This window comes from Erythrolamprus reginae, chromosome 1 (genome assembly GCF_031021105.1).
Source record: "Erythrolamprus reginae isolate rEryReg1 chromosome 1, rEryReg1.hap1, whole genome shotgun sequence".
NCBI classification, from domain to species: Eukaryota; Metazoa; Chordata; class Lepidosauria; order Squamata; family Dipsadidae; genus Erythrolamprus; species Erythrolamprus reginae.
Window position 1 is genome coordinate 282914820 of NC_091950.1, and position 144179 is coordinate 283058998.

A 144179-nucleotide genomic window follows, 5' to 3' on the forward strand; every position below is an offset into this window, starting at 1 on the left:
AAAATGTTGTCACTTACTGTAAGTGTATTCCAGATCAGCCCATCATAAATCACGCAAGGAAGCAAGAGGAAAATTCTGTTTTATACATAAGGACAACTTAACTTAAATACCTGAGATCAACTTTAATTACTAAGATTTAGTACTAGATCTTTTTCATTGGAAAATTGGTATTTAACTTGGCTCTTGCCAACTGCAAATCAAACAGTCTACTGGGGAAAAAAGTATCAAATCATAAAATAAGAGAGGATGCCTTTTACTGTAATGAGACAGCAAATATGAAAAGGACATTAGATCGTGACACAAATTGAACTGAAGCCTGATGTCTTTACCATGGGATTAAGGCGAAAAAATAAGAAAAATACTGCCATTATGGATTTAAAAAAATAACATTTATAAGGGTAGTACCGTATAGGATTTTACTGAAGCTGTTTAAAACGTACAATTTTAACTAGCCAAAGTTAAGTTCAGAGGTGGAAAATATAATAGAAAGGGTGTCCTTAAAAGTGCGTAGATCAATATTTGCAGTCGTTTAAAATGTAATCAATAGGAAAGTTCAGTCACATTAGATAAGATATAAGTCCAGTGTTTTCTTTTTGCCAGAGCTAATCTGTTGATGAAGGACAATAAAGGTATTATAAGGGTTGACTTTTAGCTTCTGAAGGTTTCATTCTTTTGCTTAATGTTATAAATGATTGAATGTGTGTATGTGTGCATATGTATAAATACATACATACAGTGGTACCTCTACTTACAAACTTAATTTGTTCCGTGACCAGGTTCTTAAGTAGAAGAGTTTGTAAGAAGAAGCAATTTTTCCCATAGGAGTCAATGTAAAAGCAAATAATGTGTGCGATTGGGGAAACCACAGGGAGGGTGGAGGCCCTGTTTCCTCCCAGGAGATTCCTAGAGAGGCCCCACGGAGGCTTCTCCCTGCCTTTTCTGGTTACGGTTTCAGAGGCTTGGGTTTGTAAGTGGAAAATGGTTCTTAAGAAGAGGCAAAAAAATCTTGAACACCCGGTTCTTATTTAGAAAAGTTCATAAGTAGAGACATTCTTAGGTAGAGGTACCACTGTACATAGTCCTAATCAGTCCAAGGATGTTATTTTGAAGCACTTACCAACCTCAGTCCTATACGATTCTTAGGTCTGCTGAGAAAGCAGGTAATTGGGATGGAGGTGGGAGAATCATAACTAAATAATACCCAGTAGCAGTTTCAATAAACAGCAGCAGTCCAAAACTTCCATCCGTGAATTCCTTCCTGCTTCCATCATTGTCTCTGATCCCTTTATAACCATGACCTGAGCACTGGAAAGTTCAATGGGATCCATCTGCTTCAATTGGCTGCCTTGCTATGAGAAAAGGGTGAAGCCAAGCCAAAAGTAGCACAGATTCTTTGTTGCCTCAAAGCTTGAGGAGTGGAGTGGGCTGCTTCCTTTGGCAAAGGTATTGAGGTCAACTTTGTCTGTCAAAAGCTGAAGAGCATTGTTCATTTATTCGTATTTCTTTTGGGATGCCATTCTGATCTGTGTTAGATATTTTTATTTTCTTTCTTCTCTTGGAAAAGTCTTTCTATTTTCTTTAAATTTCTATTTTCTTTTTAATTTTTAAATTGCAGCCTTATGGATGAAACAGTTTCCAAGAGCTATAATATTATTATTATTATTATTATTATTATTATTATTATTATTATTATTATTATTATTATTATTATTATGGCAAAGTGGATAAAGAAAAGACCTGGTCATGGCTTACAAGTGGAACACTCAAAAAGGAGACAGAAGGACTAATACTGGTGGCACAAGAACAGGCCATTAGAACAAATGCTGTCAAAGCCAGAATTGAAAAATCAACAGATGATCCAAAGTGTAGACTCTGTAAAGAAACAGATGAAACAATCAATCACATACTCAGCTTCTGAAAAAAGATTGCACAGACTGACTACAAGCATAGACATGATGCTGTGGCACAGATGATCCACTGGAACTTGTGCTGGAACTATCATTTACCAGTGGCAAAGAACTGGTGAGATCATAAGCCTGAAAAAGTGGTCGAAAATGAGCAAGCAAAATTACTGTGGGACTTCTGACTTCAGACTGACCAAATTCTGAAGCATAACACACCAGACATTGTGATCGTGGGGAAAAAGAAAGTATGGATCATCGACATCGCAATCTCAGGAGACAGCAGAATTGAAGAGAAGCAGCTAGAGAAATTAGTGAAATACGAAGATCTAGAAATCGAGCTGCAATCACTCTGGCATAAGCCAGTGAAAGTGGTCCCAGTGATACTTGGCACACTGGGCGCAGTACCAAAGGATCTCAGCCGACATTTGAAAACCATCGGAATTGACAAACTCTCCACCTGTCAATTGCAAAAAGCTGCTTTACTAGGATCGGCAAACATAATTCGCCACTACATCCTGAAGTCTTAGGTGCTTGGGAAGCGCCCAACTGGTGATGAAATACGAAATCCAGCATAGTGATCTCATTTGCTGTGTTGTACTGACATAATAATAATAATAATAATAATAATAATAATAATAATAACAATAACAATAGTAATAATAGTAGTAGTAGTAGTAATAATAATAATAATAATAATAATAATAATAATAATTATTATTATTATTATTATTATTATTTGTTAGATTTGTATGCTGCCCCTCTCTGCAGACTCATCCCAAGGCAGGATGATCTGACCTCTCTTTTTTACCCAGATAAATGCATGAATGATTTCAAGGAACTATGTGCAAATCCATAGTACAGCCTAAACTACAGATCTACCATGAAGCTCCTGGCTGTTTCATAAACCAATTCCAGAAATTTGAGTCTGGATTAAAGTAGATTGGCAACACAACCAGGCTGCGTGTTCTGTCCAGGCTACATCCACTGCAAGACCTGAATAGTCATTCCCTTCTTCTTCCCCTCTCATTTTTTTGGGATTCTTCCCTCATCAAATCTGCTCTCTTGTCTTTTCTTGCCTCAGAGTTTGCACACATGTGGACCAGTAGTGGGTTCTAAAAACTGTTGCTACTGATTTACAGAACTCGGCTGAACCAGGAGCGACCCACTGCTGATGTTGACATCTGAAAACCATATCTTCCTCTTCCTCCTCCTCATCATCATCATCTCTTTCTCCTCCTCTTCCTCCTCCTCCCCCATAGTATCATAACCCAATCACTAAAGCAACAGGAAACAAGCTCCTTCATTCTTTTGTAAAGCCATAAAATCTTCATAGGGAAGAAGATTTGACCATTCAGCTTCTTGGCTGAATTAGCAATGAAGCAGTTATGGTTACTGCTACTAAACAGAATAATAAGGGAAAGGGAGGAGAGTTACATTTTGCAATACACTGGACAAGGGTTCATACCCAGCCTCATCAGAAACCAAAACTAGGAGATGTAAGGGTTGGATGAATGAAGCATGAGCTTAAAGAGGAGTTCACTGATTTAGGGACCCTCACTGGACCAATGGCAATATTGTCTTTTGTTTCTTTTAATTTTTTTAAGCAACTGCTAACCAGGGGAGAAGATAGCTATCTAGGGCAGCAGCCATTCACTGTAGAGGATGGGGAACCAATCCAACTGAACCTAGCATTAAAGTGCAATAAGCTAACATACAAGACATATAGAGTTTGGGTGTAGGTGTAGTTGTGTTCCTTCACTCAAATCTGTATGAATGGTATGTTTGCGTGTTGTTGAGTTGTTATACTGTGAGTTTTAATTAGGGCTTTAGTACTCAGATTGTTTTCTTTCTTGACTTCTTTTTATTGCTGTTGTAATTTTATATTGTTGTAAGCCGTCCTGAGTCCTTCGGGATTGGGATTAAATAAATAGGTGTAGTTGTGTTCCTTCACTCAAATCAAGTGTTGATCGATTGTTGTGGCTGGGATTAATTGAACAGCTAGTTCTCCAAACCTGATATTGTGGATTTACAAAGAGTGAATGGCTTTTATGCCTAAAGCAGGATTATAACTGGTTTCTAGCCTTAACCACTAGCCCAAACTATCTCTTGATTTTCTGTATTACCTGTATTAATTACAGCAGTGAATGCTCTCTTAGCTTTATCTATATATCAAAGAAGACTGTAATAATGTTCAAGATAATAATAATAATGTCCCATTAGAGCACACAGAGTTGGCCTCCTCCAGGTCCCATCAGCCAAGCAATGCACATTGGCGGGACCACGGGGGAGGGCCTTCTCTGTTGCCGCCCCAGCTCTATGGAATCAACCCCCCCCCTGGTGTCCATACTGCTCCCACCCTGCTGGCTTTTCGTAAGGCCACGAAGACCTGTCTATGCCAGCAGGTCTGAGGGCCCTAAAATCAACAACTAGCTTGACCACGTGCATGAATCTGTATGAATGGTATGTTTGCGTGTTGTTGAGTTGTTATACTGTGAGTTTTAATTAGGGCTTTAGTACTCAGATTGTTTTCTTTCTTGACTTCTTTTTATTGCTGTTGTAATTTTATATTGTTGTAAGCCGTCCTGAGTCCTTCGGGATTGGGATTAAATAAATAAATAAATAAATAAATAAATAAATAAATAAATAAATAAATAAATAAATAAATAAATAAATAAATAAATAAATAAATAAATAAATAAATAAATAAATAAATAAATAAATAAATAAAAATAGATAGATAAACAAACAAACAAACAAACAAACAAACAAACAAGGAATGGCAAAGCCACAAAGTTTATTAAATAATCACCATTGAATCTCTCCAGAACAATTTGAGACCACCTGATCCAGTCCAATAGTATGAAGTGATACGAGAAACAATTTGAAGATTCAGTTTAAAAGACTAATTTGATAGGACATCTAATGGAACCATCTCTTCAGATCTCTGCCAGCCCAGCTGTTGTTGGTTTTTTTCTAGATTGCTGGCGGGATTCCAGCCAAATTATATTTGACAGGGCCAAAATGGTCCAATTTATGCTTCCCTTTGCAGATCCCGCCTGCTATCTCAGCAATGCAAGAATGCCTGCAAAATCAACACCCTACCACGGAAAGAAATAGGATTTCCTTCCCCGAAGAACACAATTCATCCATTTGCAGTAAACACCACGCGGATACTTGTAATCAGAGCATCTAGGTAAATGGAAGGGATAAGGAAAGGTGTGGAACCTGGCTTCCATTCGGAAACAGTTGGAACCTGGCTTTCATTTTAAACAGTTCTTTAGAAAAAGGGAGGGGGGGGGTCACAGTAACATTAATGTAAAACTTTGTTACAAAATTATAGTGGCAGATTAATTCTGTAAATCAGCAGTGAAGCTAAGAATCTATACGTTGTGCAGAAAATTCAAGGAGGATCAGGGAAAGCATTGCTTCAGTGGACCTCCACTTAAATAAAAACAGCCTTCCAGGGAACATTTAAAGACATCATGGCAGAGGTGAATTCCTGCAGTTCCGACCAGTTCTGGAGAACTGGAAGAGGAAACTTCAGTAGTTTAACAGATGGATCATTTGAGATGCAGTCACTGGTGTATAGAGAGAAGTGGTAAGAGTGCACAGCCTTGGTGGGGCCCTGTGCTAATTTGTACATGTATCTGATGTGATTTTTCCTAGGTACCACTAGCTGATTTAGTTTGGTTAAGAGAATATCTGGTATGATGGTGTTGAATGCTGAACTGAAGTCTACAAAGAGGACCCTAGCGTAGGTCATTTGAGATTCAAGATATTGTAGGATGTAGTGTAGAGCCATATTAAGAGCATCATCTGTCAATCTATTTGCTCGGTATGCAAATTGCAGGGGGTCTAACAGTGGATCCATGATGGTTTTCAATCAGCCACTGAAGCCAGATAAATTATTAGCCAGGAATGATTAAAAATATATATTCAGCAGCATTTGAAAACTACATCAGTCCAATCCTGATACGGCAGAACCAGTTTCTTCCCATTAATGGTTTCAAACTTAAGAAAATCATGAATATCTCCGGGACCGCCTTCTGCCGCACAAATCCCAGCGACCGGTTAGGTCCCACAGAGTTGGCCTTCTCCGGGTCCCGTCGACTAAGCAATGTCGTTTGGCGGGACCCAGGAGAAGAGCCTTCTCTGTGGCGGCCCCGACCTTTTGGAACCAGCTCCCCCCAGATATAAGAGTTGCCCTCACCCTCCTTGCCTTTCACAAGCTCCTTAAAACCCACCTCTGTCATCAGGCATGGGGAAATTGAAATTTCTCTTCCCTCTAGGCTTATAGAATTTATACATGGCATGCTTGTATGTATGAGTGGTTTTTTAAATTGGGGTTTTTTAGATTGTTTTTAATATTAGATTTGTTTACATTGTCTTTTTATATTGTTGGTAGCCGCCCCGAGTCTTCGGAAAGGGGCGGCATACAAATCAAATCAAATCAAATCAAATCAATCAATCAATCAATCAATCAATAAACAAACAAACAAACAAACAAACAAACAAATGATAAAGTTAAACATTTCAAAATTTCTGACATTCTAGACATTAATCATAGAAATACGTATTTTGTGGTACATTAGTTATTAGACTCTGTGTCTATCTATATAAATGAGAGCTTTTAATAAAGCCCAGCAGAATCCTTACAATCTTCATTGATTCCCCTATTGTGTTTTAAACTCTGATTTTTAACTCATCCTTTTCTCTTTTGCTTCAGAAAAAGCCAAAACTTCAGTCGGTCTAAATCCACAAAAATATGATCTCTGAATAGAAGTCAGATTTCTAGATTTAGGGCATTGGATTAAGTCAGAAAGCATCAATCAAAGATTGGCCAGTATTTACCAAATTCATCAAACTTAAAGTGGACTAGAGGTATATATAATTATGTACAGTCCCCTTTTATCATCCCATTGGCTTTCTTTTCCTTTAACGTTGTGAAGAAAAGGATTAAAGAGCTGCAGCCCCCTCTTAAACAACATGATTTACAGTGGAGCAGGTTATTTTAACCTTCTGGGTTCAGAATAAATCCTTCCTACAGCATTGAAAGAGCCAGCAGCATTTTGCAAATCAGATGGGAGTACATCGATTCACTGAGGAAGTACATATTTTATAGCATTTGAACAAATTCCTCATACAAAAGATGATTTGAAGGAAACATTATTAACCGTTATGTTTGATTACCTGGAAAGAAAGGAGCCAGTGTTACGATGGTCGCTTTTGCCATTTTTTTGGATTTTGTCGCTCCACCTGGGTAAAATCATAGCAGATGGTTCCCAAGTGAATTTGGAGGGAAGTGTTTACTTTCTAATTTTCAGCCTGGGAAGGTTTCCGTATTCTTTTAAAGGTTCAATTCATCATTCCCTCTCTCGCTCCTGACAAATATGACTCTTTTCTGTCCTGCCCTTTTGGAGAATCATTTGTCGAAACTGCAATACCTCTCTTTCATGAAGTGAGGAAATAATTCAGGCTTGAATTGCAGTCAGAGAAAGAGAGGTTGCTTTCACCTCTCATTTTGAGTGCCAAATTAAGCCCCATTCATACTTATTATTTATTTATTGTTATGCGTATATGACGCCCAACTCCCGAATGACTCTGGGTGGCTTCCAACAAATAAAAACAATACAGTGGTACCTCGTGATACGAACCCCTCATGATACGAACTCCTCGTGATATGAACCCGGGGTTCGGAAATTTTTTGCCTCTTCTTACGAACATTTTTCGCCTTATGAACCCACCGCAGATCGCAAAATGGCACTCTGCTGGGCGTCGCTGCCCGGCTGTCATCTTTTAAAACAGCCGGGGGGCTTCTTGGCGTTCTCCCGAACGCCAAACCCGGAAGTTCGGGTTCGGGTTTTGGAGGCCGCTGAGAAGCGCCGCTGCCTGGCTGTCACCTTCTGAAACAGCTGGGGGGCTTCTCGGCATTCTCCCGAACACCAAACATGGAAGTTCGGATTTAGGTTCGTGTTCCAGAGGCCGCCGAGAAGTACCTGGCTGTTTCAGAAGGTTACAGCCAGGGGGCGCCGTTCGGCAGAGGGCCGTTTTTGCAATCGGCGGCGGCGTTTTCGGACGATCTGGAGGCTAGAAAGGAGGTGGGGAATCCCAACAGGGAATTCCATGGGCAGAGCTTTGACATCACGAAGACCAGTCGGACGTGACAAGGTGGGGAGGACACGAATTTCCAGAGGCAGTTGGTTCCATAGGGCTGGAGCCACCACAGAGAAGGCTGTTCCTAAGGGCTCACCAGCCAACATTGTTTAGCTGATGGGACACAGAGAAGGCTGACCCTGTGGGTTTTTGCTGGTCGCTAGGAGATATGTGGCAGAAGGTGGTCCCAAAGATAGTCTGGTCCTGAGCCATGAAGGGCTTTATAGGTGATAACCAACACCTTGGTTATACCAATCTCTTTGAATGAGGAGCATTTATCCATTTCAGGTAGAGTTTGTTATGTCAGAATTGCCAGGAAGGAACCCTTTTTCAGGTCATATGACTAACTCAGGGGTGGGTTCCACTTACCTTTGCTACTGGTTTGCATCACAATGTTTTGTGCGCATCCCCTCATGCAATTCCGCTTCTGCGTATGCTCAGTAGCTATAATCACCCCGAAATACAGTTGATGAGCTGGTCAGTTGTGCTTCGGGCAAAGGAATAAAGGTGAGTATAAACCTGGGGGTGGATGGGAGGGCTCTTTTTCAAGCAAAAGAACAGGAAAACACTCCAAAACAGTAAAAAAAAATGGGAGGGAACCAAAAAAAAGATGGCAGCACCCACAGAACGGCATCAACCGAACCAGATCCGTGACACCATTGTGACATCACCAGCGGGTCACTATTGGTTCAAGTGATCTGGTCTGAACTGGCAGGAACCCACCACCCCTGGACGAACTCCAGGTATAACATAGTTAAGGGTAAACCTAAACGGGTTCCCTCTCTGGATGAAGAACTTGTTCAGATTATTAGACTAAAATACCCCTCCTCTAAATAGCTGCAACTAGCACTCTTTAAACTTTCTCCAATTGGCTTCGATAATACTAGATTGAAGGCATCAGGATTGTCTGAAATCAACTATCAGGTGCTGGCTTTTACAAAGATAAGCTGGGGAGAAAAAGTGGTAGGTAAGCCATTTCCTGGGATCCTGTTGCTGTTCTGTTCGGGTCGTATGTGACCCGAAGCCAAGTTTGAGTCCCTGTAAAAAATTTTCCCTGCATATCTGAAACTTGAAATTTCATGACTTTTCATCATTTCAGGGGTTCTCTCTATGAGAATTTTTTTTGGGGGGTGGGGGGCTTAGTTTTTGCTGGGCAAAAAAAGTTACAAATCTTCTGTTCCCAGGTCACCCTGACCCGGACCGAAAACTCTTCATTTGCAGTGCTTATGTTTGGTATTTTTGAAAGCTTTTTTCACTTGGAAAGTAGTCTGAACATTTCTGCACACAATGGAATGAAAATTGAACTGAAAAAATTAATCCTTATTGGTTTATTTTGCACATAAATGTGCCCCCCCCCCAGTTTTTGTGAAATGTTTTTCAATTTATGGATAGTTTTGCTTGCAAAATGCATTCTATTTTACTGAAATTTGTGTGGGATTGGTAGCTTGAACATTTCTGAATATAAGAAAAATATGAAGGAACTGAAAAAAATGATTCTTACTGGTTTTTTAACATCAGAAATAAGCCCCCCCCCCCTCGGCTGCTTGCAACCATTTTCACTTTTTATTTTTTTATGCTCCAAATCCGAAATATTCTTTAAAATCTTAGGCATTCATTTACTCAATTTAACAATGCTGATCATCAAAAAAATATTTGTGGGGGTGGGGGTGGGATTTTTTTTCTGGGCAAAAAAAAAAATCACGTTTAGTCTGTTCGGGTCATATAGACCCGGACCAAAATGATTTTTTTTAGGTACTTGAATTTGGTCTTTTAGAAAACTTTTTCAACTGGAAAACTAGTTTGAACATTTATGAACATAATGATATGAAAATTGAACTGGAAAAATTGAGACTTATATTTCTATTTTGATCAAAAAGCCCCTCCCCCATCCTTTCTGAATTTCATGTCAATTTCTATTTTTTAAGGCTACAAATCCCTAAGGAATTTCCCCCCAAAAGGTTTGATATACTAAATTGAACAATCCTGAACATAAGAAAAATATAAATGAACTGAAAAAAATGGTTCTTATTGGTTTATTTTTGCCACAAAAGGGCCACCCCCCTCGGCCTTGCTGTGTGCCATTATTGTCACTTGTTATACATATTTGGCTAGAAATATTTGGAATACCCTTTTGAAAATCAACCACATTGTAGCCAGAGAACTAATTTTATGAAAGAAATCCATTTTACTAAAAAAAAGTATGTAAGTTTGAAATTAACAGCATATTTTTTATATAAATTGAAATAACTTTATGTGCAAAATAAACCAATATGCATCAATTTTTCCAGTTCAATTTTCATATCATTATGTTCAGAAATGTTCAAGCTACAAATCCCACACCAACTTTAGTAAAATAGAATGCATTTTGATAACAAAACTATCCATAAAGTGAAGACTATTTCACAGAAACGGGGGGCATGCATTATATCACCAAATAAACCAATAAGATTTACTTTTTTCATTTCAATTTTCATATCATTGTGTGCAGAAATGTTCAAGCTACCAATCCCACACCAACTTCAGTAAAATAGAATGCATTTTGCAAGCAAAACTATCCATAAATTGAAAAACATTTCATAAAAATGGGGGGGGAGGCACATTTATGTGCAAAATAAACCAATAAGGATTAATTTTTTTCAGTTCAATTTTCATTCCATTGTGTGCAGAAATGTTCAAACTTGTTTCCAGGTGAAAAAAGCTTTCAAAAAGACCAAATATAAGTACCTAAAATGATCAATTTGCAGTCCGGGTCAAATAGACCCGGGAACATAAGATTAGGGATTTTTTCTAAACAGAACAGCAGGGTTTTAATAGTCTCCAAGTCATTCCAAAAGAATCAGTAATGACCTTCTAGTTGTGGGTCTAAAATATCTGAAATACTTCCTTGCCCTTAGTGTTTAGCAAGGCTAAAGAGGAAGAGGAATCTGTTTCGATAGGAAATTAAGCAAATTTGGGCATGTACATATACATTGGGTATCTCTCTATATATGAAGCCCGTCACTAAAACTGTTGAATAAATCTTAAAGTATGCTTATTTTATTTCACGTGGCATTACCGTAATGATTTTGAATGGATTTTACTGCTCATTTTAGAGGGGCAAAGGTACTGTAGATTTCACTGAATAATTTCATGTACAGTTATATTTTCATTGTCCGGAAATCTATACACTGTTATAGTTGCCAATACGCCTTCAAGCAACGTTTTGACATTTGTATGGAAATGGAAGCAAAATGCAAAAGAAATATTCCATCACAAACATTTGTTTATATATCCAACAGACTCCACCAGTTACATTACTCTACTAATAATAAAAATAATTCCAGAAATACAAGTGGTTCTTTCCTGAATTTGCCAGCCTCCAAAAGACTTGCCAAATCTATAAACAAAGAAATATGTATATATTTCAATTTAATTAAAATCAAAGAATATTATGGAAGTTGGGGAACTGCCAATTAAGTGCCACTTCCTATTCAATATGGATAGATTTTTAAATGCAAATGCATTAAATCCTCACAGATGGTATAGGAGGGTTAGCAAGAATTTTTCCAGATTGGTCTAAAATTGCACAGCTGTGTTTGTAATCTCCATATGTAGCACGTATTATTACAACATATTTGATCATTCGTAACTATGTGCTTTCTTGCTTAGTGTATATTCCATGACCCAATACTTTACAATTATCTTAAGATTCTTTTGGATTTTTTCTTACTGCATTCCTTTTTATAAATACGACTACTTCATTCATCTCTTCTGGTTCTTTCTTAGTAGTTCCTCATGGCCTGGCTGTCTACCACCTAACTCTAGTATGAGAGATAAATAGGGCACTCACCCATTGTGTTACATTTCTGTTAATTAAAAAAAATGACAGCGCTAAAATTTAAATAATTTAGACAATGCCATATCCTGGCATTGAACCATGGAGAGGTAGTGATGAGAAGTCTCCGCATTTTCTTTCTCCCTTTGGGATGCTTTCAAAAGAGACATTATCCTAACTGAAATCAAATTTCACTATTTCAAAAAGACAATGTGTAAAACAAACAAACACAATTTATTTAAAAAATAAATAAAGTGCAGCCATTCAATGTGGAAGGAGATAATTATAGAACTGCTCAAATAACAGTAATATGATAACTTGCGAATAGGTTAATGAAGAAAATGCAGTGCTCTAAACTGACCACAAATAAGGAGCCCAGAGAACATTAAGGCTACAAAGATTAGATCTTCATGGACATAGGTTGAAACTTGAAATATGAATAAAAAGCTGAAAATAAACATCCAGCTCCTTACTTGTATGGAAGAGAAAGAAAATGAGACACAGAAAATAAAAATAAAAAAACCTCCAGTTGTTTCCAATGGGATACATACTAAAGAATACCAGAAAAAAGGCAGTGTATGTTTCACTATTTTAAAAAGGTATTTGATTGTGTTGATAACATGTGTTGATAAGCCCTTCATGGCACCGGAACAGATTATCTCTGGGACCGCCTTCTGCCGCACGAATCCCAGTGACCGGTTAGGTCCCACAGAGTGGGCCTTCTCCGGGTCCCGTCAACTAAACAATGTTATTTGGCGGGACCCAGGGGAAGTGCCTTCTCTGTGGCGGCCCCGGCCCTCTGGAACCAACTCCCCCCAGAGATTAGAATAGCCCCCACCCTTTTTGCCTTTTGTAAGCTCCTTATAAGCCCACCTCTGCCGTCAGGCATGGGGGAACTGAGATATTCTTTCCCCCTAGGCTTCTACAATTTATGTATGGTATGTTTGTATGTATGATTGGTTTTTAAAATAAGGGTTTTTAGCTGTTTTTAGTATTGGATTGTCGCATGTTGTTTTTACCACTGTTGTTAGCCGCCCCGAGTCTACGGAGAGGGGTGGCAAAAAAATCCAATAAATAAATGAATGAATGAATGAATGAATGAATGAATGAATGAATGAACGAACGAACGAACGAACGAACGAACGAATGAATGAATAAACATCACATTATAGAATACACTTATAAAAATGGGAATACAAGAAGTACTCATAATTCTCATGCAAACCTATATACAAGTCAAGGAGCTATAGTCCAGATGGAACATGAAACAAAAGAATTTAACTTTAGGTTGGCAAGTGAGGTAGACAAGGCTGTATACCGTTTCCTTATTTATTCATCTATATGTTGAATTATTGGTAGAAATTGGTTTAAAAACTGGAGAAAGAAATTTCACTAGTCTATGCTATGCTGTTCATACCAATAACTGTTGACCTGCTGCAAGACTCTAGTAATAAAAGTCAAGGAGCATAGTGAAATAAATAGGGACAAGAGATAAAGCAACCAGCCTTAGAACTGACAGTGAAAATTTTGAAGCAGTGAATGCCGTCTACCTTTTAGGAATGACAAGTAATATATAAAAAAACAAGTAACATAAAAAAAACAAACCCAGAAATCAAGAGATAACCCAAAGATTACACTTGGAATAGTAGCAAAACCTTATAACAGGTATACATACTCAGATGTTTCTATACCTTCAGAGATCAGCAATATACAGGTAATGCTTTTCCCTGCGATAATCTTTGAAAAGCAGAATATAAAGAGTATTTATATTTTTTTAATGTTGGAGAAAACTCCCGAGATTATCGCAAATAATCAAGAAAACAATGAAATAGATCATTGAATGACTCAATCCCAGAGTTCTCATATGAGGCACAAGTGATCAATCTCAAATGATCAAATATATTGAAGTTGGGCAGCATACAAATTAAATTAATTAATTAATTAATAAATTATGCCAAAAAAATTAGTTGTCTTGAACAATCTACATAGTATTTATGACCATAAACGGGACTAGAACTTTTGGCAATAACTGATATAACTATCAAGTGATCTATGCTTGATTTTATTACTTTTTTGCCATGGTCATGAAGTGAATCATATGGCCATTAACCAAATCCATCTTTTCATCCTTGACTTTACTTATTGGAAGCCCTCTGTCCCAAATGATGACCATGTGACCCAGGTGCACTGCAACCATTATAAATATAGGCTGGCTGTGCCTGAATTTTGATCATGTGACTGTAAGGATATTGTGATGGTCATAAGTGCGAGGACAGATCACAAATCACTTTGTTCAGTGCCATTGTAACTTTAAACACTTATTTAACAAACAGTTATAAATTGAAGGCTAATTTTAATGAATGAAGATGAATATATGTGTCCCAGCCAGGATAATGTTGCAGGGTCCAATCTGGGTTGGTCCCTGGGCTCAGAGATTTAGTTTTTCGAGCTTTTGTGCCCATTCTGGAGCCCATCCTCAGGGTCCTTCTCGGAGTCTGCTAGAAAGAAGTTCCTTGAGGATGGGCTGCACCATGAGTCGGAAAGCTCAAAAGACTAAATCACCTGTTCCTGTGACAGACCGAGATTGGGCTCTGCAATACTGGGAAAGGTAAAAGGAAAGTAAAAGAGAGAATGACCAGCAGTCAAATGAATGAGTTCGGTTGCAGTAACAATGAATGCATTATTGGAAAAGCTGAATGACCAGTTGGATTAGATTATCATGGAGAATAAAAAATGGTTGCTAAGAGATTACATTATTTTGAAGGCCTATGATGAATCAATCAAAAACTGTACTGTCCTCTGTATTGTCCACAAGTTACATTATTTGATCAACTTTAAAAGAGGTTTGTTTTTGGAGTGGGAATTGTGGAAGAATTCAATTTAGAATGTAAAGGAAGCTGAGTAAAGAGATTATTGGCTACTGCCTATGATACATCCATCACATCTGGAATGGATACTGAAATAGACTGTTGATTGCTCAGAGAAATACTTTTATAGCTTCAAGATATGTTTTTCTTGAACCCCGTGACCACTTTTGCAAGCAAATTAATTACTACTCTTTGCAAGTTCTTAAATTTCTCGTTTTACTGCACTTTTGGGGAGAGAGCGTAGATCCAGTTTCTATAAGTGCAAGACTCTGTGTCCTTAAGTGGTATCATTATTCTTCATAAAAGATTTTACCTTTTTTAAATGGAAGATTTCACACACAATACTGAGGCACAATGTTTTCCACAATCCATTAGCCCAAAGAGCAGAGAGAGACTGCATTTCCACAGTGTTGACTATGTTGTCTTTTGTGAATGTGAGCCACAGACAAATAATAAAGTAATGGAAATCTTAGACCAAATAATAATATCATAAAGAATTTTGTTTACGATGGAAACAGAAACCCACAAGAGCAATGCAAAACAGCTCTTGTGGGTACCCAAGTTTATAAAGTTTTTGAAGAGTTTTACATTATTCTGCTCAGTTACCAATAAGGGTATTATTAGAACCACCACTGAGCTTGATGCTTGCAGTGAGTAAGTTTGAACCATATTTTGTAATGTTTCCCTACAAAGAGCTTACCTTGTAGAAAAGCTCTGCAATTGAATCTATAGTAACAGAGATCAGACCAATGGTATCAATCTAGGTCTGAGCATAATAGTTTCCCATTCCCACTGTAATGCTGAGAAATAGAATTTCCATCATTGACTTCAGTTGTTTTGTTTTGGGTTTTTTTTTTACTTTGTTTAAGGTTAAACTAAAGAGCTACTTGTGGGTACAATGGTTTTCCATTTCTCATTACCATAACTAGTAATTTCTACAACTAGAGCAGACTCACAAATACAATCTCAACTTAGAAAAACAGATTACATTGTATGTAAGATATTTGAAGAAAATGGACCACATCTTCTTTAAATAAAAGATACCTTGAAATTAGTCTAAACTAAGTGTGTGAGTTATCATCCAACATCCTTATTTTTACATGGCTAATTTCCTTTTGAGAGGAAGGAATCTGCATCAGAATCAGACAAATTGTTATCCAACATCTTCTTTAAAACTTCCAGTGTTGGAGTCACAACATCAGGAAAAAAATCTCCTTAGTTCTAGGTTGCTTCTCCCTTTGATCAGTTTCCTTCCATTGCTTCCTGCTCTGCCTTCAGTTGCTTTGGAGAATAGCCTGATTCCCTCCTTGTATGGCAGCCCCTATTGGAACACTGGGGAATAACTCCTTGTCGATATTTGCTGCAGACAGTTTGCAAACAGTCTTTCATAGCAGGCAACAATATTGCAGCAAGAGAGGCAAATTAATTATTTTAACAATGCAGTTCAGTTTAAGCCAATTTGGAGGTTTTTTTTAAAAAAAAATGGATAGTAGCAGCAAGAGAGGCGAATTAATTATTTTAACAATGCAGTTCAATTTAAGCCAATTTGGAGTTTAAAAAAAATTGGGTAGTACTAAAATATTGCCACCTTAATTACATACATGTTGGATTTCAAACAATTATCAGAGAGGTATTTCACTAAATTAGGCCTGGTTTATGATTTGCAAACAGTTTGGTACCTCTTATTTATTTTATTTATTTATTAGTTGGACTTGTATGCCGCCCCTCTCCGAAGACTCCAAAACTTCTCAGGAATTCTCTATTTAAGCTTAAGTTACCGTACTTAAACTATGGGGGCGGGGAGCATCATCGGCTATGCTGTGAACTTTATAAAACCATTAAGGTCAGATATTAATTTTAATCATGAAGATTTCTGAGCTTTTTCCATTATTAGCACACTGTGAGCAGTATATCATCAGACATGGCCCCTGCTACTATAAGGGCTTCTGAAAATAATTTGACAATTGTCAGAAACGGGTTAGATTTTACTAGAAGAAAAAGACTGCACGTTTGGCAGTTTTACGATGTCATCAATGGATCCACCAGAAAGTTTTGGCACTCAGGAGAGGTACTTTGTGTACTGGAAAATCAATCTATAGTTTGCATAGGAGAATCGGGAGAGAACATTCCATTACTTGGGGTTTTGACATGGCTTCTCCTCAAACCTATAAAATCCTTGTATCACACAGGCTGCACGTCACTTCGCTGTTCTGGCTCAGCAAAGAGGCTCGAAAAAAGCTGCAGGGAAATCTTTAAGAAACCATCCCGGTGCAGGAAAGGGACTTATCAGGAGCTCTTCTGTCTCACAAGGATATGCATTATTTTATCTATCTATCTATCTATCTATCTATCTATCTATCTATCTATCTATCTATCTATCTATCATCTATCTATCTATCTATCTATCTATCTATCTATCTATTTATTTATCCAATACACAATGAGGGTTTTAGTGGGTATATATCTATATACACACATAGTAAAATACATGATGAAGGTTATAGAGGAGATACTCATAGTAAAATATATCTAAGAAATAATAGAAAAGAAGATATAGGAATAGAACATATCAATGAAAGAATAGAAGAAGAGATATAGGAATAGAAGAAAGGTATAGGAGATATAGGAGAGTAATAGGACAGGGGACGGAAGGCACTCTAGTGCACTTGTACTCGCCCCTTACTGACCTCTTAGGAATTTGGATAGGTCAACCGTAAATAATCTAAGGGTAAAGTGTTGGGGGTTTGGGGATGACACTATGGAGTCCGGTAATGAGTTCCATGCTTCGACAACTCGGTTACTGAAGTCATATTTTTTACAGTCAACTTTGGAGCGGTTAATATTAAGTTTAAATCTGTTCTGTGCTCTTGTGTTGTTGTGGTTGAAGCTGAAGTAGTCGCCGACAGGCAGGACGTTGCAGCATATGATCTTGTGGGCAATACTTAGATCTTGTTTAAGGCGTCTTAGTTCTAAACTTTCTAGGCCCAGTAAACATTTTCGCAGGGATAAGGGGCTCTGTGAAAACAAAACAACATGGCTTAGGACCAGATTACTTACGGGACCGTCTCCTGCCTCAGCATCCCAGCGGCCAGTCAGATCCCACAAGAGATGGCCTTCTCCAGGTCCTGTCAGCCAAGCAATGCCACCTGGCGGGGCCTAGGGGAAGGGCCTTCTCTGTGGCAGCTCCAGGCATTTGGAATCAACTTCCCCCAGAGATTCGTACACACACACACCCATCCTCCTGGCCTTTCGAAAGGTTTTTAAAAACACACGTTTGTTGAGAGCTGACATTCTGCTCTGGCTGATAGTATGATTGTATGGTTGTGATTGGATGAACTGGGTTGAATGGTTTAAATTGTTTGGGGGTTTAGATTTAGATTTTATTTTTGAGTTTCTTACATTTTGTGATTTTATTTTGTAAGCCACCCTGAGTCTGCTGGAGAAGGGCAGCCTAGAAATCCAAACAAACAAACAAATAAAATGGGGTGACCCACAGAGAGAAGCAACTTAATTCCCACTCAGCAGGAGATCCTGTGAATTCTGCATTCCACAGAGAAAAATGAGAATTGGAACTTTGCAACTGCTGTACTTGGTCACCTATGTCATTTTGCTTAGCCAGCCAGAATAATATGTTATGAGTGTTTGGAGAGCAATAGCCATAAGAGGTGAAAAATGGCCCACCACCCCAAATGGAAGTTCATTTCTAAATTCCAGTTACACCTGTTGGGTCCATTTTTTGCTATCCACAAGCTCCAGAGGCTTTCCTGAAGCCTGAGGAAGGCAAAAATGACTTTCCCCCCTCCCCACCCTCTGGAAGGTCAAAAATCAGCTGGGATCTGTTTTTTGCCATTCAAAGGCTCCAGACGCTTTAGTGAACCCTGCACACATGCAGAGGGGGCAGCACAGGGGGGGTTGTGTGCATGAATGGGGAGAAGGTTTGCATTATGAGTCCCTCAGAGAGAGACGGCATGCAAATGTAAATAATAATAATAATAATAATAATAATAATAATAATAATAATTCTTATTATTATTATCATTATCATTATCATTATCATTATCATTATCATTATCATTATCATTATCATTATCATTATCATTATCATTATTATTATTATAAAAAGAAAGTATGGATCATCGACATCGCAATCCCAGGGGACAGCAGAATTGACGAGAAGCAGCTAGAGAAATTAGTGAAATACGAAGATCTAAAAATTGAGCTGCAACGACTCTGGCATAAGCCCGTGAAAGTGGTACTGCGCCCAGCGTACTTGGCATGCTGGGCGCAGTACCAAAGGATCTCAGCAGACATTTGAAAACCATCGGAATTGACAAAATCTCCATCTGTCAATTGCAAAAGGCCACTTTACTGGGATCGGCAAACATAATTCGCCGCTACATCACGCAGTCTTAGGTGCTTGGGAAGTGCCCGACTGGTGATGAAATACGAAATCCAGCATAGTGATCTGATTTGCTGTGTTGTATTGACATAATAATAATAATAATAATAATAATAATAATAATAATAATAATAATAATTATTATTATTATTATTATTATTATTATTATTATTATTGGCACATGCATGCGTGTTATTTTGCATGTGCAGGCCCTTTTGGCACCCAAGCAAAAAGAGGTTCACTATCACTGTAGTAGGGGCTGTAATTCAATGGTTTGCCTGAAAAAATATATATATATATGTACAGTAGTGATCTGTATATGAAGTTTCTGTTTCTGTTTGCTGCAATACTATGCTAATCTCTATATAAAGTTTCTGTTTCCTTGCAATGATGGGAGGGGTTTAGTTAGCTGTGCTTTAAATAGCTGTTTTTGTGATCTCTTTTTATCACAAACCTTTCAATAAAAGATACTTTTGGAACAATTCAATTTCCAGTGTCCTGCTTTCTTGGGAAGATTGGAGAGACAAACCCTTACAGCAGTCATCGGAGAAGGGCAGCATATAAGTCCAATAAATAAATAAACAGTGGATGTTACCTATTGCTGTTTGTCATTCTCAAATATAAACTTCTTTTTTAAAAAAAAGTTTTGGGAAAAATTCCACAGAAAAAGTTATGCACTGGGTATCAAGATAAAGGATATGTTTTGGGAATGCCCGATAGTGCAGAATTTTTGGCAAAAAATGCAAGAGGATATTAATAGGATGTTAAATATACAATGGATAATTACTAAGAAAATGGCAGTATTAGTTAAAAGCAATGTGATGGGAGAGTTTAGAGAAATAAACAAGCAGTGATAGAAAGCGCTCAGGCGGTAATAGTCTTGGGTTGGAAGGATGTGACAAAATGGACAATGCAAAATTTGGAACCAGTACATGGTGGGCCATATTCAATTTGAGATTATGGATAAAAGGATGAATATGATAAATGAAACTGACTTGCGACAACTGATGGGATAAGGTAAGACGATATATGGCGAGTAGAATCCGAGACCAAGTTACAAGGAATAAATTGAAATCACTCTATAATATGTAAACAGATATTTTGCTCTTGAGTTAAAATGGTATGTACAAGAAACACCCCCGATTTGGTCATGGGGTGTGAATGCTTGTCTGGTGGTGGGCACTACTCACAGAGCACCTGTTTTATGTTGTGTGTGTGTTCATATTTTTAAAAAATCAATAAAAAAGAAAGAAAAAGTTATGCTTTTTATTATTATGCTTTTTATTATTATGTTATGCTTATTATTATTATTATTATTATTATTATTATTATTATTATGCACTGGAGAAAAGACATACATTTTGCTTACTAGTTTGTATCCCACCTTTATTATGTTTTACAAATAATAGGCAGCTAGCATATCCAACACTTTTTTCTTCTCTTATTTGCTCTAGAACTACACCTCTGTGGATTTAAAACAGTAAATAAATTGGATAGTAATTATGTACACATTACATAAAAATGCAACTAAAACTGTTTGAATGCTGTTTGTAAACTGAGAAAGTAGAGATAATTATTAGGAAGCTGTTTGGAATCTATCAAAGGTTTTCTTACTCAGAGCTTGTCATCCCAGTCTGATTCCCAATATACCCAAATATGTGGACTCATGCCAGCCAAGGTACAATTGATCCCTACATTATTTTCTTCCCCAAACCAATGCATTTTATCTAGGGACTAAAATTGTTCTGATATGATTTCTTGTTTGCTTGTTTTAATGTAGGCTGTGAGGGCAGGCAGCTCTCTGTCTGGTCATCCACTTCCCCCAATGCTTGAGTGGACTGGGACAGCACCATTCTCAGCTCTTGGCCCCTTCAAATATTCCAGAGCAGTGTTTCCCAACCTTGGCAACTTGAAGATATTTGGACTTCAAATGCTGGCTGGGGACTTCAAATGCTGGCTGGGGAATTCTGGGAGTTGAAGTCCAGATATCTTCAAGTTGCCAAGGTTGGAAAACACTGTTCTAGAGGAGACATGTTTTTCTTCTCTGTACGGAGAACTAGGCAGGCAGGAATTGAAGGTAGGCAGGTTGCGAGGAAACAATCTTTATTGCTAACAGTAACATTCAAGACAAGGCAATTCCTATGCAGCAACAACAACAATGTTTTGGCATCTGATAGCTATGTATATAAGAGTGGTAGACCAATAGCGGGGCTGCATTCTCCCACCAACTGGTTGCTCATGTCTCAACCAATCAGGAACACCCTGTGATCTTCAAGTCTTCAGGCAGCCTCATAGCCCCAGGGACTTAACAGCGCCTCCATCAGACAGTCCTGGTTCCAACTTTTCCTCCTCCTCCAAACCAGGTTCCATTGGGACCATGACACTAGCTGATTTGGCTAGTTGTTGTTTTGTATATCAGTATTTTGGTAATAAAGAGGAAGGAGAAGAGTATGCCTGTTACCTTAGGCCAGTGATGGCGAACCTTTTTTCGCTTGGGTGCCGAAATAGTGTGGGTGCGCGCTATTGTGCATGTATGAGTGCCCACACCCATAATTCAATGCCTAGGGGGGACAAAAACAGCTTCCCCACCCCCTGGAAGCCCTCTGGAATCAGAAATGGCCTGTTTCCCAACTTCTGGTGGGCTGAGTAGGCTCCCCAGGCTCCAAAGGCTTCCCCCATTCCCCGGAGGCCCTCTGGAAGCCAAAAATACCCTTCCAGAGTCTCTGTGCGAGCCAAAAATCAGTTGACTGGCACACACATGCATGTTGGAGCTGAGCTAGGGCAACGGCTCACGTGCCAGCAGATATGGCTCCGTGTGCCACCTGTGGCAGCTGTGCCATAGTTTTGCCATCACTGCCTTAGGCTGTGGAGGGAAGCCATCACAAAAGTATCATACATAACCATTTAAATGCACAATAATAAAAGGGAGGACTAATATTTATTACATTAATGTTTTTCACAGTGATAAAACCAGTTAGAAGCATAGCATGTTATAATTCACCATGGAGCAAATAAGAAATAAGCTTTAAAAATCCTGGGGGGAAAACTATATGCATTATCTGGAGTGGTTTTATGAAAGAAGTAGGATCATTACAGTGAAATTTCCTTCCCTTGTACCCATATTTCATGCTGTTCTTAATGGTGAACCAGAAAGTGAGGCCACGGATATAGATATTAAAGTTTGCCAGGTTCATATAAATAGAAATAGGCCTCCAAAAAACTCAGATATCCACAATGCGCATCTTTTAAAACAGCCTTGAAAATCAATAGGTAGCTGGTAGAGCAGAGGTCCCCAACCTTTTTTGCACCAGGGACCGGCTTTCAGCTAGACCAGTTTTCCATGGCCCGGTGGGGGGGGGGGGGAGCTAGCTGTCAGCGGCGCCGTAAAAGGGGCGATCAAGAGAGGAATGGGTGAATGAATGGACGGAGGGTGGGAAGGAAGGAAGGAAAGAGGGAAGGTACAGGAACAGAAGAAGGGTGCAAAGAAGCAAAGAAAGGTGTGAAAGGGGAGAGTAAGAGAGGAAGGAGTGAAAGAAGGGAATGAGGGAGGAAAGAAGGGAGGAAGGAAAAGGAAAGCAAGAAATGGAGGGAGAAAGGAAGGGAGGAAAGGAAGGAAGGAAGGAAGGAAGGAAGAAGGAAAGAGGGAAGGGACAGGAACAGAGGAAGGAAGCAAGGAAACTTATGAAAGGGGAGAGTAAGAGAGGAAGGACTGGAGGGAGGGAGGGAAGAAGGTAGGAAGGAGAAAGAAAAGAAATAGAGGAAGGAAAGGTAAAAGAGAGAAAGAAAAAGAGCAAGAAAGAAAGAAAGAGAAAGAAAGAAAGAAAGGCAACTTCAAAGAAAGGCTCACTGAGCATCTCTCACTCTCTCTTTCTATCCCTCTTTCTTTCTTTCTCTTCCTTTCTCTCTCTCCTCTTCCTTTATCTCCTCTTTCTCTCCCCCCTCTCTCCCCCTTTCCCTCTCTCTTTCTCTCTCCCTCTCTTGCTATCTCTCCCCCCTTTCCCTCTCTTTCTCCCTCTCTTTCTCTCTCTCCCCCCTCTCTCTTTCTCTCTCTCTCCCCCTCTTTCTCTCTCTTCTTCTCACTTTCTCTCTCTTGTTTTCTTTCTGTCTCTTTTGCTTTCTCTCTCTCTCACTCTTTCTCTCTTGTTTTGTTTCTCACGCTCTTTCTCTCTCTTGTTCTCTCTCTCTTGCTATCTCTTTCTCTCCCCCCCTTTCTCTCACTCTCTCTTTCTCACTTTCTCTCTATCTTGCTGTCTGTTGCTTTCACTCACTCTCGTTCTCTCTCCGTTCTTCTCAGCGGTGACGCGCGCACGCCCTGCCCGCCTCACATTTGCCGAGAGGACTTTCGCCCCGGGCTCTCAGCAAGGGGGTTTGCATGAGAGGCGGGGCCGGCGGAAGGTGATATTCAATGTCGGGGGCGCACGGGCGGTTTTGCGCGCGCTCCCTATCTCCCTGCTAGCCCACTCGGAATACGTATTCAAAATAAGAAAAGCCTTTGCCGGCGAAGGCTTTTCTTATTTTGAATACAGTATTCCGAGTGGGCTAGCAGGGAGATAGGGAGCGCGCGCAAAACCGCCCGTGCGCCCCCGACATTGAATATCACCTTCCGCCGGCCCCGCCTCTCATGCAGCCCCCTTGCTGAGAGCCCGGGGCGAAAGTCCTCTCGGCAAATGTGAGGCGGGCAGGGCGTGCGTTCCGGGTGCGGGAGGAGCTGCAGTGAAAGGCAGGAGGTGGCAGAGGAGCAGAGGGGGCAAATTGGGCGGGCGGTGGGCAGCGCGGAAAGGCCGAGGGGGCCCTGGCGCCGCGGACCGGCTGAAAACCCCCAACGGCCCGGTCCCGGTCCGCGGACCGGCGGTTGGAGACCCCTGTGGTAGAGCACACATAGAATAGATGCAACACAATCTGGATTCTTGGTTCCTGCAAGTTCTCTATCAGTTGTAGCTCACAGTCCATTGAATGGTCCAGTCTGGGACTATCAATATATGTTTCTCTGATTTCATCAACATATCACCAGAGGCGGGTTGCTAACGGTTCATCCCATTTCGGGTGAATTGGTAGCAGCAGCGACAGGAGGCTACGCTCACCCATCTAGACATCACAGAGCTTCTGCACGAACATCTCTGAACTGGTAGCAAAGGTAAGTGAAGCCATTAATGCAGATACAAAATTGTCTGCATGTTTTGGTGCAGATAGATAGATTCAGTCTACCAGGCCACATTATATACCATCCTCCTATAATGTTTACATGCAGAATCTCTAAGTATGCCCATGTTACTCCAACACTCCGCAGTCTGCATTAGTTGCTGATCAGTTTCCGGTCACAATTCAAAGTGTTGGTTATCACCTATAAAGCCCTTCATGGCACCAGACCAGGGTATCTACGAGACCGCCTTCTGCCGCATGAATCCCAGTGACCGCTTAGGTCCCACAGAGTGGGCCTTCTCCGGGTCCCGTCAACAAAACAATGTCGTTTGGCGGGGCCCAGGGGAACAGCCTTCTCTGTGGTGGCTCTGACCCTCTGAAACCAGCTCCCCCCAGAGATTAGGATTGCCTCCACTCTCCTTGCCTTTCGTAAACTCCTTAAAACCCACCTCTGTCGTCAAGCGTGGGGGAACTGAGACATCTCCCCCTGCCAATGTAGTCCTAGTACATGATATGACTGTATGTATGTTTTTTATATTGGGGTTCCTTGCTTTTACATTTTTAAATGTATAATTGTTATCTTAGATTTTAATTATTAGATTTGTCAGTATATATTGTTTTTGTCACTGTTGTGAGCCGCCCCGAGTCTGCGGAGAGGGGCGGCATACAAATCTAATAAATAATAGTAGTAGTAGTAGTAGTAGTAGTAATAATAATAATAATAATAATAATAATAATAATATATACCATCCTCCTATAATGTTTACATGCAGAATCTTCATGCATGTCTTCTGAATTCAAACTCATGTGAGGATGCAAACTCATCTCATCATGCAACATATCCACTGGGTACAGTGGAGCAGTGATTTTCAACCTTTTTTGAGCTGCGGCACATTTTTTACATTTACAAAACCATGGGGAACATTGAGTGTGGGGGGGTGGCTAAAAAAATATTGGACAAAAAAATTCTCTCTATTACTCCCTTTTGCTCTATTTCTCTCTCCCTCTTTCTCTCCCTTCCTCTTTTTTCTCTCTCTCCATCCCTCTTTCTTTCTCTCTTCCTTCTTTCCTCTTTTTTGCTCTTTCTCTCTACCTCCCTACCTCCCTCTATGTCTTTCTCTCTCCCACGTTCCCTCCCTCTCTCTCTTTTTCTTTCTTTCTCTCTCTTGCTTGCTTTCTCTCTTGTTTTCTTTCTCTCTTGCTTGCTTTCTCTTTCTCTCTCTTTCTTTCTTTCTCTCTTGTTTTCTTTCTCTGAGCTTCGCGGCACACCTGACCATGTCTCACGGCACACTAGTGTGCCACGGCACACTGGTTGAAAAACACTGCAGTGGAGAGTTAATGAATTTATTTCTTATTTCTTATTATCATTGTTGGGATGAGCTTCCAAAATCTCAGTCTAATGTAAAAGCAATATCAGTGTAGCACCTAGACTTATATACCGCTTCACAGTGCTTTTACAGCCCTCTCTAAGTGGTTTACAGAGTCAGCGTATTTCGCCTAACAATCTGAGTCCTCATTTTACTTACCTTGGAAAGATGGAAGGCTGAGTCAACCTTGGGCCAGTCAGGATATAAAAGTTTTCATCTGAGAGCTTTCTCTCCACTTCCTTTTAAATGTGAAAACAATCTTCGCATACGCACAAATATTTAAGAAAGATTTCTATATTGTGAACTGTTGCAGTTTTTTAATTTATTAATGGCATGTAGATATTATTTGAGAAAGGCCATCTTCCTTTATCCACAGGAGATGTAGTAGACATTGTGGCCACACTGCCAATTTTAGAGACTCATCTTTTCTGGTTTCTATCCAACCCTCTTATATATTTTTTTAAACAACTGAATTTAAAGTCTTCCTGATTTTATTAATACTCAAGGAATTCACTCCGCGAGTTTTTAAACCAAAAATGTCTTAGCATTAATAATTCATTTGCATTAAGCTTTGGAAGCTTTTCAGAGGACAAGTCATGCTCATCTAGCTAGCATTTGTATGTTAACAACTCAAAATAAAACTCCTCATTTTTTTAACAACGGTGGACAATGGTCAGTGTGGAATGTTTACATGAATCTGTTTCTCGTAAATCAATAAAGACTGATGTAGTTATTGGCTATTCCTAATGGCAGAAGCTATCCAAAATTTCAGAGTAAGGTTTTTCTCTGGAAAGAACCGGAGCGGCACAATGGTTAGAGTGCAGCCCTGCAGGTTATGTCAGCTAACTGCTAGCTGTAGTTCAGCAGTTCAAATCTCACCACCAGCTCAGGGTTGACTCAGGCTTCCATCCTTCCAAGGTGGGTAAAATGAGGAGCCAGATTGTTGGGAGCAATATGCTGATTCTATAACCCGCTTAGAGAGGGCTGTAAAAGCACTATGGGGTAGTATATAAGCCTAAATGCTATAGCTATTGCTATAAAGCTAGCAGAACACAGAACAAGGCCTCCCAGGTCCTGGATAAGCAGAATGAAATTGGCAAAGAGACCCATCTATCTCTAAACATGCCCTGATCCTTCACTTTGGCCTAATACCTTCAGTTTAACAATCCAGATCCTAGGAAGCAAAAGCAGGAGTCCTTCCGGGGGGGGGGGGGGGGTGTTACTTAAAAATTCTAGGTGATCCCCCCCTCTCCAATTTTTAAACTGTATTTCCATAAGCCCATAGAGCATCCATGGGAGTTATTCCAAAGCACATTCCTAAGGAAGATACTTAGCACTGCTTCTAATATGGAGAAATATAGTTTCCAAAGTCCTTTCTGAACAGAATGCTGGGTGTAGCTTGGGATGATGCTCTCAGCAGCCTGACTACAATTCCCAGGATTCTCTGGGCATTGGCGTGGCATAAATGTCAGGCAGGTTGCCAGGGAGGCTGAATGGATTTTCAGTGCATAAACAAACAACAATAATAATCTTTATTATGCTGGCTGTGTGAACATAACAAATGCTTTGTATGCTAGAAAATTGTGTTTCTGAAGTTTTAAGTATTTAACTGGGTGCTCCCAAATGCTAAGATTTTCCCCTTTCTTTCCCTGAAAACCTATTTCCCATTTCTACTTCATAAAGGAGGCATCAGGCTTCCATGGTTCTCATGGACCTGGATCAGCCACTTTTTAATTCTTTTTTTTTAACGATCTATTAATTTAGTAATACATTCAGTATTGCCATTATGCTTTCATCACATAGAGGCATCACAGCTGGAAGAATAATTAATGCTTTTATTTATGACAGAGGTTTTTTCGTACCTAATGCGCTAATAAAAATCGTACGTTTCTACAATTTTTATCTAATACAATTTACTTTTTTTTTAGTAAAAAATATTTTTTTCAAGTATGTTCTTGAAATTCAGACTTTTACGTGTTTTTATTTGCTTTGTTAGGAACTTAAAACATAGAGCGTTTAAAATCAGTGGAGCTGTCAGTACATGAATGTATTCCGTTTTGTGTAGTTTTGGGAAAAGAAAATTGTAGAGTTTATTTTTCTTTACAATGTTCTTTTTAAAATTGGAATCAACATTGAAGTGGCTATTTGCTATGCAACTTTCATGAAGAATATTGCATTCATTTCTCACTGGATTTTTTTTTCTTTTAAAATGTGCACCTCTGGTTTAGGTTTTTGTTTTATTTAGTGGAAGAGGTACAGTGGTACCTCTACTTAAGAACACCTCTACTTAAGAACTTTTCTACATAAGAATCGGGTATTCAAGATTTTTTTGCCTCTACTTAAGAACCATTTTCTACTTAAGAACCCAAGGCCGGAAAACTTTGCCAGGAAATTTGAGAGCAACATGAAGGCCCGGCCAGTTTCCTGCCATTCCCCCTTTAATCCCACCCATCTGGGCGGCCAGAGGAGCCTTTCGGTGGTGCTTAAGGAGGCTTTGGCAGTCCAGAGTGAATGAAGCATTTTCCTTTCTCTGGATGCTTGGACAGGGAATAAACCTCTGCCAGCGCCCAGAGAAAAGAAACACTCCCTTCGCTCTGGGTACCCGAGGAGTCACCACAGTGAAGGCGCCAGCTACAAAGTGAGCGAGCGAGAGGGGAGCCCTTCAGCATGGAAAGAGGCAGCAGGTAGCAGCAGCCAGTGTACGGGAGGCAGTGTATGGGAGGCAGCCTTGCGCCGGGTGCATTGGAGGCGCGTGCTCCTCCTCGCTGCCTTAGAGTCCCTTTTTTTTAAGCTTTAAAGATTTGGATTTTTTTTTGATTCCCCTTACTTCACCTTCTTCCTTGGGCAGTGACTCTCCTCCTCCTCTTCTTCCTCCTCCTCCTCCCACCCAAATTCCGAGCTTTTATTTCTTTCCTAAAGGGTTTGCATGCATTATTTGCTTTTACATTGATTCCTATGGGAAAAATTGCTTCTACTTAAGAATGTTTCTACTTAAGAACCTGGTCACGGAATGAATTAAGTTCTTAAGTAGGGGTACCACTGTATTTGGTTAAGCAGCATGCCTTGATTTTGATAATTCCTTTTACCCCAGTATCAACTAACAGGCAAATGGATTGATTTTGCTCTCATTATGATTCGAGATTGTAATTTGAATGAAAAGGCATGTTTTCATTACTACTCCAGTTCTTCACCTTGGTGCCTTCAGGATGGGATAATACCCCAGCACTAGTGGGGATATTTCGAGCCAAAAACATCTTGGAAGCACTGGATTGGAGAAGGTTGGCATATGCATTACCAAGACCATTTTCATAAAGAATTCAGTTCAAAGTCATGCTGGAAGAAAACCAATGCTTTTTCCCATGATGCAAAGCATCTTTAATGGCATTTTTCAGTAAGCCAAAGTAATCTCAAGGCCATTCAATAAAGGAAAAAAACCCTGCAATTTTTTGGACAATTCAACTGCAGACCTCAATGGACAATGGATTTTAGGATAGTTTTAGACACTGGAAAGATCAGACACAGATAAATAGAAAAAATAACATTTTTATTTACAAATATTCCAAATATTGGATGCTGTAAACAAAATTCACAATCTGTTTTCCTCTAGCCCAGAAGCAAATGCTTTTGTTACTTAAAAGGGCTCTGTTTTCCACCCTTTACTTGGTTCAACCTCCAACCGAACTCAAGAGTCAACAAATTCCCATAGCAGGAGCATCAACGGAACAGCTGGATGCAACAGGATGGTTTGCTGAAGACTATAAGTTCAGAATTCTGTAGAATTTGGGAGAATGACATTGACAATACTTCCCATAGACTTCAAGGGCTTGCAGTGCCATGCACAGCGCATTGTGGAATGTGTAGGCTTTCCAAAGTTTAAATAGTTGTAATCATAGCAAAAAGCAAAACGTATACATTGACTTTGGACTTTTGTCCATTGCAATGGAAACTGGAAAGACATCCGAAAACAAATTAAACAAAACAAAAATTTTAAAAAAGAGAAAAAAGTGCTGAATATGTCATTAGATATATTTCCTTCTCTGTCTCTTTTCCTTTACACAATTTTAAACTCCACAAACTATTTAAAGCTTTCTCTGAATGAATAAGAGCCTTCAATAATATAACTTGCATATAAAGCATTTTACAATAGGCATTTATAAGGTGTGCATGAAACTTTGTGCAATAGCTAGCAGCAAGTAAGTTTTAAAGCCTTTAAATAAAATGATTTATGAAAACAATAATCGTGACATTTTTTTTATTGTCTCTTAGTTTTTGCTCGTTTCCTTTCAAATTATTTTGTTTCATGTGTGCATATTTCAGATTATATACAGTACAATTTCACTGCACGATTTGGGACTTGAAAATAACACTTCCAAATATTTGAGATCCACACAACAGATATGGGCAAATAAGATTTTCAAAATATTCACTATTAAAATTATTCTTTTAAAATATAAAACCTTACGTTCATCTTTTCTCTTTCCAGCCACTGTCAAACTAGAACAAATTCAGATCTTGTATGATTCAGAGATAATTCACTGGAAGCCCAATCAATTTAGCTATAAATGAGATGCCTTATATTAAAAAGTTTTATATTAAAAACCTTTAAAATCTACTGAAGAAATAGTACAATACCCTCAACAGTATGAAGCATTTCGTCCTCAAACTATTGATCAAAATTGAAAAAAGGAAGGTGGATATTTCCAAACTCTAGAAAGAGCTAAGTATATGGTCCTACAAAATCTAAATTTTTGAAAATACAGGATTTTAGTTGTTTGTTCAGCAGTCGGTAGCATCGGACACTTTCGACTAAAAACTCCCCCACCAATTACATGTCCCCACCCCACCCCAAAGTATAAACGTATGGAGGTGTCTGTGAGCTAATTAAAACTACTGAGCCTTTGAAGTAGAGGAGGAAAAAATAATTGCCAGGATTTTACCACATCCATTTGCTGTAAAGAGCAACTAAACTATGGAATGTGGTACAGAGTGTGCGCTGGGGAGCTCTATAATGCCTGGACTAATAAGGATTTTTTCAAAAAAAAAATGGAAAAACTACTCCAAAGGAAAATATGCTATATAGTACTATCGGCGTTTTATAGCTGAGGTCCTTGCCAGTGATCCCCAACCCCTTGCTAGTGGATATGACTCATTTCTTTGCAGCAAAGTATCTGCAGTAAGGAAAAGATAAAACCACATTACCAGCTGATCCCATTTCCCCAGCCTTCCACTAGAAACAAACTTGTACAGGCTTGTTGCAGTAGGCTTCCCTGACCTGTCTGTCTCCTTTCCCACCCACCCCACTCCTACCCTGGGTTGGATTCATTCATTATTCTGTTCTGGATGGTCACAGGAATAAAGACAGACAATAAGTGAATGTCTGGGGTTTTCTTTACCAAATGCAAATTTATACCTCTCTAAATTTAACCACAGATGAGACTGGGTTAACATTGGTTTATAATTAAGCACTAATCGAAATGAGCAGAGTGTCCTTTCAAGACAGAACAAAGGCTGGTCTCCCCACTGACGAGACAAACTTTTGAGTACTGTAAACACATGGAGAATCCTATTCAACTAATACAAAATGATTGTAGATGTGGGGGGAAATCTTTCATAATTTAAAAGCTAGTAGAAGAAATGAGATTGTGGGTAGTTTTACGGGGCCAAGGACAGATTGCCTAATTAGCAATTTGCTAATCCTTACATTATAAATATTTCATCTTGTTTTATCATTGATATCTAAATAACATTTGATTCTACAGGTGTCGGTGGTCTTCCTCCATTAGTTCTAGAAATGTCAGAGCATTAAAAATGAGGGAAAGCAGACAAGCCAAGCTCCAACACAATTCATAAAACATCTGAGCCTTAATCCAAACATTAAGTTCCTTAATTAATTGACCTAAAGATATCTTAACTCTGTAGTTGAATGTTATAGTTAGATTTCATTTCCTTTTAAAAACCAGTGGCTGGAGGAAAAAGAAAAACAATCAGGACTCTTCTGTGTGATACATAGGGGACAGAGGAACATAGGGGACAGAGGAACATGCAGTAAGTTGATTCTTTGAGAAAGCAAAAATGGTTGCTTTTAAAACAAAATGCAATATTAAGCTGCAAAATAGAGTGTGGTAATCAAATCGAAGATGTACGCGTGTGGGGAAAGACACATACATGCCCATCAACGTGCAACACAAAGGGTTCGTTTCACATTTGCTAAGTTATAGTGGTTGTGGAATGCACCGTGCATTCTGCTTGCTTTTCAAAAGAAATATTAATCATAAGTATTTAAATGACCAAGTAAAACAGTATCTGGGGATTAGGGGAAGCCACCTGTTTGAGCCACATTCCAGCTGGTGTCTTACTTCACCACAGAAATATGTAGGAATTTCTAAGCTGAGCATTAAAACCACATTATATTAAGGTACAATAATTCAGAGTTAAGAGGTTTTGTCCAATTATGAAACTGCCTGGCTCACAAATAGGCCAATTAATTATTTTTATCATTGGATTCCTATATTAATAGGGCTAATTTGTGTACCTAGATTTTTTTCAGGTATGGGAATCTCTGCAAAGTGCCTCACAATGATTATATCCTGTTGCAGGATGGAACACGCACACTATAACTCATTTAAAACATTCCTTAACATTTGCAACATTTCCCTACCATGTTTAAAACATGTGAATATATACATATAACGTGTTACACATATGCACACGCATGAAACAATAAACATAAACATACATTGTGTACCAAAGATTGCAGAACACCAACAATATAACCTTTATATAAGTATTTGCAAGGAAAACAAATAGGAATATCCTCCACCATTTATTCACAAGCTTATTTTTTTTAAAAGTTTCTTGTGTCCCTGATTAAAAAACAAAACAAAATGCAAGATTAAACCACAAAACTATATTTTTTCCTCACTTCAAATTCTCTGAAGACATCAGGCACTTTTGTTTAAAATTTGTGTATACAAATATATATATTTATACTTCATAATCTACCATATCCCGTCTTTACTAGGAGAATTTATCTTTGGTCCTAAAGCATATGAAGCTTGCTGCAGCTGTTTATCTTGCTTTCCACATTTTTTAAAAAAATGTGAAGCATGCACACAGCTGGAAATAATGAAATTTGCCATAATCCTTCCCACCCACCCTTCCTCCATCTCTCTTTTTCTTTTTTTGAGCAAGCAACTTCTCTTAAAGCATTCTATTCAAGCAAGCTATACATTCTGTGGCAACCCTTGCTGGGCAGCATAATTGATGCATGCTCTAAAGAGCCAATTCCAAAATACACTTTATTCCAATGTATCTGCATATTTTTGCATCTAACTTTTAATTCCTGAAAGCATATTTAGCTTTTTAAAATTTTTTCTTCTTCTTTTTAGGTTCTTTTTTCATTTCAATGTTCAGACTCCATTAAAAACAATAATAATAATAATCATAGTCAAGGTGGGCTTCCCAACTTTTGCTCTGCCATAGCTATGGAAGCAAGCATTGCCAACCCATATTGTCATCATCAACCATTTCTTCTAGGTTTATTTCAAGGCGGTCTAGTTGCTTTTCAAGACAGGTTGCATACTTTGGGGTGGGATCCAATAGCTTCTGGTTCTTTTCTAATGTTGTGCTCAGTTAACGCAAGAGAGAAGAACCAGAAGAACTTTCCTCCAAGCAAAAAAAAAAAAAAAGGTAGAGCAAACCATGTTGCACTTCCCACTTTTAAAAGAGGGGAGCCACCCTCCCCTTTATTTGCTTCCCCCAAGTCTCTTAAAACCGGTTGGTTTCTCCCAAGTCTGATCAAAACCGGTTAGTTACAGGGCAACCAAGTAGAATAGGTGTGCTGCTGGCAGGGGAATATGGGCTGAACCTGAGCAATATAGTAATTGCTGAAGTTAGCATCAGCTACGTAAGGGGCTGGCTGGTAGTAGCAAGTGACATTGGCCACGTTGGGGATGATATTTTGCTCAGCCAGCACCCGGATGGCCAGCATGGTGATCAGATTTAACGTCTGTCGCCTCTCGTGTCCCATCAGGCACACTGTGCTCTCATTCACCACCCCATGAAGGGTCATGAGATAGTCATACTTGCGGTCCTCGAGTCCCACAAAGTGGTTCTGCAAGTAGGACTCCAGCTTGCGCTGCTGCTCTCCGATGTCTGAGAAATCAATAAAGAACCTTGAGCACATATATCTCTGGAGGGACTTAATCTCAGATTCGGAGGCAGCCCTGAAGCCTCTCACTAGGAGGTTGCAATATTTAAGGAGGCCACCTCCCCGGATCTCTTCCGGATTTCTAGTTGCGATCGTCTTGTTACAAAGGTGGTCAAAGGCTTCTTGGAAATCCCCATAGACGCTCTCCCCAATTATGGTTGGGTGGAAAGTTTCGGTCATTGGATTTTCAGAACATTCATAAAAAAGGAGGAGAGAGTCTAGCTTGATCTGAAAAGAATCTACGCTGAACTCAAACTGCCTCCTCAGAGAGTCCATAAATTTTAGCTCCACATTTTTGCCACTGTTGTTGGATAATGAGATGAGGCTCCATCGGTCTGAATCGTTGCAGACTTTCACCATTTTCTGTACGTAGGCTTCCTGCAATTTGAAACAAATAACCACCACCACCAAAAAAAAAAAAGGAGAAGAAAGGAAGAAAATGTCAAGAAACCAATAGCAGCACTTCCTCTTTTGAGCTTTTATTTGCATTTGATCCCAACTTTATCCTACCATCCCCAGAGCTGAGGCATAAGAGACAATGTGGCCAGACTCTGCAGACAGGCAGTGATTAAAGACCAATAAAAGGGGGGGGGGGGGCTCATGCCATGATAAATGCACAAAAGGGATGTTCCCTGTAAGGGTTGTATTTATTTTGTTGTTATTTTGTATGCATTTTATTACATCTTTTTATTACATATTTTGTATGCATTTTTATTACATCTTTGAAGGAAAAACTTCAAAGATGTAATAAAAATGCATACAAAATAACAACAGTAGAATTCACTTTAGAAAATTGCAATTTAATTATGGCGAAAATGAAGGGGATCACACACTAGTTTTAATTTTAAAATATTTTTTGAAGACATATTTTACCTTTTGGAGAACCTGGAAAATCCCTAAATAAAATCTAAGCTTATGCGCTGCCCTCCAAACCAAGATAATTCCTGCAGAGTAATGATTTAAAGGTTTTGGGTGATTCTCAACTTCTTTCAAAAGGCCAGAACTTCTTGAATGTTTCAAATAATAATAATAATAATAATTAAGCTTAATGCAGTGCCAGTAAGTGAGCACTTCCTCCAAGAGAAGAGAAGTGCTTTATTGGCCAAGTGTGATTGGACACACAAGGAATTGGCCTCCCGTGTATAAGCTCAACAATGTACATACAAGCAACAAGTGATAAATCATGATCATAAAGCAATCTAGCCTCTAAAATCCTTAACTAAATCCAAGCCTAGTGTTTTGGCAGCCCTGGGGCGGAATGGACTCAGTCTCTCTATTCCAGTGTTTCCCAACCTTGGCAACTTGAAGATATTTGGACTTCAACTCCCAGAATTCCTCAGCCAGCAAATGGCTGGGGAATTCTGGGAGTTGAAGTCCAAATATCTTCAAGTTGCCAAGGTTGGGAAACATTGGCATTCGCTGGCTGGGGAATTCTGGGAGTTGAAGTCCAAATATCTTCAAGTTGCCAAAGTTGGGAAACACTGGCATTCGCTGGCTGGGGAATTCTGGGAGTTGAAGTCCAAATATCTTCAAGTTGCCAAGGTTGGGAAACACTGGCATTCGCTGGCTGGGGAATTCTGGGAGTTGAAGTCCAAATATCTTCAAGTTGCCAAGGTTGGGAAAAACTGCTCTATTCCATCTCAAAGGGCAGGGAAACGTTTCCCTCTAGCGGGCTCATTCACAAGTCAAGGAAGCAAACAAGTAACTGTAATTAAAACCCTAAAACGATTTAGGGGGGGACCAGGAGACTCTAAATAAGCTCAAATAGATTGGTTTAAAATTCAGGTATAGACCAGTGCTATAATTAAAGCCTGGGGCTCTCCTTGCTCTTCCAAAGCAAAGGAGAATTAATAGTTTGAGAAAGCCAATTACAAAGATGGTTGGCGGCAATAAGCATAGAGGGAGAGACAGAGGGAATTGACGCGCCTAATCCTCACCGAGCTGTCATTCAATGTGGGTCTCTTTTTATTCTAGGCTCTGTCTAAAGCAGCCACCTGCTGGGGACTGAGAGAGCGCCTCCCATTGATTTTTTTTTTTTTTACCTTCAGGGTGAGCGGCGTGATCTTCTCCTTGTTCACCCCGTCGGGCAAGAAATCCAAGAGGCAATCCAGGACGACGTCTTTGACTCGCTGGAACTCGGCCTCGCCTTTCAAATCGGCGCAGAAGATGAGGTCCAAATCCTTGTAGCCCAGGCCGCTATCCTGGTGCAAGACGTGGCTGGCGGCCGAGCCGTTGAGCCGGACGTCCCGCACGCCGAGGCCTTGCTCTTCCAAGCGGCTCCTCACCACTTTGACGATCTGCCGCGGTTGCATTTCCAGAGTGGGGAAGTTGCCCCGGCCATGAATCGGGATGGTTTCGCTCAGGATACGATCCAAGCGCTGCACTTGCTCCCAAGTCAGCACGTTGCAGCGGCTGTTCTCGCAAGGGTCCCCGTCGCAGGGCTCCGGAGGGACTTCGGTCGAGCCGCCGCCGCTGCTGCCGCTGCTATCACCGCCGTTAAGCCCGTTTTCCTCGTCTGCCATGGTCCCAGCTTGATTTATATAGGATGGCGCGGAGACGGTGCGCGTGCGGAGGGGAGTTCAAACGGCGCAGGCAGAGCTAATGGAGCAAAAAAAAAAAAAAAGGCACTGTTTTCCTTTGCCAGGCGTCTGCTGCTGCTGCTTCCTTCGCTCCTAGCGGGTGGGGTGGGTTGGAGAGGAGGGAGGGTGAAAGAAATGCAAAAAGCGAAACGGGATTATAGCCGCGATCCTCAAGGCTCTGGAGGAGCGCGATCGCTTTTCTCCGCCCCCCTCCTATCTATTCATCGGAGCTCCCTCGAGTTTTGCGAGCGCACGGAGCGAAGCCCCCGCCGCCTCCGCCTTGGCTCCAAGGTTGGACTTTGATCAGGGGGGGGCAATATTTTCACCACCCACCCACCCATCCAAACTCATCCACTAGTATACACAGCCGGGCTTTCTGTCCACCACCTGCCTGCCTGTGTGTCTGTGTGTCTGTCTCTGTGTGTGTGTGTCTGTGCGTCTGTCTGTCTCTCTCTGTGTGTTTCTGTCTCTGTGTTTCTGTCTTTCTCTCTCTCTGTGTGTGTGTCTGTCTCTCTCTGTGTGTCTGTATGTCTGTCTCTCTCTCTGTCTCTGTGTGTGTGTGTGTGTGTATCTCTGTGTGTGTGTCTGTCTGTCTCTTTGTGCGTCTGTCTGTCTGTCTCTGTGTGTGTGTGTGTGTGTGTGTGTGTGTGTGTACGTGACCCAGCCGCCTCGCTAAGGAACGGCGTGGAAGCCCCGAAGGGCTGGCAAGAAAGGTTGACTCAGCCTTCCATCCTTTTCCAAGGTCGGTAAAACGAGGACCCAGATTGTTGCGGGGAGGGGGGGAAGCAATAAACCGACTCTCTGTAAAAGCGGTGTATAAGTCCAAATGCTAAGAAAGAAGGCGGGGGGAGAGGGAGAGAGGCACAGAGACGAATATCCACCTACGCGCAGTAGTGGAGGAGCAGCCCCGGGTTTGGAGTTATTTATGGAGTCATGTCCCGCTGGCCCGCGCGGTGTGAGTCCACCAGCCCGTCCCGATTCGCTCCTTCCTCCACGAGAGCCGCTCCCGATCGCCCTTCCGCCTCGAGGATATTTGCTAGTTCTGGTCGGAAAAAACGTTTCCAAGTACTTTTTTATACGGGCGCTTTTTTTTATCTCTCCCCCCCTCTCTCCTTCCCCCGGCTCTTCCGGGGCCCGAATCCAGTCTCCCACGCCCCTCTCATCTGCATACAGAGGCTTCTTCTTCCCTCGCTTTCCGACACGCCCCTTTCTCTGCTTTAAACAGCTGGTCTTCGCAGAGCTTTTCCTAAAACTTCCTTCCTGCGCCCCCCCCTTTTCTCCCCCCCCCCTCAATCTGTCCTCCCCTTGCAATCTGTCCCCAGTGCAAGGGAGAGGAAAGGTGAAAATCCGAATAAGGGGGGATTCTACTGGAACTTCCTGCAACCAGCTTGATCGGAAAGATCTGCCAGCGATAGGAGCCGGAGATGGGGGGGGGGGTTATTATTTTTAATTTATTTATCATTTGTACGTATAGGTCGTCCGACTCCTTTCGGACTCTGGGCGGCGTACAACGTAAAGGAATGCAAAATCAATATAAAACAGTCCGGGTTTGTTGTTTTTTTTAAAGGGGCCCCCGATCTTCCATTGTCAACCAGGGATCCTCGAATTTGGGGGTGGTCCTCAGACTGGCCAGCAAGCCAAAGCCGTGCGAACATTCTTGGGCTCTCTCTCTCTCTCTCTCGGAGGAAAGAAAGCGAAGCGTTGCAATAGCACCACAGCCAGTCTCGCGGGGGTGGAGGAATGAGAGGAAAAAGCCCTTCCGAATCCGAATTATGCAGTAATGGCTAAAGTTTAGCATCTGCGTCTGGGGGGCATCTGGCCGATCGGAGCAAGCGAGGGAACATCGGCTTAGCGGGGGCGGTTGTCTCTTCCCATTGCAAAACACCTCCGGTTTTATTTAATTATTTACTCGCCCAATGTATTCAGCCACCCACTCAGGGGCGGCTGACAAATAAATAATAGAGGGGGGGAATCAAGAGTTGGCGGGAGGGGGGGCTATACATCTCAATAATAAATAAGACACGCTGAGGCGGTTTTTTCCCCTCAGGTAGAAACAAAGTATAAAATTCTTAGGGAAGTTCATATAGGGAAAAAAAAGAAGAAGCTTGGAGGGGGGGGTGAAGGAAGGAGGAGAAAAATACCGAGCTCTCGGTCGTTGCGCACTTGGCTACTTTGCGCTGTGCTGTCGGATAAACCCAGAGCTATTACCGCCCCGAGTTTTCGGAGGGGCGGCATACCAATCGAATAAATTATTATTATTATTATTATTATTATTATTATTATTATCATTATCATCATCAGCTAAAGCAGTGTTTCCCAACCTTGGCAACTTGGAGATATTTGGACTTCAATTCCCAGAATGCCCCAGACAGCGAACGCTGGCTGGGGCATTCTGGGAGTTGAAGTCCAAATATCTTCAATTTGCCAAGGTTGGGAAACACTGAGGTAAATGAATAGATAACACAAGAATGGGGGAGGGGGGGGTTGATCGGCACCCCTCTGGGAACCCATCCCCCTCTCTCTTCACGACTGAAGGGACACTTTGGGCCAGAGCGCTGGAGGGAATGTACGAGGTCTCTAATTTGTGACGGCTGCGGAGGTTCGCGGTCCTCCAACTCCAAATCGTATTCCGGTTGGACTCCCCGATGGTTTTACTTGGCAAGAAAGGGACGGGGGTGGCGTGGTATGCAAAGGCGTCTTAGGACAGGCCTCTAGCGACGCAGGGAATAATTAGATCGTAATCCCGACGACAGAAATGTCTGGAATGGAGCTAAACATTAAAAAAACAGTTGGAGGGAAGTTGGCTGAAATGTTTCTAAATCACTTATTTCTTCTTCTTTTTAAAGAAAAGAGTTGCTGCAGGCAGTAGAAAGAAAACCGGAGAATATTTACTGGACCCACTTTTTCATTCGGCCGGTAAAGTCTGCTTATTTTTTATTTATTTTTATTTTATTTATTTGTTTGTTTTGTCCAATACACCATAATCATAGAGGATATATACGAGTAGAATGTATCAAAGAGAGTATAGAAGAGAAATAGAGGAGTAAAATATAACTAGAGAGAATAGCAGAAAATATAAGAGGTACAAGAAATAGAAGAGATATAATGGATAGAAGAGATAGAAGAGAAGATATAGGAGAGACTATAGGATAGGGGACGGTTATAAAATGAGAAGTCTGGTGCACTTATGTACGCTGGCGCATCTTCTCACGTGAGAAAGGATAACCCCAATTAAAAACAAGAAAGCCACAAAAAACCCAGTCGCTTCCGTCACTTTCTCGCCCTCCGCAATTTTCTTTCCTCCGAAAGGTAACATTTCTATCCAACCCGATTTCACAAGTTAGTAGCCAGGGCTGATCACCAAACAGCAAACGGGACCCTCACTGTATTCAAGTAGTTTTTTTAAAAAAGCGTTTGCACAATTGCAAATAAACGGCGCAGAATTTAGAACAGCAGGCAAAAGTTGTCTACTATTGAATAGCAACGATTACCTTTTAGGGTTTTTATTTTTACTAAAAGCCATCATTAATCTAAGCGGTTAAGCATTCATTTTATATTTAAAAATTTCCCAACTGGCTAATACAAACACGGGGGGGGGGGGCGCTGGGGGGGGTGTCCGGGGAGAGAATAATTACAGACCACTCACTTTTTTTTCCCCGCTTATGTCAAATCTTCAGTACGCAATCCTGGCCTGATTATTTAAAAAAATAAAAAAGAGTTAAAGCGCGGCGATCGAAGGATTCTACCTGCGCAAATCCAAATCCTCTTTCAACGTTGCTACGCAGGGCTTAAAAGGCATGGCACAGAGAACAAGGCGCCCGCGCACCAGATGCAAAGGTGTCCGTCACGCTTCCCTAAAGAAAAGATGAAGGAGATCGCGGCCGATAAAAAGAGTGGGGGAAGGTCAACCCGTCCCCCGTCCCCCCGCGCATTGGAAGAGCAGTAATAGGAGGGGGGCGCGACGTCACGGGTCCTGACGTTTCTGCAACAGCTGTAGGGCGATTCCAAAGCCCTGTGATGCGAGAAGAGCTCCGCCAATCAGCGCCGCCTTGGCCGCGAGCTTTTATTTCCCTGCCTTCAGGCTCCCCGAGCGTCGAGCCAATTGGAAAGCTTGCTCGGGCGAACGTTGAGCCTGCCAGATCTGTGTGAATGAGCTGCGCGCGCGGAGGGGGGGGGGAGGAGAGCGAGAGCCCGCCCACGCGCTCACAAACATCGCGCGCTGCTCTATCTTCGGCGGTTGGAGCCTTCTGAGGCGGCGGGTTGAAGGGACGATAGGAAGGCCTTTTTGGGGTGCTTCCTTTTCCCCGAGTCCCGAATTTTGGTCGCCAGGCAGACCGAAAGCAGTAGGTGTGACTTGTTTTTTCCCCGCCATATGCCGGGTTAGGAGACTCTGCTGAGGCGTCTAAGTTCAGGACTCGGCGATCTCGGCAGCTTATAAACGGCAGTGATTGTGCAATAAATAATACATGGGTTCAAACGGGGGTTCAAAACCTGCCTTGGCCCCCAGCGCAACCGTAAAAAGAGGACGCGGGGGCGTTGATGGTAGGATTGTTGCTCGCCGGACAAAGATTTGCAGGCTCCTAATCGCCTTTCACACATTCCTAAACTCCGCTTCGACACAGAAATAGCGTCGGTTTGGATCCGAGTCTCGTGTCTTGTGCCATACGCGGAAAAAAGGAAAAACGGTGGTTAAGCACAAGCTCCCGCGTCCTGTTCAGCCGCACTTAGGCGATAAGTAAATGGAATAAATGCTGTCTAAATTAAGAGTTTAGTTTTTAAAAATTACAAATAATGGCGTTTCAGTCATTTTTACTACTTGGGACCGAAGGCACGCAGGACCAGCCTGAACATCCTTCGGCCACACGGATTTTTTTTCTTTTTTGCAATTTTATGCTTCCGCATGCCTGCTGACACCAGTAGGCTTGCCAGCCCAGCCCAGAAGGGGAGTTTGCCCCCCTTCCTCCGTTACATAAAAGCGAAGGTTTATGCGCTCCACGTCCTCCCGTTGAGTTTTCACTAGCAATTTCGAAAAATAAAAAATTATACATTATCCAGAAATTACAGTACATTCACTTGGAATTGGGGGGGGGGGGGAATCGACGATGTCAAGCTGCGCGCGTTCAATTCCAAGGTACAAAAGTCCGTTTCTTCCTAAAATCACCGCCTTGAAAGCGGCGTAGAAAATGATAAAAGGCACTCGGGGATACTGGGCAACGGCAGCCACATTCTGGGCTCCCTCTCGCCCCAACGCGGATTAGGAACTCCAGTTTGCGAGGGGGGAGGGGAAAAAGAGCTAGCAGATCCCCCTTTCAGCCATTGGAAACGATTTACTTCTTGCAAGAGCCAGACTCGGGGTAGTGCCTTTAATTGTAGGAGAGGACAGCCTCAGGTAGGGCTTAGTGGTTTCTAATAGCGCCTTTCCAAGCTACGGGGATTTCTCCCAGAGAAGTCGAGCTAGCCTGCTGCAATACTATCAAGGATTTGCTAACCCCTCAAAGACGAGTTGAAATTGCCGGCTCTCCCGTCTCCCGATCCCATTGCCGAAAGAAAAATGGTTCGTGCGCCACTGTCGGCAATAACGCGAGCGCAGGAGTCGCGCCGGAAAGTGGCACGCGCGCTGCACTCGCGTTCCGCTCCATTGATTAGCTCCTGCCTATGTGCGCCGCAGGTTATGTGGCAACGCTGCCCCCTGCCGGCGAAGAGGCCAAACGCAATTTAGGGTCGGCCTTCGCCTGTCAGGTGGTGATGGAGAATTTCTCCCCTCAGCTGTTAGATAGGTGAGACTTTGCACTGACGGAACTTAGCAGAGGCTTGACTTTTTAAACAGGAAGCTTTTATTCTGGCTTTTCCAGCACCACTCCACCTCAGCTTAAATAGAACAGCGAACAGACTTCTGAAAGGTCCTTTTATACTGTGGCTGTCAGACAGCCAACCAATCACAGTGTTTTAACTTTCCGCTCACAAGAAAGGCCTCTTGTGTTTAGCCAATCAGGCTTCAGCATCAGCCTTCCTAGCCGATCATAAGTCAAGGACTTTGCATTTCTGGTGGGGTTGTACATCAAGGACTTAAAAGCCTCCTTAGGTTTCAAGGCTGATGTTTACCACTCAAAAAAGCACCTGAGGACATTGAATCTTTGACAAACAATTGAGCTCCTTGGCGATGCTATCTTTTATTTTTCAATTTATATAAAATAAAATAAAAATCGTATTCTATTTTAAATGAAGAAAAACTTATTCAGAAAAGACTACCTGTGGGGGAATCCAAAGGTGCTTTTTCAAGAGGCAACTGGACTAACTGGTTTTTCTTTGAAGATGTTTCCAATTGTTTTTGAAAAACCACCTTTGGGACAACCATCACCTGGATGACTGAAAATCTCCATAAACCTATGGGGTGGAAAACGTAGAGCACTCCGTCAAAATAATAATGAGAAAGGACATTTCATTACTGTGCTTTGAATTTTGTCACCGCAAGACCCATTTCATTAATAAAAAATGGAATTGTGGCCTAGAAATTAGAGTTTACCTGAGAATAATCAATCTTAAAGGTAAATGGGAGAAAACTATTAAAATCTATAAAAGGCCTGCAGATTTTTAAAAAAAGACCTTTCATGTTAAATAGGGTGAATTGAAAAGTCGGACAGAAGTAGCTTCAAAACAACAGCTCTTTATTTGGCAACTATACAACTCAAAAAATAAAGGGAAGTGCATCTTCATGCCTACCGTCCCTGTCCTTTCTATCTCTACTTTATCCTTTCTATCTCTACTTTATACTTATATTAAAACATACTACAATACTATACTTGTATGACAAAATAAATAAGCAAAATAAATAACACAATATAATTCCAAGTAAATCAAACTTCTGTGAAATCACACTGTCCACTTAGGAAGCAACACTGATTGACAATAAATTTCACATGTTGTCAGCACATTCAACTTTGTACAGAACAAAGTATTCAATGAGAATATTTCATTTATTCAGATCTAGGATGTGTTCTTTGAGTGTTCCCTTTATTTGTTTTGAGCAAGGTGTTTACAATCCTGCCAAAGGCTCTGTCTGACAGGCCTTTTATAGGGAGCTGCCAGACAGTCTAGCTAGCCCATTGATGGTGAACCTATGGCACGGGTGCCATAGGTGGCATGCAGAGCCATATCTGCTGACACATGAGCTGTTGCTCCAGCTCAGCTCCAATGTGCATGTGTGTGTCAGCCGGCTGATTTTTGGCTTGCACAAAGGCTCTGGAAGGGCGTTTTTGGATTCCGGGAGGATGGAGAAGGGCGTTTTGACCCTTCCCGGCTCCAGGGAAGCCTTTGGAGCCTGGGGAGAGTGAAACATGAACCTACTGGGCCCATCAGAAATTGGGAAACAGGCCGTTTCTGACCTCCAGATTGTGGGAGAAGCTGTTTTCACCCTCTGCAGGCATTGAATTAAGGATGGGGGCACTCATGCATGCGTGATAGTGCCTGCGCATGCTCTTTTGGCACCCGAGGGAAAAAAGCTTCACCATCACTAGTCTAGCCAATCAGCAGTCAGTATTTTCCCTCCAGAATGGCAAACCTGACTGAAACCTATGTGCTTTAGTCTGAGAATGTAACACTTCAAAACCACCATCAATCCATAGATCAGTCTGTTACCTACAGAACTGTGGCAAGGGTGGCACAGCAGGTAGAATGCTGTACTGCAGGCCACTGAAGCTGACTGTAGTAAGTCAGTGGTTCAAATCTTATCACCATCTCAAGGTTGACTCAGGCTTTCATCCTTCCGAGGTGGGTAAAATGAGGACCCGGATTGTGGGGCCAATATGCTGACTCTGTTAAAAAGTGCTATTGCTAACATGTTGTAAGCTGCCCTGAGTCTAAGGAGAAGGGCGGCATAAAAATCAAATAGGTAGGTAGGTAGGTAGGTAGGTAGGTAGATAGATAGATAGATAGATAGATAGATAGATAGATAGATAGATAGATAAAATATTAATTTCTTCATGTCACTGTGGTACAAAATCAGAGATGGGTTGCCACATTATTATCACACTGTGCTTCAAAGGAGGTGTATTCTCATGGAATACAGATGGAAGTTTCCCAAATCCATACTTACGTTGCCTCTCACATCTGTATTGTAAAGATAAGAAATGATCGTGTCACGTGTTTAAAGTATCACCACAGTCTATAAATAATACTGTAGTTTACATTGTCCTGGAGCTGTTTTGTTACCAAAACATTTATCCAAGAGTGTGGGGAAATTGTGGTCCTTAATTGCTGAACTACAGCTCCATGCAGTCACGCCATGGCCAATGCTAAAAGCTGTAATTCAGCAACATCTGCACAACCACAGGTTCCCCTTCCTTAGCAAAGGGACAGCTCCTTACTCATTCTTCTCGGATATATTTACATAGAAAAACTTTCAATTCCCCCATTGTCACAAATTACAATAATATTCATATATTCACAACTAAAATCATGAATCGCCATTGTTGTTGTCTAAAAGAATGGAACTGAGGCTCCTGTAAGTACTGTAAAGCTACTACTTAAATCCAAGGCTAAAGATTACATTAAAAATAAAAATTATAGCCTGTTGCACTGTTGTTCTGTAGAAACATGGATTCAGGCCACAGCTCTATAGTCATTTTTTAAGGTTGTGGTTAGCTGTAACTTAGCCTCCATGAATCCTAACACATTACGGCTTTAAGCACTCTTCCTCTGTAGCAAACAAAAGAAGGAAGTCTATCATATTAACTAAGAATGTATAAACTTTTGTAATACTTTGGTTCAGTTTGAAACAAAATTGATCATTTAGAAAGAAACATAGCAAGCTTGAATTCTGAAAGATTAGATAGTTTGCTTTTAATCAGATGTGCATGAGATTACATCGCATCTGGGCTGATATATTGTGGAACTTATTCTTTAATTCTTTCAGAATTAAAAGATTTAGACTTCATGCCTCCAGCAAAATATCCGCTGTGTAGCCTGACATATTTAAGTTAAATATGGGTTATGGAACTAAACCTAGCTCTTAGGTTTGTATGGCATACTAAAACATAAACTAATTAACAGGGAATGGGTTTTAGATAAAACACTAGATAAAAGTATCTTGTACAAATATAGATATTGTTAAAACATCTTTAGAGTTTACAGAGAACCTAGGCAAGAAATTGGCTGCCAAAAATAAGACATAGAATTTATGTTAAATTATGACCAAATATTGATGGAACTTTGTTCAGGGTTCCCCTAATCTCTTCAGGGTGATGCTTGGACTAAAAGACTAATGAAATCTAGTGTTAAATTAGGATACAGTAATAAAATATATGAGATTGCACAAGTTGCTTATTATTTACATAAAGTCTTTATTTTTTATGTTTTGCTGCATGACAAAAACTTCTAAGGTTCTTTATTTTCCCTCAGAGTCAAATGACAGGTGCCATTAAATAACTGGTTTAATATTTTGTGTGCACTATAAAACCTAATTATAGTTTCTTTTGTTCATGTCTTTATGTATTCTTAGTGTTCTTAACATAATTGCAATGACAAAAATATTTATACATTTTTCTATCAGATGTGAACAAAATCTACTCAGAAGTAATAATAATATTCACTCTGAATTTGATATCTTTCTATTCTATTGACAATCATATTGTTGTATATCAACTGTTCTGTTAATTCTGCATTCATTTAATTGTTCAATATTTGACATGTACAACTTCTGAATCATTTCAGTAGGTAAATATATATAAGCCAGTGCAGATGTTATGAATTTTGTGCTGTAAGCATTTCATATTTAGTCAAACACTTTAAGTATTCTACTTTGCTTTTTGTAACTCCACTATCATCTTTGAAGGTAATGAATGGTTTGTGATTATTTTAATGAGGTAGTCTCAAAAGATTACATATTTTTATTAAAGGTTAAATCTTGTAGTCTACATGAAGTAATATTTCTCCATTGATAAAATTTGTAACATATTTACCTTCATGGGAAAAAAGGTTCAGTACTGAAGAAAGGCCTTAAACCTACAGATGTTCCTTTATATTTATCTCATAAGTTTAATAGGCCATTTATAATTGCTGTCTTATGCACTGAACATTTCTATTTGTATCATGCCCAGGATAGTTATGCAGGCCTTCTGAGATTCTTATTTCTTTTTCAATTCGTTCAACATTTTTTCTTCGTTTTTTATTGTGAATCATTTGGAATGTCCTTGATGAATTCTTCATTTTTACTGCTGATTTTTCTTCTAGCCTAGATAGATTTAGGTTTCTGTATTTTAAAACATCATACATTATATTTTTTATCAGATATGTAATTGGTTATTATTGCTTTAAGTCTTTATTGTTTCTCCTTAGGCAAAGTCTGAAATCTTTTAACACAAATATTAAATCCTGTTATTTATCCCAGCTGCTGTTTTTCTCCCATTAATCTACCGTATGTCTTATTCTTGTCAAACCAATATCCTGATTGGTATTATTTTATATGTTATATCCTGATTGGTATTATTTTATATGTTTCATTGCCAGTTCTAAGGAATCCTTTGGGTGAATAACTTGAGTGAATGGTCATCAGCATATAATTTTAATGCATGTTTTTGATTTGATTGTTAGAATTCTGAAATTTTTACTCTTACATATCTTTTGCTCTGTTACCATTGCTTCCCTATCAGAAATTCTATTGCCAAAAAACATGTTGCCTTTGTCCCAAATGTTACAAGTCAGGCATATCTATTTAAAATCAGGTGACCTTAAAGCTTTTTCTTGTATTGGAACCTACCTAGAATAGGTGCAAAAGTTCATTGAGGTTTTAAAAGGCCAACCTATGCTTCAAGGCTTGATTGGACCTACAGATCACATGTTGAACAGACCTGCTTTAGTGGCAAGATGTAAAGCTTTCATTACAGTTGACCAATGTCCTTAACAGGAAAGCCAGTTTTTCAGAAGAGAAATCAAAGAAAAATGTGTTTGTTTGGACCAATGAGAGTAGAAACTTTGCCAAGCCTGACTCCAGTTTGAAAGTGAATGCTGAAATCATGTTTTCAGTTAACAATATAAGGAGGTTTGCCTCTGCAAGATGGTGGCAGCCAGACATTTTACCTATGTACATTATGGCTTGCATATTGGTGCTTCTGAGCTTAATTGTTTTGAGGCATATCTTTCATTTCTCAGCTATATAATCTCTTCCTCTTTTATTGGTTCAGGTCCTGCTCTCTACTATGCCTATGTTTCTTACCTAAGGAGAAATTTTAAAAAAAATATTGTTATTTTCGGACACTGTGGTACTTGATATGTGAATAGATACTAACAGCTATATAATATGGGGAAGAAAAAGAAACATTGGATCATTACTGGTTCACTGCATTAACTTAAAGACTCTAAAAAAATAAAAAAATTGATGGCTTACCACTAACAAAGGAACAAGTGAGTAACCTAATGACTTCAGTGATTCAAGTATTTGGAATTCTGTTAATAGATTCAGGATATTGCAGCAAGAACCTTTCTCTAAAATGTATGATGATTTGCATTTTTCCCCATTTTCTTTAAACCAGGAATATCTTGGGGATGATGATTCATGTTACAATCATGTAGGGATACTGAGTTCTCCAAGAAGCAAACAGAAGAACTAGATAAGATACTTCAGAAGAGACAAAGCAATTTACTTTACAAGAAATACAAAAAGAGTTTGAGGCTAAACAATGGTTTTTAACAATCAAGCTGTGACACCTATATTTGAGCAGATTGCTATAATCAATGCAAAGATTGAATAGGTAAGCAATGGCGAACCTATGGCAAGTGTGCCACAGGTGGCACGTGGAGCCATATCTGACAGCATGTGAGGTTGCCCTATGTCAGCTCCAGTGTGCATGCGCATGCTCGTCAGCTGATTTTGGCCTTTTTTGTCTGTTTTTGCTCTCCCCAGGTTTCAAAAAAGTCTTCAGGAACTTCTTTGGCTTTGGATAGTTGCAGGCAGGCCTTGAACACCGGGGATGGGTTCTAAAATTGTACTTCACTGCCGGTTCGCTTCCTCTCCTACTATATGGGCATACCGCATGAGCGTGCCGCTTTGCTCACACACGCATGCATAGTGCCAAAAAAATCTGACTTTTAAAAAAAAAGTCAAAAACAGGATGGCAACGGCATGCGCAGTGCCAGAAAATCTGAAAAAATAATACCCGCCCAAAATAAACCAAGATAGTAACTGCATGCACAGTGCCAGAAACATGGCTTCTGCACATGCTCAGAAGAAGAAAAAAGAATTAGGAAGAGATGGAATACTATGTAATATAGGACAACTTTTATCAATGAATAGAAAGGAAAAACAGTTAAAAAAAGTAGAAAATAAGAATTGAAAAGTGGGGAGAGAAGGTTTGGATATCGTGAGAAGGGATGCATATATAAGAACAAAAAAGCAGTATACATTGAACATTAATGTTATTTATTGTTATGTAAATATTATATAATGGAATGACATAACAGGATGGTCACAAAGTGGCCAATGTTTTTAATGTCTGTTTAATGTTTATGTAAATAGAGAAACTTTAAAAAATAAAAAAAATAAAAACATAAAAATATTTTTTTAGAAAAACAAATTCGGCTTCTCCATATGTTCAGAATAATTTTTTTAAAAAAAGATGGCAGCACCCACAGACTGACACTGACCAAACCAGTTCCATGATGTCATTATGATGTCACCAGTGGGTGGCTACCGGATTGGATGAACTGGTCTAAAGCAGGAGGAACCCATCTCTGTTGCATACTTCAGCCCATTTCTTCTGCAGTCAGCAAGGCTTCCCTGAAGGTCTCCACAGCCTATAACAGAGCTCCACATTGATCCAGAGCTTTGTTATTGGCTACAGAGGCCTGAACAGGCTTTGCCAACTGCAGAAGAAATGGGCTGAGGTGTGCGAGGCCTGGTTGCAACTATCTGAAGGTAAGTAGTAGGGCAGCTCCTTTTCCGTTTTGTTTCCAAACTTCCGGTTGGCCCATTGGACCATTTTTCACCATCCCCCAGGCTTCAGGCAGCTTTCCTGAACCCTAGGGAGAGCAAAAACCAGCCCAATGGACCTACTGGAAGTATGTGCATGCATGGAGAAAGGGCATTGCATTATTGGTGTGGGCACACACACATTATCGTGTATGCACATGCACCCTTTTGGTACCCTAGCCAAAAAAAAGTTCAACATCACTGCAATTTAAACCTTTTGGTAATCTACACAATGAAGATTTCAACTCAACCCTACGAATTTTACATTCTGACATCTGGAATTATTGCATTAACAAATTAGCAGTCAATGAGGAAAATTGAGTAAAATGAAGGTCATCTCAGAAGGTTGTAGGAAGAATTACATCTCCGAACCAAATTAATCATTTTAAACCTTGTTTGTAAGTCCTTGAGATGATTATCTCCTCTAAGCAATCTATATAGAGATAATCATATCAGGGATCCATTATATATTTTCTAAACCAACTTTTCTGTTACTGGAAATGTATTGAACTGATCATAGGAAGGGGGAGATGACTACCAAACTGAAAAGATAAGAAAATAGTTTTGCTAATATTCAAACATGACACAAACTCAGTTGCGTTGCAGAAGATCAACGGCTTCTTGGCAACATTTGATATCTTTCCCATTTGTGTATTCAGAAAGGGGGTAAAGGGTGCTTCCAGGCTGAAGAAAAACACCATCTCTATAATAATTTTAACTTCTTGAAATTGAAGGTTTGGGCATCCCCAGACACTTCAATGTAAAGAGGTTCACATATTGAAAACATTATTTGTCTTAGCCATGTTAAGTAACAGTCCATGGGAATAGGATCTTCTCAATGCAGCAACCAATTAAAGAAAATGACTATGCTTCAATTTGAGAAGTGGCAAACTGTCACTTATTAGGCCAAAATACTTGAGCTGCCACCCAGTATATTACTGTAGAGTACATAGTTTGTATCCCAGAGCCTTTTCAGTGAGATAATAAAGGTTTGTTACATTTTTTAGGTAGTGTTTGTTAATATATTCCAGTTGATGGATATATTTTAATTATTTTTAATTGTTATTACAAGTTATAACTGGCTCTGAATAATTCATGTGCAGCAAATGTTACATTTTATATTCTAATGCTTGTACTGTCCCTGTTAAATAAAACTTTAAAAAAAGTCAGTCCCTTGTATGGGATACATTATCTCACTTATTGCAGCATATGAATTTTCATGACATACTGTTTTCAGCAATTTGTCTCAAACGCTGTTTAAAAGGATAGCACTGTTGAAAGGATTGTTCTGCTAAAATCATTTGGGTTACAAATGTGTCCCAGATTTACTTTTAAGAGTGAGAAGAGTGGCACATAAATTTAATAAATGAAATAAAATAAAAATGCCCTCTGAAGTAGTAAAATTTTCTCAAGGCCCTGTATTTGGACTATTAATTAATACTGAAAGAAAAATAAAAACAGTTAAATAGGATGGAGGTTCTTCAAGTCTTAATATGAGCCAGCAATGTACAGCTGCTGACAAAAAAAGCCAACACAGTTCTAGGCTGCATTAACAGGGATAGAATCAAGATCACACAAAGTGTTAATACCACTTTATAAGGCCTTGGTAAGGCCACACTTGGAATACTGCATTCAGTTTTGATCAGCATGATGGAAACAGAATGTTGAGACTCTATAAAGAGTGAAGAGAAGAGCAACAAGGATGATTAGGTAACTGGAGGCTAAAACATATGAAGAACGGTTGCGGGAACTGGGCATGCCTAGTTTAGAAGGACTGGGGGAGACATGATATCAGTGTTCTAACATCTCAGAGGTTGCCACAAAGAAGAGGGAGTCAAACTAGTCTCCAAAGCATCTGAGAGTAGAACAAAAAGCAATGGGTGGAAACGAATCAAGGAGATAAGCAATTTAGAATTAAGGAGAAATTTCCTGACAGTTGGAACAATTAATCAGTGGAACAGCTTGCCTCCAGAAGTTGTGAATGCTTCAACACTGGAAGTTTTTAAGAAGTTGGATAACCATTTGTCTGATGCAGTGTAGGGTTTCCTGCCTAAGCAGGAGGTTGAACTAGAAGACCGCCCAGGTCCCTTCCAACTCTGTTATTCTATTCTATAATAAAATTATCAATGAAATAATTGGCTTTACAAGGCCCTGGATTTTTTCCTTGACTTCAGCATTAGATTAATTTTCCCCGCAAAACTTTTAACCCTATCGTCTCACTCGATCCACTAAGAAATTATGCATGATTGGTAAATAAAGAACAATTTAAAAAATATTTTAAACCAGAGGAATGTGAAAATCCAACAACTAATATCTTTATTGATATGCTAAATAGATGATCCTGGATGAAAAAAAAATACTAAAGAAAAACTCTTTCTACCTTGTAAGTAGGAAAATTCACCTATGTACCTAGTTGATTTACAAATAAATATAGTTACAATTAGAATGGACATTTCATGATACAAAGGAATTTTGTCTATGAAAGATTCAGATTTATTTATTTTATTTGTTTGTTTTGTCACATATGTATTGGTGGTATACAAAGATATAATATTTATATACATGATACTAGTAAAAGAGAAACATTAGGACAGGGGACAGAAGGCACTCTGATGCACTTATGCACGTCCTTTACTGACCTCTTAAGAATCGAGAGAGGTCAGATAGTATTCAGTTACTAGCATAATAAAAGACAACGACAGATCTAAAACAAATACAATTTGGAAAATACTTAGGATGCAAACAGGTGGCTATCTCATTGAAGTCATTTGGAAACTTATGGAATGTTTTAAATTACCACAAAACATATTTTTCAGGCTGTATATTTGGCTGATCTGAAGGAATGAAAGAACACTAAAAAGATGTTATTCAGATTAAAAAATAAACCATCAGTGACCTGCAAAAAATAAACAAATGACATTTCTATTGATGAAACAATAGCTTTATGTTAAAAGCAAGGTTTTGTAGTTATAATATATTATCAACTTTTATATGTCCACCAAAAAGATGAGGTTACAAAAACAAGAGAAGGATCTCTATGCAAGATCTTGGAGTGCCATTGCTAGTCAGCATATAAAAACAGCCTGGAATAAATATTTGAGCTGAATATACAGTGTTCCCTCAATTTTCACAGGTTCGAACTTCGCAAATAGCCTATACCACGTTTTTTTTAAAAAAATTAATTAAAAAATACTTCGCGGGTTTTTTCCTATACCACGGTTTTTCCCGCCTGATGACGTCATACATCATCACCAAACTAATAATTTTTGCAAATAAATAACAAAAAAAATAATTATTGTTAATAAATATTTATGCTTATAAATATAAGAATCACTAAGTGTCTTATTCAATGGTGAGTACCAGTAATAATGGTGAGTAAATGGTTGTTAAGGGGATGGGAAATGGTAATTTAGGGGTTTAAAGTGTTAAGGGATGGCTTGTGATACTGTTCATAGCCAAAAATGGTGTATTTACTTCCGCATCTCTACTTCGCGGAAATTCAACTTTCGTGGGCGGTCTCAGAACGCAGCCCCCGCGAAAATCGAGGGAATACTGTACCTCATCCTACTATATAATGTACTCACTTATTTGTTTATCTATAAAAATGAAAATATTTTGGCCAATTTGTCTGAAATATAGCTAGGTTGATGCTTGAAATATCTATATTTGATTATCCCTATGTCAATTCTGAAGGAACCTGGCTGAAGCCATTTTTTGTTACCTCATAGTTGCCACAAACTCTGAAAGGGGGAAGGGAGGAGAGAGAGATAGACTGGCTCACAATCAAAACAAAAGGTTTTCTGGTTGAAACCAAGGTCACCGCAACAGGTGGCAGCTGAAACTGGAGAGGACTGACTGAACAGCCTGCCAGCTCCTTACATTGGACAATGTGACCAGTGACCTCTAGGAAGGGGAAATTTTGCTAAAACCACAGGAACTTTTAGAGTTGGTTTTAACTAGTTGTGCCGATATGATAGACCCAATAAACATGTTCTTTGAGGAATCTTCTTCTGGCCTCAGAGTTCTGATGCTTTACTCAGAACACTGATACCCTAAACACAACTTGTTGGCCATTGTGGAATAAGAATGGGTTGACTATTTTACAATTAGAAACTAATAGAAAGTTTACAAAATGTAAATATGAAAGAAAGTAAAACTGACTAAAGTGTTTGTTTATTCCAGATAAGATATTCCTCCTTCCTTCCTTCCTTCCTTCCTTCCTTCCTTCCTTCCTTCCTTCCTTCCTTCCTTCCTTCCTTTTTCTTTCCTTCCTTCCTTCCAACCTACCTTCCTTCCTTCCTTTTTCCTTCCTTTCTTCCAACCTTCCTTCCTTCCTTTCTTCCTTCCTTCCTTCCTACTTTCCTACCTTCCCTTTTCCTTCCATCCATCCTTCCTTCCTTTTTCCTTCCATCCTTCCTTCCAACCTTCCTTCCTTCCTTCCAACCTTCCTTCCTTCCTTTCTTCCTACCTTCCTTCCTTTTTCCTTCCTTCCTTCCTTCCTTCCAACCTTCCTTCCTTTTTCCTTCCTTCCTTTTTCCTACCTCCCTTCCTTCCTTTTTCCTTCCTTCCTACCTTCCTTTTTCCTTCCTTCCTACTTTCCTACCTTCCCTTTTCCTTCCATCCTTCCTTCCTTTTTCCTTCCATCCTTCCTTCCTTTTTCCTTCCTTCCTTCCTTTCTCCTTCCTTCCTACCTACCTTCCTTTTTCCTTCCTTCCTTCCTACCTTCCTTCCTACCTTCCTTTTTCCTTCCTTCCTTCCTTCCTTCCTTCCTTCCAACCTTCCTTCCTTTTTCCTTCCTTCCTTCCAACCTTCCTTCCTTCCTTCCTTTCTTCCTACCTTCCTTTTTCCTTCCTTCCTTCCAACCTTCCTTCCTTCCTTTCTTCCTACCTTCCTTTTTCCTTCCTTCCTTCCTTTTTCCTTCCTTCCTACCTTCCTACCTTCCTTTTTCCTTCCTTCCTACCTACCTTCCTACCTTCCTTCCTACCTTCCTTCCTTCCTAACTTTCTTTTTCCTTCCTTCCTTCCTTCCTTCTTTCCTTCCTTCCTTCCTTCCTTCCGATAGTCTATTTTAAAGTATTGATGCTGCCACAAAAAGGCAGTAAGTTCTAACTTCAACCTATCATCTGTTCAAAGTATAGACCAAAACTGACAATTCTACTGAATCAAGTCCATTCTCCTTGATAGGAGATAATATAGACAGCATCTTATCCAGGGACGGATTGCCATTACTGCTGCTATCGGTGCGCATGCTACTTCGGTTCTCCTGCATGCATTCACACACTATGTGCATGCATCACAGCTTGTTTTCACTTCCGCACATGCACAGGAAGCAAAAATGCGCTGAAAATATGCAAGGGAATGCACGCATGGTTGAGATTGCAGCCATTTTTTTGCTTTCGCATATGCGCAGAAGCAAAAACTTGCTGAAATCTCAAACGTGCGCATGTCCCCTCACAGGATTTTGCTTCTGCGCATGTGCAATGAAGCAATAATGCAAAAAATTTGAAGAAAAAAGATGGTGGCGCCCATAGGACTAGCACCGTAGCACCTGCATACAAATTGAACAATCTGGCAGCTGCTACCAGTGCGCCATCCCCTACTACCCTCTACTGATCTTATCTACTTCTCTGACTTCGTGTTCATGTTCCTTATCTTACATTACTGTAATACTTCATACTGATACCATGTCATACATTTCTGGCCCAAAAGTGCTTTTTCAAAAGGTAACTGGATTTTCTTGTTTTTTCCCCCTTGAAAACATTTCACTTCTTATCAAGAAACTTCTTCAGTTCAAGAAAGTCCAGTCACCTTTTGAAAAGCATCATCTGGATGTCTGAGAATCTATAGAAATATACTGCTACATTTATAACTCTATTATAACAGATGTCCAAGTGCTGCCTCTATGTTTGTTGAGGCAGGCAAGATTCCCTTGAGTACCATTTGTTGGGGATCAGGGGAAAGGGAGGGTCTTGCCTTCTCTTTCTGCTCAAGATCCCCATGGACAATTGGTGGGCTACTGTGTGACACAGAATGCTGGACTGGATGGGCTTTGGCCTGATTCAGCATTGTTCTTCTTATGTTCTTATATATTTTCTGAAATGAGAATGCCCTGTGGGTTTAAAAATATGCTGCAGAGCTGCCTAATTAAAGTACAAACTGGGTCCTTGCTGGAATCTTTGAGGAACTCTGTTATAATCTCACATTCATTGTGTTTCCAAATATAGTTATGGAAGTGGTAGATCTTACCTATCAGTTTGAAATTGTTTCTTGTAGGCACCAACTAAAATGTGAATTTAATAAGAATAATGGAGATGAGTTGTAACTGTGATACTAATTATATGCTAATGATGGACAAGTTCAGGGATGGGTTGCTCCTGGTGCGGTAAGTGACTGCGCACCAGTAGCCAACACAAGATTGTGCAATTTGCATGTGACCGCTCCAGTGCCAGTCCACCGGGCGCTGGCATTTTTTTCTTTAATTTTTCATATTTTTTGCTTCCTGCGCATGCACAGAAGCAAAATCTCACAAGGGGATGCACGCATGATATTTAAGCGATTTTTTTTGCTTCTGCACATGCGCAGAAGCAAAAAAATTACCAAAATCTCATGCGCACATCTCACAAAATTTCAGCACAATTTTTTGCTTCCTGTGCTTGCATGGAAACAAAATCACACTGGGGACACATGCGCACATGCGAGACGACTCAAGCTGCACCCACAGCATACCAGTAATGGCAAGTAAGAGGAATCTGCCCCTGGGCAAGTTAATTAAGAAAAAATAGAGATGGGTCAAATGATGTTCAGATGACTCCTACCTAATTAGTGTTCTGTCCATTTAAAGGAGAGTAGAGAGTTATCCTTTGGTCTAATAAACTGAAACCAAGTCTCAATAAAACACTTCTATCATATAAAGATAAGCTAATAATTTTGTAAGCCACTCAAAGTCCAATTGGAGTTTGGCGGCATATAAATTAAACCATTCATTCATTCATTCAATTCTTTAGTTAAACAGGATTAATTTTCAGGAAGGTGATTATTTAGCTACTGACCTGTAAAAACAAGTTTCTTGGAAAATAAGAGACCTGTTTATCTTTCAGGTGAAATTCACGTAATAATGTTATAGAAAGATAACTGATATCATAATTTTAAAGGGTAAGAAGAAGGGTTTTTTTAATTGCACACAAAAGATTTCAGTACTTTTCCTAGAATTATTTGTGCACTCCAAAATAAAACAAATAGAGCATCTAAATGCTCAAATGTCAGTGGACACAGTGTTTTCCCATTCATTGCAGCCAAGTCATTTGATCCATTCTGCTAACTTTGTTATATAAATTCACCTGGTCTCACCTTGATTCTTGAGATGATACCAATAAGATTTTCATTTTCTTGTAAATAAGAGTGCCAGTCTAGTGTAGTGATTAAGACACCAAGCTAGAAGCCAGTGGACCTTTAACTCAAGTCTAACTAGCCACAAACCAACCAGCTGTTTATTTGCATTTTTCTTTTTGCTTATTCAAAATACATGGCTGTCCATCTGAAACACATGACTCTGGGTGACTGTCATCCCTATAGGGTACATCAGGCTTAGAAACCAATGCTATAGAAGTCTAATGTTTCTTTAATTGGAGCAGAATATTGCAATTTGAATGTGCTTTCCCCTCCTCATCTTTGTGTGAATTAGGGAGGGGTCTATCAAAAGCAGGGCTGTCAAACTCTCTGCCTACAGGTCTGATGCATCAAGCTAGCAAGCCACGGCCAGTTTAATGAAGGGGGGAAATCCCAATACATCACATGAAGCAGCCATGACGACATGAGTTTGTAACCCCTGATCTAAGGTGTATACCCAACTTGGAAAGGACTTAAGCTGCTCTTGTTTGATTATTACTTTGATAACAGATCTTCCTATTGTCCTTCAAGGACATTCTTTATACCCTTTACACTAATAACAATTTTAAAAACATAAGCTGTCCTTCTCCTAACAAACACAAAACAAATAGACAATCAGCAACCAAGATTGAGTGAATGAGAATTAATGTTTTTAAGCTTTTAGGATGTTTTTAAAAAGTCTTTTAACTGTTATTAATTGGATCAAATTGTTTTATTATGTATTCTATGTTTGTTGTGAGCCACCCCGAGTCCACGGAGAGGGGCGGCATACAAATCCAATCAATAAACAAATAAGCAAATAAGCAAATAAACAAATAAACAAATAAACAAAGATAAATCCACCGCCACCAGTGCAAATACAATGAAAACTTCTCCATCAAACTAATTCATAGGTTGTATTAGGCATTCCAATCCTAAATCACATTTTGGATTTTTCCAGTCCCCAGCCATATTTTCAGGATTTAGCAAATTATGCCTGGCAGTCTTCTTAGTACACAGAGGCAGCTTTGTCTAGTGGTTAAGGCACCAGGCTAGAAACCAGAAAACTCTGAGTTCTAGTCCTTCCTGAATTGACTAGAAAAGTGACTTTGGGCTAGTCACTCAGAGCCCAACCAATCTCATAGGGTTATTATGGTGAAAATAGGAAGAGGTATTAGTGTAAGGCCCAAAGCCCAGAAAGCTATCTTATAAAGTGATTCTTCCAAACTGAGTTTATTGTTTCACACTTACAGACAAATTCTTGTCAGACTGACCATTGTACTATCTCTGTTGCATCTACAATATACTCAGTGAACTGTTATGGAGGGGCTGACTTCACCCTCTTTCACACATGATATCTGACCTGAGTTGCCCCTTAGTCCTATGGATTGTACTCCCTCCCTCCTAGGAATCCACTTCCTTACTACATTCCACCCTATTTATTTATTTATTTATTTATTTATTTATTTATTTATTTATTCATTCATTCATTCATTCATTCATTCATTCATTCATTCATTCATTCATTTACTTACTTACTTACTTATTTCATTTTTTATTTTTTTATTTATCGATTGATTGATTGATTGATTGATTGATTTGTATGCCGCCCCTCTCCGCAGACTCGGGGCGGCTAACAGCAGTAAAAAAGACAAATATAACAAATCTAATATAAAAAGTAATTTTAAAAACCCCAATTTAAGAGACCAATCATACAAACAGACATACTATGCATAAATTTTATAAGCCTAGGGGGAAGGGAATATCTCAATTCCCCCATGCCTGATGACAGAGGTGGGTTTTAAGGAGCTTACAAAAGGCAAGGAGGTTGGGGGCAACCCTGATATCCGGGGGGAGTTGGTTCCAGAGGGTCGGGACCACCACAGAGAAGGCTCTTCCCCATGGTCCCGCCAAACGACATTGTTTAGTCGACGGGACCCGGAGAAGGCCAACTCTGTGGGACCTAACCGATCGCTGGGATTCGTGCGGCAGAAGACGGTCCCGGAGATATTCTGGTCCAATGCCATGAAGGGCTTTAGGTATGTTTACTAAGACTAGATAAAAAACAACAAACAAACAAATAAATGTATCAGTTTTGACTGCAAATGAGAATTATTTCTTGCAAGCAGCTTTGGATCTCTTGGTTTGAACATAATATGAAATTTGCATAAACCTTGATTCAAATTGGGGAAGACAATTTAGAGGAAGAACAAATCACAAAACATATTGTTGCAGATCAAGTATAGATTTCTCCTTTCAGATTTCTTTAATAATTCTTTTAGCCAACTTCTGTCACATGTTAACTATTTTTATGCCTTTGTAAATAACAAATATTAAAGTTTCAGAAGAGCATGTGGATCTTAACACAGAGCCTGTAACTAGCTTGCTATTGACTCTGGATTGTGTCTGAGTCAGATTTCAGTAATAAAAGGTTCCAGTCCTAATTCCAGTATCATTTCTCCAGATGTCTGAGATTATTGTTTGAATCTATGAGATTTCAGTTACAGTTTGTGACAATGTTCCAGCTTATCTCCCATGTTTAAAACCTTTAGATTTCACCACTGGAATTCATTATCTGAGATTTTGGAGTAATGGAATTTGAATGTTAACGGTATGATGATCACATTCAGTTGTACTTCTCTGTTTTCAACAAGTCTTTATAAGGTTAGGAAGGAGCCTGGAACTGATATTGAATTGGGTCAGAGCCAATTAAAATATTGCATATTTCAATGTATTCAGAAGTGCTTAACCTGGATGGTGAGGAGTTTGATCTAAGTTCCATAAGGACCACTTTAAAGAACAGGGAACGTTTTTTGCAGAATAGAAGATTATGGGGGAAATGGTAGCTGTTTTCCAATGTCTAAGGCTGTGTAATGGAGAAGTTGTAAATATTGTTCTACCAGGGCTAGAACAAAGGAAGTTTTTTTTAAAAAAAAGCAGACCAACTAAACACCCTTCCTTAAAGCACCAGCTGCACAATCATCCAAAAGACTGTTCTTGGGGACAGGGGGGACCAGAGGAGAAACCAAATTTAAGTAGAAGTTAGAGTACCATTTACTGGAGATGCATTGCACATCTTCTAATATCAGGAATTGTTTTAAGTTATTTCCAGGATTTATTTCAGTTCCATCATAAATAAATGCATTCTTAGAATTAAGGAAGGATTTCTTAAGATACAATGACCTCCCCCTCAAAATACTATTAATTATTAGATAACAATTCATGTGGATATTGTACTAAAGCAGTGATTGCGAACCTTTTTTTCCTCGAGTGCCGAAAGAAAGTGTGCATGCGCTATCATGCATACATGAGTGCCCACACCCATAATTCAATGCCTGGGGAGGGTGAAAACAACTTTCCCCACCCCCTGGAGGCCCTCTGGAGGCTGGAAATGGGCTGTTTCCCAACTTCTGGTGGGCCCAGTAGGCTCGTGTTTCACCCTCCCCAGACTCCAAAAGCTTCTCTAGAGCCAAGGGAGGGTAAAAACATCCTCCCCATCCCCCCAGAGATTCTATGGAAGCCAAAAATGCCCTCCCAGAACCTCTGTGCGAGTCAAAAATCAGCTGACCGGCACACAAATGTGTGTTGGAGCTGAGCTAGGGCAACGGCTCATGTCCCAGCAAATATGGCTCCGCGTGCCACCGGTGGCAACCATGTCATAGGTTCACCATCGCTGTACTAAAGTAATTACTGACTCTATACCTATAAGTTTTAGGAAGAAGCAACGATTGGTGAGGGGAAAAAAATGAAAATTTACTGGCATTTCCATTAACACAGCATTCTCAATTGAAAAAGGACCAATAGTTCCTTTCCTTGGATTTGTGAGTCTCTTCTCACACTTATTCATGCCTTAGTCACTTCACATATGGACCACAGATAATTCTTGATTTATTGCCATAATTGAGCCATACATTATTGTGGTCTTAAGTTAAGTTACTATGTGAGCAGACTTGATTTTATGAAGTCCAGATTGCTGCAACTGGGCTCCAGCCCTTTGGAACCTTCTGAGGTAAGATTGCTTCCCACCCTCATGATCTTCTGTGAGAGCCTGAAGACCTGGCTCTGCCAATTGTTTTGGGGCTCCAGTAATATCACATTTGGAGGTGGGTTCCTTCTGATTTGGACCAATTCGCCTGAACCAGTAGCAACCCGCTGGTGACATCATGATGACATCATGGAACCAGTTCAGTCGGTGCCGGTCCGTGGGCAAACGCCATCTTTTTTTAAAAAAAAATTCTTCTGAGCATATGCAAAAACCGAGTTTCCAGCACTGTGTATGAAGTCGCTATATTGTTTTTGGTTTTTCTTTTAAAAATCTATCTATCTATCTAATCTTATCTTATCTTATCTTATCTATCTATCTATATATCTATCTAATCTTATCTATCTATCTATCTTATCTATCTATCTATCTATCTATCTATCTTATCATATCTATCTATCTATCTATCTATCTAATCTATCTGTATACCTATCTATCTATCTATCTATCTAATCTATCTGTATATCTATCTATGTATCTATGTATCTATCTATCTATCTATCTATCTATCTATCTATCTATCTATCTATATCTATCTATCTATCTATCTATCTATCTAATTAATCTATCTGTATATCTATCTATGTATCTATGTATCTATCTATCTATCTATCTATCTATCTATCTATCTATCTATCTATCTATCTATCTGCATTGCACATGTAAGTTAGAACTCCATTTATCAGACCCAGCTCTCTAGAAAACACTCCACGCTCAGAGTGGCAATGGGTGCACTGTTTCCGAGGCCTCAAAAACCAGCTAAGAAACAAATCCTCATACTGAAATTCTATCTACGTGGTCACTAGGTGTTGGCAACAACACAATGGCACACAATGCATCATCATCACATTAAAATTAAAATGTTAAGTCGTTTAAATTAAATTGCCATTTAATCATATCTTTTGTTTCTCAAGTCTAATTTTTTTTAAAAAAAACATTTTTAAATGGACACTACCCATTACATCACTCAAACATAGGTTTGCACAATAATCGAGAAAACAAAATGTGCATCATGACAAGACAATAGAAAATTCGCCCCTGGATCCTTAAAACAATTCCAGATGAGTGATGCAACTCACCCACTTAATGTCAATAGATCATATCACCCATTTAGTCCTTAGTGTAAAAACTGCTGGATTTCCCTGGTTTGGAGAGTAACACTGAAGAGTGTTATTTTTTTTTCTCCTAAAACACTTGAAGACTAAATACTCTTCAAATCAAATTTGCACATAACCTATCATCCCAACAATTCTGCTGCAGCCTGCTTTAAAATAAAATTAAAAAGAACATTTTGTTTCTTCAAGTCAAACAATATTTTTAAACAGAAGTGGTTGAATTAGTAGAGCAATTAACATAGATAAACAGTTATATTTATGCTCTATGACACTGGAATCCAAACAATAACAAAATTTTCTCATTCTGATTTCATATGTATACAGCCCATATGCATTTTAAGGTATCTCTGTTCTTTACTCTCTGCAAAACTTGATTATCAGTTTTTCTGGGGAGTTTCGTGGGAGATATTTTGAAAAAATGTTTTAATGCTTTTATAAAGTTTAAATTTGGTTCTAGGCAGTAAGTCATTGCTATCCAGGCAGAGGTACTTGGAAAAATGTCTTAGGGGAGGCTAATAGAAATTGCATTTTCTGTATACTTATAGTGAGCAAAAAATCCCTTCTCTTAAGAATATAAACTATTGGGTGTTTTAAAATGATGAATAAAGTAATGGTACTGGATAATGCTTCTGGAGGTGGGTGGGTGTGAAAGGACCCCCCAAAAAAACGGGCAAAAATGACATGTTTTGCTTGGTTTTGGACTGCAGAATGCTATTGTAGGTTGGGGGATAAAAACAGGGCACATAGACACCCCAGGATAGGGGTAGGCAAAGTTGGCTCTTCTATGACTTGTGGACTTCAACTCCCAGAATTCTTGAGCCAATTATGCTAGCTCAGGAATTCTAGGAATTCCACATGTCATAGAAGAGCCAACTTTGCCTACCCTACCCCAGGAGACCAAAAAATGGCACATTTTTCACCTCCCCCTGCCTGCAGAAGAGAGAGCCAGACAGATAGACAGGCAGAAAGAGAGAGATGGGGAGAAAGAGAAAGAAGGAAAGAGGGAGAGACAGAAAGAGAAAGAGAGGGAGGGAGGGAGAAACAGAAGGGGGGAGAGAGAGAGAGAGAGGAGAGAGGGAAAGAGAGAGTGTTATGTCCCAGTAGCAGCCGGGCTGCTGGGATTGGAACGTTCGGAGCACGGGAAGTTCGGTGCCTCTCATTGGTCGGAGACTTTCTGATGGTTGGTTTTAACTGCTGCCAGAAGCAGCTGATGCAATTCTCTTTTCCTCTCGTTTCCTTTCATTGATTGCCTTCTGTTCTGATTTCCTACCATAATAAAGTTGTGTTCTGAGCAATAGTGCCTGGTTATTAGGACTCAACAGAGAAAGTAATAATAATAATAATAATAATAATAATAATAATAATAATAATAATAATAGTTGTTGTTGTTATTGTTATAATTTATTAGATTTGTATGCCGCCCCTCTCCATAGACTTGGAGCAGCTCACAACAAAATAATAACAGTATAACAAATCTAATATTAAAAACATCTAAAACCCATCATTAAAACCATGCAACACAATCATTCCATGCGTAAACTATATAATCCTGGGGTATCTCAATTCCCCCATGCCTGGTGATTTAAGTGTTTGAGAGAGTCATTGAGGCCACTTGGAGGTTTATCTCTGTCCTCAAAGTCACATAAGTAGTGCAAATGGGTGTGGAGCCTTCTTGGAAATGATGAAATGACTGTTTGTAGAATGGAGATAGATGATGACATATCCTTTCTACTCTGTTGAAAGAAAGCTATTTAATTTTGATATAGATGGCCTCTTCGACCCCTCTTTCAAACCAGAATCCTCACTGTCCAAAAGGTGGGTTTTGCTGTCTTCAAAAGAGTGGACCTTGACAAATGTACACTGAAAGCATATGCAACAATGACAAATTCCTTGTGTGTACAATCACATTTGGCCAATATTCTATTCTATTCTATTCTATTCTATCCAAAGACACATAGAGCAAAGCGGAGACGGGCACAATGCTGGTCAGCTAGAGCAGTGTTTTTCAACCAGTGTGACATGGTCAGGTGTGCCGCGAAGCTCAGCTAGAGAGAGAAAGAGAGAGAGAGAAAGAAAGAGAAAGAAAGCAAGAGAGAGAGAGAAAGAAAGAAAGAGAAAGAAAGCGAGAGAGAGAAAGAAAGAAAGAGAAAGAAAGCAAGAGAGAGAGAGAAAGAAAGCAAGAGAGAGAGAAAGAAAGAGAAAGAAAGCAAGAGAGAGAGAGAGAAAGAGAAAGAAAGCAAGAGAGAGAGAGAAAGAAAGAGAAAGAAAGCAAGAGAGAGAGAGAAAGAAAGAGAAAGAAAGAAAGAAAGAGAGAGAAAGAAAGAGAAAGAAAGCAAGAGAGAGAGAAAGAAAGAGAAAGAAAGCAAGAGAGAGAGAGAAAGAAAGAGAAAGAAAGAAAGAGAGAGAGAGAGAGAAAGAAAGAGAAAGAAAGAGAGAGAAAGAAAGAAAGAAAGAGAAAGAAAGAGAGAGAGAGAAAGAAAGAAAGAAAGCAAGAGAGCAAAAACGAAAGGAAGGAAGGAAGAGAGAAAGAGGGATGGAGAGAGAGAGGAAGGAAGGAAGAGACAGAAAGGGAGAGAAATAGAGCGAAAGGGAGGAATAGAGAGAGAGATAATTTTTTTGTCCAAACTTTTTTTAGCCCCCCCCACTCTCCCCCCCCCCCTGCTCAAGGTGCCCCATTATTTTGTATATTTAAAAAATGTGCCGCAGCTCAAAAAAGGTTGAAAATCACTGAGCTAGAGGACTCATGAGGAGGCAACCTCACATCTCATGAAGTGCTGCACTAGCATTGTCTAGTTAATCCCACCCTTGCTCTACTGAACCTGGAACCCAGATCTGCACAACGAGAGTGCTTTCCCAGGACCTGTTTAAGGGATTTGAATCGAACTCTTGCTGTACATGTGGGGGAAGGGGCAGCAGGGCAGCACAAGTCAGGACAAGAGATCATGAGGTCTCAGTCCAGGAATGGGTAAAAGTGGTGCCCAACCCCAAGGTGTGTAAATGATCTTCAAGCCCTAGCTGCTATTTGATGGGTTACCAAAGCAGCAGTTGTATTGGAAACCCAGCCTGCAATCTCTCAGGCAATTTCTGCAAATATATGACTTATAAAGCAGGTCTGAGCAGAAAAATATGCACTGTCTAAACATTATTTGAAACAACACTCTCAGATTCTTATTTCCCAGAATGTTTTTTGAAAATGTGGTGGGGGCTAAGAAAGATGTAAGCAGGAGACATACCCATACAGAATTTTAATGAGGCCACTGTAGCTTACTTTGCTTCCCAAACATTTTAATGAAGCGGTTTCAAAAACAGTCTGCTTTTAAAAAATTTAAATGAGAGAAACAGTTAAAACCTATTTTGAAAGTGCTCACAAGACCTGAAAGAGAAAATGAACAGTCCCTAAACATTTTTTTTATTTTTCTATCTTTCTTTATTGTCCACAAATGCTGAACCAGATTTGCATCCCATAAGAGGGACAAACCCAAACAAGGTTTAAGAAAACATGCTGCTGGTTTTTCAAAATTTCTTATTCTGAAAAACAAAACTACTTATTATTGTACTTGTTAATAAACGTATTGATTATCATGCACGTTACCTTATGTATTTATCGTTACTTTGGAAAACATATATGAATCTTCAGTAGGTAAACAAATTTTATCCTGCCCACCTACCAGTTCGAAAGCATGCAAATGAGAACAGATATATGGGTACCACTTGGGTGGGAAGATGACCACAGAAATATCTTCAGACAATGCTGACTCCCTCGGTTAAGAAAGGGAAATGAGTATCCACCCCCTAGAGTCAGACACAACTGTTTGCCTCTACCTTTAAACAAAGTTTAGATTTTGTTCTCTTCTTTTTTTCCCAAAGTAATATCAGCAGATCAGTTGAACTATAATTGAAACAGAATACCCTACGAAAATAGACTAACAATCCTGGGCCTAGGAAGCCTAGAACTACGGCACCTAAAACACAACTTGAGTATTGCCCACAAGATCATATGCTGCAATGTCCTACCGGTCAATGACTACTTCAGCTTCAACCGCAATAACACAAGAGCACAACAGATTCAAACAGATTCAAACTTAATACGAACCACTCCAAACTTGACTGTAAAAAATATGATTTCAACAATCGAGTTATCGAAGCGTGGAACTCACTACCAGAGTCAATTGTGTCAACCCCTAACCCCCAACACTTCTCCCTTAGACTCTCCACAATTGACCTCTCCAGGTTCCTAAAAGGCCAGTAAGGGGCGTACATAAGTGCACTGGTGTGCCTTTCGTCCCCTGTCCAATTGTCTTTCCTTTCTTTCACCTATCTTATATATTCTCTTCCTTTCGTATATCCTCTCCCCTAAGTTTACTTTCTCCCTCATCTATATTACCACATGTCTATTTTTCTTTCTATGTATTTGTGTATTGGACAAATGAATAAATAAATAAATAAAATAAATAATCTCTATCACCCTACGTATCAGATAGCAGGGATGGAAACTGTAGGAAGTAGCTATATGCTTTGAATTATGATGATCATGAAGGGTGCAATAGTTCATGACTTTAAAGAAAATATCCCTCCCCATAACACTAACCACATTTATGTATAGTCAGTGGAAGATAACAGATAAAAGACAAATATGAGACTATTAGCATGAAATAATTAAATGTTTCTCTTTGCAATGTGTTTTAGTTAGTGCTTCAAATTTGCTATCATTATTCATCAATATCTGTTAATTTCATTTTTATGAATGAAAGAGGCTTTTATTGCAATAACTGAATTGATATATCCCATTTGACTTTTGAGAAACCACCTGAAGACAAGAAATATTTACTTCGGAGTAAATGCACAATGCCTTGTGTGTAAATGAAACAGTTTGTTACAAAACACTTTCCCTTAAATGATTTCTGTTTTTCCATTTGGAAGAAGAGTGGTTCTTGCATGCTGATATACCTGTGCCCTATTTTGAAGCATATCATAGCCTGTTGGTCTTGCTCATTTACGAAACTAAGCTACCAGGTAGTTTGCTTATTTTCATTTAGCATGAAACTGATATCTACTGATAAAGACTTAATATTATGATGAAGTCGCTCATTCAACAAACCATACTTAGTGCTGAGTCAGAAAGATTTTTGAACACAACCAGTATTACCTTTGAGGCCATAATCCCAACTTTATCATTCTAGGATGCATAATTGCATAGTTAATACCTCTTTCAACATCTGACCAACTCTCACTAATGTGTGACTTGTGTCAGGTACCAGTATGACACATGTAAAGTTCCAATTAAACTGATTTATTATTACTCATGCCTTTGCATGGCAATCTACTCAATTAACTGTTGGCACTATTTTGGTGCTTGATAAGGGTCAATGGAATTCAAGAGTGGTTGGACTTGGTCCATTTGTGGCTACATAGCAATTCTAGCTTGATCTTTTGATTCCACACCCTCTCCCCCAGATTTTGTCACTTCTTCTCCTACACATGATAGATGAAATTATAGTTAGCCTGTTTATGGGATTTCCCTGATCCAAAATGGTTGTTTTATATGTATAGTTCACCAAACTATCAAGAACTCAAGGTGGAATAACTGAGGGTTCCTTCTCTCCCTTTTATCTCTGGACATCAGTTTCAGTTAAGAAATATTGACCCTTGTGGTTTCCATGAAGAAATCGAGATTTTCCTGTTCAAACAGCTGAGCCATTGCATCATATTGGCTCTTCAGTTCTTAAAAGATGAATGATTACTCCATAGATAAGGTGCATATTTATGAAATAGTTTTGCACATGCAATATAAACTAGTGTGATTCCATCATGTCTACACAAATTTAGGTTTCCATACCCAGGAACCTGAATTCAGCAAGGAAATTGTAAATTGTACAGAGTGAGGAAAATGAACTTGACCAAACCAAGCAAGAACTGCTACCTAGGCAAAGGGAACTGAAACATTCTTTAAGACCTAGGAAACAGGAAACAAATTCAGAAACAATTCAAATAATAGCACTAGCACTTAGATATACCACTTCATAGTGCTTTACAGCCTTCTCTAAGTGGTTTACAAAATCAGCATATATTGATCCCAACAATCTGGTTCCTCATTTTCTCCACCTTGGAATGATGGAAGGCTGAGTGAAGCTTGAGCCTGGTGAGATTTGATCTGGTGATCTGAAGAAGTAGCCTGCAGTACTGCACTCTAACCACTGCACCGCTGTGGATAATAAATAAATACTGGCCTGATTTACTATGATGTAAGGAGTGGGGGAGTAGAGGACAATTACCATACAGTATTTTTCACATTATAAGACACACTTCTCCCCCCAAAAAGTGGGTGGAAATGTGTGTGAATCTTATAGAACGAATATTGCTGAAGCCCTGCCCACCCTCCAGGCCCCACCCTTTGACCTCTGCCTCTGAGCAATTTGCCTCCATGCAGCAAACCACAAACATCCTGGTCAGCTTCAGCACAGCCTGATTTAGCACATGAGCAGCTGATTGGCAGTTGGATCGACCTTCCAGAATACTGCAGATCAGCTGTTCCAGACTGCAGGGATTGCTGCCGCCCATCACCGCCATCGTCACACATCATCACCGCCATCTATCCTGGCATCACAGGCCTCAGTTTTGGCCTCAGAGTGCCTCATTTTTGGCCTTCATGCAGTCCCCTTTTGGTCCATTCCAGGTGCATTGCTGCCGCCTATCACCGCCAAAAAGTTTTCTTTCCCAAAGGCTAGTTTTTCTTATGGTTTGGAGCATCTTATAGTGCAAAAAAATATGCTATACAGTGGTACCTCATCTTACGAACGCCTCTTCTAACAAACTTTTCAAGATATGAACCCGGTGTTTAAGATTTTTTTGCCTCTTCTTCCGAACTATTTTCGAACTTCTTACGAACCCAAGCAGCTGCTGCTGGGATGAAGGGGTTTCTTTTTTTCCCCTTTTTTGAAGAAAGAAAAGGGAGGGGCTGCTTGGAGTAGGAAACATTTTGCAGAGAACAACATCCTTGCAAAGGAACTGAAAGGGTGTCTTTTTAAGAAAGAAAAGGGAGGAGGGAGGGACAGCTCGGGGGAGGAAAAATTTTGCATCTTGCAAAGGCACTGAAACGGTGTCTTTTTAAAAAAGAAAATGGAGGGGCACCCCCCCCCCCTTGTCTTTCTTCCTTCCAACTCACCCTTTAGCCTAGCCTTGCTTCTTCCACCCGCCCCCTTTAGCTGCTCCTCCCTGCCCTCTGTTCGCCTCCCTTCTAAAGTTTGGGATTTTCCTGAAGGATTTGCACGCATTATTTGCTTTTACATTGATTCCTATGGGAAACATTGTTTCATGTTACGAACTTTTCACCTTACGAACCTCCTCCTGGAACCAATTAAGTTCGTATGATGAGGTACCACTGTATTTGCAAGATTCTGTTATTATAGCCAATCTCAATGAAATCTCTACGGGATTGATTATGCGGTTGGTCTATCTAGTGGGTTGGGCAATAATTATTAAATCATTTTCTCAAACATTAGCAAACAAATCCTGCATCTATTAATAGTTCATGGGTAAAACAATGAGTGCTCTTACATTTGTCATTTATTTATTTATTCATTCATTCATTTATTCATTTATTCATTTATTCATTTATTCATTTATTCATTTACTCATTTACTCATTTACTCATTTACTCATTCATTCATTCATCCATCCATTCATTCATTTCTTTGTTTAATTGGATTGCTAGGCTGCCCTTCTCCAGTGGACTCAGGGTGGCTTACAAAATAAAATCAATACAAAAAATACAACTGTAAGAAACCCATTAAATCCCAACAATCAAGATCATTCAACTAAAAACCAGTCACACTCATTCACTCATATTGTCAGCCAGAGCTGGTGGCAATGCTCAACAGCCCCAGGCCTGCCGGCATAGGTGTGTTTTTAGAGCCTTATGAAAAGCCAGGTATGTAGGGGCGCTGCGAATCTCTGGGGGGAGTTGATTCCAGGGAGGCAGAGCTGCCACAGAGAAGGCCCCTCCCCACCAAGCGACATTGCTTGGCTGATGGGACCTGGAGAAGGCCAACTCTGTGGGCTCTGACCGGCTGCTGGGATATATGAGGCAGTAGATGGTCCCATAAGTAATTTGTTCCTAAGCCATGTAGGGTTTATAGGTAATATCCAACACCTTGAATTGCGTTCAGAGACCAATAGGTAGCCAATGCAGCTCACAGAATGATGGTGACAGATGGGTATACCTCAGAAGGCCCTCGGTGGCTCATGCGGCTGCATTTTGAACTAACTGCAGTCTCCAAACATTCTTTGAAGGTAGTCCTGTGTAGAGAGCATTGCAGTAATCGAGCCGTGAGGTGATGAGAGTGTGAGTCACTGTGAGAAGCAACTCCCTGTCCAAATAAGGCCGCAACTGGTGCACTAGGTGGGCCTGTGCAAACGTCCCCCTTGCCACAGCTGAGAGGTATTGTTCTAGGTTCAGCTGTGGATCAAGGAGGACTCCCAAGTTGCGGACGCTCTCTGAGGGGTGTGTATGTTTGATTTTTAATAAGGGTTTTTTAGTTATTTTAATATTAGATTTGTCATGTGCTGTTTTATTATTGTTGTTAGCCTCCCTGAGTTTCCGGAGAGGGGTGGCATACAAATCAAAGCAAATCACTAAATCACTAAATCACTAAATCACTAAATCACTAAATCACTAAATAAATAAATAAATCACTAAATAAATAAATAAATAAATAAATAAATAAATAAATAAATAAATAAATAAATAAATAAATAAATAAATAAATAAATAAATAAATAAATAAATAAATAAATAAATAAATAAATAAATAAATAAATAAATAAATAAATAAATAAATAAATAAATAAATAAATAAATAAATAAATCTTCACCTAGACTGTTTTTGTGAAATGTTTTCCAATCAGCCTATGAAGTTGTGCATAAGCCGGAAGGAAGGATTAAAGCAGAGCCAACTTTGTCAAGCCTTGCGTGGCTGCTTGAAAATCAATTCCCCGATGTTTGCATATGCAAAAGGGTGCCCACCCTACTTGACCTGGGTTTTATCAAAAATGTTGTGTGCTTTCACACAGGCAATGGATCAGTGTTTGAGGCAGCTGGTTGAGCCTTGCAAAAGTTACTGCTTCTCCTTTTCAAAGAGAAGTGCTTGTGTTTGCACTAAAGTCCTGTGTAAGGCACCTCCTTCACATTCTTTACACAGCCCTCATATTGATGCCTGAAATACATTAGCAGAGCAAACAGTGCTTCATCATTCTGCAGCAATCTGTACATAACAACATCAAACATACATCTCTTTTTCAGAAACAGATTGTTGAGGTTTGATGCCAGGCATTACAGTTTTTCTCAAAAAAGAAAAAGTACAGAGGGTCTTGACAAGGTTGGAGGAGTTTGACATAACACAAACTCAGGGTATGTTTTAAACCCCAAAATTGGATGTAATATGGGCATGAGAAACAAATGTTTCCCTAGAAAAAATCTAACCACAAGAAACTTGTGCTTAATTTTCAATCATTCACTATTATTATTTTTTTATTAATGGATTTCTTATCTTCATTTTCACTCTATTGACTATGCTTTCCATCTTTGCTTATTTCCTCATATTCCTGTATTTATTTTTCTCTTATCTATATAACTTTAATTCTATTTCTTATTTGCATTCTTATTTATCCTTGGTGCTCTCTGAGCTTGTTTTCTTAGAGATGTTTCATTACCCAAACTAATACAATCAATTAAATTTTACATTTATTCATACCTCCGGTTTTACACTTACTAGTTGTTTGTGATGTTACCTCATTTGGGTAATGAAGCATCTGCAACAACATAACCAAAAAGACTTCAAGAGTTGTAAACCTAATCCTATGTAGCTTCTGCTCTGGCAATCTCACACTACTTACCAGAGCTTACAAAACTTTCGCCAGACCCATCCTTGAATACAGCTCATCTGTTTGGAACCCATATCGCATCTCAGACATTAACACCCTTGAAAATGTCCAAAGATACTTCACCAGAAGAGCCCTTCACTCCTCCACTCGAAATAGAATACCCTACGAAAATAGACTAACAATTCTGGGCCTAGAAAGCTTAGAACTAAGATGCCTTAAACAAGATCTAAGTATTGCCCACAAGATCATATGCTGCAACATCCTGCCTGCCGGCGACTACTTCAGCTTCAACCACAACAACACAAGAGCACACAACAGATTTAAACTTAATATTAACCGCTCCAAACTTGACTGTAAAAAATATGACTTCAGTAACCGAGTTGTCGAAGTGTGGAACTCATTACCGGACTCCATAGTGTCATCCCCAAACCCCCAACACTTTTCCCTTAGATTACCTACGGTTGACCGATCCAGATTCCTAAGAGGTCAGTAAGGGGCGAGTACAAGTGCACTAGAGTGCCTTCCGTCCCCTGTCCTATTGCTCTCCTATATCTCCTATTCCTTTCTTCTATTCCTATATCTCTTCTTCTATTCTTTCATTGATATGTTCTATTACTATATCTTCTTTTCTATTCTTTCTTAGATATATTTTACTATGAGTATCTCCTCTATAAACTTCATCGTGTATTTTACTATGTGTATATAGATATATACCCACTAAAACCCTCATTGTGTATTGGACAAAATAAATAAATAAATAAATAAATAAATAAATAAATAAATAAATAAAACAAGCACACACGCACACACACACACCCAGCACGGGAGCGTTCCAGTAGAGCCACGAATGGCTGCCCTTTACTGCTGACACCTACATAGGGAAACCTGAATTTGAGTTTCCCACTAAGTTGAAAGTTCACATTCCCCATTCACATTGTGCCAGTGTGGCAACTCCTTCTTCCGCTTCCTCTCCAGTGGTGGACATAGGATGGCCTTGAACCTCTTGAAATAATGCTTTGTGTCTGCATCTGCTCCCTCATGAAATCACCCCTCCTAGGTTTCCATAAACATCAGGTCTTCTCCAGATAGTGTGGCAAGCTGTTGATTTATCGCCAACTTCTTCACTGGCTTGACAGTTGATGCTGCTTGTCAGAAACCATTGAGAGGTGCAGAAATGTCAATCACAAGACCTGCTGGGATGGTTATAAAACAGCTACCGGCTGAACAGCAACCAGTCTCAATCACATGATCAGGGTGACACCGCAACATCGATAAGTGCAAGAACTAGTCATAAAGTTGGTATTATTATTTTATTATTATTTATTAGATTTGTATGTCGCCCCTCTCTGTAACTTTGAACGGTCACAAAATAGGGTGGTCATTTAAGCAAGGATTAGCTATAATCATGTTTGTTGTCTATTGTTAAGCTCTCACAAGTATGGCTTCACTCTGAGTCTGCGGAGAGGGGCGGCATACACATCTAATAAATAAAATAAATAAATAAACTCCTGAATAGTGTTTGGCGAACCGAATGAAATTCAGGTTCAGCGGGTTTGTGTGAACTTGGCGGCTGGTTCGGGCATGTTCATGGAACCTGAACCCGCTGAACCCTTCTGGCCCCACCCTTCCATCTTCTGCCAAAGCAGCCTGCAGGCGGCTCACCATGCCTTCCTGTCTTTGCAGCCGGCAGGAGAGCAAGTGAGCGAGCGGGTCTTCCACACCCACTACCCTCCCCCCCATTCCTCAAATCATGGTATCCTGCAGGTAAAGGAAAAAATAATAATAATGAAGGATCAGGGAGGGAAAGCTGTCATGGTCATCGAGGAATGGGGTGGGGTTTGCGGGTGATGAGAATGAGGAGGATGGGTGCGCGCGGTGTGTGTGTGGAGCGTTTCTCCATCGGGAAAGTAAGACGGCGGCAAGTTTCTTGGCGGGGACCACCTCAGCGGCGGTTTTAACACGCTGAGAAACTTGCCACTGTCTTACTTTCCCAACGGAGAAATGCTCCCCACACACACCGCGTGTGCCCATCCTCCTTCCGACGTCAAAGGGGAGGGGGGCAGTGGCAGGCAGAGGGGAATCCCCTGCCCCCACTCCCCCAGCCTCCCCACGAGGGGATTCTGGGGGCGGGGCCTTGACGGCACAGAGACGTCACTTCCTGGCCAGCCGAGCCGACCGAATGCCGAACGCGACCCCAAACTTTGCCCAAAGTTCTAAAAAAATTTGGGGTCGTGTTCGGCATGCCGAACACTGCAAAGTCCGCACGGACCCGAATTGTGCAAGTTCGGTTCGCCCAACACTACTCCTGAGATTAAGTCTTTGTATTTCATTTTCTTATGACTGGGGCGGAATAGAAGTAGCATCTGTTCAGATTCTGCCCATCCTGAAGTTTAACGAAGGTTTGTTATGCTGAAAAAAGGCAGAACGTTTCCAGCCTGAGGAGAGAGAAGATAATTTATTGCATGTACAGTTGATCCAGAGCATTTAGACAAATTGGTTCAGGTTTGCTTTTAATGATCCTTGATTTGTGATCCACTTGGCAGCTATTTTTCACAAGGCCTGTCAGCAAGGCCATGAGGATCAATCCATCTTCTGCTTCGTTTTCTGAAAAGACTTCCCTCTCTTTCCCAAGAAAATGTGCTAGGGATTTCCAATGGATTTTGTTCACCTGTATAAAGATTAGATGTCAAAATCCCTCATTGTTAACAGCTTTTCTTCATCCATTCTGCTTAAGGACGTTCATTTGTTTTAAAGAAATTTACAGTGCCTTGACACTCATTAAAGAAGGCTGCAGGGTCTGTTTTCCTCCAGTAGGCACATATGGACAAAGGCAAGACAGCTTTTGCAGGCTGCAAAACATAAATCAATGAGATAATATAGCATATAGCCTGTCACAAGAAAAGTCCTATAAAAGCATTTCTTCTTTCAGTTGGAATTTTCATTGAGCTTTCCACTGGAAATTAAAATGCATTTCTTCAAAACTTCTACGAAACAAAACATGTGTTTAAAAAAGGATCAAGAATAGCCACAGCATGTAGACTTATATACCACTTCATAGTGCTTTACAGCAGTGATTTTCAACCTTTTTTGAGCCGCGGCACATTTTTTACATTTACAAAACCCTGGGGCACACCACTAACCAAAATGACACAAAATGACATTCTAACACAGTACATATTATACATATAGTTAATAATATAGTTTCTAAATGTATTTATACTCACTTAGTGTGAAACCTGGGCCTGTTTCGATTAACACAAAAGGGCAGGAATGGTACAAAGACACACACGAAGCTCTTCCTCAACAGTTCTCAGTCTCTGTTTTTAGTTTTTATAGCAGTCAAATTTGAGAAGCTCAGCTCACATACTGTAGATATGTGGTTGAAAATGGGAGCAATCTTTGCTGGCCAGAATGGGGAACTCCTTGGCGACAGATAACCAAAAACTGTCCAAAGCAAGATCAGCAAGCTTTGGCTGTAAACCACGATTAGAAATCGGGACCATGGGGAGGAGGAACAGCTTTAACTACTCGCCATGGCCACACAATGACAAGTGTGCGGCAGCCCGAGCAGGGACTTTCCTGGGTGTGGATGAGAGGCGGCCTGCTATTGGTTCTTCGCTAGTGGTCGGGATGAATCCTAGAAGGAGATTGGTCAGTAAGCGTTCCCTTTGCCTCCACTCTTCCTGTCACTGATAGCTGGAGGTATTGTGAGGGGAATGTTTATGTTCTGATGGAGGCAGCTGGCGATGGGCTGGATAAATGGCCTCCGCGGGCCGTATCCAGCATGTGGGCCATAGTTTGGAGACCCATGTTTAATTTCCCCACAGCACAACTGACCATGTCTCACGGCACACTAGTGTGCCGCGGCACACTGGTTGAAAAAAACTGCTTTACAGCACTTTCCAAGTGGTTTACAATCATAATGCCCCTCAACAATCTGCGTCCTGATTTTCCCAACCTCGGAAGGATGGAAGGCCAATCAAATTCCTGGCAGTGGGCAGAGTTACACTGCAATACTGCATTCTAACCACTGAGCGACTACGGTGATTAGAATGCAGTAAGAAAGACTGAACCGTAACATTTTAGGGTTCCTATTAATTCAGGAAAAGAATATGGTTCACCTACTTTATTCTATCTTGGAAACCAACAAGTTCTACAAGGCATCGCAGCAATGACTTTTTAGAATCAAGAATCATTGAATTCCACTGATCACTATAGAATAAACAAAGATCATCAACAGCTTAATCAAAATTATATCTATTTGATTATCCATATTATTACTGCAGCAAGGCTTGCTTTTGCCCAAACGTGGAAAAATGTAGAAACCCCACAAGACGAGTTAATACTAGAAAAAATAACCCAATGGGCAGAAATGTCTAAATTGACCCTTAAAATAAAAGGCAAAGTTGACTCACAATTCTATGAATGTTGGAATCTACTCTACCACTGGTTAGAAAACAGAAAAAATCCTTGCTAAGTACACTACGAACATGTAATTGGAAAACAAAAAATTATACCTGATGAAAGCAAACAGAGCAAATAAGATAAAGGTATGAACTTCTAAATGAACATCTGATCTCTATGTTACTTATATTCTGCTTCTATTTTCTTTTATATGTTATTTAAAAAAGACAAATTGAATTTTGATACTAACTGTAACTGGCTAAAGAAAATTTACATGGTTTCAGAAGAATTTATAGACTGACCCTGTACTCGCTCGTATTTTAATATGCATTTGTGATGTACTGTTTTTTTTTTCTTTCTTTGTATATACGGTTTTTTCTTTCTTTCTTTCTGTGTATTATATTTGTAAATAAACATTTATAAAAAAAAGAATAAACAAAGATGCACAGTAAGGGAAAAAATGTTTTTCACCTCTTGTAATTCAACTTTAGACATTACTTTAACGTCCATGAATGTAGATGGTTTTTAAGGGAGAATTTGATCAAATTCATGGAGGATAAGATTATCAGTGCTTGTTTGTTATTAATTGTTATTCCTGTAATTATTAGTCATGATGAAGAAATTCTGAGGAATGTGTGTTGGTGTGCATGCAATATAATAGAAACATAGAAACATAGAAACATAGAAGATTGACGGCAGAAAAAGACCTCGTGGTCCCTCTAGTCTGCCCTTATACTATTTCCTGTATTTTATCTTAGGATGGATATATTTTTATCTCAGGCATGTTTAAATTCAATTACTGTGGATTTACCAACCACGGATGCTGGAAGTTTGTTCCAAGCATCTACTACTCTTTCAGTAAAATAATATTTTCTCACGTTGCTTCTGATCTTTCCCCCAACTAACCGCCGATTATTCTTGTGTTCACTTTCCTATTAAAAACACTTCCCTCCTGAACCTGTTTCGATCCTGTCCCCCCTTTCTGTTCTGTCCTCCAGACTATACAGATTGAGTTCATTAAGTCTTTCCTGATAAGTTTTATGCTTAAGACCTTCCACCATTTTTGTAGCCCGTCTTTGGACTCATTCAATTTTATCAATATCTTTTTGTAAATAATATAAATGAAAGATATTTTGTTGCACTGCTTTTTTTTAGCAACATAGCAGGCAACACCCATCAACAGATAGCAACTTACATAGAGCTGTAGCTCATTTATATTTTTTATTCATCAACCTTAAAAATGTAACAAAATGGATTGGTCCAACAGTTCTTTTAAAACTTTTCATACCAATCTTTTAGAACGGTGTTTCCCAAACTTTTGACATATATATACATCCCTTCTATAATTTTTGTAACGCTTAGTACCCCTTGTTAAAAAAAAGGATGTATTTTAATAACAATCAAAATATTTTTCTTTTTTCTTTTTTTTGATACATATGCAAAATAATAATAAACAAAAAATAAAATTATTCATAATAAAATATAAATAAAAGTTATATTATAAATAACATTTATTTAGATCAATGAGAATTGTTTGTGCTGAGATGACAGATCATCATAATTTGGTTCCCTAGTTGTTAATTTTAATCTGAGATGCGGTTCCATGTCCAATAGTCTGTTCCTTTTTTTCGACTTAATGTCTACAAATGCTGAAAAAGCAACTTCACATAAATATGAAGTTGGAAAATGCAAGATGTATTTCAGAACTTTTTCTGAACGTATACCCCCACCAAACTCTTCCCGTACCCCTGGGAGTACGCTACACCACACTTTGGGAGACACTGTTTTAAGAACATAATTCTTGTGTTCCTTTTAAATAAATTTTTAATGCATCATTTGGAGATTGCGATGATGCAGCCTAATGAAGTTGGTGTCATTTCTTTACCAGTATGCTTCCAGTTGCAACTCAAAGTTATCCCATTTAAAGCTTTATATGATTTAGGGCTTATCTATCAGAGGGTCTTTCTGTTTCCTGCAATTATCAGCCTGCCCTGGATAATCGAGGTTGACTTTCTTTGGTTCTTATTCCTCAAACAATGTCATTTAACAGGAAGTAGCCCTTCTTTGGTACAGTACCAGCATCATGTGAAAACAATTGATTGCATCTTCAGTTGACAAGTCTTAATTGTTTGTTCCTGTAAAGCCATAACACTGCATTTGGTGGGCAGGAAGTTCATGATCTTGAATATATCATTCAGTCCACCAAACATTTAGTTCCATGGTGCAGGAGGAGGAAGGATCAGTACTTCCCATCTCTATTCTTCTATACCTATGCACAAAAAAGAGCTGAGGCTTGTATAACTAAGACCACTTCCTTTGAGACTGTCCATGCTAATTACCCACAGTATTCCCCCCCCCCATGAGTTTGATTGACTGATATCAGTAATGTGCCATCTTACCTCTTGTTTATGCCTCATACTCTTTGCTTTTGCCTGCCTTTAATCTGCTACTCATCCATTTTTGATGTTTCCTGATGTTTAATAAAATAACATCAACATCAAGCTATGGGTTTGTTGCTGTTATTGTTTTGCTAGCTCATTTGAGCGGAATGTATGCTCTTTTGATTTGGAGACAGGAATTGATGAGGAGAGTAGTGGGTACAAATCAGCAGCAGGTTGCACTTACCTGCAAACTGGTGCACTGCGTGTGCATCCTCTTCATTAGGGCGCTCTCATGTGCATGCCCACATATGCATCTCTTGTGAGTTTTTGCTTCTACATATGCACGGAAGCAAAAAACCACTAAAAACTCATGCGCAATGTGAAATTTTGCTTCTGCGTGGTTAGAAAGCAAACCAGCCAAAAACTGAAGAAAAAAGATGGTGCCGCCCAATGGACCAGCACCGATGCAGTCGCATGCAAATTGCACAATCTGGCGGCCGCTACTGGTCTGCAGTCACCTACCGCACCGGTAGGAACCCACCACTGGTACAAATGAGACTGGAAATTACTTCTGTAATTTTCCAACTCAGATGAGATCTGGTGAGCTAGGTGTTGTGTATGTAAATAGGACATGTAAATAGTTATGGTAAATAGGTTAATATGCATACTGGCCGCAGTTGTATAAGCCGCGGCTGGGAAATTCAAGAAGCTGCCTAGCCGCGCCTAGCGGAAAAAAGTTTTTAAAGGGCAGCACAGCCCAGGCCGGCATTCTTGCTTCCTATTTTGTACTTGTTCTCTCTTGGTTACTTGTTACTGTTCCTGCCCGATTCTTAATAAATGAATTAGATCAGACCCACCTTCGTGCATTCTTTACTATATTTATTTATTTATTTAGTCCAATACACAATGAGGGTTTTAGTGGATATATATCTACATACACATAGTAAAATACAGGATGAAGGTTATAGAGGAGATATTCATAGTAAAATATATCTAAGAAAGAATAGAAAAGAAGGTATAGTAATAGAACATATCAATGAAAGAAGAGAAGAAGATATATAGGAATAGAAGAAATGTATAGGAGATATAGGAGAGCAATAGGACAGGGGACGGAAGGCACTCTAGTGCACTTGTACTCGCCCCTTACTGACCTCTTAGGAATCTGGATAGGTCAACCGTAGATAATCTAAGGGTAAAGTGTTGGGGGTTTGGGGATGACACTATGGAGTCCGGTAATGAGTTCCACGCTTCGACAACTCGGTTACTGAAGTCATATTTTTTACAGTCTATGCATTTAGAGCAGTCATTTCTTTGAACTGAAGGGTGGAAGAGGAAGGAGTTGACAGCAGCTGATATCCTATTTTGACTCTGGAACAGAAGAAGAGGAACGTGAGAGAAATTCTCTTACGTGAAATCCCATTCTTTGGTCAGTGAATCCAGATTTTGAGACTGGTCATCAGGCAAGACATTCACTTTTCCTAATAATGCCAGGAGAAGAACGTGTTCTGTGAAATCCTTTTGTCCATCATGACCAAAGGTCATTGACATCATGCGATATGAATAAGAATATAAATTGTATACATACAGGCTGAAGACATCCCTCCTCAAATAGAGGCTGAAACTGTACATGTAAGAATAGAAAGCATAAATTAATAGAGTATTCTCTTCAATCTCTTTTTGGATTATTCTCGAGAATATTCCCAAAGAAACTCCAGAAAGTTATTGTGACACTGAAAGCAAAGACAGATATCTTGCTTCAGTTTGTTTGTTTTGATTTTCACTTCCCAGTTTACTTTAGAAGTCATCCAGAGCCACCAACGATTAGAAATTAGAGGTACTGACTCAGGTTTCATTCATTGTGTACCAAGAAACTGAGATAGAATGCCAATTTGGAATGTAATCTTCTTATAGAGTAGGGTGTCAAACTCGATTTCATTGAGGGCTGTAGCAGGGTTGTGTTTGACCTCCAGGGGCCAAGGAGGGCATGGACAGGGTGGGGCATGGCCAGCTTGAAGTCACTCATGTTGGGGGTGCCTGTGGTGACCTGAGGGCTCTGCCAGCGAAAATGGGCTCCTGAGCTCTGTTTTTGGCTGCCGTGGCCTCCTACAACCCTCTGCCAGTGAAAATTGAACTTTGGAGGGCAGCACGTGGCCCTCCAAGCTCTGTTTTTGATAGCAGAATCACCACAGGTTGGTTCTTCACTGTTTCCAGGGCAGTTCCATGGGCCAGATCTCAGTACCCTGTGGGCCGGGGACCTTCCCCTGAGCCTCTTACAGCAATTAAGCAATTAATATTTCCTTATTAAAACAACTCTGGTATAAGATCTAGTGAATCATTGAGATGAAGCAGTCTTCCTCTAAGATTTTACAAAACTGAGATGTTGAAAACCCCTTTTCACAGATGGTGACAAGAAAGAAAAAGCCCTGTTATAGGAAGTCAGTGTGACTTCAACACTATTATTTAGAAGTAAAGTCTGATTAACTTGAGGAAAGTCCCAATGTTTAGTCATGTTTACAGTAGAAAGAAGAATGGATCATTAAAAGTTTTGAACGGGTTTCGGGGCTTCGAGAAGAATTGCTGACATTACTTATGCGTCGTCACCAGCAAAGGTGGATTCCTCCCAGTTCGGACTGGTTCTATAGAACCGGTAGTAACTTGGTAGTCTGTCTCACTGGAACTGGCAGTGACCTAGGCCTGCCATGCCCCTGAGCCAGTTCTCTTGACAGCACCATAGGTGGTGCCATCTTTTTAGTAGTGTGCCTGTGCAGAATATCATTTCTGGGAAGTGACATGTGGGCAAAATGTGCACTTCTATTGTGCTGCAAACCAGTGGGGAAGGTAGGTAGAACCAACCCCTGATCATCAGTCTTTGTGTAAATGAAAACACCTTAGTTGTTTCTCTCTGGTTTTCATTGTCACTTCATATCTTGCACTTTATTGCTCTTTACACACAGGTGGTTGGGGGGGGGGTTTTGCAAATTTTTTATAGTCTTTTATACATAACTTACAACATCTATTTATTATTTTATTTTATTTTATTTTATTTTATTTTATTTTATTTTATTTTATTTTATTTTATTTTATTTTATTTTATTTTATTTTATTTTATTTTATTTTATTTTATTTATTTTATTTTATTTTATTTTATTTTATTTTATTTTATTTTATTTTATTTTATTTTATTTTATTTTATTTTATTTTATTTTATTATTTTATTTATTATTTTATTTTATTTTATTTTATTTTATTTATTTTATTTCATTTCATTTCATTTCATTTCATTTTATTATTTTATTTTATTTTATTTTATTTTATTTTATTTTATTTATTTTATTTATTTTATTTATTTTATTTATTTTATTTATTTTATTTTATTTTATTTTATTTTATTTTATTTATTTTATTTATTTTATTTATTTTATTTTATTTTATTTTATTTTATTTTATCTTAACTTGTATAGCCATCCATTTCACATATGTGACTCTGGGTAGTACAATAAAACAATCAGGTAAAACAATAATATAATATAGCAATTTAATTTTTTTTAAAGAATTTAAATCCTGCTTAAACCCAGTCTTAAATAAGACTAGGGAAAAACGAACAAGCATCCAACACACATAGTGTAGCCACCTCACAGGCCTCCTGAGGCCTGTTGAAAGAACCCATTTTAGAAGGATTTCTGAAATGCCAGGTGGTTCAGATAATGTTTATATTAGTACCTACTGAGATCCAACTTGCCAAAATTGCATGGAACATTTCAAAATTTGTCTATTTTGAGGGCAAAATATATAAGAAGTTGATTTCTAATTTGACTCAATGAAGATCCCTGCACCACTGGATGCATTGGTGAGAGCTCACTAGCGTGTTATGTGATAGATGAATGCCAATCCATCTTAAATCTAAGATTTACAAGACAACCATCCACCCTGTTGCACTGTATGGCATTGAATGCTGGGCAGCAGCAACAGGGACCAAAATATATCTCCATGCCATGGAAGTGCAAATGCTTTGTTAGATAATGGGCATCTCCCTTCTTGACCACATCACAAATGACACCATTCAACAACATTTTAATGTGGCACCAATTATAGAGAAAATGAGAGAAGACCAACTTTGCTGATATGGAAATGTCCAGAGAGCAGCACCTTCCACTATGGCTATCAACTAGAAGTCAATGGCCAGAGACCTCATGGGCATCCAAAACAGAGATGGCAAGACACCATCAACAAATAATATGCAAGCCGTGACCCTGAACCCTGGAGACACAGCTGACCATGCAAAGTGGCATTCAATGATCCAAAAAGTGGACCCTGCACCTGTGGGTATATACTAAGGAGGAGGCGGAAGAGAAAGGAGAAGGTACCTGCACTCCTTGGGTATATTTATCCTTCAATATATGACTAAGTTACTATTTCTTTTGCCTGTTCTGTACTAAAGAGAAATAAAGTCTGCTAATTCACCAGTTTGGCTATCTTTAAGTATTTTTCAGTTACAGCTTGGGAGATTGCTTTTTATTGGGGATTTAGAGAGGTACTTTTACTAAGGTGACCAATTGTCCTTCTTTAGGGAGGACAATCCTTCTTTGGTAGGTTCTGCCCTTCCTCGAAAAGTGTCCTCCTACCTGTCCTCCTTTTTAATATTTGTAAAACTAATCTCTTAATCTCTGTATTCAGAAACATGCGCCGAACTGCTACGCGTCATGTGATGGTACAGTACGGAAAGCCGCAATTATGAAACGCATGCGCAGGGCACAGGAGAAGTTCACGTATCTTGCATTTGTCTACCACCATTGCCTCTATATTATACTTTGTGTTTACTTCTAATGGAAATACGAAATTATTTCTTTCTCGGTGAATATTATACTCAGGTAAGTACAATTCACGTTTTATTAATTCAATTTTATACAACCGTTTTCAACCCAAGTGTAAAATAATTTAAATATAGAGTTAGTAAAGTTTTATCACTTTTGTTATTAAAGTTTTAGTTTTAATTATGAATTTTATTTATTCATAATGACATAAACGTTTTATTTATTTATGTTGTACTTTTTTCTTAAATTTTTTCATCCTCCTTTTTCATTGTAAAAAAATTAGCCACCTTACTTTTACGGGCCCACAAAGATCTTTAAAATGCTTTGGATGGATTATTGGCAGAGGTATGCATAGCAAGCAGCAGGCCTCAGTTTTTTATGTAATAATTATAGTACATTTGCTTTGGCTTGATTCTATTTGGAGATCCTAACTGAAGCTCCTACAAGACAGCACCACCACCCTATTAAGAAACATGAAGCTGCAGCTGACCCAGAATTACTGGAAATGCTCTGCCTCCATACCATAATGAGAGGGTATATATGCGATGCACAGTTGTGCAATTACAAACTGTAGCAATTATAGCAAATACAGCTACACCAGACAACCAGTTTAAATGGACAAAGTACAAAGGCAGATTGTCCCAAGGAAACCTGAACTGCCCTTCCCTAAGAAATACCTTTTGGAGACTCAACCACTCTCTTTTCTTAGCTTTCTACCAGCTTTTTTTTTAAAATGTAACTGGACTAATACAATTTCTACACTACTATATCCAGGAATTTAATTAGGAAAAAAAATCTCTTCAACTCACTGAAAATTCTCACCAGGACAATTTTATAAGACAATGACCTTTTATCGCAAGATGCTTGCATACCGAACAAAAGTCAGCCTTGAATAACTGTAATTTTTTTCTTGTAATTGTAACTTGAAATATTGTAATCCAAGGCCAAAGTCATGCACATAGTACTCTTTAAATAAAGAACAATATTTTCATAGACTTAAATACGAAACCTTCTTATCGTAAGATATAAATTCTCCATGAAGAAATTTTGAAGGCAATGGTGCTGGGATTGCTTAATAATTTATGGGTTTATATAATGATTGTACATAGATTTTTTTTTTACTTGTATGCTTTTATATTGGTGACATATTTCTATATTACTTGCAAAATGTTTTCATTTGCATTACAGTGTTCCCTCACTTTTCGCGGGGGTTGTGTTCCTAGACCGCCCGCGAAAGTTGAATTTCCGTGAAGTAGAGATGCAGAAGTAAATACACTATTTTTGACTATTTAAGCCTTCCCTTAACACTTTAAACCCATAAATTGCGATTTCCCATTCCCTTAGCAACCATTTAGATTATTACTCATCATGTTTATTTATTAAAGTTTATTTAAAAAATATTTATTAAAGGTGGATGAATGTTTGGCGATGACATATGACGTCATCGGGCAGGAAAAACCGTGGTATAAAGGGAAAAAACGGGAAGTATTTTTTAATTAATATTTTTGAAAAACCGTGGTATAGACTTTTCGTGAAGTTCGAATCCGCGAAAATTGAGGGAACACTGTATACTGGTTGACGTCAGTGTTGCCATTATCACAAACCGAAACCTTATATTATCCACAAAGTTATATGACAGTATCTTAAACAACTACAACAATTAAGAATAAGTCAAAAAGTAATATTTTCTTATCCATCATGTTTATTAGAAGGAAATGTGCATCAAACAATTAAATTTACATCTAGACTTACAATGTTATTTCTTCAGCAGATACTCAAGTGTGCCTCAACTTGAACTTCTATGAGCCATACTTTCTGTTACAGTTTACTTCCACCTGATCTCACTATCAACTCCTAGAAACTGGGATTGTTGTATTTCTTTTACTGGTAAAGGATAGCAAGATACATGGGTAGACAAGGTTGGAGACCTTCAATATCTTTGCAACTTACACCTTAATCACACCAGAGAACTTTTGAGGATGTAACACTGTATTGGGTGAAAACTTGGCACATGTGGCGTTTTAAAATTCTCTGCCAATTCTGGAGTGGAGAACTTGGATGGACCATTTCTTATCTTCAAGAGAAGGAAAAATGAATAAATAGGAGGACTCCCTCATAGTGGTTACAGTAGCACCACTACTGAACAAGCCCAGATGGGAAGAATTTCCTGGTGACTTTCCTTACAGATGAATTAAAGCATGGAAAGCCAGAGAGGATGATACAGCAGAGGATATAGCCTAATGAGTGGCTTTGACACACACTCTTTTGACTCCTTTATAAACTAAGGAAATACAATAATGCTTCATTCTATTCTCCGATCAGCATTCATTAGGACATGGCATCTATATTATGCAATAATGATGCTTCCCATAAGAAAGCAGATTAATCCGCCATGTCAGCTGAATTGAGAATATGCTGTGAAATTTCTTTGATAGTTTGGTCATACAACTTCTCCAATCTGCTGTCCTTTAGAAATGGAAAACTAAAATATCCATTATTCCTCATCATCCTACAAGGAAAGCAGAGCTCCATAACACGTACACATCTGTCTTGATCTCCCCTTCTGAAAAATAAATAACATGCACAACCAATTGGGTAGCTGGAGCTACTTCCATGGGAAGCTGTTAAATCAGCGCTCGGAGACTGCTTCAGTTCAACAGGTTTATTTCGTTAGGCATAATCAGTAGAACAGCTCTCTTGACAATCAACTCCCAACAAGGGCAACGGCTAATCCGTTGCCCTATTTATACTGTTCTTTTTATGCGGGAACATTTTCTGACAACCGTTTATTTTTGGCGGCATTCTAACTTAAGCCGCGTCTTAACCAATCAGTGATTTTACCGTTTATTTCTTTTTTACAAACATAACAGAAGCTATTGTTGCACAGCTTGTCACATTTGGGGGAAATCGTGACTTTTGAAGACTTATCGGCTTCCCTTTCTAAGTCAGAAACTGGAGAGCAGTCATGTTGGAGCTACTGTTGATGGAGATTGTCATCTGCCCAACCAGGAGGTTCTTTATTTATAGAAAAGTCTTTGAACAGACCACTGCAGTTTAGTGTAGTAATAACAAGTTACAGCAAATTCAGAGAGTGGTAGAGTGTAACACAGCCATGCATTACGCCCCATTCTAAATTATCTTTGAGGAAAAGTCTGTAATTAAGGGAGATTTTGAATGGCAGAACCTGGGTCATTCTAAGGGATACTTTCTCAGTTATTTTTATGGGCAGGCAGAAAAAAAATACATGCTGCCAAGTAGAGTGGGTCTCCATATAGTCCTTTTTTAAAAAGCTTTGATGACTTGGGAAATCCAGGTTAAGTGTAACAATCTTTCAGAAAGTACCTAGAATTTAGTATCTCACAAATAAGATTAATTTAAAATGTTAGTGTCACATGTGAGCAAAATTGTGTTCCTCTTTCATCGAAGGTATCCTGGAAAGAGACTATTCCAGATTAGATAAGGAGCAAATTCAGGCATGCATTGGATTAAAGATGTCTCATTAGTCATCTCCCAAATTTGTGTCCACATGCCTCTACTTGTATCTCAGGATCTTTCCATAGCTGAGATAATGCTAAGGTGCTAAGTGGAAGTATTGAAAAAGGTGTTTTCCTTAATATCTTGACTCAGGAGTTTGCTTGTGAATAATGTAAAGTATATTGGTGTACATAAGAGGTCTTCAGACTTGGCAACTTTAAGACTTAAGGACTTCAACTCCCAGAATTCTCCAGCCAGCAGGCTGGAGAACTCTGGGAGTTGAAGTCCACAAGTCTTAAAGTTACCAAGTTTGAAGACCTCTAGTATACATTAAGGAGATAGTTAGAAATTTTAAATTCCATGATGGCAATGTAAGGACTCCAGTTGTTGTGCTCAAATACTAATTTAAGGGTCCTTGGTGTTCTCTGAGCTTGGTTATTTTCTTACAGATGTCTCATTACCCAAACTAGGTGTCATCGTCAGTGCTGATAATGTTACCTGGTTTGGACAATGAAACATCTGCAAGAAAATAACCAAGTTCAGAGACCCCTCATTTCAACCTTGAGCGACAAATATTCTCCTTTATTGATACTGACCCATTTGTCTGCCCTTCTCTCCTTCAGTCTGATGTGGAACCTGGATCTCTTGGAACCACAGCTCATTTCCTTATTTGCAACTGGGACAATCAAGCAATCATCCAGGCAATGCACAGAGCACCTGTTCTTGATATCGACTTCACTGTTCCCAGTTAAACAAATACTATGAAAACCATTGCGGCTAAAATTTGATTCTTTGAATTGCTTTGTTATCTGTTTGTTTCGATTCATTGTGCGGTCAGCCCTTGTGTTAATAGTCAATAAATCAAGCAACCAAGAGATGTAGATAACTCTTTGCTGCTACCCGTGTGGACAAAGGAGGGCCACCCCTGAAATTGACTAACCTATTCCTGGCTTCAAACATAGAAACATAGAAGACTGACGGCAGAAAAAGACCTCATGGTCCATCTAGTCTGCCCTTATACTATTTCCTGTATTTTATCTTACAATTGATATATGTTTATCCCAGGCATGTTTAAATTCAATTACTGTGGATTTACCAACCACGACTGCTGGAAGTTTGTTCCAAGGATCTACTACTCTTTCAGTAAAATAATATTTTCTCATGTTGCTTTTGATCTTTCCCCCAACTAACTTCAGATTATGTCCCCTTGTTCTTGTGTTCACTTTCCTATTAAAAACACTTCCGTCCTGAACCTTATTTAACCCTTTAACACATTTAAATGTTTCGATCATGTCCCCCCTTTTCCTTCTGTCCTCCATGTAATTAAAGGTGAAATAATAATAATAATAATAATAATAATAATAATAATAACAACAACAACAACAACAGCAACAACAGCAACAACAGCAACAACAGCAACAATAATAATAACAATTTAAAAACCCCTCTGCTTTTATATTTGGGATACTTGCTTTGGGGAATTCCCTTCCCAGAAGTTGTGGCTTCCAAGGCAACCTTGATTCTTGGAATTAACACACCCCAAAGAGCAACCCCTTTGTCAAACCTCTACTGTTCAATGGTATGTCTCATCTGAACCAGTATTGGGTTGCTACCGAGTGCATGCCACACTGCGCACTGGTAGCGAAAATGGAACTGCTTGCATATCTCCACATCTGTGTGCACGTATCTGAGTGAGATTTTGCTTTTACACATGCGCAGGAAGAAAAATCTCATGAGGGATGCATGCGCAAGAGAGAGTTTGGCAATTTTTTGCTTTGGTGCATGCCCGGAAGCAAAACAATCACCAAAATCTCTCTTATGCGCACATCCTCTCGCAATATTTTGCTTCCTGTGCATTGCACAGAAATAAGATCTTGCTGGGACGCAAGTGTGTGCAAGCCGGCAACCCAAAGCTGCACGCGCATTGCACCAGTAGCAGTGGTAAGTAGGAACCCCCACCTGATCTGAACACATCAAGATGGTCACTACACAGCAGCCAGATGCAAAACAGTTTGCCTTTTTTCTTACTACCCAGTGCTTCAACAGTGGAATGATGCAATAGTAGTTAATAAAGATTTTTCAAAAATGGTCAGTTGTACAACAGGACAAACCAAGGGATAGAACCCAAACTCTCAATACACAGAGTAATTTAATACTACTACTAATAATAATTTATTAGATTTGTATGCCACCCCTCTCCGAGGACTCGGAGCGGCTCACAACAATAAAACATCATATACAAATCCAATGTTAAAACAGTCTTTAAAACCCCCCTATTAAAACAGTCATACAGCCCAAACACACCATCCATAAAATCAAAGGAAGCTAAGGGTATATCAATTCCTCCATGCCTGGCAACATAGATGAGTTTTCAAAAGTTTGCGAAAGGCAAAGAGGGTGGGGACAGTCCTAATCTCCGGGGGAAGCTGATTCCAGAGGGCCGGGGCCACCACAGAGAAGGCTCTTCCCCTGGGTCCCCCCAGATGGCATTGTTTCGTCAACGGAACCCGGAGAAGGCCAACTCTGTGGGACCTAATCGGTTGCTGGGATTCGTGCAGCAGCAGGCAGTTTCGGAGGTGTGGATGTCGGATGAGGTAGATCTTTCAGCAGAAGGAACCACCAGCCATAGTCCCTGGTCTGCTATGTGTTAAAGGTGTTCAGGCAGCAGCACAGTCCTGGCCCACTTCAGGTACACGGTAAAGGTGTTTTGTGGGGGGAAATCCCTGGATGTTCCCTAGAGTGTTCTGCCTGTGGCAATACATTTTGTTTAAAAAAGAATTACAAGTTGACAAGAAAAAGTGACTGCAGATCTTACCCGCTGATAATGTAAGCATCCCACCCCCGAACGTCTCCTGAACTTATTCATATTCAGCTCTGAATATTGAGAAAGCATCTAATCTTTATCCTGGTTGCTTAACTTTTCTACCTAGACTGGTGACTTAATTTGTACATGTAAATAGATAAAGAAGGCAAGAATTGAACTCTGAGGCAGCAATTGACATAGGGGACAATGTATGTATTCTGTTTCAGATAGCAAAATTAATCATTTAGGCTCAGAAAAAAAGACAGTGATGATTTCAAGAAGTCCTGTATAGAGTTACAGCCAATAAGCCATGAACAAACTGTTTGAACATGTTCTATTAAATCTAATTAAATTCATACCGGGGAATAAAAAAGTTAACTTGGCAGCACATTTTTGAAACAGCTAAGACAAGACAGAAGCCAGGGAAACCAATGAGAACTAACCCAAAAAACAAACAAAATTACCCTCTGTAAATAGATTTTTTTTTTCAGACAAAAGGTTCAGCAAAAACCTTTTAAAAAAAAAAGTCTTATTACTGACTTATTATGCTATAATGTTGCATTTGTTTCAAAGAAGGAAAAAGTTATTTTCATCCAGAAAAAGAGACTTTTCAAGTGTGTGCTCTCACATTTTGCACTTTGTTGTCTCAACTGTCCCTCACTGCAATGATGGGAAGGAAGGTACCTGAGGAGATAATTTACACCACCATCCTAAAATATGGGAGAAAATCATGGTATCTCCATTATCAAGACTGCATTATGATCAGACCACCAATCTATTTGTCAGGCTGTTGAAAACACAATTCCTCTGAAAAGGACACAGGGAAATATCATTCTAGTTAATGTTCTTCTATACTACAGTTGGGCTTCAACTGCAAACCAATGAACCTTAGATTGTAGGTAGTGATGGGCAAACTGAACCCGCACAATTCGGGTCCGTACCGAATTTTGTGGTGTTCGGTATGTCGAACACGAACCCAAAATTTTTCCAAACTTCAGGCAAAGTTCGGGGTCGTGTATGGCGTTCGGAGCTTTGACGTCACCAGCAGGTTGCTAAGGACACCAAGGTGATCACTTCCTGGATTCCATGTACGAAAAAGGATGCCGCAGCGGCACTGCAAGCAAAGGGCGGTTCTTTCACATAAAAATAAACATGTTTATTTTTACGTGAAAACTTCCCTTTGAAGGAGCTGGGGAATCCCTCCCACGAAGAGATTCCGGGGGCAGAGCTTTGATGTCACCGGAAGGTTGCTAAAGACGCCAAGGTGATCACCTTGGCATCCTTAGCAACCTACTGGTGACGTCAAAGCTCTACCCCCAGAATCTCTTCATGGGAGGGATTACCCGTTCAGGTTCGAGTTTGGGGTTCGGTTCGGGTTCAGCTGAATTTTGTGTAAAATTCGGCCAAACTTGCCAAACCCGAACATCGTTGGGTTCGCCCATCACTAATTGTAGGGCATGAGGAGATAGAACATGTGAGAAATTAATATGGTGGTGGGAAGATTGGATATTGTTAGTGGTACTCAAAGGTGGTTTTCTAAAGGCAGCAGATTGCCCAATCAATAGTCCTAAACAAATATAGGTGAGGGATACAGCCTTTTATCCGCATTATGTTCCAGTCAATTCCTTCATAGTTGCTAAAATTCATTTCTGAATAAACACATGGAATCAGGCTTTAGTGACTACCATGACGAAAATGGCGATGGACATGGCAACAAAGGGATGAGAATGAGAAGAGGGACAACAGGATGTAATTAAACCACAGTTCTTGCCATTGTGGGCTCCTATAGCCAGGAATGAAGTGCAACATGAATTATGTTCTCCATGTTGGAAGCAAAAGAGCTCTGGGTCAGTGCAAGAGCCTATAATGAAGCACTCTCCTGTTTTTTGCAAATGCCTACATCTTTTCCAGCAATAAACCCTAAATTAATAGTCTTGCTGCCATGAGGAAACGTGGTTTCAAAGCAATGTTTTATGATGTGGACCTCTAGCACAAGTTCCAGGCCCCTGGGAATACTTTTGCAACTTTTGTGAATAGATGCTTCTAATCTAAGTACTTTGCATTTGTGTTAATAGCATTCTCTAAGGCAGTGGTTCTCAACCTTTCTAATACTGCGACCCCTTAATACAGTTCCTCATGTTTTGGTGACTCCCAACCATAAATCTAGCCCCAATTCTCTCAACAGAGCTTTAAACTGATTGACAGGATGGTCAGAGGGACACCCCCACTGTAAACATCTGATTGGTTGGATTGTAAAAATATGTTCCAAGGACACAGAATAGAAGCTTTTGTTCCTAACAATATGGGAAATTTGTCTTTCCCCATGGTCTTAGGTGATCCCTGTGAAACGGTCATTTGACCCCCAAAGGGGTCCTGACCTCCAGGTTGAGAACCACTGCTCTAAGGTGTTGCAAGGGAAGCATTGTGCTGCTTCCCCCTGTTCATTGTTAGCCATTCATCAGGTTTCTAATATAATGGAATTATTTCAATCTGAATTTTGTCATGCATTTTTCATTCCTATGGATTTCAACAACAAAAAAGACTAAGTACCATTATGTCCTTGATAAATTTTGCACCTATTATAAATATGTCTCAATTGCCAAGCACCTGAATTTTGATTAAGCCACTGGAGGGGAAGCTGTGATGGGAGTTACTTACAACTGGGAGGACCAGTTGTAAGTAACTTTTTTTTCAGTATCTTCATAACTTTGAACAGTCGCTAAACGAATAGGCATAAATTGAGTAGTAACTGTGAGATCTATTTGGCCAATTCTAATGTACATACACTTTCCTACATTAAATTTCTAAATCAATTTTAGATTATGGCAAGATAGTTTTGAGCTGGAAATATTCTGTTTGAAATCCCCCAGTCAGTTGCCAAATATTTTGAATAGCACAACTTAATTTTGAAGAGAAATGCTGACACTTTTAGGACGAAGTATTTTTTTTCAAGAAATGTTAGGTTTTTATTTCAAATTACAGTATTTGCCTTGAATTGCCAAAACACTTAGGGGGGGAAATCTGTCTATGAGCATGAATTACAGGACAATTTTTCTACTTGTACATGTAAATTAAAAATAAAGATAATAGTTTAAAAGGCTGTGAATTAATATTGTAAACCCCATGTCAGGGTTCCAAATAATATATTTATAGCAAATAGAACTCTGAGGCAGGTAGATTCCTCAAAGAACAGTTTTATTGAATATATCATATTGGCACACGCTGGTGAAAACTGACTCTAAAGGTTCCTGTGGTTTTCACCTAATTAAAAGTTTTTTCCCTTTCACCAAACAATCAGTCACATGGTCCAATCTAGGTGCTGCCCAGCTGCTTGGTAACTTCACTCCTCCCCTGTTCAGCGACCGGTCGAAATATTCTTGGTTCCTGGGAAAAACTTTTGTTTTGGCTACAAAACCCCAGCTATCTCTATTTCCCCCCTCTCCTCCTCATCTCCATTGTGACAGCACCAAAGCCTCCAAGATGGCCTCAGTCAGGTCAACTTCAGAGTTGAGACCCCATTGTTTTTATGCCCAAGAAAGTAAGCAGAGGAAGTGGAATACACCAACCTTGCTGAATACCTGACATCAGAGTCACTATCCAACTTCCTTGTATTCTGTGAATGCAAATGCTTTATAAAAATGTGTGAGGGAGTTTGACTCTGATGGCAGGAACAATGCAATTTATTAAGAACGAGAAGAGCGTTTGGGATGTGTACATTGTTAAGGTGGTAAGGATTTGTTTTGCTTAGTACCATCTTCTTTTGTAAAGCAACTCATCGTGGGGCAACTTGGCATGTGCTATTTTTATACTTGAAGGACATCTTTTGTGAAATTACACACATCCCTTTTATATATGTATATTTTCATAAAGCAAGGTGTTGGCCGAGCTACAAGCTAATATAAGATAAACCTTTTCTCCCCGTAAAAGAGGCTGAAAATTTGGGTGCATCTTATACTCCAAATGTAACTTCTTCCCTTTTTCTGGAAGCTTTTTTTCCAGCCCTAATGAGGCAATAATGATCTTCCCATCTCTTCCCAACTTGCAGGCTTTTTAAAAAAAAATGTTTATTGAATATTAAAGAAAAAAGGGAGGAAGGGGAAGGGCTTGTTTTCATTGCTACTCTCTCCGAAAATGTTTTTTTCATCCCTTACAAGGTGCTAGTGATCTTTGCAGGCTTGTTTTCATTCCTACTCCCTCCAAAGAAGGTTTTTTCAGCCCTAACCAGGGGATAAAATAATGGACTGAAGCTGACCAGACTAAGGACTCTAGCCAGATGAATACCTGGTAGATAGATTTTTCCCTCTATTCTCCTTCCCCAAAATTAAGGTGCAGCTTATACTCTGATGCATCTTATTCTGAAAAAACTATGGTATTCCATATTCTATTGCCAATATCAGACAGTGGCATCTGGCAAGACTGCTAAAATGTTGTTTCAAGGAAATCTGGCACCTTACTCACTCATTCTGGAGTAGCATTTTGATTTTCGTTCCTTTCAATGTTGTCCATTTAAAAGATGTGCTCTGTTCAATATTACAGACTGCTAAGAATGTACACAAAGTAGAAGTAACAGATTCTAACACAGAAAAAACTCTTTAAAATTTCTTTCTCTACTCCGTCTTTTACGCCAGCTGAAATAGTCTTTTCTACTAACTCTTTGAAAGTGTAGGATTTTTGTTCTGTTTTCCTTCCTAATATTTTATCCATTTTGGGGGGAAGGGGAGCAAGTTACTTTGAAAACTATGTAAAAGGGCCAATGCACACTTTTAAATCTAATCCTCAAAATATTTTCTTCTGATGCAAAGAATCCAATTCCCAGGAAATTATTTATTTGGAAAACTGAAGCTTCAGTCCAGAGAGATTTAAGTAAACCTATTTTTATTGTTAAAACAGAGGGTGGAGATTTCATAAAAATATTTTCACAGAGACATGCATAATGGTGCAGCTTATCTTAGTCAAACAACCCTGTATTATTTATTCAATCAGGAGATGTTTAGAAATTATACATCTCCACCTTTTAAAAGCAAATAATTTGTTATCCACAGCAAAAAAAAAGAGGAGAATTCTGCACTGATGATAATGTAATTAACTTGTAGTCTGGAAATGTTTTACTAAGATATAAAGGGCATTCAAAATCAAACAAGATGAATTGTAGTACAGCAAGACTTTTGAAGGTCAGAATTTCCTTACTCCTGGTTTTCTCTTGGTCTACATTGCATCAAGTTGAACTTGATCGTGCAAATGCTTTTTCATATTGTTCTCCATCCCGTGGCTCCAATCACTTACGGAACAAGATGCATTATGCAAACTGGTTTTTGTTAATAGTATGAGTAGGAGAGTTTGGAGTGGATTTCTAAAAGACATGGGGAAATTACCTATGGGAGATAAAACCCATATTATTCCAAAATCATCTAACCCCCAAAACTTTTCCCTTAGACTATCCACTGTTGACCTCTCCCAATTCCTAAGAGGTCAGTAAGAGGCGTGCATAAGTTGCACCAGGGTGTCTTCCATCCCCTGTCCTAATGTTTCTCTCTTACTAATATCATGTATATAAATATTGTATACCACATCACAGCTTCCCCTCCAGTGGCTTGATCAAAATTCCGGTGCTTGGCAATTGAGACAAATTTACAATAGGCGCAAAATTTATCAAGGACATAATGGTACTTAGTCTTTTTTGTTGTTGAAATCCATAGGAATGAAAAATGCATGACAAAACTCAGATTGAAATAATTCCATTATATTAGAAACCTGATGAAAGGCTAACAATGAACAGGGGAAAGCAGCACAATGTTATCTTTGTATACCACCAATGAGTACTTGACAAAACAAATAAATAAAATAAATAAAAGTATGGAAGACGTGTACCCAAGGATTAATGCCTTCAGGAGTATTGCCATGTTTCATGGCCACTGCCACAATGGCCCCAAGAAACAGAAACAGCACAATATCTAAAGGAAACTAGTCTTCCAAATGCTGCCTTTGATAGCATTTGATAGGGAAACATCATGTTTCTTAAAAATAAAAATAAAAAACCAGTCCCAATCATGAACACCGTTGAGGGGGGAAAGCAGTGGGACTTCTTACAGCTAAGATATTGTGAACTCCATCAATCAGAGCCTGCTACACCCACACCCATGACATTCGGCAGAACATTTCGCTGAGACAGGTGGGCAAACTGCATTTTTCCTAAGGGAAGAAATATTCCTTTGTTACAGAAGCACTTCCTCATGGTACATCCCCTGCAATGGGCTCATTCTTTCCTCAGAAGAACTCTCATGAAATTGCAGACAGAGATAAGACTTCTACAAGAGATAGCTGGAGTTAACACTTTACTGTCTTGCACAGAGCACCTGGGTTGCCTTCTCAATTTTCCCTAATTACAGGAGTGTAAGATAACTGTGCCCTATTGTGCCTAAAATTTACTGGGAGTCTTACAAATTAAACAACGCACACAAAGAAGCCACATCTTCCATAAAAGAGTTGACTTTCATAGGATTCGTTATGGCAGGGACCAATGGTGAAATCTATTTTTTTTTTTTACTACCAGCTCTATGGGCATGCTGTGGCTTGGTGGGCGTGGTTTAGTGGGCATGGCAGGGGAAGAATACTGCAAAATCCCCATTCTGTCCCCACTGATGGGGGAAGGATATTGCAAAATCTCCATTCTCAATCCCACTCTGGGGCCATCCAGAGGTGATATTTGCTGGTTCTCCGAACTACTCAAAATTTCCACTACCAAAATAGTGTTTTTCAACCAGTGTGCCGTGGCACACTAGTGTGCCGCGAGACACGGTCAGGTGTGCCGCAAAGCGAAGCTCAGAAGGGGGAAGGAGGGAGAGAGAAAGACATAGAGGGAGGGAAGGAGGGAGAGAGAAAGAAAGCAAAAAAGAGAGGGAAGAAGGTTTTTGTAAATGTGAATAATGTACCGCGGCTCAAAAAAGGTTGGGAAACACTGCTCTAGAATCTGTCAGAACCTGGCGGGGACTATAATTCTTAACTATTGGTACTTACATAGCCATTCATCTGTTTTCATGTGAACAAAGAAAATATTGCATTCATCCTGATTAGACAGTAGCATTTTCACAAGTGTAACATTTAAAGGAATTTCCTTCCTTCTTTATTTACTAGTATGTTTTAATGTATTTGGGATATATAGTCTTATGCCAGCATGCAGATAATAATTAATAATATTTTATTAAATCTCTATGCTGACTGGCTCTTTAGAATTCCAGGCAATCTTTGTGTGGTGAAATAGATGTTCAAAAACCACAAATCTTTGTTGGTGGCATTCATTGGCATCCAACTGAAAGTATTCCCTACCCAAAACCAGTAGTCCAGAAAGGAAAAGCTGTTAAGGGAATGTCATACAAAATATGTGTATTAGGAAATACATATCACAAAAGGCCATTTTGTTACAAAATTTGAGGAAACAACTCATGCTGGAATGCTTGTGAAATGACAGGAAACCGATTAGGCTTGATCTGCACCTCTTGAGCGAAATATTTATTATTAGATTTATTCCATTTATTAAATCTAACAGTTTATTCATCTATTCACTCATTCACTCACTCATTCATTCATTCATTTATTCATAAACTTCTTAAAACCCACCTCTGCCATCAGGCATGGGGGAACTGAGACATCCCCCCCCCTTGCCTATGTAGCTGTATGTATGATATGTTTGGGTGTATGCTTTTTATATATTGGGAGTTTTAGGCTTTTTAATGTAAAATTGTTATTTTAAACTTTAATATTATATTTGTTACTGTATATTGTTTTTATCATTGCTGTGAGCCGCCCCGAGTCTGCGGAGAGGGGCAGCATACAAATCTAATAAATAATAATAAAATAATAATATTTGATTTTTATGCCGCCCTTCTCCTTAGACTCAGGGCGGCTTACAAAATGTTAGCAACAGCACTTTTTAACAGAGCCAGCATATTGCCCCCACAATCTAGGTCCTCATTTTACCCACCTCGGAAGGATGGAAGGCTCCAGATCTACAGTCAGCTTCAGTGGCCTGCAGTACAGCATTCTACCTGCTGTGCCACCCTTGCTAATAAATCTACTAAATGTTACATTCTTTGTGTGTAGGACAGATTTAACTGTTTCAGACATTGTTCTGTATAAGTCAAACAATTCCTTTCTAAATCACGAATAGGCTTTCACAGATATGGATGAAGAACTGGTGCAAAATTATATTTTAAGAAGTGTAACTCTTGATAGTATTCAAAAGAAAACAAAGCCTTCCCCTCAACACAATTTTTAAATTTAAAAGTATGTCACTTTCCCACTATGGGCCAACGTCTTTGCCTCTCCTTTTAATTCAATAACTGGGGTTTTTTTTAGAAAATTTAATCTCCTCTTGTTTTTAAAAAATGTGCAGGATGTTCAGAAGTGCCTCCTTCCTTGGTAGGGTATCAAGGGAGGAGGCAATACTGATTTAGTCTTTTTTATCCTGCCAAATTTATCTAGATTTTAGAAGAGGAAAAAATGCTTCCTGTCATCCCATCTTAGTACCTACAATTGAGAGGGGAGAAGAAGTATTGATTTTCATGAAAAATAGCTGAATTCAGGGTCAGTTCCTTGTATAGTGTAACCCAAATGATAATGTTTCTCTTGAGTCTTATTGAAAATGTTGGCAATGGATCTCATTCCTCTCTCCAGACATCTGTAATTAGAGCCACAATATACTCTTGGAGGTCTTCCTAGTACAGGGAATACATATTTTAAACAAAAGGGACAGCCTTCTGAACATACATACAAACCAGCGGTGGGTTGTAACTTATCTCGCTGCCTGTTCGCTTCCTCTTGCACCATGTGGGCACAAATGCATTGTGCACCACACAGCCGTGCATGCACTTTGCCTGTGTGTGTACATGCGCAGTACCGAGAAACCAAGCTGCACATGTGCAAAAGCGAAAAACAAAAATGTCAGCACCTACAGCACCACCATTACAGTTGGTTTGGGAGCGTGGCCAACTGGTGATCGCTCCTAGTTCTGCGAATGGGGGGAAATTCCTGCTACTGGCTCTATAGAACTAGTCCAAACCAGGAGAAACCCATCTCTGATACATATGTATCAGGGATGGGTTCCTCCCAGTTTGGACCAGTTCATCTGAACCAGTAGCAACCTACTGGTGATGTCACAATGATGTCACTGAACTGGGTTGGTCGATGCCAGTCCATAAGCGCTGCCATCTTTTTTAAAAAAAAATTTTCTGAGCATGTGCAGAAGCCAAGTTTCCAGCACTATGCATCCAGTCGCCATCTTGTTTTTGGTTTCCTTTTTTTGAATTTTTTTGGGAGGTTTTTTATTTTTTATTTTTCTTCTGAGCATATGCAGAAACCGACTTTCCAGCACCGCGCATGTGGTCTCCAACTTGAGGCAGCGAGGTAAGTTAGAACCCAGCCCTGCTTGGGTCCCCTCAACTTTTCAGTCCCAGAAAGCAGTTGTAAAATGCCTTTTTGTTTTTTGAAGCCCTATATCATTTTCTGTCCTTCTTCCCATTTTTATTTCATTTTCTCTCTCATCCTGAAAGGAGCTTCAAGCAAAAGGAAGCAAGGGGGGAGAAAGAGGAGAAGGATTCGGAAGTGGGAAGGGAAGTGATTGGGGGAAATGAGAACAAGGAGGGCTTCCCAACTAAGGGAAGGCTTAGAGAATCTAAAGCATGCCTTTCCTCTTCTCTCCTGTATGCTTTTATTTCCAAAGCCCCCCCTCCCCCAACTCCAGTCTTTTCCCCTAAAAAATGGAGCTCTGGATCCGAAGCAATTGGTGTGAAATGAAAACAAGAGTTAAAGGAAACAAAGTTGAGCTAGATTGTAATGAAAACAAGAAGTACTCTCAAGGTCTGTGCAAGCCATACTAATATTCCAAACTAATGAATCTTAATGTCTGGTTAATATATGTAGTACTTTCATTTAAAGAAGAAAAGCATAGCTTAGACTATTGCTATGATTTTTTGCTCCTATATTCTGTTGTTTAGATATAAATTTTGTTAATGTGGAAATTTTACATAGAGCCTATTAAACAACAGAGCTAGCTGCCTCCCTGAAATCATATATATCTAATATATTAGAAGTAATTCTCACTGAAAGAGTAAATATGAATAGACTTTACATAGGTGAGAGATAGGGTATTGATTAGTATCAGATATATTATAGAGAGAAATGAAAACTTCTGTAACACTATAACAACAGATACTTTGTGCCCAGACCAGGTAGGTATGTGTGTGTGAGAGAGTGGGGAGGACGGAAAGGGAGAGAGAAAGAAAGAGGCAAAAAAGAATGAAGAAGGGGGGGGAGAGAGAGAGACAGAGAGAGAAAGAAAGAAAGAGGAAGGAAGAGAGAGAAAAGGAGAGAAAGAGAGAGAGAGAAAGGAAGGAAGGAAGGAAGGAAGGAAGAAAGGGGAAGGAAAGGAGAGGAGAGAGAGAAGAGGAAGGAAACACCACAAACCCTAGTTCTAGATATGCCTTCAGAAGACACTGAAACAGCACAGCAATTTAGGGCTGGAAGACATCTCGTAGGTCATCTAATCCAAATTCCTTATATTGTCTGGATTATTTTGGTGCCTCTAACAGAGAGGAAAATTGCCAGAAAAGGGAAGGAGTTTACCAGGACAAGGCTACCATGCAGAGGAAAGCAGAGATAATCCTTCATTAATAACCACAATTGAGCCCAAATTTTTGGTAGCTAAGCAATAGCAGTGTTAAGTGAGATTCACCACATTTTACTCAATCCATGACATCTCCTGGCTCTAACAGTCATATGCAAACTAGGGAAGTACATCGGAAGGTATGTATAATGTTCTAATGTACAGAAGTGTGTGTGTGTGTGTGTGTGTGTGTGTGCGCGCACACATGGTGCATCCCAGTACCTCCCCACAGATTGTGCAATTTATGCATAATGGCTTCGGTGCTGTTCACTGGTCTGTCGCATGGTGCCACCTTTTCTTTAAAAAAAAATATTTTGCTTTCTGTGCATACTCGGAAGCAAAATCTCATGAGAAGACACTCATGCGCACGCGATTTCAGTAATTTTTTTTTTTGCCGAAGGGGATGCCTGTGTCCCCTTGTGAAATTTCTGGGTTTTTAGCTTCCTGTGCATGCATAATCCCACAAGGGCAATGCAGGTGCATATGTGCCTGAATCATCATGATCAGTGCACTGGTAGGCAGGTAAGACGAACCTGCTCTAATACACATACAATATATATAGTAGATAATGTATATTTTTGTGTGCCTGCATCTAATATGTACATACACATATGGCATATATACATAGGATTAAATAGTATATTTTGGATGTTCAGTAGTAGTAAGTAGACAGGGAAATTGTATCTCAATGAGGCCTTTGGGGCAGGAAGAGGCCAGGCACCCTAACCCTAACTCTTGATGTGAATGACGTCAAATTTGCCATGGCCACCCAGTTACAAGACAATCCAGTCACATGCTCACCAAACCACGCCTACCCAGTCACATGACAGTCAAGCTACTCCCATCCTCACATGACTGCCAACCCATTCCCATAAAATTAAACCACACCCACAAAACCAAGACACGCCCACAGAGCGATAGTAAAAAAAATGGAACTCACCCCTGTTACATGCAGGCATGTAAGCAAAACATTTTCTCCAACAGGATAGGAAATGCAAATATATGCCTCTTACCCAGGATCTCAATAAACTGGTGGACAGCAAAACACACCCTCCTATCAAGTTTAAAAGTGACTCATTCTATTGAAAAGGTCATCAAACAAGTTTCTTTAGTTTCTTGCTTACTGTTCAAGTTTACTAAAGGGCATCTAAGCTGGACATAAACTATTTGACAGATCTTCTGTTTTTTAAAAGAAAATAGAGAGAAGGAAGGAAAAAATGAACATATAGTATTCCAAGTTTGCAATATGCGGAAAAGTCAAATCTAATAATACAATCAATTGCATACATTAAAAAAAATATAGACTGAGGTCATTTGGTTCCTTTGCACAATGAAGCCTCTGTATACGTGACTTCACATCAGCACAGTTAAGAAAATTTATAAAGGGATTTGTTCTTATCTTTGTGTACACTCATGGGCCACACAGTTGTTTTCACAATTCTAGTAGATACACAAAAGTTGGTAGACCTGAAATAAACTGAGGATAACAGCCTAGGTTACATTTTAGCTGTAGGATTGAGCCTCTCCCTGAGTCTAGAGAAGTGGAAAGCCAATGCATCCACTAATCGAATTTTGCTGTTTCTACACACTAAATAAAGTTCTCCCTTGAAAGATCTCAGAAAAAGCTAATTTTTAAAAAGGCGGGTGAGAATCAACAGATAAAAAGATAAGTTTAAATCAACAGATTTAAACTTAATATTAACCGCTCCAAACTTGGCTGTAAAAATATGACTTCAGTAATTGAGTTGTCGAAGCGTAGAACTCATTACCGGACTCCATAGTGTCATCCCCAAACCCCCAACACTTTACCCTTAGATTATCCATGGTTAACCTCTCCAGATTCCTAAGAGGTCAGTAAGGGGCGTGCATAAGTGCACTAGAGTGCCTTCCGTCCCCTGTCCTATTGTCTCTCCTATATCTCCTATACCTTTCTTCTATTCCTATATCTCTTCTTCTATTCTTTCATTGATATATTTTATTCCTATATCTTCTCTTCTATTCTTTCTTAGATCTATTTTATTATGAGTATATCCACTATAACCTCCACTAAACCCTCATTGTGTAATGGACAAAATCAATCAATAAATTAAAGCAACATTGAAGAACAATTAGGAGAAAAGTAGCCTGGACGACAGAATAGGAAAAAAGTTTATAGGGTATTCATTTGATAATTTCACTATTGAGGGGGGGGGGACTTCTGTCAGATAGCATTCAGAAGAAGAAGAAAAACAATGTGCAGCCTAACTTTCAATTTCTTGATTGTGATAAATTCTGAATCTGCTGGGGCATATTGGCCAGTTGTTATGGCTCTGCTTTCCTGGAATGTGTGTGTGTGTGTTTTAACAGACAGAGCCTCCCCCAAAACTCCCAGGTCACTTCGTTCATCATGTATAGTATACTAGAGTGGAAGATTAATAATGGGAACAATCTTCTCAGCAGGAAGCCACTTCTTTGGAAAGGAGTCTAGGTGCCTTTCTGTTGGCAAAAAAGTCCTGCGTTAGCATAAGAGGAAGAATTTGGAAGTGATTGTTTATTTACTTTGCAAAACTGGCCAATACAGTACATCATTTCGGAATCCTGGCTAACATGTCCCCAATTGCAAGGAGCAAAATGAGATGGGCTTGAAAAGGTGCCAAGAATCCAATTCTCTCTTCTTTTTTATTTATTTCTTTTCTTAACATTTCCTCCATCTGGAACAGTGTCAGGTTTCTTCTTCACAGAGCCAAGATAAAGAACCAAAGACCAGCAGCATGAACCTGTGAAAGATTAGCAATTTTAAGGCACTCACGTTCTAATGGTAAAATTGGACGGGCTGAATGATTTGCTCACCAAAATCAGAGAAGTGCTATTAAACATATCCCCTTGGGGCACCTCTTAAACTTTTCAAGATGATGGTGCTCCAAATCACGAGGAATACTTACGACTGTTTCTCTAAATAAAATGGATTCTGAATGAAAAATAATTAAGTCAATCTTAGTTTTAGCGTTCATCGCCTCCTTTTTTTCGCAAAATGGTTAGGCAGCTGCATCTGGAAAGTCAATAAATGTGGATAGAAGCCCAGCAAGTGACATTTCAGGATGGACTACCTTGCTGTGGTGTTCCATATCTTCTACATATTTGATACCTTCATAAAACTTTGAAATAAAATCCACAATTTTCATATAAAAATCACTATGAAAACATATTAATGAATTCATGCAAAACACTAGACCAGTGATGGCGAACCTTTTGTGCCTCGGGTGCCAAAAAGGTGTACATTCATGTGTGCCCACACCCATAATGCAATGCCTTCCCCCTGGGCATGCGCACAATCCCTGCACTGCCCCCCTGCACTTGCATATAAACCCCACCACCACCTCTGCCCTCACACATGGACACAGGCCTCACTGAAGCCTTCGGACTTCTGGTAGGCTCATTGGGCTGGTTTTTTTGCACTCCCCAGGGCTCAGGAAAGCCTCCTGAAGACTGGGGAGAGTGAAAAACAGCCAAATGGACCAATCAGAAGTTCACAAATGAACTTCCAGTTGGGCTTTTGGGGCATTTTTCACCATCCGCAGGCTCCAAGTCTTCAGAGAGGGGCGGCATACAAATCTGATAAATTATTATAAATTATTATTATTTCATAAAGCCTGAGAAGAGCAAAAAGGGCTGAAAAGAAGGCCAAAAATCAGCTGGGCAGCATGCACATGCACTCTGGAGCTGACATAGGGCAATGCTTTATGTTCCCCCAGATATGACTCTGCGTGCCACCTGTGGCACCTGTGCCATAGGTTCGCCATCACTGCACTAGACCAAAATTCAGCAGCCTTCTGTGGTTATCAAGCCAGTTTACAATGGACTGTGTATTATTTGATTCTCATAGAGAAAATTACTGACCCAAATCATGACTAATAAAATTAGTGAAATTTTGCCATTCTGGTTTTACGGTGAAGTGAACTATGATCAGGCAGGAAGAAGAAGAAACCTGTTCTTCATTCTTGTTCTACAGGTGTTTGTGAAATTTTCTTGGACCCACTGATATGGTGCTACAATTGTATTGAACTGGTTTTATTCCTATCACAAAGCAATGTGACTGAGATCTATCTTTCATGATCTTTTAATAGGCAGACTGGGAAAACTAGATCATCTGGATTTTTGTGTGTGTGTGTCCCAGAGGTGCTTTTTCAAGAGGCAACTGGACTTTTTTGTTTTTCTTTGAAGACATTTCACTTCTCATTCAAGAAGCTTTTTCAGTTCTGACCGGATGGTGGGGAATGGAAGGATTTATACTCCTTGGAGCCGGCTGTTTATAGTGGAAGCCTCAGCCATCATAGGTATCCAAGAGTTGCCAAACTTTTTTTTAAAAAAATCTCAAATGTGTTTTTTGAAGAAGCAACATTTGTGAATCTTTTTTTTTAGAATCCTACTTGAAGATGTTCTGAAACTGCTTAAGATAAATATTTATTTATTATTTATTTTTATTTATTTATTATTTAGATTTGTATGCCGCCCCTCTCCGCAGACTCTAGTCTTCTGCCAAGAACTTTGAAAGAAGCTTTGGAAGTATTGTCAAACACTTCACATTTTACATGGGCACATTGCAATTTACATTTATAATGTAATTTGGGCAGCAAACAGCTATATCTTCATTGTGCATCCTTGCCACAGGAACAGAGATGGGGCATTATTGCAAACCAGGATCAGATGTGCTAACTCTTCTGATATATGGAAAGATGGTGTGTTGCTGCTAAGTGTGTAGCAAAGACATGCAAATTTTTATCTCTTTTGAATACTTCTTTGACATTTCTTCCTGAACTGTCCTACATTCATAATGACCCTGCAGTATGGAAACCAGTTTAACATTTCTTCACTCTCACTGTATTTCAAAATTAAACACTGTATGTTCAAGATTATCATTAGCCATTAGGAAGTTACCTTTACTTATGATCAGCTATTACTCTGTGGAGCGTTACTGTTGAGTGCAGTAATAGGTTTAATTTTGGAACATCTTCAATCTGGTTGGAGAAGGCTCTTTCCTAAAAGAAATGATATGCAAAAGAACCAATGAGTTTACATCACATATTATTCCACCATACAATTTGCTTATCTGTGGCTTGTGGTGATGCAAACCCCCAGCCCTTAGGTTTTCTAAATGGCCATTTATAGTTTTCCTCTTGAAGTCAGTACTTCTTGGAAAAGTCAGGGCTTGATTTTCTTGAGGTTAAAAACTCATTGATCAATTATGGCCTTTTAATTTTTTTTCACAGATAAAATAAGTCAATGTTCTTTGAAATTTACATGCTAATCATTTGATCTGCTTTTTATTCCAAAAATAGTAACAAACTGAAGACAAATGAATCTGAGTTTAAAAAAGCAGACCAGTTCTTCCTAATTCTACTTCAGACAACAAGAGAACATGAGATTACCCACAAGTGCTCCATACAGTTGTTCCTCATGAAGAGACCACAACACAGCAATTTCCAGCAAATTTAGAGCTCTGGGAGAAGAGAGAATACCCATCTTGCTCAAACCACAGTCTGTGCTTTGAAAACGACACTGGGTTTGCACACTTTCAGAAATTGCTTGTTAACTGCTTTTCAACTATTAGGAACTTTGGGGTAGACATTTTACTGCATAGGGTAAGCTTCCTTTAAGCCTTAGCTATAGATGTTTTAAATACAAGTTTAAGAACTTAAGGAAGTGTAGCATTTTCATTTGTACAAAGTATAAGCAAGTGATAGCTTGTGACTATTTGACAGCAGAAAAAGTAAAATGAACCAAAGGAATGTTAGCTTTCCCACTTCAAAGCAACTTTGATAAGCAGAGACCCCAGGAAGGTGATAAAGGTCATTGGATGGCTGCTCATATCAAAATCAGAACTCCCCATGCCACTCAAACCCCTGCTTTCTCTCTCTGTAGAACTGAAGTTGCACCATCATGACTGGGGAATTATGAGAGTTGAAGTCTGCACCTCTTAAAGTTGCCAGGTTTGGAGACCACTGGCATAAAGTTTCCAACTCCAGAAGCATGCAGAAAAAGCTGTGGAATCTGGTGAAATGTTTCACATTAAATTATTTGCATTGAAGCAGATACCTCTGGTTAAGTTTGCAAAAAATCGGATTCTTGCTGATTGCATTGTGTGCCTAAATAATGATAAACAATAGTATCATTGGTTCTGGAAAATTAACTGTAATTAGTTCTCTTCACTATCCAATATTATAAAATTGAGCTGATGCTGAATTAGTGGCAGAAATTCAATGTCTTTTCAGTCTTGGCTTGCTTATGTTAAAAGCCAGCTATCTTTATTGATATTTGTTTTGGGAGGAGTCCAGTGGTCAGTTACTGCATATTAATCCAATATTTATGTTAGGAGAAGATAAGGCCAAAGGGAGATCTCCATCACCACCTCCCTTGGTAAGCACTGTGTTCTTGTGAACTCTATATCAAGAGGAACTATGTAAAGTGGTACTTGGAAAGATATTGATATATTTGAAGAAACTGCTGAGGAATATGCTTCCTACTGTGACTTCAGTTGAATGTTTACAGTTTTACAATGATCCTTTCCTCACTTTTCTCCCCCCTTTTTGCTTCTTGTGGCTTACAAACTCCTCGCAAAATAGAGGAAAGAATTACACACACAAATGCACACCAGCCAATTGGTGTGTGTGTGTGTGTGTGTGTGTTAAATTCACTGAGCCTGTGGTAATAAAGGAAGACGCTGTTGAAATTGAGCAAAGGGGTGTGAGGTACAAGTGATAGCAGCAAGTGAATGAAACAAGCAGTTTATTTTTATTTATTTTATTTATTTGTCATACAAGAATTAAAGTTTGTATTAACGTAACTGTTAGATCCTTACAAAAATCAACTGCTGACTCTCTGAGTAAGTAACGGTTCTTTTTATTAGAACAGAAGGTAACGGTTACAGAAAAGAAATAAGACAACAACACCATGGCCGTGCCTGGCAGCTATATATATCCCGGGCGGCCAGGCTGAGCCAACCAATCACCTTGCAGTATTTTCCCGCCCAAGGAATATGGGGCGGGTACAAGGCCTAACTGTCCTCTGGACACAACAATAACAAAGTACAAAGAGGTGATAAAAAGGATAATAGGACAGAAGGACAGGGGACGGTAGGCAAAATAGTGAATTTATGCACACCCCTTACAGACTTCTTAGAAAAGGGGAGAGGTCAACAGTAGATAATTTAAGGTTGAAGATTTTGGGGTTGTGGTTAGGTGTGAGCATTCCATCCCTCTTCAGCTTTGGTTGCTCTGAGAGCAGAAATTGGGGAAGAAACTGCGGAAAACGAACTAATGGGCAGGTAGGATTTAAAAAATGAAAAGAAAGTGGTCAAACTGGAAGCAGGAGAGGAAGAAGGCCTTGTCACTATAGCAACAAGCACAAGTGTCTCTACATACAGTGTCTCTAAGGTTGTGTGGTAGCATGCTGCTTTTCATTGTGATCATCACATTTGTTTCCCAGCAGGAGTACTCCAAATCTTATTCTCAATTTATTTTTTTTAATCTGAGTTCATACATCATAGAACCCACAATGTGATTTCTTGGTTTTGGGCATAGAACCCATATTGTGGTCTGTTTGAAAATCATGGTTAAAAAGGTTCCTGGTTTAATATTGCAATCAAACACAGACATCTTTATTTAGCAGTGAATAGGAGATAAAAGTCTATTTGTTCAGCAGGGCAAATTTCCATATACCCATATACATCAAGGAAGAGATGACACAATGGATTATGAACAGTGTAATATTCTACGCAAAGTTCAGCTTTCTCAATTTGTCCACTTTTATTTGCCAACTCTAACTGAAACCACCTTGAAAATATTCCTCCTGCATTTTGCACACATGCATAAAAACCAACAAATGCTATGTGCAAATGACACACTGCCTGTACATGAGTGTTCTTTTTTTTATACCTCCCAGGAGATTTTTTTTTTTTAAGGCAGCAACAGGATAAAAACATTGGTAACTACTGTTTAAAATTAATTCTGTATAAAACAAGATGTGGCATTTACATAATTCATTGATCTGAATAAAGGATTGATAGTAACCATTCACTGCCCCAGTGGCAGGAGTGGGCAGCAGGCAAGACGGGGTGGAACGCCGTTCCACTGGTAGAAATGAAGTTGATTGCACAGCTCCAGCTGACCGGTGGCAGTAACTTCCTGGATTACTGGTCTCAGCTTGGCTCTCCTTTTTTCCCCTGCTTCTGCTGTGTGTGCTCCACGCTTTTTTCCTCTTTCTTGCTTCCTAGCCTTGGATGAGCTCCCCTCTCTCCTGCACGGCTCCCCTCCAGCGTCATGCGGCCACCTCCCAAGGCCAGAAAGGAGGAAAGAGGAAAAAAGCAAGGAGCGTGCAGCAGCAGGGGAAAAAAGGAGAGCTGAGCTGAGCCACACCAAAGCAGTCTTGGCTGTGGTCTTTTTCCCCTAGTGAAACTTTCACTCTGCCCACAAGTGAGATGAAAAGGCATCATGTAGCAATAATAACCTTGTGACTCTCCCTTGGCTTTCCGATATTTTTAAACCCCTCCTCATCCTCCTTGGAAGACGGCAGGGAGACCAGCACCAGCAGGAGTTGCAGGGGGTCCTTTTCCTCCCCCATCTTTTCTCAACAGCTGACTGGCACCTGTGCACCTAGCTACCCAGCTTGAGGCAGGAGGTGACCCGGGAAGTAGAGCATGGGAAACGCGAAGCAAATTGTCACTCCAGCATGTAACACTGATGAGGTTGTAAATCGAGGACTTAACAGATCACTTGAACGATGATGATCATTCAAGCCATTCCCACCTGATCATATGGCCAGCAAGCCACTCCTACCCAGGCACATGGCCATCAAGCCACACCCACAAAATAAGCCACACCCACAGTGTGTGGCAGTAAAAATTTTGGCTGCCCATTACTGCCCAGTGGTAAAGGAAGAATAGAAAACAGAGACACCAAAACTAAATGGAAATTGAGGAGAAGTGGCAACTGGATAGGACAAGAAAAAAAGGGTTATGCAGTGGGCTGCCGCATGGACGGTCCGGTGCGCAGTCCCGCTTGAAAAAATGGAGATACGCATGCACCTCCACATTCCTGATGCATGCACGTGCATGCCCATGTGAGGTTCAGCTTCTGCGCATGCGCAGGAAGTGATATCTCACATGAGACTCGCGCAAGAGATATTTCATCGATTTATGGTGGTTCTTTGTTTCCGTGCATGCGCAGAAGCAAACAAATCACTGAAAATCGGCAAAATCTCACACGCGACAGCGTCCTTGCATGAGATTTCACTTCCTACACATGCGCATAAGCCGATTCTCACACCAGAATGCATGCATGTATATGCCGGATGAGCAAGTTCCTGCGCCCATCACCAGGAGGATACCAAGAGTACTGGCGAGGGGCTATAGACATATGTTTAGGTGTAAATTTGTCCAGGAAACCGTTTTTTCCCTAGCAACAGCTAATCTTCAATTAGTAGTTTTTCAGCAGTGAAATCTGAAGCCATTTGCACTTCTTCCTAATTCCTTTAGGCAAAGTCCTTCTTTTTTTCAAGTGGCAACTGGCCAACTGAGATATCTTCCCCAGGCCTATATAGTTTATGTATGGTATGTTGTATGCATGTTTTTTAAATTATGGGTTTTTAACTTTGTAATATTAGATTTGTATTCTACATTGTTTTCTATTGCTGCTGTGAGCTGCCCCGAGTCTGCAGAGAGGGGCGGTATTCAAATTTAATTAATAATAATAATAATAATAATAATAATAATAATAATAATAATAATAATAATTCTGGTTTTTCTTTGAAGACATTTTGCTTCTCTTCAAAAAAAACCTTCTTCAGAGCTGAAGAAGCTTCTTGGATGAGAAGCAGAAACATCTTCAAAGTAAAAACAGAATGGCCAGTTGCCATTCGAAAAAAACACCTTTGGGACAACCATGACCTGGATGACTGAGAACGCTTAGCCATGAAAACCAGATGGGTGACTTTGGACCAGTCACTCTGTCTTAGCCCTGCCCATGTCATAGGGTGGTTGTTGTTTAGAGTAGCAATAGCAATAAGACTTATATATCACCTCACAGTGCTTTACAGCCCTCTCTAAGAGGTTTACAGAGGGCATATTGCCCCCCAACAATCTGGGTTCTCATTTTACCGACCTTGGAAGGATGGAAGACTGAGTCAACCTTGAGCCTACTGAGATTCGATCTGCCAAACTGCTGGTAGCCGGTGATCAACAGAAGTAGCTTGCAGTACTGCACTCTAACCATCGCACCACCGAGAAAAAAAAGAGGAGGAAGGCACCGTTCCCCATAAGCTGCGCACGTGTGTGCGCGCACCCCAAAATACCCCGCGTGCGCCCTTTTCCATGGGTGCGCGCTCCCCATCCCCCTGCCAGCCCGCGGGGTGAGGGCGGGGAGGTGCGGCAGTAGGAGGAAAGGGAGCCGCGGGCGCCCCTGCCTCCCCACGGTGCCTCTGGCCAAACGCGCCCCTGGCTTCTCCGCCCTGCCCCCCGCCCGATCCACCTCCTCTCCTCCTCCGCCACCTCCTGCCTTGGGGTGCGATTTCTCTCATGGCGGTGGCGGCTGCGGGACGAAAGCGCTGCCAGCCAGGGGGCTGCGAGAGAGGGCTTTCTCCGCGGGCTTCGGGAATGCCCACCCCTCTCGCAGCCCCTTCACTGGGAGTGCTTTTGTCCCAGACTTCCAGCAAGGGGGCTGCAGTAGAGGCAGGGCAGGCGTTCCCGAAGTGCTCGGAGAAAGCGCTCTCGGAGTCGCAGCCCCCTCGCCGTCGGTGCCTCAGTTCCAGAGCTCCGCCTCACAGCTGATCACCCTGCCGCTGCCCCATGGCTACTGCCCAATGCCGCTGCTAAGAGAGAGAGAGAAAGGGGGGAGAGAGAGATAGCAAGAGAGAGAAGAGAAAGAAAGCAATAGAGAGAAAGAAAACAAGAGAGAAAGAGAGAAAGAGAGAGAGAGATGAAAGGGGGAGAGAGAGATAGCAAGAGAGAGAAGAGAAAGAAAGCAATAGAGAGAGAGAAAGAAAACAAGAGAGAAAGAGAGAGAGAGATGAAAGGGGGAGAGAGAGCTAGCAAGAGAGAGAAGAGAAAGAAAGCAAGAGAGATAGAAAGAAAGAAAGAGTGAGAGAGAAAGAAAGCAAGAGAGAGAGAGAGAGAGAGAGACCAAGAGGGGGAGAGAGAAAGAGAGAGAAATGACTCTTGATTTAAAGCATATGGTAAAAAGCACCCAAATAATAACAGAGAAAAAAAACTCCAGCCGTTTGTGTGTGTGTGTGTGTGTGTGTGTGTGTGTGTGTGTGTGTGAACTCTTGAACCATTTCCAATAGCTCACCTCTAATTGGAAATGGTTCAAGAGTTCACACACACACACACACACAAGGGGGAGGAGACAGGGATGGAAAAAGAGAAGATAATAATAGTAATAGATTTTGGTTTTGTTTTATTATTAATTTCTTTTAATAAAAAAAGAAGGGGATTTTTTTCTTATTTATTTATTTATTTATTTATTTATTTATTTTTCTATGCCGCCCAGTCCCAAAGGGACTGTCGCTCAGACACTATACTTTTCTGCCCACACCAAAAAAAAATTAGAGGGAACATTGGAGGAAGGTGATTGGATATGTTTGCCATCTTGAGTTATTTGTAAAAATAATAAAGGCAGGATACAAATAAATAAAATAAAAATAAAATAAAAAGTGGTTGAAATCATAGAACAGTAATGAGATTTGGTTATGGATAGTGTTATTGTGGCCCACGATCAGAGAATAGCACTAGCAATAGCACTTTATTTATAACACATATTTATATACTGCTTCACAGTGCTTTTCAGCCCTCTCTAAGTGGTTTACAGAGTCGGTATATTGCTCCCAACATTCTGTGTCCTCATTTTATCCAACTCAGAAGGATGGAAGGCTGAGTCAACCTTGAGCCACTGAGAATTGAACTCCTGGAATGAGCAATGAGTTAGCCCTGCAGCACCGCATTCTAACCATTGTGCCACTACAGCTCAGAAGCCAAGAGTTTGGTCACTCTCTGGGAACAACACAAACCTCCTTCTTCTTCCCCACATCAGTGACTGGGAGTTTAGTCAACAGAACACTTCATAAAGTCTTCGGAGAGGGGCGGCATACAAATCTGAGTAATAAATAAATAAATAATAAATAAAACCTATCTCTGTAGGGCAGAGCTAAATGAAGAATAAAAAGCACTTTGGCAATTGTGTTGATAACTTATAAGTTTGGGTTGACAATTATCAGTTGCAACTCAACGGCCTCCCAGTGAAATGTTCAGTCATCCCTGGAAACTGTCAGTCTCTTTGAATTTAATGTTGTCTCTTTTCAAATTTCTACTGCAAGCACCTCAACTCCTGGGCAAAATAAGAAGAAATCCAGATTGTAGAATTCTATCAGCTTCGGTTCTCTGCCCAGCTAGAAGCAATTACCATTCACTTTCACACTTATGCAATATGAATCCAATATGGTCCAGTTTCTGCTGGACTTTAACACTTGTCCAAATGTTTGCTTTTGCTCTTTTGTAGGACAAGACCCTCCTTGTACAATATGTTTGGATGACTAATTGGCCTCAGGCCAATTTACAAAAGGAGCAAAAACTACCATTAGATCTATTCCCTGGCTATCATCTCAGTGTAAGCAATAGATTGTGCCCAGTCACGAAGTATGTTTTGCTCATAAATTCCAATTAGAGCTGCTTGAAATCACTTGATTCATCTGGATTATAGGCTCCTCTTGACTAATATCACTAGTATTATAAGCAGTATTGTACATTTTATTAAACTGTTATTCTGACAGAATAAATGTGTACTGTGTTTTTCCTTTAGTCTCTTGAACATACAGTCCTGCTTTGATATGCCTTTAAAACAATGACATATTACTTTAGTAATATAATGCCAGCTTTTCTTCTTTGCTTCTTTCCACAAGCTCCCAGTTTTTTGGCTGTTCTTGGTCGAAGCCCTCAGAAAATCCTTCCAGTTCACAGTTTTCATCTAAGCAATTTAAAAGCCTTTCCTTTTTTTAATGTCAGAACTCCTTTGTGTTAATAACTAACTATATAATGTAAAGTCAACAGTTAAAACTTTTCCCATCAGCTAACCTCCATGCCGGGAAATTATGTTGAAAGCTGTTTACTAAAGGCAACATGAACATTATTGATTGGAGAGATAATAGAGAATGAAAGTGGCCAAATATAAATAAAAAATAAAAGTTTAGAATATGCATGTATACACAGAGAGACAGAGACAGACTGACACTCATTCTATGTGCTTATCATATTTTATATCCACTCAATCGCTCATTGTTAGGTCATTAAAATTTTTACCATAGATATTTGTCAGGGGCAAAAGGCATGAAGGTTCAATTTAATTGATTTATTGATAAAGCCCTATTCACAAGAATTTTCTCAACTAAAGATCAGCACCAGTAATGGGCAGCCAAAATTTTTACTGCCACACTGTGGGTGTGGCTTGATGGTCATGTGACTGGGTAGGTGTGGCTTTCTGGCCATGTGACCACATGGGAGTGGCTTGAATGACCATTACCGTACAAGTGAACTGTTAAATCCTTGACTTAAAACCTCACCAGTGCCACTCTCTGGGATGACAATTTGCTTCGCGTTTCCCGCACTCTCTTTCCTGGGTCACTCCCTGCCTCAGGCTGGGTAGCTAGCCAAACGGGTGCCAATCAGCTGTTGAGAATAGATGGGGGAGGAAATGGGCCCCCTGCAACTCCTGCCGGTGCTGGTCTCCCTGTTGCTTCCTGAGGAGAAGAAGGAGGATGGGAGGGGGATGGTCATCTGGAGCTGGGCACACAGCTTAATTTATGTTGTGAGCCGCCCCAAGTCTTCGGAGAGGGGCGGCATACAAATCCAATGAATAAATAAATAAATTTCCACTGGTGGAACTGTGTTCCACTCTGTCCTGCCTGCTGCCCACCCCTGATCAGCACCCAATTAGAGTTACATAGGACCAGGGGTGGGCAGTAGGCAGGACGGGGTGGAATGCAGTTCAACCAGCGGAAATGAAGATGCGTGCACAGATCCAACTGATCAGCGACTGTCACTTCCTGGATTACTGGTCTCGGCTTGGCTCTCCTTTTTTCCCCTGTTTCTGTTGGTGCATCTGCGCTCCTTGCTTTTTTCCACTTTCCTCCTTCCTGGCCTCGGGCAAGCTTCCCTCTCTCCTGCCTGGCTCCCCTCCAGCCTCACACAGCCACCTCCCACCTAAGGTGCAAGCAGAAGGCATGGGTGGAAGCAGCGCTGGCAGCATTTATAGTTCTGGCAGCCCATTCACCTAGCTTCCCAGCCTGAGGCAAGGGGGCAACCCAGAAAGGAGAGCATGGGAAATGCGAAGCAAATTGTCAACCCAGTAAGCGACACTGGGAAGGTTGTAAGTCGAGGACTTAACAGTTCACTTGAACAATGATGATCATTCAAGCCACTCCCACCTGGTCACATGGCCAGCAAGCCATTCCTACCCAGTCGCATGGTCATTAAGCCACACCTACAAAATAAGCCACACCCACAGTGTGGCAGTAAAAATTTTGGCTGCCCATTACTGCATAGGACCAATAAAAATATTTAGTTAAGATTAATTTTCTCTCTTTCTTATATTGGCCACTGTTTTTAATTTCTGTGAGTAATCAAAACTCTCTATATTGCACAAATCATGACATTAAATACTCTGCTATTCATTTTCAAAGCACCCTTCTTTTTACTTATTTATTATTAAGAACTTTTTGCTTTATGTTACACAATTACACCACCCATATTTATGGAATCTGGGCATAATTTCTTCCTTAAATTTAAGAGAAAGTGTAGCTCAAAATTGGTCAAATGATTCTTTAGTGATATGTCTGTTAGGAACTGTTTAATATAGCTGGTTGAATACATAACTGACTAGGGGCTCTTTTTTTCTTAAGCTTTTATTCCACAATGTAGCATTTAATCATAGTCCCATTTAGATACTTGGCATTAGTAAATTCCATTTAGGTACTTGCCATTAGTAATTAGTGTTTGTAGGATTTTATTGACCCCTCGCATCCTCGACACAAACTGTTTCCACTCCTACCCTGAAAACGTCGCTACAGAGCACTGCTCACCAAGACAACTAGACACAAGAACAGTTTTTTTCCGAATGCCATCACTCTACTAAACAAATAATTCCCTCAACACTGCCAGACTTTTTACTAAATCTGCACTTCTATTTCTACTAGTTTTTTGTCATCATTCTTATCATCCTTTTCCTCTCACTTAGGACTGTATGACTGTAACTTGTTGCTTGTATCCTAAGATTTTTATTAATATTGATTGCTTTTTCATTGCTTATTTGACCCTTATGACAATCGTTAAGTGTTGTACCACATGATTCTTGACAAATGTATCCTTTTCTTTTATGTACACTGAGAGCATATGCACCAAGGCAAATTCCTTGTGTATCCAATCACACTTGGCCAATAAAACTCAGTTTGTATGAGAAAAGAATAGATAATCAATCATGTAACTGGGTAAATAAATTTCAGCAGAACCTCTGGTCACAAATGCTTCTGACCATGACCAAATCAGGTTCTGACCACAAAAATTCACAATTTTTTTTGTGTGTGGCCCATTTCCCCTTCTGCACCATTTTTTTTTTTTTTTTGGTAAGCACCAAATTTTTAAAATTAGGTTCAGGTCATGACCAAATCAGGTTGTAACCAAAGTTATGGAATGAATCATGGTCATGACCGGAGGTTCTCTTGTACAGCTTTTTAAATAGTCCTCCAATCAAGACTTCCTTCACTCTACTGCATAATGGAGGAGAGTAATCTATCCATATATATTAAGTTTAGCCAAATAATTAATTTACTATGATTATCCCCTATACGTTTAGCAGTATTTCCCTATCCTATTCAATATGGTAACTTCTGAAGCTGCACAGGCACTCAAACCGAAGCAGTGGAAGTGATGTGCCGGTGCCTGGAGGCTGTTGGGGTCTGGATGGGTGTCAACAGACTCAAACTCAACCCGAATAAGATGGAGTGGCTGTGGGTTCTGCTTCCTAGGGACAATTCCATCTGTCCATCCATAACCCGGCGGGGGGGAATCATTAACCCCCTCAGAGAGGGTCCGCAACTTGGGCGTCCTCCTCGATCCACAGCTCACATTAGAGAAACATCTTTCAGCTGTGGCTTCTGCCGCATGAATCCCAGCGACCGGTTAGGTCCCACAGAGTTGGCCTTCTCCGGGTCCCGTTGACTAAACAATGTGGTTTGGCGGGACCCAAACTTCTCTGTGGCGGCCCTGACCCTCTGGAACCAGCTCCCCCCGGAGATCAGAACTGCCCCCACCCTCCTTGCCTTTCGTAAAGTTCTTAAGACCCATCTCTGCCGTCAGGCATGGGGGAACTGAGACATCTCCCCCGGGCCTATACAGTTTATACATGGTATGTTTGTGTGTATGTTTGCTTTTAACAATGGGGTTTTTAGTGTTTTTTAAATTATTAGATTTGTTCTTACATTGTCTTTGTTATTGTTGTGAGCTGCCCCAAGTCTATGGAGAGGAGCAGCATACGAATCGAATAAATAAATAAATAAATAAATAAATAAAATAAATAAGTTTCCTTGGCCATTTTGTGAATGAGACAAATGCTTTCAAATGTACCATTTTGCTTGGCTGTTTGTTTGAATTCTGAACAAGATCAAGGCAAGACACAAAATCAAGATAACTGGTTATGGGAAAGGGAAAAACCACCATCATGTGGATTAGCCTTTAACATCTTTTCTCCTCGGGATACTTATTTTTACACAGGACTGATCACTGTCTTTCATTATGAAATTAAAACATTACGCACTCTGACATTTGGGTAATTTTTCACCGACTAAAGGAAGATTCTTAATTGCGTCTTAATTTTCCCTTTCCTGAGCAATAACATATAGTTTTAGCTGAATATTCCCTATCAGCCTAGAGATTACCAAGTGTGCCTGTTCTTTTTACAATCACAATGTCTAGACTTCATGTCCAAACAGATTCCTTTCTACTATAAAGCAGTAAGTAGAAATGGGGTGAAGGAGGGAGGGAGGGAGGGACAGAGGGAGCTTGCTTCTCCCAGCCACCAGCAGCAGCCTGGGAAAAAACAGAATTAAAAGCTTACTTTTCTTTTCAAGTTGTGGATTGCATAGGATGCGGCAAATTGTCTCGCCAATGTTTGTTTTGTTTACATGTGGTCTAAAGGTCTTTGTGATGATCCTTGTGCTTAAATGCATACAATTTTTGAATAAGGATTGAAATTCGAAAGAGCTATGATGCCAATAGCAAATTACAGGGCGTTTCCTCATTCAAGATCACTGGCTTTTGCTATTGGTTTTGGGGCCTGATTTATCCATACGTACCAAAATGGCCTATCTCTTCCACCCGAAGTACATATTGTGTTTTTTCAGCATATCTGAGGGAAGGGCATACAAAAGAATATGCTCACTCATGCCGTCTCTACCCATTGCAGTACTTAGCTTGAAAAATATAGGGTGATCTGGGTGAGGTTGTTCCAGAGGGCAAACACCTTTATGTGGTATCCCATCATCCATTTCAAGAATGCCGCATCCATTTCATTCCGCTCTTCTGCGGTGAATTTTATGACTTTGAAAACAGGATGGCAATCTGGATGGCTATTTCTAAAAAGACCAAATGAAATGCTTCTTGGGCAGAAATCCAGGGTGGGTCTGTGTTGAATGTACAAACGTTTTTGCTTAAAGTCAATCTATAAGCAGCCGGATCCTTTCTTAATGACTGAAATATGTTAAAATTCACTTCAAACAACACAACTGCATAAAGCTCTTCTGATATCCCCTGTGAAGTCTGGCAAAAGGATACTCTGACAGAGCAATGGTTTGGGCAACAACTTCCACAGTCCCTCACCATGAGAACCCAAATCCAAATGATATAGAAAGTCTAAGTTGCAAAGGCCAACCAGATTTCTGTAGAAATGTTAATACAGTGGTACTTCTACCTAAGAACGCCTCTACTTACAAACTTTTCTAGATAAAAACCGGGTGTTCAAGATTTTTTTGCCTCTTCTCAAGAACCATTTTCCACTTACAAACCTGAGCCTCCGAAACTGTAATCGGAAAAGGCAGGGAGAAGCCTCTGTGGGGCCTCTCTAGGAATTTCCTTGTAGGAAACAGGGCCTCCATTCTCCCTGTGATTTCTCCAATCGCACACATTATTTGCTTTTAAATTGATTCCTATGGGAAAAATTGCTTATTCTTACAAACTTTTCTACTTAATAACCTGGTCACAGAATGAATTAAGTTTGTAAGTAGAGGTACCAGTGTACAAGGACTGTTGCTATGGTGGTTGATGTGTCAGGGGACACATTTCCTGCTGAAGAGCCAACTGCTCCTACCAATAGCAATAACATTTAGATTTACATATCTGTTCATAGTGTTTTACGATCCTCTCTAAGTGGTTTATAGAGTCAGTATATTGACCCCAACAATCTGGGTCTTCATTTTACCAGCTTCAGAAGCATGGAAGTCGAGTCAGTCAGGATCAAACTCCAGACTTTGGCCAGAGTCAGCCTGAAATATTACATTCTAACCACTGCACCATCATGGCTTTTGTAATTGTAACAAATTGCAGTCTACTACAGAACAAAGTAGTATAATAATCTATAAAATTGACAAGAAGTTCCATGTTGCTTGTTGGAGAAGCATTTCAGTTCCCGTAGTCTCCAATCTTCTGTGCATTATATTTCCAGTACCTTGATAAGTCTTGTTCAAAATATGAGCACTTTGTCTATCCCCAAATCTAGGGAAAAGTCAGAACTATGGCATGCAGAGTAGGAAAGGCCTTACCCAGCCGCACCAATTTCTATTTCATTTTTATTTATCCTCACATGGCCATGGCAATGGACGACAGATGGTAGAAACCAGAATACCCATGAGATGTCATAGTTATTTCATGGGATCCTCTAGGACAGGGGCAGGGGTGGACTACTGCCCGGACAGGGGGGAATGCAGTTGAGTAGTGAAAATGGAGCTCCACCCCAGAGCACCCAATTTGCACTGAAAGATGTTGAAAGAAAATACAGGGTGTCTTGCATAAGCCACGCCCACAGTGTGGTAGTAAAATTTTTGGTAGCCCTTCACTGGACAGGGGTGTCAAACTCAAGGCCTGCAGGTTGGATAAAGCCCATGAGGTGCTTAGATCTGGCCTGAGGGCCACCCTGGAAACAGCAAAGTATCAACTCATGGTGCCTCTGCCAGTGGAAACAGTGCATTTAATTTTATTTTCAATATTGTGAACCTCCATCAACTAGACATTGTATTTTTCTTTTACAATCCGCAAGGTTTAACACTTTTTGTTGCGCTTAAATGTTAGCTTTATTATCTATTAGGGTATCTACATATATATATGTTTTCGTACATTTTCACGGGTATATGTATGTAGATTGTTCTGAGTTCGGGTTTTGCCCCGTGTAATATTTTGCATGCAAAATATTACACAGGGCAGAACCCGAACTCAGAACAATCTATATATATACATACATATACATATACATATACATATACATATACATATACATATACATATACATGTACATGTACATGTACATGTACATGTACATGTACATGTACATGTACATGTACATGTACATGTACATATACATATACATATACATATACATATACATATACATATACATATATAAAACATGTTTTTTTGCTGAATTTTAAAATTAAGGCAGATTAGGATAGATCTATTTCAACCTTATTTTGGCCTCATCAGCTAGCCATACCCACTGGGACTTGAACCTGCAACCTTTGCCTTGTAAGGCAGAGAATTATCCTCTAGGCTACAGTATCCAATCCCTTCAGCTCTGCACCAGGGAAGGGTTACATGGTGTATTGAAAGAACATCACAGCTCCTTATTTGCCTCTCGGCCCAACCCAGGGCCATTTCCAAGGCAGTTAATTTTATTGATAGCCGACAATTCTATCTGTATATGTCACATATCTTTTTGCTGAATTTGAAAATTAAGGGAGACTAGGATAGATCTATTTCGGCCTTATTTTGGCCTCATCAGCTAGCCATACCCACTGGGACTTGAACCTGCAACCTTTGCCTTGTAAGGCAGAGAATTATCCTCTAGGCTACAGTATCCAATCCCTTCAGCTCTGCACCAGGGAAGGGTTACATGGTGTATTGAAAGAACATCACAGCTCCTTATTTGCCTCTCGGCCCAACCCAGGGCCATTTCCAAGGCAGTTAATTTTATTGATAGCCGACAATTCTATCTGTATATGTCACATATCTTTTTGCTGAATTTGAAAATTAAGGGAGACTAGGATAGATCTATTTCGGCCTTATTTTGGCCTCATCAGCTAGCCATACCCACTGGGACTTGAACCTGCAACCTTTGCCTTGTAAGGCAGAGAATTATCCTCTAGGCTATAGTATCCAATCCCTTCAGCTCTACAAAACTGTAGAAAAGTTTTGATTTTTCCCTTTATTTCTAATCTGGGCTCTGGGTATGTTTTTCCTATCGCAATAAATGAGGTTGAATGTGTATAATTTTAGAAGAGCAGTGCGTGCATTTGTGTATGTATATACAAATACAGTTCATAGAGAAGATAATGTATATTTTATGTGCCTATATGTAATATGTATGTACACATATGGCATAAATAGATAGAATTAAATAGTATATTTTGGGTGTTCAGTAATAGTTAATAGATAGGGAAATTGTATCTCTTTGAGGCGAGGAGAGGCCAGGCACTTGCCTAACCCTAACCCAAATCTTTGACGTGAGTGACATCAAGTTGGCCACCTTTAAGCCAGTCACATGACCTTTAAGCCACCCTCAGTCCTATGATCATCAAGCCACTCCCACCTGGTCACATGGCTGGAAAGCCACACCCACAAAATAAGCCACACCCACAAAATAAGCCACACCCACAAAATAAGCCACACCCACAGTGTGGTAGTAAAAATTTTTGCAGCCCTTCACTCCTCCAAGCTGTATATACTTGAATGCTTAGTGGAGATAAGCATGTCAAGTAATGTGTATTTGTGTAATGAGGGGGTATGTGGCCTAAGGAGATCAACACCCTATATCAGTGATGGCAAACCTTTTCAGCATGAGTGCCCAAAAGGGAACACCTTGAGCGCACAAAAGTGCTTTGTGCACACTTGCACTCAGCTGGGCCACAACCAGGAAGAGGAGATGTTCAGGTGAATTGCGCGCACCGGAAAATGAACTTTCAGTTTCTGGCACATGCATGCACGCCAGCCAGCAGGTCTTCCAGTTATTGCCGGGCATGCGAATGCGCCGATCAATTGCCCAGTGCGCATGCTCGCGCTGGAAAATGAAAGACCAACTCTTCCGGTTTCGAGCACTACTGCACATACATAGGTCAGCTGATCGTCATCTGCACATGCATGCCAGAAACCTGGAATAAATAAAATAAAATAAAATAAAATAAAATAAAATAAAATAAAATAAAATAAAATAAAATAAAATAAAATAAAATAAAATAAAATAAAATAAAATAAAATAAAATAAAATAAAATAAAATAAAATAAAATAAAATAAAATAAAATAAAATAAAATAAAATAAAATAAAATAAAATAAAATAAAATAAAATAAAATAAAATAAAATAAAATAAAATAAAATAAAATAAAATAAAATAAAATAAAATAAAATAAAATAAAATAAAATAAAATAAAATAAAATAAAATAAAATAAAATAAAATAGTTCACAAAATTGTCTGCTATAACATCCTGCCTACCAATGACTTCTTTAGTTTAAACCACAATACAGACAAACAATCGATACAAACTTAAGGTAAATTGCTCCAAACTCAATTGCAGAAAATACAACTTCAGCAACAGAGTGGTCAACGCCTGGAGTGCCCTACCTGACCCCCTTGTTTTAGCCTCAAACCCTCATAGCTTCAATCTCAAACTGTCTACCATGGACCCCACCCAGGGGTGGGCTGCTGCCCGGATGGTGGGGAACACAGTGAGGTAGCAAAAATGGAGCTCCACCACAGGGCACCCAATTTGCACTGAAAGATGTTGAAAGAAAATGCATAAGCCACGCCCACAGTGTGGTAGTAAAAATTTTGGTAGCCCTTCCCTGACCTCACCCCATTCTTTACAGGTCCTTAAAAGGTCCTTAAATAGGTGCACCAGTGTGTCTACCGTCCCTGTCTTATTGTTCCCATTTACCTGTACTTATTATTATTATTATTATTATTATTATTATTATTATTATTATTATTATTATTATTATTATTAATTAGATTTGTATGCTGCCCCTCTCCGGAGACTTACTTCCTTTGTTCATGTATATGTTCATACTTATACTTGTTACCTTGTACATATTTGACAAACAAACAAACAAACAAACAGCATGTTAAAACCCTTGGATAAATACAGAGAAGGAATCAGATAGCATTTAGACGTATATACTGCTCATGGTACTTTTACAGTCTTCTCTAAGCCATTTACAGAACCAGCATATTCTGTGTTACTAAAAAAATGTACTCAAGGAGAACTATACAATTTGCAACATTTGATTATTTATAAGACAAAGATTAACGCTGTTGAGATTTTGGAATGCTCAAAACCGTCCAGCCAGTTATGGTAACTTCAAATAAAAACTACATTAAAAGAATGGCAAAAACAAGGAACAATACTTAGAGAGCTGATTGAATTCAAAAGCTTCCAACATGCAACATAAAACATTTACTGAGTCTAATTTAATGTTAGCGAGATGTGTCTCAGAAAGCGAACAAATTAATCAGTGAATGGTTAAATGGATGCTGAATTTAGATACAGTAATTGATATTCCACAATGGCATTTCAATTAATATTGAATTTAATTGACAATTTAACAATATGAATTGTTAATTCATATTGACAATTTAACAACATGAATTGTTAAGTTCATATTGAATTTAATTTAATTGAAATCAATACTAGAACAAAATTTCAGCAGTGAACATCTTACAGCTGTTTACAAAGTATACAACAAAGATGTTTTACTGCTGATGCATTACTCAGTTATCGATTGCTAAAATGGACAGTTTGTTCTCCATAATTGCTTGGAGATGTAGCAACCAGGTTGGATCATTTTTATATAATTGATGGGAATGCTATAAAGTTCAACAATTTGAGAAAATGATTTTTAATTTAATGATATAAATTGTAAAAGGTGAACTTCTTTTATAACCTAACATCTTTTTATTTGACATTACTAAACTTTATACCTCCACAAGTCTACTAAGCTAATGGCTGGAAGAATAGAATAACAGAGGTGGAAGGGACCTTGGAGGTCTTCTAGTCTAACCCCCTGCTTAGGCAGGATACCCTACACCAGCGTTTCCCAACCGGTGTGCCGCGGCACACTGGTGTGCCGCGAGACACCGTCAGCTGTGCCGCGGCGAGAGGCGGCGGAGGAGAGTGGGCGGATCGGGCGGGCAATGGGGCAGGGCGGAGAAGCCAGGGGCGCGTTTGGCCGGAGGCACCTACTGCCGCACCTCCCTGCCCCTGCCTCCCCACGGTGCCTCCGGCCAAACGCGCCCCTGGCTTCTCCGCCCTGCCCCATTGCCCGCCCGATCCGCCCACTCTCCTCCGCCGCCGCCTCCTGCCTTGGGGCGAGCAATCCGGGAGTCTGGGACTGTGTGGCTTTGCGCCATGAAGAGAAAACGGCCGACTTTTCCCTGCTGCCGTTTTCTCTTCATGGCTCAAAGCCACACAGTCCCGGACTCCCGGATTGCTCGCTTCTCCGGTCAGCAAAGCCATCTGCCCAGGAAAGCGCCGTGCTGGCCGGAGAAGCGAGCGATCCGGGAGTCCGGGACTGTGTGGCTTTCGGCCGGGCTAACGGGAGGTGGCACGAGGCCGGGCGCTGGGGACATCTGGGAGGGCGAGGAGGCTGATGGCTGCTGCGCACTCCACTCTCTCTCCGGCTCTCTCTCGCTCTTTCTTTTTCTCTCTGTTGCTGGCGTGGTGAACGAGAGAGAAAGAGGGAGAGAGAAAAAGGAGGGGAGAGAGAATGAGAGAAAGAAAGCAAGAGAAAGAGAGGGAAAGAAAGCAAGAGAGAGAGAGAAAGAAAGGGGGAAGGAGGGAGAGGGAAAGACATAGAGGGAGGGAAGGAGGGAGAGAGAAAGAGAGCAAAAAAGAGAGGAAGAAAGAAAGAAAGAGGGATGGAGAGAAAGAAGGGAAGGAAGAGAGAGAAAGAGGGAGGGAGAAATAGAGTGAAATGGAGGAAGAGATTTTTTTTTTTGTCCAAACTTTTCTTTAGCCCCCCCGCCCCCCCCCCCTTCAGTGTTCCCCAGAATTTTGAAAACATGAATAATGTGCCGCGGCTCAAAAAAGGTTGGGAAACACTGCCCTACACCATTCCAGACAAATGGTTATCCAACATCTTCTTAAAAACTTTCACTATTTGAGCATTCACAACTTGCGGAGGAAGGATGCATTCCATTTCTTACTATAAAGTACCTATAATAGCTTCCATAAAAGAAGGGCTACTTGAAGTGAAGGGCTACCAAAATTTTTACTACCACACTGTGGGCATGGCTTATGCAGGATGCCCTGCATTTTCTTTCAACATCTTTCTGTGCAAATTGGGTGCTCTGGGGTAGAGCTCCATTTTTGCTACCCCATTGCGTTCCCAGCCATTCGGAAAGCAGCCAACCCCCACTATTTGAGTCTTGTACATACAGTATGTTTTGATGTTTATAACAACCTTTCATATAAAAATTAAATCTGACATGGAGTGTATTTCAACTTGTAAATCATTTTAGATTATAATTCTGCATATAGGGTGGTACCATATATTAAACCTGGGTCTCTGAATGCAACTTTAGGTCAAGACTTGATTTTCTAATTTTGGTGGTTAACTCTATGATTATTTTTGTTCACTAGGTGGGGAACAATGGCTCCTTTATTACTTATGGACTCCAACTCCCAGAATTCCTGAGCCAAGAATTCTGGGAGTTGAAGTCCACAAATCATAAAAGGGCCATTGTTCCCCACACCTGATTTAGAGTTTCACAGATAAGATAGGCAGTTATATAAATTTGTTTAATGAATAACTAAACAGTTTACTACTCTATCTTTAATCTGTTATCTAAGATTATATAATGTATATTCAATTGCTTGGATAGAAACTACTGTAATTTTTATTCTTATTTTACCATTTGTGCTATATAATTATAGTTGTTGATACTTACATAATATTTGGATTTTAACAGCAACCTGTAGTTTTATACAATATATTTAATTCTTTAAACCTAATTAATCAAATATTGAGAGTATTAATATAATTCTATAATGCTTGAACATAATTACTGTATAAAATTAAAATGCTACTTTGCAATAACCTTATTTGAAGGAATATATTAAATGTAAGTGGTTTCACTTTAAAAAGGCAAATCAATAAGTCACAGAACCTAGCAGTTTAAAAGCATTTAAAAAGGCAAGTATTAAAATAGGGACCACCTTGGTGGGAAGGTAACAGCGTTCTGTGTGCCTTTGACATTTAGGAATGCTGGCCACATGACCACGGAGACATCTTTGGACAGCACTAGCTTTTTCGCTTAGAAACAGAGATGAGCACCACCTGTTAGAGTTGGGAATGACTAGCACATATGTTCAAGGGGAATCTCTACCTTTACACTGCTCACCACTGCTCTATTGACTCTTTTTTTTTCTTAACAATCCCTTTCTTTCCAAGATCCCATAGTTTTCTTTTTGATTTTCTAATACGGAAGCAACTGGTTAACCATTTCATTCGATCAAATGAATGTAACTCATTCTGTGAATGGAGCCATGGTGGTGCACTGGTTAGAATGTGGTATTGCAAGCTAACTTTGTCAGCAATTTGCCACTTCCATTATACCACTTCCATTTTCTTGTGAACCCTGGGAAGAACCCCAATCAGAACAAGTTCAGCATTTTCTGAGAAACATAGAAACATAGAAGATTGACAGCAGAAAAATACCTTGTGGTCCATCTAGTCTGCCTTTATACTATTTTCTGTATTTTATCTTAGGATGGATCTATGTTTATCCCATGCATGTTTAAATTCAGTTACTATGGATTTACCAACCACGTCTGTTGGAAGTTTGTTCCAAGTATCTACTACTCTCAGTAAAATAATATTTTCTCACGTTGCTTCTGATCTTTTCCCCAACTAACCTCAGATTGTGCCACTTTGTTCTTGTGTTCACTTTCCTATTAAAAAACACTTCCCTCCTGAACTTTATTTAACCCTTTAATATATTTAAATATTTCAATTACATCTCCCCTTTCCCTTCTATCCTCCAGACTATAGAGATTGAATTCATTTAGTCTTTCTTGATAAGTTTTATGCTTAAAACCTTCCACCATTTTTGTAGCCCGTCTTTGGACCCATTCAATTCTATCAATATCTTTTTGTAGGTGAGGTCTCCAGAACTGAACACAGTATTCCAAATGTGATCTCACCAGCATCCTTGAATTTTCAGAGACTCTTGAGTTCTCTGTGCATATTGTAAAACCAGGCAGCAGCTACCGCTTGAGTTTCTATTTCAAATCTGATACCTCTGACCTTGCTATAATCTTCAATTTTTCCAGAAAATGGCTTGTTCTTGTGCCTTTTTTGTATGGCAGTCTTTTTTCATAAGGGTGATCACAATTTGTTTTTCCTATTATTGTCTCATGTGAAGCTTTCAATAGTGTCTCAACTACTACACTCTCTATTGTTTGTTTCAGCAGCCCAAAGTAAAATTTCAGTTTCTTCTGTTTGTCTTTTCTTTTAGAGGCACTTCCCCAAGTCTTCCCCAAGTTCTTTTTCAGCCTCTTATGCTTTTATCTTTGTTTGCCCATGTGCTCTACCAACAACCAGCAATACTTCAACAGCAATATTTCATCCATTGTTTTGTTACTCCTGGCTTTTTCTTCTTCCACAGTTTCCCTTGCTACACTTTTCATTTCTCCTAAATGTCTTGGTTTCCTGGTCGTGGCACAAACACGCATATTGTTTGATGTGGATAATCTTCCCTATAATAAAGGCTATGAATTGATGTTTATTGTATTTACTGTGCTTCAAACTCCTTTCTCCTCTCCCACTATCATACACTGGCAGCCTCAAAGATGTTTCCTTCCTGGTCCCACCAGGTATCTGTGTCTACTAGTCTCATTAAGTTTTGGTGACAAATAATTATAGGCCAGTGATGGTGAACCTTTTTTGGCTCGGGTGCCAAAAAGGTGCGCACATGTGCGATAGCATACGTATGCGTGCCCAAACCCATAATGCAATGCCCTTCCCTGTGCATGCATACAACTTCCACACTGCCCACTCTGCATGTGTACAATCCCCCTGCACTGCCTCCCCACCCATGCACACAGGCCTCACTGAAGCCTTCGGACTTTTGGTAGACCCATTGGGCTGTTTTTCACTGTCCCAAGGATTCAGGAGGCTTTCTTAAAGTCTAGGGAGAGTGAAAAACAGCCAAAAAGAAGGCTGAAAATCAGCTGACTAGCGCACTGGAACTGACATAGGGCAGTGCCTCACGTCCCCTCAGATATGCTCCACATTCCACCTGTGACACCTGTGCCTAGTTTGTTATTACTGTTATAGGCAGTGGTGGAATTCAGCTGGTTCACACCGGTTCAGTTGAACTGGTTGCTAAATTAGCCCACCCTCCTGCTATCAAAGTGGATCCTGGAAGCTGCACTGTACTGCAATGGAGAAACAGAAAGGAGAAGGCCGCTTTCCCTCCTCCTTCCCTTGTACCAGCCACTGAGTTTCCCACTTCTTTATTGCAGCACAGGCGAGGGCAGCACCTAGGATCCACTTTAATAGTGCGGGTGGGTGGGTAAGTTAACAACGAGGGTCAGGTTGGCCATCGCAGGAGGCTCATTCCACATGTCCAAGTCTTGTTCCCTCTCTGAGTCTTCGGAGGGGGGAGGCATACAAATATAATAAATAAGGTTTGATATTTTTTTATATAAATGGGTCTTATAAGAATTAGTTTTTTAGAGTTTATATTCGACTTCTTTTTTATTGCTGTATCTTTTTGTATTGTTATTATGTTGTAAGCTGCCCTGAGTCCTTTGGGATTGTAAATAAATAAATAAATAAATAAATAAATAAGATGACGATGACGATGACGATGATGATAACAATAACAATAACAATAACAATAACAATGTGCTGTGGAGTTGGAGGATGGGGACAAGCCATGTCTTCCACAACAGCCAACCTGACCCTCAGCAAACTGGATGTTAAATTATTTGAATCCCACCACTGATTATAGGTTGCTGCACATAATCTTTAGACAAAGGGCTGATTTTCCATTGACTTTTTCAGAAGAGAAAATTTCTCTTTCTGTGAAATTACTCTGTTCCAGATCTACAAAATCTGAAAGTTGACTATTCTTTTTTTCAGTGGGAAAGTGGTAATCTATCTCAGCTATTCTTATTATTCATTAGTTTATCTTTAGTCCCACCTGCCATTTTTAATCTTTATTTAATAGGTTAAATCAAAGCAAAATTGCCTCAAATTTATTAAATGCATCATCTTTTCAATATTTTTCTACCTTGGTCTCATTTAATATGGATGTCTGTGCAGGTATTAAAAATATGAAATGGTGGCTTCAACCCCATAATCAAAGTTCCACCCCTCTTTATATAAAGGGCCAGAGCTTCAACCACATTATTGTGGTTTATATATTTATTTTATTCATTAATTGGATTTGTATGCAGCCCTTCTTCGATGACTCTTGATGTCCCCTTCTTCTCAAACTCTGCTCCTATTATTTCTTGAATAGTTGAATAGAAACTCCACATAAAATGCCTACTTTGGAGTTCACATATAAACATTTCTGGGGGGGAAAGTAATAATTAAGTCCCATTGTAAACCTTCTGTATACAGTTTCTTTAAAGATAGCATAGGAAGCCATTTCTGAAAAAGTTTATTGTATTTCTCTTTCCAGTCTGGTGGATTTCCTGAGTCTTTTTCAGTTTTTGTGTTCCAGTAGCTGTCTCAAAATTTGACAAAATGGTGTGGGCATCTCCCCAGACAGACATGAAGAAGATCCTCAGAAGTATCATTATCTTTCCACTATTGTAAACCTTAAACTGCAACATTTCCTTTTCATGCTGATGTTGATCTCTCAGCTGGAAAAAGTTCAGCTCCTTTTGTTCTCTTCAAATCTGAGAATATTCAGTACTTGGCAGATTTGAAGTTTCATTTCTTTCTGTGCTTTTTTCCCCTCTTAACAATAGCTTTTTAGTTACTAACCGTCTTAGATCTTCCACACAAACCTCTTTACCCTGAATAATGTGTTCCTCACATTCTTTATGAAAGCAGCTTTTCCATTATTCAGAATCTGGCAGTGCTTTCTGTTTATAGCTGTGCTCCCTCCTCTTTCTGGTCCTCTCCTTTTTCTTTTCTCCCCATGGAACTAATGTTAATATCTTTCCTGTGTTGTTTGTATTGTATTTTTCTTTTTGTTCTTTTTACAGCATTTCTACAGCTCTTTAGACTTAGATCCTCAGCTCCACTTTTTCTCTGCTTCCCCTGTAAATGTTATTCCATCCTTCTGCTACCACTTGAGGGGAAATGGGATCATTGGTCAGAGGTTTAGATTGGGGATCAAGACATTTACAAGGGTCACCCAGGAAGTAATGTACCACTTTTTTTTTTCTCGGCCTACAGTAGTAGTACGAATGTGAAACTTTTGATATCCATTTATTTGAATTGTCAGGAGCACGTGTGTAAATTTTGCATTTCTTCAGACAGATAGCGTAGCTGCAACGGTGTTTCAAAATGGCATGTATAAGTGATGTACATTACAAGCAGCATGTCCTCATTGAATTTCTCACTGCAGAGAAAGAAACTGTTGGGAACATTCACAAACATTTGTGTACAGTTTATGGAGAATCTGCAGTCGACTGATTCAGCTGGAGTTGGAACGATCTTCTTATTTTTTAAGATTTCAAAATGTGATAGAGACAGAGAATGAAAACTTAGGGGAGATTATGATAACCATAATTTCAGGAATATTACAAACCAGTCGGGAAGAGGTAATAAGTGAACTGGATGAAATTTACAGAATTAACACTAATTATGCCCGTAGAAACCGACTCCCGAGGGAGATCCACCTGAGATTTGCCAGAAGGATCATGAGAGACAGGGTATATGCAATTTCTAGAGGAAGGAAAATGACATATAAGGGTAAAGAATTAAATATATTAAAGCAAATTCCTAGAAAGGTAAGAGAGAGAAGGAGAGATTATAAGACACTAGCCTCTGTCCTAAACAAAAAAGAAATTACATTTAGATGGATTAATCCCGAAGGGATGATGATAAATATTGATGGCAGAAGAGTTAAAGTAACTCCCCTAGTATATGCTCCCTTGAAAAAGCACAAGAAATATACGAACAATTGGTTAAAACTGAGATAGAGTTAGAGAGCGGGGAGAGATTAGAATCTAGCAAAGAAGAAGAAATTGAAATTGACAAACAAACAGGTGGAAGGACGGGGGAGACGGGGGGAGAGAGAGAAAGGGAAGAAGGGGCTAAGACCAGATCCCAAACAGCAGCAGCAGCAGCAGACAAATAGAAACAAACAAACAAAAGGAACTAAAAACAACCAAGAAGGAAAAGCCCTCTTTCTTTTATTCTTGTTTATATATTCTCTTTCTACCCATTCAAAGCTAAATGCCACTGGGAACTAAACTAATTTCAATAAACATAAATGGTCTCAACAACAATCAGAAAAGAAAAAAGGTTTTCTCCAAACTCCTGAAACAGAAAGCACAGATAATATGTCTACAAGAAGTACATATCAAACTTGCACACAAAAAATATTTAGAATACACCAAATTGGGAGAGCTATACACTTCTCTAGATGAAAAAGAAAAGAAAAGAGGGGTAGCCACATATGTGAAAAAACCCAAGAGAGATAAAAACTGACCCAAAAGGAAGATATATTATAGTAGAAGTAGAAATCAAAGGAGAGAAAATATTATTAGTAAATATATATGCACCAAATCATGAATTGAAACAATTTTATAAAAAAATACATGAAATATTATTACAATTTAACCAAACAAATATATGTATAATAGGAGACTATAACGGAATAGTGAACCAAAAACTGGACTACAAAATAGAAACCAAGAGTAAAATAAAAAGAGCCACACTACCAACCACATTTGAGAAAATGACGGATGAACTAGATCTGGTAGATATGTGGAGATTAATACATCCAAATGAAAAACAATTTACATTCTACTCTGCCCCACACAACTCTTTCTCTAGGATAGATATGGTATGGCTAAGTAAGAATATGCACAAAAAAATAAAATCTGTTGACAGAACCAAATACGTGGGCTGACCATAACCCAATAACAATCACTTGGCAGGGGGAAAAGAAAGAATTTAGAAGATGGTCATTAAATACAAACCTACTTCGAGATGAAAAATATACAGAAATGCTAAACAAAGAAATAAAAATATTTCTAGAGGAAAATAAGAAACAACCCACCTCAACTCAAATACTATGGGACACACTGAAAGCATATACTAGGGGAGTTACTATATCATATACAGCTAAAAAACAAAAAGAAGAGAAGGCAGAATATAATCACTACGTAAATAAAATAGCCAACCTGGAAAAAACTCTTCAACAAAACCCAACTAACAAACAGACACAAATATCACTAAGGGAAGCTAAATCCAAAATACTGTAAATATATTAGAACAGCAAGAATTTATTAGAAATTTAAAACAAACGAAACAAAAATACTTTGAAACAGCTAACAAACCAGGTAGATGGCTTGCACAGAAAATCAAAAAAATGAGAAGCGAAAAATTAATTTATCAATTAGAGGATAAAGACGGGACAATACAACACATGGAACAACAGAAAAAGGAAATAATACAAGATTATTACAACAACCTATATAAAGAAGAACCAATCGAAATGGTAAAAATTACTAAATACATACAAGAAAATAATACCATACAAATTGAAGAACTCGATAAACAAATTTTAAATGAAAAAATTACTTTACAAGAAATTCAATTAGCATTAAAAAAAACAATAAAACAATAAAACCCCAGGGCCGGATGGACTCCCGGGGGAATTCTATAAAGGAAATAAAGATCTATTTGAACCCATATTACTGGAGACATACAGTGAAATATTAGAACAAGCAAAAATTCCAGAATCCTGGAATCATACATAACGATGATACCAAAGGAGGGGTTAGACAAACAGAAAATAAAAAACTACAGACCAATTTCTCTGCTCAACGCGGATTATAAGATCTTTATGGTAATCTTAGCAGACAGAATAAAAGAAATATTAAATAAAATCATCAACACAGACCAAAATGGTTTTCTACCCTCCAGACAAATTTTCAACTGTACCAGGACAGTTTTAGACGTCTTAGAATATGGTGAAGCCCATCCAGGAAAACAAATAGCTCTTGTCTTCCTGGATGCCCAGAAGGCATTTGATAATGTTAATTGGCAATACTTAAATGAGTTAATTAGAGAATTAAAATTAGGTAACAGATTTGAAAACATTATCAAAAATATATATACCACCCAAAAGGCCAGAGCAATAATAAACGGAGACACTACAAAACCAATTTTGATAGAAAAAGGAGTCCTCCAAGGCTGCCCAATGTCACCCTTATTATTTATACTGACACAGGAACTACTAATAAATAAAATAAGAAATAATAAAAATATACAAGGAATTAAAATTAAAAAAGAAGAATATAAATTACAGGCATATGCGGACGACATGGTGTTCTTTTTAGAAGAACCAACCAGCTCTGGCCCAGAGCTAATCAAAGAAATTGAAAATTTTGGGGAATTTGCAGGTCTAAAAATAAATAAACAGAAAACAATGTTAATGACAAAAAACATGAGTATACGACAAATTAGGAAATTAGAAGAAACTACTAAACTCCAAAATACAAAAAAATTGAAGTACTTAGGATTAATATTAACAAACAAAACAATTACACTTAAAAAAGACAATTATGACAAATTATTGCAAGATACCAAAAAAAATTTAGAGAAATGGAAAGACCTACAAATATCAATGTTAGGCAGAATATCTGTAATAAAAATGGATATTCTTCCCAAATTTTTATATCTTTTTCAGACAGCTCCGATTAACTTGGAACCAAATTTTTTTAAAGAAATCAATAAAATCATCTCCAAATTCATCTGGCAAAACAAAAGGCCAAGAATAAAATATGTGTATCTCCAAGATAATAGAATTAGAGGAGGCCTGGGGCTCCCGGATCTAAAATTATACTACAAAGCGGCAAGCCTAATTTGGATAAAAGAGTGGATTAACTTAAAAAATAAGAGAATACTTGTATTAGAAGGTCATGACTTACAAACAGGCTGGCATGCGCATTTATGGAAAGATAAATTGCAAAAACAAACTATATTTGACAGGCACTTGATCCGTAAATCACTACTAAAAACCTGGTACGAAATTAAAAATAAACACTACGACAAAATTCCAAGATGGCTTTCCACTATGGAAGCCATCATCTACCCAAATTTGATCGACATAGCCAAAACCATCCAGTACAGAGACATATTACACCCAAACGGGGAACTCAAATCTAGACAAGAACTGGAAAGATTAAATCATAAAATGGATTGGTGGACATACGCCCAAATAGAATCCAGATTTAAAAAAGACAATCAAACACCCGGTATTCAAAAATCTATGAACCCATTAGATAAGATTCTGATAGGAAATGAAAACAAACAAATAAGCAGAATATACCAAATACTTTTAGAACAGGAAAGAATAAAAGATATGACCAAAACACCAATGATAGCGTGGGGAAAAAATCTGCAACACGCCATCCATATTGCCGACTGGGAAAGAACATGGACCACAATATCCAAAATAATCCTTTCGGCAGCATATAAGGAAAACTATTACAAATTATTCTACAGATGGTACCTCCCACCGGCGAGATTAGCAAAGATCCACCCAACATTATCAGACTCGTGTTGGAAGTGTAAAAAGGAAAGAGGTACGTTTTTCCATATGTGGTGGTCCTGCCCCTTGATACAAAAAATTTGGACAATAACTCATACTTGGCTCACAGAGATTACGAAAGAGGAAATAGAACTCACACCGGAAGCTATGCTTTTAGGAGTTTGGAGAAAACATTATTCAAAACAAACAATGCTCCTCACAACACATATAAACACCGCCACGAGAATTGCGATAGCACAACTCTGGAAAAGTGATCAGATACCAACGGAAGATTTAATTATAGATAAGATATATGCATGTGTAGAGATGGACGAATTCACGAACTCAATTAAGGGAAATAAATTAATAGAATCAAAAAGGACATGGCAAAAATGGCATGAATGGGTTCAAAAGAGAACATAAAAGCAACATAATATGAAACAACAGTACAATTGAAACGACCTACAGTTACCGTGTATAATTAATGAACGTAATAGATTTTAGAATTTAAAAATATAAAATACAATGTATATAATGAAATGAAACCGGTCAAAACTTACTGTCAGAATGTTAACTGAGAATATGTATAATCTGTAATTCAAAATAATATGTGATGGGAATGATATAAGAAAAATTAATAAAAAGATTTAAAAAAAAAAAGAAGTACGGTTAGTCGCTGGGCAACAGAGGATGAGGCCATTAGAAGATGATTCCACATAGCTCCAAGCTTTGTGACCAGAACAAGAAGTGGTACCAACAGGGCATTCTTTCTTGTGTGTAAGTTTCATTGTGTTCAATAAATAATTGTTGAAGAAAAAAAATGTGGTGCATTACTTTCTGGGCGACCCTTGTATGTTAAAAACTTGATGTTGACCCCCCCAAAATGATAAGCCCAAATTATCCTCACAAAATGATAACTGTAAAGTTTTTATACTGTTCTTTACTATGTATAGATACTATTCTTGTTTCTTTTCTTGGTAGGATGGTGTCTTAGACATGAGGAGGGCTTTGCAAAATCTTCTGTCTCTCATTTATTTAAAAGACCGGTAGATGGTGAACTATTAAAATATAATTCACAATAACATTTTATTACAAAAATATATATTTAGAATTCTTTATAGTGTCTACATAGAGAAGAATTTTCATAGATTCTTTTCTTTTGTGAATTCTGGCATCCTCTTCTCCTTCCTTTTTCCTTCTCTAACTTTTCTCCAGCTATCCACTGTTTCCTCTTAGTTTTCTCTCTTGAAGCTGCATTCAATTTCTTCCTGTTTCTATTTTTAATAAGGAAGCAGCTAGTTTACTCTTAGCTTTTTCTTAATAGAATGTAATTTGTGATTTCATCACAAAACCTATGCAATTAGTATACTTTTAAGATTTGAGAAATAGAATATATGTCTGGGAGGCAGAGAAGAAATTAGAAATGCATGTTATTCAGGCCTCGCTTTGGAAGATTGAAGGCAAACCATTTATATATTTGTTCATCCAATTAATGTACCCTAAGTGTATATAACAATTGGTATTCCGAGACCGCCCTCTGCTGCACGAATCCCAGCGACCGATTAGGTCCCACAGAGTGGGCCTTCTCCGGGTCCCGTCAACTAAACAATGTCGGTTGGCGGGCCCCAGGGGAAGAGCCTTCTCTGTGGCGGCCCCGACTCTCTGGAACCAACTCCCCCCAGAGATTAGAACTGCCCCTACTCTCCCTGCCTTTCGTAAACTCCTTAAAACTCACCTTTGTCGTCAGGCATGGGGGAACTGAATCACCTCCCCCGGGCATGTACAATTTATGCATGGTATGTTTGTGTGTATGTTTGCTTAGTAAATGGGGTTTTTTAAAATATTTTAAATTATGTTTAGATTTGTCATGAATTGTTGTATCCTGCTGTGAGCCGCCCCGAGTCTGCGGAGAGGGGCGGCATACAAATTTAAATAATAAATAAAATAATAAATAAATAAATATTCCCAAAAGATAATTGGAAAGCTTACATTATAAACCAGAGAAGAGAGCAATAGAATGAAGGCATCTTAATTTAGGGCTTAATAGGGTATGCCATATATCCTAAATAATAAAATATATTATATACATAAATTTATATTTGTCACATGTTTTTGCTGAATTTGAAAATTAGGGGAACACTTCACATTTAATGGTGGTCCTTCCAAGGTGGGTAAAATGAGGACCTGGATTGTGGGGGCAATATGCCAGCTCTGTTAAAAAGTGCTATTGCTAACATGTTGTAAGCCGTCCTGAATCTAAGGAGAAGGGCGGCATAAAAATTGAATAAATAAATAAATAAAATGAAAAGGAGATACATGAAAATCAGACTTGCAGAATTTTGGAACATTGCAATACGTAGCTGAAAAAAACATGGTTGTGTTCAACAACATGCCAGCCTATTTTTTCTATTTTTGTTTGCAAGGTAGTCTGTTTGCCTGTTTGTAACAGAGCATCTTCCACCTCTAGACAAGAATATTTCCCTCTTAAATTTCCGCAGCTTGTTATTATTGTTCTTAAATTCTTAGTTGCTGGGTCTACTTGCTCTTCACTAATTCTGGTTCCATCATGCAAGCAAGAGTTTTATTCTTTGGCTGGCTCATTGAACATGAACGATCCAAGGGAGGACTATAACCAGGCTCTCCACATATAATTCAGCACCTTACCCTCTAAATTGTGCTCACTCTCACATTTTTGCAGTGCATAATATTCATTCTGTGGGATCTGTTTTTCAATTCAGCCATAGCAGTTGTGGACTTGCTGTGATTATACATGAATTCAAAGCTGGGGGGAATAAATTATAATCATATAGCATCTAACATACCTGATACTCAGGTGTATCATTCATTCATTCATTCATTCATTCAATTTCAATAGCCGTCCAACTCAACCACACAACTCTGAATGGCTAATAATTCTAAAATTATAAAACTATTAAAAATTTAAAAAATATAAACCCAGTAAATACAAACAGCAGCAATGATGTTTAATCAATTGTTAAAGTGAAGAAACCAAGGCCATTGAAGATTTAATGGCATTAAAGATGACAGGCAATCGCACTGAAGCAGTGCGGTTCATTCTCCTAGCAGAAGACGCACCGAGGCCTAACAAATCTAGGCAGATATGTGGTATTGAAACATTCAAAGGCTCATCACTGTTGTTGCTAGGGAACACTTCACATTCAATGGTGGTCCTTCAGAGCCAGACCTTTCACAGAGAAAGCACAAACAGAGGAACTAACCAAATACCGGTAGGAAATGCAATTTAACCCTTAGCTGGTAGATGTGAAGTGCCCTCCTTACGGTTTCATTTGTCTTATTTTCAATTGTTTTAAACACATATAAAGTTTGTCCTGCTCATCACAGGGTCTCATGATAGCTGGAGATAATTTTTGCTTCCAGTGATAGATCATTCTGGGCTTTTGCAAGACCTTGCCTTTGGCGCAAATTGCAAGCCAACCTAGATAAGCTAATCACTTCAAACGGGCCTGTGGGTTTTTTTGGCCACATATCTATCTTATCTCTCCAGTATTCTGATCCATGACCAATTAAATTCATAAATAATAATTTATTAATAATACTGCAAAAATCAGAATGTTTTAAATTATGATTTGTTGAGCATACCATAGACTCACCCACAAAAATATATTGATAAAATTGAATGGGTCCAAAGATGGGCTTAAAAAATGGTGGAAGGTCTTAAGCATAAAACTTATCAGGAAAGACTTATTGAACTCAATCTGTATAATCTGGAGGACAGAAGAGAAACATTTAAATATGTTAAAGGTTTAAATAAGGTTCAGGAGGGAAGTGTTTTTAATAGGAAAGTGAACACAAGAACAAGGGGGCACAATCTGAGGTTAGTTGGGTGAAAGATCAGAAGCAACGTGAGAAAGAGTAGTAAATGCTTGGAACAAACCTCCAGCAGACATGGTTGGTAAATCCAGAGTAACTGAATTTAAATACGCCTGGGGTAAACATATATCCATCCTAAGATAAAATACAGGAAATAGTATAAGGGCAGACTAGATGGACCATGAGGTCTTTTTCTGCCGTCAATCTTCTATGTTTCTGTGTTTTCTATAGTGGTTTAAACACAATGGTTGGATCTATATATCACATTAAAACAACACCCAAACTACTTAATGCTATTTGTAAACTGGGCTATATATACATAATCATGATTAAAATATATATTGTTTGATATTAAGTAAAAAATAAATTATATAAAAAATATTAAATTTGACCTTGCGATATACATTCAAGAAACTATATTAATGAGAAAATTTTTTCAACAATTGTACAATCAGGCTGCAGTAGAACAAAATTGACAGAAGTGAAGGGGGTCTGTATACTTTCTGAATACGCTGTAGCAAAACAATATATTTTCCTATGATATATTTGTGCAAATGTCAACTCGTAAATCATCCCTGGCCTACTCTTAAGTTGCCATAAGAAAGGGGAGGGATGGGAAACTGATGAAACAGCATGATAGCTGAAGACAGAAGTACATTCCAGATTTACCTCTCTCAAGGCTATATCCCAGGGTTGCAGCGTCCAAAGAGGAGTGACTACAACCCATGAAATTTCTCCCTTGGAGAATGTGATTGATGAAACACCTTGGGGGGAGGGTGAAAACATGGCCATCAGTAGGACTGTAAACTGACTTCACTTGGGAATGTGCCGACATGAAGCTCCTAATAAATAACTGGATTTCTTTTGAAGCTTGGCTCAAGGCTCACGATTAAATTAGGGTATCCATTAGAACCGTGACAGAAATTCAGTATCTGATTATTGAAGCTAGGTCTAAAAATGGTTTCCATTTCCTCTTTGCTCAATTGAGTTGTATCTACAGTCAATTGCTTTTCAGACACTGTGGAGTAGGAATGGTATTCCTTTGGCGGGCCAATTTTTCAAACTTACCATCCCTATCCTTTGAGTGTTTCAACCCTGCATAAATGTTTACCCTGCAAGAATTCTTGGTTGTAATTAACAAAGTTATTTTAAATGCATTCATAGTGCCTAAATCCCCCACCTCAAATACTTTCTTTGTCAAAAGAGGGCTTATTTTTCTGATAAAGGGTGATTGCAATTATTTGGTGCAGCACCCAGAGACCTTTGGAGGTCTAGTTGCTAAAATTATGGTCCCGACACTGCAGATTTTTTTTTAATATTAGCAGATTATTTATAAGCCATCAGCCAATGCTTAAATGAAGAGGAGTGGAAGTAAAAGAATTATTTTCCCAGAGGTTGGGGTTTTTTTTGCTAGTTTTCAAATGCAATCAATGCTGCTTGGCTCTTAATTCAGTCTGAAAATCCTGCAGTCCGACTTACAAACGAAGAAGCTTCATAGGACTTTCCGATTTGAATAGGTAAGTAGAGTATAGAAAAATACAGGCAGCAATTTATCCAAACATTCTGCATTACAGGGGGAGGGGAGGCACCTGCAGATATTTTGGATTTGTCAGGGAAAATACAAATCGAGAGCCTATTTCCATGCAATTTGTGTAGTGATATCATGTGATTTGTGAAAGGCTTTGTTGATACACTTCGTATCATCTCTAAGTTGCATTTGGCAATTCCATGTGCCTCCCCCCTCAAAAAAAAAAGTGTCTGTGCTTGTGTTGCACATACTCAAATGGTTCTGTGCCCTGAATTCCCCTATACAAACCTAGAGAGCACCAAGAACTCCACAGTACAACCTTAACTACGGTATACTCTCCTCTTATTGGAACATGTGGAAGAGGATCTTCCAGCCTTTCCATTCCCTGGCTCCTCACATTCACCTGTGATTATTTATTTATTTATTCATTCATTCATTCATTCATTCATTCAATCATTTGTTCATTCGTTCGTTCATTCGTTCGTTCGTTCGTTCGTTCATTCGTTCGTTCGCTCGCTCGCTCGCTCGCTCGCTCATTCATTCATTCATTCATTCATTCATTCATTCATTTATTTATTTATTTATTTATTTATTTATTTATTTATTTTATTTGTATGCCGCCCCTTTCCGTAGACTTGGGGCAGCTCACAACAAAAATAAAACAATTCAAGACAAATCTAATAATTTAAAAACATTTTTAAAAAACCCCGTTATTAAAGCAGACATACACACAAACATACCATACATGAATTGTATAAGACATACATGAATTAGCAGCCTTGAGAGGTTTATTCTGAAATCAAAACTAGATGAAGCAGCTTCAAACTGGGGTAATAGAAGCCAGGTGCCTGCTTTGTTTTAGAAGTGATTCATTTAGAAGCTTTCACAAACCGGTGGCTTAAATCTCTACAATAAAGCTGCAGTTTTGTGTGACTCACTTAAGGAGGTGTGCAGAACAATGTCCTTTTCAGGATATTGACACCCCAATTTCAGAAATGTCATGGGGAGGGGAACTCTATCCACTTCCACTTAGCTCCACCAACATTTGACTAGGGCTCCCAAAGTCTTCCAACCAACTAGAAAAAGTTTCTATCCCTGAAGTGAGCATGCACTGCGTGCACAATTATTAGGCAAGTGAGTATTTTGACTATATCAGCATTTTAATGCATATTTTTCACCTTCAAGAAGTGATGGGCTCCTACGGGTATAGGCTTGAGCCACTTTGGAATGTTATTTCATTGTTCTGGATTTAAAAAAAATTGGTTTAGACTCTTTTGTCTTGGAAACAATTCCTGAATATATCTGTCAAGATCATCTTCCTTCCTCTTTTACAGTACCAAAGACCTATTTATTTGGCCTTTTAATCAGATCCACCCTACAAAAATCCAGGCAATCACTAAGTGACAGTAAACAAATGCAGAAAATGCAAACTCTTGGTTGCCATCTTGTGAGCATCCAAATTTTTGCAATCCAAATCCGATAGCCCTGTTTTAATCATGTTTAGTATGCTTTTATTTCTCTACTGTTCAAAGTAGTTGCTGCTTTGCTGTAGATATTGTTTTTATTGTGTTGCTGCTCATTTTATTACTTCTATTGTTCTAAGGGATTACGCAAGTTGCCTTTATCATACATACAGTAAATAAATTTCAGAAGTGTGTACATCTGTGAATATACGCTCTTTATTGCGTGATTTTGAACTGTGCCAGCATGATAATCTGTTGAACCCAAGTTCAAATATTAAATTTCCATTAAAGCAAGAATCTCTCTTAGGCCAATGAGATTCTCAGATACAATACTAGATATCAATATAATTTTAAATAAGCAAGCCCACAGATAAGCATTTCAGAACATGTGTGTGCAAAAGAGTTATTTTTCCTTTATATATCTGAGTGTAATTTTAATTACGATGACCACTGCAACTTGCATCAACAGCACAGCTGATAAGTCAAAATAAAGTAGTGATAAGGTGAAACGACACAGGAAACTTTTATTCAAAAGGAAAAGTTGATGGGTTTTTCTCTCCCCCCCCCCCTGACTATTTATCACTGAACAGTTTGAAAAGTAAGATTGCAGAACTTGTATCTTCTGTGGGTAGCAACTGACACTTTTCCTTGCTCAACTCTCATGATCTTATCCAAACTACAAGCTCAGCTATCCAGAAAGCATGCACAACAAGACGTTATTTCTTCACATTGGGAAATGTTTTGTGGTGCTGCTGCTTCAGACCACTGTTTATTCTTCAGACAGGTTGAAAGCAAAGCAGATGAGTAACCTCCAAAACAGTCAGAAGGACCCAACAATGTTTGGCAGAGAACAACCTGTCACATTGCTTGGGCAATGAAGATCCACCCCGACTCCAGACCCTCCTCCTCATATGGTGCATTTCGGTTCTTGTTAATTATAACCTGCATTGCTCCCTGTCTCTTCTCTTTTTTAGCCCAAATTTAACTCAGCCTACACAAACTTGGTGCCATCCCCACTGCTTATTACTGTAAATTATTGACCTCAGAAATGCTGAATTGTAAAATTGAGGTTACAGAAACCATCTACATGGGTTCCATTTGTTGAAGAATTCTTTCTCTTTAAGCCTAAACCTAACCATTGGCCAAATGAGCCATTCTAAGGAGCCTGCAAAAAAAATAAGAGGCACTTCAGCTTTTGCTAGACACGGAGAAGTCTGATCTGAAACATCACTGGGGCAGCAAATTGATATGTGCCTGGATGGAAGAATGTCTCAGAATTGAGTGCCATGAGTGATTCCTGAGGCACATGGGTGCTGTTGCTGCTTTCAGGCAGTTGTCGTGGCATGGAAATTTTATATAGTTAAATATGCCACTAACCTTTCAAGCTTTTACCCAAGTTCCCAATTCCCCCATTTCTGTCTCCAGCAAAATACAAAGATAAGATAGGCTGGAAAGCAGCACCTGCGGAAATAGAAAGGTACATTTTGCTTCTATTAAAACAGTGGTTCTCAACCTGAGGGTCGGGACCCCTTTGGGGGTCTAATGATCGTTTCACAGGGGTTGCCTAAGACCATAGGAAAAGACAAATTTCCCATGGTGTTAGGAACTAAAGCTTCTATTCTGGCGTCTTGGAACATATTTTTACAATCTGACCAATCAGGCATTTACAGTGGGAGTGTCCCTCTGACCTTCCTGCCAATCAGCTTAAAGCTTAAAGATTGTAAACCACTGTGTTAAAGGAATATTTTCTGGTTTTCCATGATCACCATTAAAGTTATTTTGTGATAGGCAACGTCTGTAATGGCGGTTGTTTTGCAAAAGCACATCTATCACACTTCCACAGTGCCAAACAAGCTTGTTGGAGTTTCATGATGGTTCAGTACTAACTATTCTGTAAAAGCATCCACCATCGTGTAATGGTGGGTGAAATGAAGGGTTTTTTGAGAAAGTTTTTTATTTATAATACAATTTAAAAAACCAGAAAGAACAAAAAGACATGGACTTGACGTGATATTCTAAGTTACATATTTTCATCAAGTGATTTCTCTTCCTAAATATAGATCTTTATCTCTATATAAATATACAGTATCTCCATTTTATGTACAGTGTTAGTTCCATTTTCCTTCTTTAATAATATGAAAATCTATACATCTCCAATTTGTTGCTAAATTATAATCCCAAAATTCCTCTTAGATTCCCACCAATATTATAAATTGCCCAGATTTCGAAATACTCTGATTATAAACAAACCATGACTCACCTTTTCAATCTTTATTTCACCGATAATATTTTATATAAAATATTGTCTCATGCAGAAATGGACAGACTCAGGAGCCGAACCCCGCCGTTCATCAAGGCCACACAAGCGTCCCGCTTATTTAGAGGATTTTGTGTGCACCAACCAGGTGGGAAGGGGTGTTGTATCCAGAGGACAGTTAGGCCTTGTACTCGACCCATATTCCTTGGGAGAGGAAATACTGCAAGGTGATTGGTTGGCTCAGCCTGGCAGCCGGGGATATATATAGCTGCCAAGCACAGCCATGTTGTTGTTGTCTTGTTTCCATTCTGTGAACCGTTACCTTCTGCTCTAATAAAAAGAACCGTTACTTACTCAGAGAGTCTGCAGTTTGATTCTTGTAAGGATCTAACACGTTCCATCGTGAGTCTGTCCATTTCTGCATGAGACAATATTTTATATAAAATATTATGGGTGAAAAAAAGTTGAAGCCCTCCATTTTAGATGGAGGTGGTGCATCCACCTTGACCCTCCTTGATCTTTCTGAAATATTAGATTAGGAGATTGAAACGGTGAGTCATGGTTTGATTATAACTTTCATTCTTTCTTTAAAAAAAATTCAAGTCAGGGTTGGTGAGAGGGGTGGGGTTGAAGTTGTAGATTCCTTTTCCTACAGGGTGCCTCAGCATTCTTCCCACTCCTGTTTAACATCTACACAAAGTTGTTAGGTGAGCTAATTCATCAGCATGGAGTAAAGTGTTCTCAGTTATGCT

At 39.3% G+C, this 144179-nt stretch overlaps 1 protein-coding gene and 1 long non-coding RNA gene across 8 annotated transcripts; one reads left to right on the plus strand and one right to left on the minus strand.

Moving 5' to 3' along the window:
* Nucleotides 1-29168: 29168 nt before the first annotated feature.
* Nucleotides 29169-40442, minus strand: TENT5A (terminal nucleotidyltransferase 5A). Of its 7 annotated transcripts, none has more exons than XM_070733108.1 (3): nt 40178-40442; nt 35895-36450; nt 29169-34230 (listed from the first exon to the last, which is right to left on the minus strand). In XM_070733108.1, exons 2-3 carry the CDS (start codon nt 36372-36374, stop codon nt 33451-33453), a joined length of 1260 nt encoding a protein of 419 aa, XP_070589209.1. In that variant the 5' UTR covers nt 36375-36450; nt 40178-40442; the 3' UTR covers nt 29169-33450. The 7 variants fall into 7 exon arrangements, with proteins under 7 accessions (XP_070589209.1, XP_070589204.1, XP_070589207.1 ...); XM_070733103.1 differs by having other exon boundaries at nt 35895-36524; XM_070733106.1 differs by having other exon boundaries at nt 40078-40442.
* LOC139156922 (uncharacterized) lies at nt 36746-87737 on the plus strand. Its single transcript, XR_011557390.1, has 5 exons — nt 36746-37173; nt 39278-39347; nt 83252-83445; nt 85160-85307; nt 87486-87737. It is a non-coding gene; the product is annotated as an uncharacterized lncRNA (long non-coding RNA).
* The last annotated feature ends 56442 nt before the right edge of the window (nt 87738-144179 follow it).

Bases quoted from the DNA above. Each gene is read 5' to 3' on its own strand.
- TENT5A (XM_070733108.1), bottom strand. From the start codon at position 36,374: ATGGCAGACGAGGAAAACGGGCTTAACGGCGGTGATAGCAGCGGCAGC. The intron at 34,231-35,894 runs GTAAAAAAAAAA...TTCAAATTGCAG, and splicing joins TCACGCCGCTCACCCTGAAG to GAAGCCTACGTACAGAAAAT.